Source organism: Chlorocebus sabaeus, chromosome 8, assembly GCF_047675955.1.
Source record: "Chlorocebus sabaeus isolate Y175 chromosome 8, mChlSab1.0.hap1, whole genome shotgun sequence".
Taxonomy (NCBI): domain Eukaryota; kingdom Metazoa; phylum Chordata; class Mammalia; order Primates; family Cercopithecidae; genus Chlorocebus; species Chlorocebus sabaeus.
Window position 1 is genome coordinate 25,877,973 of NC_132911.1, and position 141,887 is coordinate 26,019,859.

At 39.7% G+C, this 141,887-nt stretch overlaps 2 protein-coding genes and 2 pseudogenes across 6 annotated transcripts; 2 read left to right on the top strand and 2 right to left on the bottom strand.

Annotated features, from left to right (window-relative positions):
• Window positions 1-3,483: 3,483 nt before the first annotated feature.
• PPP2R2A (protein phosphatase 2 regulatory subunit Balpha) lies at window positions 3,484-84,446 on the top strand. Of its 3 annotated transcripts, none has more exons than XM_007961971.3 (10): window positions 3,484-3,801; window positions 5,650-5,724; window positions 52,506-52,603; window positions 68,377-68,542; window positions 73,943-74,055; window positions 74,742-74,919; window positions 76,204-76,368; window positions 77,257-77,426; window positions 79,854-79,945; window positions 83,440-84,446. In XM_007961971.3, the coding sequence occupies exons 1-10, from the start codon at window positions 3,795-3,797 to the stop codon at window positions 83,717-83,719; spliced, it is 1,344 nt and encodes a 447-aa protein (XP_007960162.1). In that variant the 5' UTR covers window positions 3,484-3,794; the 3' UTR covers window positions 83,720-84,446. The 3 variants fall into 3 exon arrangements, with proteins under 3 accessions (XP_007960162.1, XP_072874104.1, XP_072874105.1); XM_073018003.1 differs by having other exon boundaries at window positions 3,489-3,801; window positions 52,509-52,603; XM_073018004.1 differs by lacking the exons at window positions 3,484-3,801; window positions 5,650-5,724; window positions 52,506-52,603 and adding an exon at window positions 53,518-53,590.
• Window positions 84,447-91,865: 7,419 nt separating this feature from the next.
• Window positions 91,866-96,014, bottom strand: LOC103215514 (protein SDA1 homolog; annotated as a pseudogene).
• A 195-nt stretch (window positions 96,015-96,209) lies between these two features.
• BNIP3L (BCL2 interacting protein 3 like) lies at window positions 96,210-120,147 on the top strand. 3 transcript variants are annotated; one of them, XM_007961973.3, is made up of 7 exons: window positions 103,745-103,855; window positions 104,165-104,236; window positions 104,581-104,764; window positions 108,571-108,643; window positions 115,027-115,130; window positions 115,252-115,401; window positions 117,384-120,147. In XM_007961973.3, exons 2-7 carry the CDS (start codon window positions 104,230-104,232, stop codon window positions 117,430-117,432), a joined length of 567 nt encoding a protein of 188 aa, XP_007960164.1. In that variant the 5' UTR covers window positions 103,745-103,855; window positions 104,165-104,229; the 3' UTR covers window positions 117,433-120,147. The 3 variants fall into 3 exon arrangements, with proteins under 3 accessions (XP_007960163.1, XP_007960165.1, XP_007960164.1); XM_007961972.3 differs by lacking the exons at window positions 103,745-103,855; window positions 104,165-104,236 and adding an exon at window positions 96,210-96,310; XM_007961974.3 differs by lacking the exon at window positions 104,165-104,236 and having other exon boundaries at window positions 103,741-103,855.
• Window positions 120,148-139,712: 19,565 nt separating this feature from the next.
• Window positions 139,713-140,463, bottom strand: LOC103215515 (dnaJ homolog subfamily B member 6-like; annotated as a pseudogene).
• Between the last annotated feature and the right edge of the window lie 1,424 nt (window positions 140,464-141,887).

Below are 141,887 nucleotides of genomic sequence, written 5' to 3' on the forward strand. Positions count from 1 at the left end.
AGTCACGTGCTACCACATCCGACTAATTTTTTGTATTTTTTTTTTTTTTTGTAGAGATAGGGTCTCCTTTTGTTGCCCTGGCTAGTCTCAAAATCCTGGGCTCAAGTGGTCCTCCCACCTCAGATTCCCAAAGTGTTGAGGTTACAGGTGTGAGCTACTACTCCTGCTCACCACTCTAATATTTAGAGGGTAGTCTAGGAGGAGGAGCCAGCAAAAGAAACTACAAGGAATGGCTAGACAGGTGGGTGGGTTGGGGGGGTGACAATAAAGTGTCAAGGGGAAAAAAGAATCTCAAGAAGGAGGGATTGATGGACGGTTTCAAATGCTGCTGGGAAATAGAGAAAAATTAAAACAGAGAAGTGACTATTGTAGTAACGTAGAGATCATTAATGACCTTGACAGAGGCTATTTAAGTGCAGTGGTAAGGTCAGAGGACAGAGTGGAAAGTAGAGCTGCGTGTGGTGGCACATGACTATAGTCCCAGCTACTAGGGAGGCAGAGGCAGGAGGATCACTTGAGCCCAGGATTTTGAAGCTGCAGTGAGATATGATCATGCCACTGCACTCCAGACTGGGTGACAGAGCTAGACTGTCTTTAAAAAAAAGTGTTTTTTTTGGTTTTTTTTTTTTTTGAGAGGGAGTTTTGCTTTTTGTTGCCCAGGCTGGAGTGCAATGGCTTGATATCAGCTCACTACAATCTCTGCCTCCCTGGTTCAAGTGATTCTCCTGCCTTAGCCTCCCAAGTAGCTGGGATTACAGGCATGCACCACCACACCCGGCTAATTTTTTTATATTTTTAGTAGAGACGGGGTCTCTCCGTGTTGGTCAGGCTGGTCTTGAACTCCCAACTTCAGGTTATCCACCTGCCTTGGTCTCCCAAAGTGTTCGGATTACAGGCGTGAGCCACCGTGCCCAGAAAAAAATGTTTTTTTAAGTGGAAGACAGATAAGGAAGTGAGATGGACAAGAGCAACCCTTGACTCTGGGCTAGCGGGTGTTCTGGCCCCTCCTCCTAAGGGTCATTCTGATGAAAGGGAGGTGGCTTATGGTCCTCTGAAAGGGCTGGCTAGGACCCAAAAAGAGCCAGGTCACTTACACCAGGGTGCCAGGGTGCACTGGCCCTTGATTATCAGACTCATGTCAGCCCATTCCACAGGCATGCAGTACCCTCAAGGCTCCACATAATGTTCTTAAAACAGCACCTGGCACATAGTTGGTGCTATATAAATTTCTGTTATAATTATACCAGTTTCTAGGCAAGCTTTATTGGCTTCTAAGAACAAATCATTTATGTAAACCAAATCATTTTCAGGGTATGTAAAGTCTATATTCTCTTTTTCTGTCTTCCTTTCTCTCTCTCTCCTTTCTGGGTTCTGGTTAAGATGGAGAGCTCTCCCTGGAGAGTCTGGGATTGAACCACCAAAGAAGGGTAGAGCAAACAAAAAGGGAAATAAATGAAGGCATATCCAGAGAAATACATTTATGGAAAACACCAGCATTGAAGAAAATACAGCATGCAGTGCATTGAAGTTTTGTACCTGTTGTACAGGTAGCAAAAGATGACAGATAGAGGGTGGATTTTTAGTTTTGGTTAATTCATTGGTAAAGTGGGAAATATGCAGAAATGGAGGAATGATCATGCAGTACTGCAGTGGTTCCTTTGGAGGAATTTTGAACGTTGCATTACAGTTCAACTGTCCTGGAAATAAAAAATATGGTAGAAAGCAGAGATGGTGGGGAGGATGTGTAAATTTCTTTAACTTCCCCTTCTTGGTCTCCAAACGCCTTTATCATTCCATTCAGCCTTAGGCCAAATTCTGGATGCTTTTCCAGGTGTTTCTCATGTGTAAAACGTGCATATCTATCTCCTAGAAGCATCGTGGAGATGGAATGAGATATGTAAATTGTGCTGTATATAGCAACTGCATCATTAGAGCATCTTTCAACAGAAGTGCACATCCCCTCATAGCTGATGACTGGCATTTCCTGTTCATTTTTTTCCTTCTACCTCTTAACCTTACTGACGATGCCTTCAATACAAATCTAATAACAACGGCAGCTAACATTTATCATATGCTCAAATTAAGTCATTTCATCTCCCCAACAATCCTATCAGGTAGGACTGTCATCTTCATCTCCTGAGCTTTGGAATCACATTAGGCAGCCTGGCTTCAGAGTCCAGCACTTTTTGTGTTTTTGTTTTTTGTTTGGACAGGATCGCATTCTGTCTCCCAAGCTGGAGTGCAGTGGTGTGATCACACAGCCCACTGCAGCCTTGACCTACTGGGCTCAAGCAATCCTCCAGCTGCAGCCTCCTAGTAGCTGGGACTATAGGCACGCCATCATACCTGGCTAATTAAAAAAAACTTTTTTTTTTTGTAGAGATGGGTCTCCCTATGTTCTCTAGGCTGAACTCGGAACTCCTGGCCTCAAGCGATCCTCCCACCTCGGCTTCCCAAAGTGCTGGGACTGCAGACGTGAGCCACCGCTCTTAAACGCCCAGCTCTTAAGCACGCAGTACACCACGTTTAGCTGGAGAGACGCCAGGTCACTTCTTGGGCCATACCCTTCTCATCACAAACTCAGGTTTCTCTTACAAACCACCCTTAGTGCCTGCAGTGCCCAGGACTCCTGCCTTGGTTCCTGGGGCCCACGCGAAGGTGACTTAACTTACCTAGATGGAACCAGCCCAGTGGTGTCCCTCTGAACACCGTGAACTTTCACCCCGGCTGAGCAGTAAGTCTGCACCGCTCTCCCTTTCTTTGCCGCCTCAGGGCTGACCCAAAGTGACAGCCCTTTTTACTTATTCTTCCTTTTTACTTACTTTCCTAAGTAGCAGTGCGAGTATTTTTTTTTTTTTTTTTTGATGCGGAGTCTTGCTCTGTTGCCCAGGCTGGAGTGCAGTGGCGCGATCTCAGCTTACTGCGACCTCCGCCTCCTGGGTTCAAGCAATTCTCACACCTCAGCCTCCCTCGTGGCTGGGATTACAGGCGCACACCACCACACCTGGCCAATTTTTGTATTTTTTTTAGTAGAGATGGGGAGTCACCATGTTGGCCAGGCTGGTCTCGAACTCCTGACCTTGTGATCCGCCCACCTCAGCCTTCCAAAGTGCTGGGATTACCAGCGTGACCCACGGTCCCCGGCCCTGGTATTCCTAAAAGACGTAGGACCCCACGAATCCCTGCAGGCGAGGACGTAAACTGGACTGCTGAGCCCGCCCCAGAGCTCCCGCGCTAGTGCGAGAGGCTGGGACACTGCCAGGTGCACACAGCCGCGGCCTGGCGCAGGCGGAGCGGGCAGATGGGGCGCCATGGCCAGACGCCGGAGCGGCGCAGGCCCGGCCGGTCTGGACGCGGAGGGCGGGGCACGAGCGCAGCAGGAAGGGGGCGTGGCCAGGAGCCGGCCCGGCCGCTCCCCCGCCCCTCCCCCTCCGCTCTCCGCCCCAGCCCGGCGGCTCCGCCCCCTGCGTGACGTCACTGGCCAGGCCAGCCGGCGCCATTTTGAAAGTGGAGTCGCCTACCCCTGCCGCTGCCGCCGCCGCCGTCGCTGTCGTAGCCGCCGCTGCCGCTGCCGGAGAAAGAGCACGAGCGGGGAAGCCCCAGAGTGAAATCTAGCATCCTGCCGGCTGGTCTGCCCGCCCCTCCTTCCTTTTCCCCCGGCCCCCGTCCCCTCCCCCCGCAGGTGCCATCCGCCGCCATCCGCCCTCTCTACCCCCCCATCCCCAGGTGAGGGGGGTGAGTTCAGGAAGCGGAGACCCCGAGGAACCCAGCAGGGTCACCATTTGCAGCGCAACATGGCAGGTAAAGGAGAAATCCCCCTCGCCCCCTGACAAGGCACCGCTTCCTTCTTTCTCCCTCCATCACCCCCTAGCGACCGCCCGCGCCTCGCGCGGAGCCACAGGACGCCCCTCGGGTTTGAGGGAGTAGGGTCCAGAGGGGTGGGGTGGGGGCGGGAGGGCTCCCGGGAGGCAAGTGGTCACAGTGAGAGTCACTGGGCTTGGAGAACGGGGCTGGCGCCGTGGCGGGGGTGGGGGTGGGGTGTGCCGGCGAGCTTGGGGTGAGGCGTGGGTGGGGCGGGGTGGGGGCGCGTGCAGATTTGTCCCTCCCGCTCGGGAGCCTGGTGGATCCTCTCCCACCTCCCCACCTCGCCCCTCGCCTTTATTTTTTTTTTCCTGCAGGTCTTCATTTAATTTGTATTTTTTCCCCTGCTGCAAGTCTTCTTGGGTGTATATACACGTTTATTTTGCACCGAGAAGGAAGAGCGCTTTACAAGTTAAAATACAATGGGGGCATATGTGTATTTTTTCCCCCACTGTGGATGCCAGTATTTTTGAGACTGGAAGCCTAAATTTTTTGTTTCGAACCATTTCGTTTCCGTTTCTTCCCTCTTACCGCCGAAGAGTGCAAGGCCTTTCATGTACAGCAAGTTGCATGAAAATAATTTAAACTTTCCGTTTAGTATGTTAGCTTTTTTGCAGATGTCCTTTTCCCAAAAGGGTTTGGTAGAGTTAGTTAAAATAGTTGCGGAGTTCAGAGATATAAATAGCAAGGAGGAGAGAGATTTAGGTAGAAGCTTTGAAAGGGAGGGGAAAGGATGTAGAGAGAAAATCAGTTTAGGAATAAATTTAGCAAGGAATAGGGGTGATGGGGAAGAGAGAAGTAATGTAATTGCTTTGAGAATTCTTTTTGTACATGTTGGTGTTGCTAAATCTTTTCCTTCATGTAGTAGAATTAATTCCGGATTTAGATTCAGTTTCTTTCTCCCTAGAGCCCCAGGACATTTTCACCATTTCGACCTCAGTACTTGCACGTGAAATAGAAACATTCCGCGATGAGACCAGTTTTCCATGCTGTTATATTCATTATTTAGATAATTAAACCTTTTGAAAAAGTTAACGTGTCGGATTGACTTAAGGTTTGCTATAAACAAGTTGCTTGTTGGCCTTGTTGAATAATGAAATGAGATTAAAATTGTTTTGCACGAGATGACATGTTAGCGAAATGAATTCTTTGCCAGGTCCTTTGGAGTCGAGGGATGAGGTGAAGGGAGGCAGAACAAGCTTCCTTTGACAGTCTCTTTAGCAGCATTCATTTCGGTTTCTTTTCCTCTCTGTCTGGAGCCAGTGATTTGCTGGTAATGAATGCAAAGAAATGGGTGTAGTGTTTGCTGTGTGTGCACTTTGGTGATAGGGTTCATATGAATCATTACTTCTTACCCAGGCAGTAATGTTCCCGAAGTTTTCTCTTCGTTCTATGTTTCATGGTAGTTAACCTTATTAATTCATCTGCAGGCTTTTTGTACACTTAAAAAGAAAACTCTTTAACTCTTGGTATTTACTTTTTTTCTGGTAGGTCTTGCCTGAATGTAAGGCTTTTACTGTATTTGAGAGGAGGCTTGTGAACAGATGTATAATGACCGTAGGTCATGTGCCTTTAAATAATTTCATACCTGGAATGTTTGTTTTTTTCTTTTTAATACAGTACCAACTATTGGGGTCTAATCTTTTTCCAAACTGGTGCTCTTGGTGGTAGTTGTATGTGTGGGCAGAACTAGGCTGTTAGTATCATGCCAACCATGGATACCATCTCTGTTTACGAGAGTCAACATAAGCAGAACTCGGTTTTAATTGGTATGTTTTCTTTTTCCAGGAGCTGGAGGAGGGAATGATATTCAGTGGTGTTTTTCTCAGGTGAAAGGAGCAGTAGATGATGATGTAGCAGAAGGTAAGAAAGCGTTTAATAATGCAAATTTTGGATATATAATTTTTTCAGAAATGTTTCCTACTGAGGGATTTCCTTGAAGCCGAAACTGCTATAAATTCAAGATGGTTTGTGTTTATTGTCCAAGAAATGTAAGAACAGTTTTAAAAGTTACCTTTCTGAGAAACAGCCTTAAATTTCATTTGTTATTTATGCCTTGTTTTTATTATTTTTTCCTCTGAGTTTATATGAAAGGTGATGAGACATACAAAATCCTCACGTGAAAGCTGTGAGCTGCATTTAAGGGTTTCTTTGTTATGTAAATTCCACATACAAATAAATGGCGATGCATTTTTATGTTTGTACATTGTTTTAGATAAGTAAATTGCAATAGGTGCCATCAACATTTGGTTCAGAAACATTCTTAACAGCGTCTTTGGTTTTTATGGGAAGATTTTTAACTACTTTTGAATTTGTCCACTTTGGAAGTGTGATGCTGATTGGCATATTCTGTGAAGAAATGATAGCTCAGATTATTCATTTTGTTGTCTTTCTGGTATTTAGGTGGATAAGACAGTAACAATGCTATGCATATATCACTTGTCTTCTAGGAAGAGTATATTCTTGTGCAGGTAGAAACTGTGTTTGATCAGTTGAAGTACTTACGTCTAATTTTCTCCCCAAATTTGTTTACTAATGTGTTTCAGAAGTTTAAGTTTTGGAACTTCAAGGTTTTGCATTCATTTGAGATGGTCTTAGGCAGAAGAGGCATTTCCCACAAAGTTGTTGAATTGTTTCATTCCTCAGAAATGTTGACGTTTGAGTTTTAATGGTATTGTGTGTCTTGAATTACAGTAGGAATTTTCCAAACAAAACTCATAAATTTAAACATGTACTTTTGAATTTTAAAAATTTGGTGAAAATTCATAAACCTTTTTTCCCTGGATTGTGTTGTCCTCATATTTCTGACCTGTCTGTAGGGTACTCTTTTGGAGGTTTTTTTTCAGGTGGTGGGTGGTAGCCGAATGCTTTTATTTGCTTGTGTCAGTGTCATTCTTAATGAAGTGTCTGTTTTAGAGTGTGGTGAATCCTATGGGAAGCCAACTGGCACAGGTTATACTTGTCATATTTTACAGAGCTCGCTCACGTTCCTTTTCTTTTGAATCCTTATCTGTTTCTTAGATGAGAAACCAGAGACAAAAGAGACTGACTGATGGTCATGCAAATAGTGTAAATCAAGGTTTTCTGATGAAGTCAGTGGTGTTTGACTTGTTTAGAGAAGTAAGTCCTAACTTCAAGGGAGGAGTTGTGTATTACTCATGTTGTAACTACATTACCTGTAGAATAGTAGACACGCCAGTATTGGATCATTAGTTCTGTGCAGTTGTGTAATACTCACCAAGTTATGAAAGTGCTGTATACTTAGAAAATATTCTTTGGTTGAATTCCATTTATTCCCTTAGGAAAGTTCCCCTAAATGCTGAGCATTGAGGGTGCTTGGTGTCTAGAACATAAACTCTGCCCACAAGGAGCTCATAGTTTGCTTGTTAAACATTAGGCAGAAAGACCACATGGCTTTATTTAATGAGAAGAAATTGATATTTCAAACTGAAGATCATTTACCTAACTGAACCAAATAGCTTGTGATATACATTAAGTCCTCCCTTAATGTTCTGTGACTTTAAGCAAAGAAAGCAAGTTCTATAACAAAAGATGCTGAGCAGAAAAAAAAGTCAAAGTTTTCAAGAACGCATTGAGGTGAAGTTAGGAGATAAATCAGTTATAGTTCCCCTTTGCTGATACTTAGTAGGTGCATTTTTCTACTGATTCATTAAATAATTTTCTTTAGAGGTTAAATATTTTAACGTAAGCATATTCTTAGCATCCTAAAACGCTGAGACTTGGTATATATATTTTAGTAAAATAACATTTATCTTAGTAAAAATATGACTTGTTCTAATAGGTATCATTATACAGATGTATTAAGTATAAAAATCCAATTTTCAAGTGACACCACTTTAGTTTGGGTATTTCTGCATACTAGAGTTTGAATATTATAGTCTTGTTTGTTTTACTAAGGGAAGATTTGCTTTTCTGAAGTAAAATAAGATTATTAACACATTCCCTACCCCTCTACATTGAGACTGATCTCTTAAACAGGTTACATGTAGCTCAACTTTTACTTGCCTGTTTTCTGTTAATGATACATGTTGATTGTCTCCATATTGCCTGCCTTTCTCCCGTCTACATGCGGTCAGCTGCCAGGGCATACCATTTTTACTCCGTAATGCCTTAATGTTCTTTGCGTACCTGCTTTCACCTCTGTTCAGGTTTCCACTCTCCCTCATCCGAGTTGCAGTAAGTTCCTAAATTATTCCCTGCTTCTTCATCCTATGTTTTGCTTGAGAGTTAATCTTAAATGCAGTCCTAGTTTTGTCGTTTTCCTCATAAGTCCACGGTGGATCACTGTATCCACTGGATTAGGAATTAAGTTCAAACATCTCAGTCTAGAATGTGTGACCTTTGTCCAATATGGCCTCTCCTTCTCTCAGTTTATTTGCTGCTATGGCTGATGACCCAGCTAAACAGATACTGTTCTTCAAAGGCGTTCTGTGCTGTCTTACTTTAGGGTCTTTGTTTTTGCTGCTTCCACCTTGGAATGCCTGACAGTCCTCCCACAGTTCTCTTACCAGGATCCTGTTCATCCCTCAAATCATGCCTTTAACCTTTTTGCTAATTCTGTCTTTTGGAAATACCTGTTTTTAAAATCTTCCTTTTTGGCACTTTATTACATAGATACCATATAGTACCCCACATCTCTACTGTTACGTACTACAAAGTTTAGTGCAGGACTGATTTATCTTTGTACCTTATGCAGGTATGAAACTGCTCTGTCTAGAACAATGCCTGGCACACAGTAGTTGAATATTTGTTTGAATGAAGGAACATAAATATTACTGTTCTTAGGTTTTGAAAGGGGATGAGAAATGGTAAGGGGATGATTGAGATGTACTTCTAGCAGTCATGGATTTAGTTATTTGGTAGGCTTTTTAAAATAAAAATTTAAAACGCTGTCTGCAGAATCATTGGTAGGCTTTTTATAACCAGATTGATGATATACAACCGTATAATACAAAGAAATCAGGAGACCTTGGGTTTTTACCCTAGCTCCAGCACAAACTAGTGTGTGTCACTGGGGATAAGTACTCCCCTGGGTTTCTGTGTGTTTAGTAATGGAATAATAAGAATGGATTAGGTGATTTCTGCTCTTCCTTGTACTTTAATCTTGTTAATTTCCAAAAGCATCTAAAAACAGCCCAAATTCTTTTTTTTTTTTTTTTTTTTTGTGGTGAGACAGAGTCTCACTCTGTTAGGCTGGATAGCAGTGGCGCAATCTCGACTCACTGCATCCTCCGCCTCCCGGGTTCAAGTGATTCTCCTGCCTCAGCCTCTTGAGAAGCTGGGACTACAGGCACACGCCACCATGTCCGGCTCATTTTTGTGTTTTTATTAGAGATAATTTTGCCATGTTGGCCAGGCTTGTTTTGAACTCCTGACCTCAAGTGATCCACCTGCCTTGGCCTCCCAAAGTGCTGAGATTACAGGTGTGAACCACCAGCCACAGAATTATTACTACTGGTAATTAATACTACTGGTATTATTTGAGATGCTGGACTCTCTAGAGGCCTTAAAAAATAAATTATTGCTAGTAATGTATTTTATATTTTTAATTTTTCTTTTATTGAAAACTTTCTGTCATGAGACAGTAGGTAAGAGCACAGACTCAGGTGCTAGGCTACCTGGTTTGAATCTCGCTCAGTCATTTATCAGTTGTGTGGTCCTCTCTTTGTGCCTAGCTGCCCTCTGTAAAATGAGGATAACAATGAAACCTGTCTTTTTTACTGTGTTGTTTTGATGATTAAGTGAGTTTATACACATAAAACAGAACAGTACCCAGCACAAAAGAGCCTTATGAGGATTTAGATATTATTACGTGAACCTTCATATTATTGTTACTTTGAAGAAAGAGTCTTTGGAGTATGAGTAAATTGGGGATTTGTCTTTAAAGCCTACTAAAAGTTTCTCAAAGTGAAGGAAATAGCATGTATGTGTGTTTTATACATACTCTTTGATTCCACTAATAATAAATTACAAAATACATTCAAAACTAACCTATAGATTTAGAGACACATATGAAGCTGGTAAAACTATGAAGAAAAGCTATGAAGTAAAAGGAAAAAAAGTACTGTAAAAAGTACTATGAAAGTCAGTATAGTGGCTACCTTTAAGCTGTTGGAAGGGAGTTGTGATTGGGAAGGGTAGGGGAGGCCCTTGGATGCCATCTTGACTGGGATGGTGGTTGTACAGATGTTTGTAAAGACTAACCTGGGCATTTTTGTTTCAATTTTTGTTTTTCTTTATATGTTAAATTTTACAATAAGAGGATTTTAGAAATCTAATACAGTACTAAAGGGTTTAGGATGAAAAATGGCAGTCCCCTACCTCCCCACTCCCTAATCCCTAGTCCATCTCCTAAGAGCAGTTGTTCAGCTCGTCTGCTGGATTCCTTGGTGCGTCATTTCCTTTTTGGGTATAAAATGTTATTTCTGTATCTTGTCAATTTTAGCATTTCCAGCTGACTTGCTCATCTAGTAGGTGATAACTAAGCTGTTCACATTATCACCCCCATTTCTGTCCCTATTGTGCTTCAATGTTACATCACACACTATGATTAAATTGGACGTCAGTGCTGAAGTTGTTATGACCGTGCACACGTTCTCTACTGAACCAGTAGTGCTCTACAATGTTTATTTCATCCTGAAGGTAATACGGTACTTGTTTGTTAAGTTGACTACTATTTGTTTTTTTAAAAAACTGGAAAGTATGTGGAATAGTATAATGAACTCCTGTCACCCATCATTGTCAACAGCCAGTGCTGCCCCATTTATGCCTCCATCACTTGACCCTTTCCCATCCTTTTGTTATTTAATAATGTAATATTTGTTTTTAAAATCTGGATTTAACAAAATAGAAAGCAAGTTCATTTTTTAAAGTCAAGCAGTAAGAAATTTTTTCTAATGATTTTGATAATGTGTTTAAATTTTGCTTGTGGAAATAAATTATTAAACATTCAGATACATGTGGATAATCTGAAGTGTGTAATATTTGGTCAAAATAATGGAACAGGCCAGGTGCAGTGCATCACGCCTGGAATCCCAGCACTTTGGGAGGCCAGGCAAGAGGATCTCTTGAATCCGGGAGTTTGAGACCAGTCTGGACAACGTAGTGAGACCTTGTCTCTACAAAAAATAAAATATTAGCAGGGCATGGCGGCGTGCAACTGTAGTCCTAGCTACTCAGGAGACTGAGGCTTGAGCCTGAGAGGTCCGCTACAGTTAGGCTGTGATTTTGCCACTAGACTCCAGCCTGTACAATAGAGTAAGACTGTTTCAAAAAAAAAAAAAAAAAAGGAACAACTTAACCATTCAAGATATTTTAATTATTTTAATATACATTTTCATTGTTTAGTCATCTTAAAATATCAGATGTTATTAAGTATTTAATAATGAACCTCATCTCCATATTTGATAGTCTTAAACTTTCATAGGAAATTATTTTAGGATATTATCTTATAAAGTCTGATTTTATGAAACTTGGATCCAAGTGCATTGTATGTTTTCAACTGTTTGCTTTCTGTTTACTTTTGGTAGGATTTAGCCTTGTGGACTGGGTCTTGAAAAGTATTTTTTAAATGGTAGAGGCTAAAATATGCCCCAAATAAGGATATAAGTAAAAATTTGAGAAACAGTCCATATTTTGATATCATACACAATTTAATGGTTTTAGTCCATACCATATATTTAATGCTATAATATGAACAGAATTTAAAATCATGTCTCTTCTGCATCTTTTTTTTTTTTTGTTAAAGACCAGGTCTTGCTATGTTGCCCAGGCCGTCTTCTGTATTTCTTAGAGTAGTGTGCATGTTAGATTTAGGTAGTAAGGTAAGTTAGTAGAAAAAAATAGTAGAACCCTGTTCTGTGGATTTAAAAATAGTGGCGCATTAGCTGTATTCCGAAACCTAATGACCTATGGTGAAGATCTTAGTTAATATCCTTACCTTGTATGACATGTGACACTTCTTTTTCTTAACACTAGCATTGCTACTGACTGAAGTCTAGTAGATCTCACTCAGTACAGTCACTTAAAGTAGTAGTGTCAATTTATCCATTAAATACCATGAATGATAGTATCTGTTTAGCATCAAATAGTTTTCTTGCTTTATTTTAAAATACTAAGTTTTTTCACATTCATTTGACAAAAGATTATGAGAGATAAAGGCCATTGAAAACATACTGCTGAAATTTTGTCTTGTTATTAAAATAAACCAAAAATTAGTCTTGGATGTTTCTTAGTACTCTGTAATAGTGAATGACATATTAAAATCAAGTTATTGAAAATAGAATAAGCAGAATGATGAGAGGTTGAAGCGAAAATTCATTAAATCAATGAGAGGTTACAATATGTTACATATTTGCATATAAATATTTGCCTAGTTTATCTTAAAGTTGAGTTGTAGGAAGAAAGGTAAGTTTCTTAATACTGTTAAATAGGAAAACTGAAGGACTGGAAATAGGTAAAACATTTTAGCTAATATCCTCAACTATAATCTTGTTGCCCTTTAAGGTGGTGATGGAAATTGTAATTAAGTAATCAAGTATCCGTAAGGTGCTTCCTCAGCAGACGGAAAGAAAAGTAAAAGCTGGCCGGCCATGGTGGCTCACGCCTGTAATACCAGCATTTTGGGAGATGGAGGCAGGTGGATCACAAGGTCAGGAGTTTGAGACCAGCCTGGCCAATATAGTGAAACCTAAAAATACAAAAATTAGCCAGGTGTGGTGGCGTGTGCCTGTAGTCCCAGCTACTCAGGCTGAGGCAGAAGAATGGCTTGAATCTGGGAGGTGGAGGTTGCAGTGAGCCGAGATCGTGCCACTTGCACTCCAGCTTGGGCAACAGAGCAAGACTCCATCTCAGAAAAGAAAAAGCCTGGGTGCACATTAGATTTTGTATAAATAAACTGCTGTATAGTCATTGTAAGGAAAGCATGGCATGGCCATCTTGAGTAACCTAGATTTTTTGAGTGCTTAACTATGTACCAGGCATTGTTTTAGGTACTTTACATCTATTAATGTACTGTTCTTCACAAAAACCCTGTGAAATAAGTAGACTGGTGGGAAAGTTAATTAACAGTATAATCTTGAGCAGGTGATGAAGCTGGGATTCTTACCTCAGACCTTTCACTTTTCCTAATATAGTTTTATTTCAAAACTTGATCTCCTTTTAGTTCAGGTGAAGGTATTTGATGTTGTTAACTGCAGCTCTTGTTTATAACAAGGTTTATTTGTAATGCCTAGTAGATAATTTTTATTTTGAAGTAATCAAATATAATTTGGAGATTTATTGGATTTTCTGCTAATGGCATTCCTTTGAGACAGGGTCTTGCCGTGTCACCCTGACTGGAGTGCAATGGCATGATCACGGCTCACTGCAGCCTCAACCTCCCAGGATCAAGTGATCCTCCTGCCCCAGCCTCCTGAATAGCTGGGACTACAGGCACAGACCACCACGCCTGGCTAGGCTTTAAAAAATTTTTTGGTAGAGACAGGTCTCAACGTGTTGCCCAGGCTGGTGTGCTAATGGCATTTGTTGGCTGAGATGTGCTGTCTATAGATGGGTTATAAGGGCTTTGTTAACCCTCTGATGTGTGTGAAATTGTATAATTGTACATATGTGCATTTCTCTGGTCAGAGTCCATAGCTGCCATCAAAATTGATATCATGTAGTTCAGTGGTTCTCTAAGTGTGGTCTGGCAACCCCTGAACTCATTCAAACTGTCTGTGAAGTCAAAACTATTTTCACAGTAGTACTCAGATGATACTTGCCTTTTTCAGTACACTTTGCAGCAGTGGTACAGAAGCCATCTTAGCATGAGATCTCAAGACAGTGGCACAAAAGGGTACTTGTAGAGGTAATCGTCATCACCATGTGCTAGCAGTTTAAAAAACTGTCAGTTCTAAGAATGTCCTTGAAGCAGTAAAAACTTAATTTTATTAAATTCTACTTGAACACATGTCTATTCAACGTTCTGCATGATGGAATGGGAGGTATACCTAGAGCACTTCTGCAAGGGGGCAAAGTACAGTGGTTGTCTGGAGGAACAGCAGTGGTGCAGCTGTTTGAGTTTCAACTGCTGTTTTCATGGAACATCATTTTTATTTGAAATAACTGGTAAACTATGGTTATTCGGACTTGGATATTTGGTGGACGTTTTCTCAAAAGAACAGTGAAACTGTTGCTTCAGTAGACAGTGTTTGTTGCCCATGATGGAATTTGAGCTTTCAAGCAAAAATTAGAATTTTGGAAAACACATATCTGTAATTGTGAGCTTGACAGCCTCCCAGTACTTAAAAGATTTTTTCAAATAAAATCAGTAGTCATATTAATGAATGTGATTTTTTGATAAATATGTCAACATTTGGAAGATCTGTAGAACTCAGTGAATCAGTCTTTTACGAGTGACCAATGCATGTGATGTTAAACAGTCATATATCAGTAAAAGTGCATGCTAGAGCATTGAATTTTAATGTGACAGACTACCGATACATTTTCACATTCCACAAACCTTTAAGAATCTACCACTGAGGAGTTTTGGTGTCGTATCAAAGGTATATCCATAAGTACCTGAAAAACCTATTAAAATATTCCTCCCTTTCTAACTACATGTCTCAGTGAGGCTGGGTTTTCTTCACATATTTAATCGACAAAGCATATTGTGGTACAGTATATTGAATACAGAAACAGTTAAGAGAATCTTCATTCTGTTAGGCCAGATATTAAAGAGATTTGCAGCAGTGTAAAGCAGTGTCATTAATTTTGTTGGTGGGGAGGGGGGTATAGTCATTTTTCATAAAATTTTTGTTAATGTGTGAGGTTTATTACTATTTTACAATGAAGAAATATTTTAAAGTTTAAAAGCTCTTTGGTGTTCTAAGATTTTAAGAGTTAAGGGGATCTATCATTCAGAAAATTTGAAAGTTGTTGGTTTAGTCTGTTCATAGATTTCATTTTAGTAATAATGCTTTACAAGTCTCATGAACCACAAGATAAGTGATCAGAACAGTGTACTGCTTTTGTGCATGAATGTCTTAAAAAGTTGCGTATGAAAGTAGTTTCTGTGACTTGAAATTGTTTCAGTCCCCTCCCTCCCTGTTCTTTTAGATACCAAATTAGATCTGCCTTAAGCTCTTTCAGCTGGTGATCTTGGTGAAGGAAGAATACCTTCAGGACGTTAAAGTATCTATTTTTAAACTTACTCTCCCTTACAGAGATTAAATACCAGTAACAGATTTGCCAGAATAAAATAATTTTTTACGGTTTTCCCCACAGTGTCTGCTCAGGTTCAACTATCAGGAACACTGAAATTCTCACAGCCTAATTTAGTGCCATCCTGGGTTGCCTGCCTCGTCATTAGAAGTGAGTTGGTGACCTTGACACTGTGTTTATTTTGAGCCCAACATGTAGCAGTTTGGTGGTGTGTGGTCTGTTCTAGGAAAGAAGGCATAAAATGGGCTTGGTAACTGTTTCCCAACTTAACATTAAAGGGAAGGGAGAGAGGGAACAATGTTTTTCTGAAAATCCTGAAGTGAACAACGTAATTCCATTTTAAATAGTTAAATTTCCCATTCTAAAGATGTAATATCAACTATTGCTTAATATTTTCAGTATTTTTGTGGCTGTTTTCTATGCTTGAATGCCGGAGCTTGTAGACTTTAACAGTTTTCTGTCCAGTTTTAAACACAGAATGTAATTTTTAAAAACTCAGCAAATTTTTAAAAATTAATGTGAATGTTTTTAGTTAATGTTGGCAGTAGTTGATTACAGTATCATCTAGATCTTTGCTCTTGGCAAATGTGGAATCCTTGGCAAGTCGTTGAATACTTCTATATAGCACATTGCCGGGAGTTACACACTTGTAGCTTTTAGTTTTTATTGGTTAAATCCTCTCTGTATGTTCAAATACCAGATGGAGTTTTCTCTTCTGGAATCTTTGAATGATCTCTTTTTATCCAGTTCACAGGGTCTGTGGACCAGTGATCTGGTTTAAGAACTTCTGCTCTAATCTTATAGTTATGCCTATGTTTACACACTTACTGAAACTTATTTATTGGACTCTAAATTTGGAAGAATCAAGGATATTTGTATGGTAATAATGGTGTTTAGACTATTCAGGAGGGCATTTTTTCTTATCAATCGTCTTATTACTTTTTCATGAGATAATATGGGAGGGATTAATCTCTGAAATACTGGACTTGATAGATTTAGTGCATTCCCATCTTTTTTTTTCCCCACCCTTTATTAAAAACTGTCTCTCATTGGTAAAAACATTAGAGGGATATATTGGATTTTGAACCAGTTGCTTATTTTATACTTTAATCAGAAGGAAATTTAAGTTCTTCAGTAGCTTGTGTTAAGAGAGAAATCAGAGTAGGTAAAAAGGACTGGGGGCAAAATTTTAAAAATTTTCTAAAGATCCAGAAGAACATGGTTAGATCTGAAACAGTGTTGTTACTTTTCATAACCTGCCATTGCAGGCTCGTCGTAGGTCTGCTCTGCGTGAAAGTAGAAATAGTACCTTTTTTTGATGTTACCCTGTGTGTCTGTTTTTTCTGGCTTACTGCAAGGTAAGATTCTTAAGGGTAGATGACTTTCTAAGGTAACATAAGAGGAATCTTTCCTTTTGGCTAATAGTGGGAAGACTAATTCAAGAGAAACAGGCTATTGTAGGCAATAAATGGTTCTGAACAAATTTCTTATCAAGGCATGCAACATGCAAAAATGGTTGTTAAAGGAATTGGTAGTAGCAAAGGCATTGCTTGTTCTGTCTTTTTTCTCCTTGACATAAAGTGAGCATTATTTTTTTTTTCTAGCAACAGAACCAATTTTTAGTGAAAATTTTTAGCTACCTAATGTTTTTATGCATATTATAGAAAACACATAACGTAATAAAATTTACCATTTTAACTGTTTTCAAATACACCATTCAGTAGTGTTAACTCTATTCATACTGTGAAACACATCCTCAGAACTTTTTCGTCTTGCAAAACTGAAACTCTATACCCATTAAACAACTCCCTTCTTCCCCTCCCCTCAGCTCTTGGCAGCTATCATTCTACTTTCTGTTTCTGCAAATTTGACTACTTTAGATTCCTCCTCCAAGTGGAATTATACAGTCTTTTTGTGACTGGCTTATTTCATAATGTCTTCAGGGTTCATCCCTGTTGTAGTATGTGACAGGATTTCCTTCCTTTTTAAGGCTGAATAATTGACCATTGTGTGTATATATCCCTTTTGTTTATTCATTCATCCTTTGATGGACATGTTGGTTGCTTTCACGCTTTAGCTCTTGCTTAAAGCAAACTCCTAGTCTTTTTATATATATATCGGGTTCTGTGGGAAGGAACAAAGTAGGTACTTTCTGTAATTAATTTGAGTAGTCTAGGTAGAACATTGAAAGTGTCAGTTTAAAGGATTTAGACATTAGTGTCGTTTTATTTTTAAAACTCCTGTTTGATTGAGTCTGCATCTCTGATTTTTATGGGGAGGGGATAGAGCTAAGGTGAGACTTTGTTCAGCCGCAAGTCAACAGGTATCTGTTGAGTTCCCAGTGCTGTGGAGAATGTGAAGGAGATAGAAGATATTGTTCCTTCTAGGTACACTGGAGGTCCATTTTATTGAAATAAACATTTCCCATAGCACTTGGCTTTTGGTATTACTCCTATTTATGGTACTGTGAAAACCTCTAATCCCATGTAAAAATTTTACGGATAATACTAGAGTCTGAGTAGTAAATTACTCTCCCTTTTCTAAGTTGATTTTATGCTGCTTGATATTGAGATGGGGATGTAGTACAAATATTTACTTGTTTCTTGGAGTTAAATTTTTAAAAGTCCCGTATTGCAGGTCTAAGACCATAAATTTATCTTTTACTGCTTTCGAATAGACATGAGTTGGAGTTTTCTAATTAATATTTTTAGAGACTTCTTTAGGTGAATGTTTATGGTAGCCTCCAAGCTACCATACTGTGATTTTTACTGTTCTATTAGTACCTTAAAACACTGAATTACTTTGCAACCCAGCAGTTCTACTCCCAGGTGTGTATCTAAGAGAATTGAAAACATGTCCACCCAAAACCTGGTATATGAATGTTGCTAGGACCCTTCCTCACTCATAATAGCCAAAAAGTGGAAACAGCGCCGAGTCTCCATCAACTGATGAATGGATAAAGGTGGTGTATCCATACAGTGGTATGTTACTCAGACACTAAAAGGAATGAAGTGCTGATGATATGTTTCAACATGGATAGATTTTAAAAACATTCTAAGTAAAGGAGCCAGTTACAAAAGACCGTAGAGTTTATGATTCCGTTTACGTGAAATGTCCAGAATAGGCAAACCTGTAGAGACAGAAAGTAGATTAGTGTTTGCCAGGAGCAGTGTGAGGGAAAGGGAGTTGAGAATAAGGGCAGTGATTGCCATTGGGTGCAGAGTTTCTCTAAGGGGTGATGGAAATGTTCTGGAATTAAATAGTAGTGATGAATATATTAAAAAGCCACTGAATCGTGCACTGATTTTGGAAAAAATACTAGTAAAACAAAAATTAAATGGGAGAAAAGTAGTAGGATTTACTCTTTTCTTAAAAATGCATTTCTAGGCTGGGCACGGTGGCTCACGCCTGTAATCCCAGCACTTTGGGAGGCGGAAGTAGGTGGATCACCTGAGGTCAGGAGTTCGAAACCAGCCTGGCCAACATGGAGAAACGCTGTCTCTAGAAAAAATACAAAAATTAGCTGGGCATGGTGGCACGCGCCTGTAATCCCAGCCACTCAGGAGACTGAGACAGGAGAATTTCTTGAACCCAGGAGGTGGAGGTTGCAGTGAGCTGAGATCATGTTGCTGCCCTCCAGCCTGGGCAACAGAGCAAGACTCTGTCTCAGGAAAAAAAAAAAAAAAAAAAAAAAAGTTTCTAGCCTGGGCATGGTGATTCACATCTGTAATCCCAGCACTTTGGGAGGCCAAGGTGGGTGGATCGCTTGAGGTCAGGTGTTCGAGACTAGCCTGGCCAGCATGGTGAAACTCCATCTCTACTAAAAATACAAAAATTAGCTGGGCTTTGTGGCGCTTGCCTGTAATCCCAGCTACTCAGAAGGTTGAGGCACAAGAATTGCTTGAACCCAGGAGGCGAAGGTTGCAGTGAGCCAAGATCGCACCACTGTACTCCAGCCAGCCTGGGTGACAGAGCTAGACTCTGTCTCAAAAAAAAAAATTTTCTACAGCCAATAAACTGCGTTTACAAAAGAAAAACCTTCCTTTTGCAGCACTATACTTCTAAGTCACACACAGACTACATTTACATCTAACTTTCCCCACTGTATTAATCAAATCTAGTTTGTACATCTGTTTTACAAACCAAATATAGGTAAAGGTTTTTGTTTTAATAACTAGGTTCAAAAAATCTAATAAAGGATGGACATGATGATGCACGCCTATAGCCCCATCTACTCAGGAGGCCAAGGCAGAAGGATTGCTTGAACCCAGGAGTTTGAGGTTGCAGTAAGGCATGATCGTGCCACTACACGCCAGCCTGGGTGACAGAAAAAAGAAATTAATACATATATAGAATGGTAAATCAAGAGGAATACAGCAGATGTATGCTTCCCTCTTCTTTGTCCCAGTTTCTTTGTCCTCTCACCAGAAATGCCATCACAGGTTTCTTATATATCATCCAGAAGCGTTTTATTTTGTATTTGCATATGTTTTTAACAGCGCATCTTTATCATTTTGGACATGAAAGTAGGAAAATGTATTCTAGGAATCCATGAATTATTAGGCAAGGTCTATAGGCCCTGCCTTAAAGAGGATCTGATGAGTTGCTTGAGAAATTAGCATTTTCTTTTAACCAGTAGATTAAAACCATACAGATTTCTATGTGGAGAGTTACTGAGAAGGTTGTACACATTTGAAATTTACATCTAGATGTGCAGTTAGTGGACTCTAAACAAAGCTAAGTAAAATCTGTAATGTCTAAGATATCCAAGTCTTTAAAAATAACAGTTTGGGTTCATAGATAACAATTCATAGATAACTTTAAAAATAACAGTTTGGAGTCTTTGGGTTGTAGACCTCAAGTCTTTCTTCTTTCTTCACTTGAATCTGATTGTTCCTGGCAGTATGTAAAGTGACCGGTTCATTTTGGTGATTTATTTGATTAAGACTATACTACACATTATAGAATAGGCTAGATCCTAAAAACATAATGTGTGTTCTTAACTGTTCAGTTAACACGTAGGCCTTTTTGGTCACTTGTCCACCATGTCTAATTCTCAACCTAATTTCTTGGGAGTTTTGTTAATATTCCTTAAAATGCCAAAACATCATGATTTGTATACTGCTCAGATTGTATACTGCTCAGATTGATTAGAATAAAGCTTTGTTAAATTCTTGCTATGCAAAAGTTTTTTAATCTTTAAGAATTTTTATTTGTTGAAGGAAAAATAACTGATTATAAATGAGAAATTTAAGAAATAAGTGCTCAAGAAACTGAGCTGCCTATGTGTATAAGTGCTTTATATGTATTATCTCATTTAATCTTCTCACTGTAAGGTTAAATTATTACTTTCATTTTATGGATGAGGAAATCAAGGCTTAGATAATGTAACTTGCCCAAGGTCACGTAGTTGGAAAGTGGGGGAGTGAGGTGTTGAACGTTGTTGGTTCTTCTCACAGCCCATGTACTGTATGTAAATGAAAAAATCAAATCAAATACAGGCGTACCTCAGAGATATTGCTGCTTTGGTTCCAGATCACTGTAATAAAGCAAATACTGCAGTAAGATGAGTCACAAATTTTTGGTTTCCCAGAGCACATAAAAGTTATGCTTACACTATACTGTAGTCTGTTAAGTGTACAGTAGCATTATGTCTGAAACAGTGTACATGACAATTAAAAAGTACATTATTGCTAAAAAATGTTAATAGTTGTCTGAGCCTTCAGCAAGTTGTACATTTTTTGCCCCTGGAGGATCTTGTCTTAATGTTGATGGCTGTTGACTGATCAGGGTGTTGTTTGCCGAAGGTTGGAGTGTCTGTGGCACTTCTTAATGAGTGCCAAATGAAGTTTACTGCATCAGTTGACGAAATATTTCTCTGTAGCATGCAATGCTCTTTAATAGCATTTTACCTGCAGTACAAGGTCTTCCAAAATTGGAGACAATTCTTTAACCCTACTGCTGCTTTATCAACTAAGTTTATATAATAATCTAAATTTTGTTTGTTTCATTTCAACAGTGTTCACAGCGTCATCACCAGCAGTAGATTCCATCTCAAGAAACCATTTTGTTTAATTAAAAAGAAACTGGTCATCTATTGATGGTATCATGAAATTGGAACAATATATCTTTAGGCTCCATTTCTAATTCTAGTTCTCTTGCTATTTCCATTACATCTGCAGTTAACTTCCTACATGGAAGTCTTGAGCCCCTCAGAGTTATCCATGAGGACTGGAATCAGCTCCTTTCAACTCCTGTTTATGTTGATATTTTGACATCCTGACATGAATCATGGATGTTCTTAATGGCATCTAGAATGTTGAATTCTTTCCAGGAGGTTTTCAGTTTGGCTTTGCCCAGATTTAAGAGGAATCACTGTCTATGGCAGTTATAGCCTTACAAAAGGAATCACTGTCTATGGCAGTTATAGCCTTACAAAAATATATTTCTTTTTGTTTGTTTGTTTGTTTTGGAGACAGTGTCTCACTCTGTTGCCCAGGCTGGAGTACAGTGGTGTGATCATGGCTCACTGCAGTCTTGACCTCCTGGGCTTGGGTGATTTCCCGCCTCAGCCTTCCAGGTAGTTGGGGCTTTAGGTGTGCACCGCTGGCTCATTTTTTAATTTTTTGTAGAGTCGGGGTTTCAACATGTTGCCCAGGCTGGGCTTGAGCTCCTGAGTTCAAACGATCCACTCACCTTGGCCTCCCAAAGTGCTGGGATTACAGGAGTGAGCCACTACGTGCAGCCTGTATTTCTTTAATAATGCTCACAATTGTCTTGTAAGTCGGAATCACACCTTGATCCGTGGGCTGTGGAATGGATATTGTGTTAGCAAGCATGTAAACAACACCTCCTTGTCCCTCTCAGTGTCCTTGGGTGAGGAGCAATATTTGGAAATGAGTCTTTTTTCTGAGCAGTAGGTCTCAACAGTGGGCTTAAAATGTTTAGTGAACAGTGCCGTGAACAGATGTGCTCTCAACTAGGCTTTTTTCTAGAGTGCAGGCAGAATAGATTTGGGCCCTAGAATTCAGAATGGTCAATGAGCATTGGCCTCAACTTAAAGTCACCCAGTTGCATTAGCCCCTAACAGAAGAGTCAGCCTGTTCTTTGAAGCTTTGCAGCCAGGCATCAGCTTCTCCTTTCCAGCTATGAGAGTCCTAGGTGGTATCTTCTTCGAATACAGGACTGTTTAGTCTACTTTGAAAATCCATTGTTTAGGGTAGTCACCTTTATCAATTAAATTATCTTCCTTTCACTTGAACACTTAGAGGCCCATAGGGTAATTGGCCTAATTTCAATATTGTATCTCCAGGAGGCCGGAGGAGGGGGAGAGATAGGGATAGAGGAACTGCCAGTAGGTAGAGCAGTCAGAACATACAGCATTTTTAAGAATTACATTTGCTTTCTTATGGAGGTGCTTCATGGCATTCCAAAACAATTACAATAGTAATATCAAAGATCATTGATCACAGATGACCATAACAGGTATAGTAATGATGGAAAATTTGAAGTTTTGCAAGAATTACCAAAGTGTGACACAGAGACACAAAGTGAGCACGTACTGGAAAAATGATGCCTTTCGGCCGGGCGCAGTGACTCAGGCCTGTAATCCCACCTCTTTGGGAGGCTGAGGCGGGTGGATCACGAGATCAAGAGATCTAGACCATCCTGGCCATCATGATGAAACCCTACCTCTACTAAAAGTACAAAAATTAGCTGGGCGTGGTGACACGTGCCCGTAGTCCCAGCTACTCAGGAGGCTGAGGCAGGAGAATCATTTGAACCCGGGAGGGGGAGGTTGCAGTGAGCCGAGATCACGCCACTGTACTCCAAGCCTGTGTAACAGGGCAAGACTCCGTCTCAAAAAAAAAAAAAAAGAAGAAGTTCCTTTCTAGCAAGGTTGCCTCAAACTGTCTTTTTTTTTTTTTTTTTTTGAGAGACATAGTCCCACTGTGTTGCCCAGGCTGTAGTGCTGTGGCGCGATCTCGCCTCACTGCACTTGAACCTCTGCCTCCGAGGTTCAAGTGATTCTTCTGCCTCAGCCTCCTGAGTAGCTGGGATTACAGGTGCCGACCACCACGCCTGGCTAATTTTTTTGTATGTTTAGTAGAGATGGGGCTTCATCATGTTGGCCAGGTTGGTCTCGAACTCCTGATCTCAGGTTATCCGCCCACCTCAGCCTCCCAAATTGCTAGGATTACAGACATGAGCCCCTGTGCCTGACAACAAACTTTCAGTTTATAGGCCGGGTGCGGAGGCTCGCGCCTGTAATCCTAGCACTTGGGGAGGCCAAGGAGGGTGGATCACGAGGTCAGATCTAGACCATTCTGGCTAACATGGTGAAACCCTGTCTCTACTAAAAATACAAAAAAAATTAGCCGGGCGTTGTGGCAGGCACCTGTAGTCCCAGCTACTCGGGAGACTGAGGCAGGAGAATGGCGTGAAGCCGGGAGACGGAGCTTGCAGTGAGCCGAGATCGTGCCATTGCACTCCAGCCTGGGCGACTGAGCAAGACTCCATCTCAAAGAAAAAAAAAACACAGTGTCTCTGAAGCACAATAAAAGTATGCCTTTATAATCTCACCATTTTTATGTCACATCTGTTAATATTTGGGTATAGATCTTTCCAGCATATAGTTCTTTTTCCACTGCAAATATATATTTTCAAAATTGTTATCAGACATACAGTTTTGTATTTTTTTTTTTTGCATTTAACTTATGTGAGAAGAAGATAAATGGCTGTATATTTAATTGGATCTCTAGTGTATTTCATTTAGACATTTTGGTTGTTTATAATGTTTGCTATTATAGAGATCATGATGAACATCCCTGTGAGAATCTTACTGCTTTAGGATATATTTCTGGAAATGGGATTGCTGGGTCGAAAGGTGTGAATTTTTTTTTTTTTTTTTTAATGGCTTATGGTATTTATTGCCAAATCACCATAGAAAGTTGGTGTTGATTTTTCACTTCCTCCAATAGTGAATGGGAGTGGCCATTTCCTGACCTCTTGACAATACCTGGCACAATATTCACCATTCAGAAAAATCTTTTCCAGTTATTTGTTTGAGCAAATAACTGTGTTGGAGCCTTTTTGTGTTCTTTGTCTAGTTTTCTTTGGTGATGCTTTTATTTATTTATTTATTTGTAGTATCACAGCCCTTTTCCCCTTTTGAATCATACATCGTAGTGGAGGAATGTTGGAGGGAAGCTCAAAGAAGAAATAATTTGGGTCTGCATTACATGGGAAAGACTTCCTAAATGAAGTGGATTTTTTTCCTTTTTCTTTTTTAGACAAGCAAAGGAAACCAGAGAGTAAGGAAACAAACATTTGAGAATTGCTGTGTTTTAGTTTTCTTATCTGTAAATGGGAATAATAGTACTTGCCTTTTTGTTTAGAGAATTAAATGTACGTGAACGCTTAGTTTTGGCACATAGTAAGCCTCAGAAAATTTAATTGATATAGTTATTTTGCTGTCTGATGCCCGATTAACAGAATTAACAGTTTGACAGCAGAAGAATAAAAGCCTGTTCCAGTCCACAAATTGAGATCAACTAGTTTTTGAGGTTTTGGGCACATTTTAGGCACTTCCAATAAATATACGTTCCATTAATGACTGACAGTTCAGCTTGGTTGGGTTAGGCATTTGGCAAAAGCTAGGGAGAGATTGGTTTCCTAGCTTCATCAGAATTGGGATTAGTTTAGGGTCTGGCACTTTGACTATTAATTTGACTAATTTAAAATTATTGTGCTGAGCCGGGCACGGTGGTGCGAGCATGTAATCCCAGTTAATTGGGAGGCTGAGGTGGGAGGAGCGCTTGAAACCAAGAGTTCAAAGCTATTGTGCACAGTGATCATGCCTCTGAACAGCCACTGCACTCCAGTCTGGGCAATGTAGCATGACCCTGTCTCTGAAACAATGAACAAAAACTAATGTGTGGCAACAGAAGTTCAAGCTTGTTTCTTTTTCTTTTTGGTCTTACTTTCCCTTTTTTGTCAAGTTCCTCCAGTGTTTTATTCTTCCCTATAATTATATATTCTGCGTCTTCTCCCAAGAGTAATATAATTGGGTGGGGTGGGGTGCACCTAGAACATGCAGGAGGGTCCAAAGCACCCTTCCCTCTTGGTGTCCATTTCTCATAGCAGGAGGGATGGAGTTTGAGAACATCTGAAGGAATGGTGTCAGGCACACTGAGGCTCTAAAGTATCCTGTTATTGGCTGCCCTTGCTACCTAGGGCCACGTTGTAAATAGTATATTCTTTATGTTATAAATATTTTCTCTTTCTCCTCGTTCTTTTACTCAGTTGTTTGTATCATGATCTGAGTCTTTTATCAGAGTCTCAGGTAGGCTGACAAATACATTTAGAGCCCTTGGAAAATTCTACAGAAGTCTGAATAGAAATAGAAAGCAAATGTTATTGTACTGGTGAACACGCTTAATTCCCCTCAATTCCTTATTCAGAAGTATGCTGTTTTGTTAAAGAAGAGTTGTATTGGCCTGATATCAGCACTTATCTAGCTTTATGTGCATATGAATGTTCTGGGCGTCTGGTTAAAATACAGATGATGATGGTGCATTTGGGTCTTGTAGGGGAGCCTGTGATTTTTGCATTTCTGATAAGCTCCCAGTGATGCTGGTGTTGCTGCTGCTGGTCCCCAGACTACACTTTGAGCGGCAAGGCAGCTTATAGCCTCTTTTTAAGGGTAAGAGGACCTAGTATCTTGATTTTTTTACTCAGCGTTTTTGACAGAATAGATAGATCTATTGTGCTATTCTCACATCAGTTAACGTTTGTTCTGTAAATGAATTAAAACACCTCCTTGGGAGTTTTGCACTAGCTCTTAAAAGAGCAGTTTGCATCATACTGCTACATGTTAGCCCTCTCTAGTTGTTACTTTAAATTTGTATTTGAATTTCAAGTTTGGCTTAGGTTAAGACCTTAGCATACTTAGCAAAGGTGTGCTTTTTGCTGGTAATTTGCCTTTAAATTTTTATCTTTGTCATTTTTCTGTTTGGTTCCTTAGCTTTGAGGCACCTGTTCATCTCAGGTCAGGATTTCTCTCCCTTACCAGCTATCTAAGTTTAACGTTGTTTTAGATTGATTTTTATTTTATCCATGTAGCTCATGTATATAGTTTTTTAAAAGTCCATATTTCAAAATACTTATAAGGAAAATGAATTTTGTGTTTCTGTCACCTGTCCTCAGCTTGAATCCACTTTAGCTATTTCTTCTGGTATTTTTTCATATTTCTTTTTTGAGACGAAGTCTTGCTCTGTCCCCCAGGCTGGAATGCAGTGCCACCATCTCGGCTCACTGCACCTCTTGGGTTCAAGTGATTCTCCTGCCTCAGCCTCCCAAGTAGCTGGGACTACAGCTGTGCGCCACCATGCCTGGCTAATTTTTTGTATTTTTAGTAGAGATGTAATCTCATTATGTTGGCCAGGCTGATCTCAAAACTCCTGACCTCAGGCGGCTTGCCCACCTTGGCCTCCCACGGTGCTGGGATTACAGGGATGAGCCACCGTGCCCGGCCTATTTTCATTTTTCTAAACTAAGTGCTCATACAGCTCTTTTTAAAAGCAATCCACAGATGGAAATGGTAGCTAAGAACTAACGTCCCGTAGGCTCTTCCTACTGCTCCTCCCAGCGTTCTCAGTATTGTTACACTGTGTTGATTGTTCAAGCCAGTGTTCAGAGTTGTAGTAGACTGGATGATGGCCCCCAAAAGAAATCCGCGTCCTAATCTCTGGAACCTGTGACTGTTACCTTATGTGGCAAAAGGACTTGCAGATGTGAGTAAGTTAAGGATTTTGAGATAGGGCGATCATCCTAGGTTATCCTGGTAGGCTGTAAATCTGTAAGCACAAAGATGCTATAAAAGGGAGGCAAGAAAATCAAAGGGAGGAAACAAGAGATAGGAGTGATTACAAGGAAAGGGTCACAAGCCAAGAAGTGCAGGTGGCCTCCAGAAGCGAGGAAAGGCAAGAAAATGGATTCTTCCCTTAAAGCTTCTAGAAGGAACCATCCCAGCTGACAATTTCACCTTAGCCCAGTGAAACTGATTTTTGACTCCTGGCATCCAGAACTGTAAGAAAAAAAAATTAATGATGTTTTAAGCCACCAAATTTGCACTAGTTTGTTACAACAGCAATAGGAAATGAACACCAGGAGTGGACATTGTGCATATGGCTGCTGTGTAATAAATTCTGATTTTTTTCTATTATAACATTGTTTTCGTTAGGGTTAATAATTATTCATTTGACTTTTAATCTCCCATCACTGTTTTCTTTCTGCACCGTTCAAAAGCCTTCTAATGTAGTTTTCCACACGATCAGGAAGAATCAGATTATGTTCTTCATGGAGTTCTCCATCATGTTTCAGTCTGGAGTACTTCATTTCGTTGTCTGTGAATCTATCACTAAATCATCCTCAAATCCTCTTCGGAGACTAAATCCCCTCTTAATATATTGAAGCACATCAGATGCTCTATCAGTTTTACTTTTGCCTTAAGCTATATCCCTCCAGCCACTTGCTTCAGTCTGGGCAGTCTGTAAGTCTGGTGCACAGCTGTTCTGGGATTTTCCTTCATCATCATCATCATCGTGATCATCATCATTGTGGGAATTCCTTTTGCCTCTCCTATGTTGGAGCTCCTTGTTCTTGGATCCCACATCTTTTTCTTTCTTGTTTTATGCTGTTATTTTGGGATGGTACACAGTGTCCTGTGCTTTATGGGAAAGATTTCATAGGAGGTAAAATTTTTGAGATCTTATCTGCCTGGAAAAGGTGTCTTTATTCTACTTCACGCTTTCAGGTTTGGCTGGTTAACATTTTCCCTTAGAATTTGGGAGGTGTTTCTTTTGTCTGTTAGCTTCCGGTGTTGCATTTGAGAACACTAATGCCCTTCTGTTACTGATTTTTCCTTTCTGGATGATGTGCTTTGGTGTGGGTCTTTTTCCATTAATTGGACTTGTATTCATTGGACCCTTGCAGCTTGTAGATTCATTTCCTTCCGTTTTTTCCCTTCTCCTATTTGTTCTTTCTGGAACTTATCTGGATCTTGAACTTTTTGTGCTGGTCCTCTTCCCTGCCCACCCCTCCCCCACTATTTTCCATTTCCTTTTTGTTTTACTTTCTGGGGGAGTTCCTCAGTTTTGTTCTCAACTCTTTCATTTATTTTTACCATTGTATTTTTAAGAGCTGTTTTGCCCTTTGGAAATAGTGTGGAGGGTGGTAGTTTTAAGCAGCCCTGGTTTTATAAATGGAGTATCTTGTCTTTGAGAAGATTAATAGTTTTTTGGGTTTGTTTTCCTTTTCTAATCTGAGCATCTATTTCCTTTGAGTTTCTTTTTTCTTATTCATATTGGTAGACTTTGGTATCTGGTGATCCTTTGTTGTCTGTCTTAGTTCTTAAGAATGAGGTACTAAAAGTAAATTAGAAGCTTTGTGTCCACTGGCAGAGATATTCAGCTGGTGGGCTTCTCTGTAGGGTGATGAGCCAGGAACCCACAGGTCAATATCTCTAGATGAGAAGGAACTTCTAGTGTCTTATCTCAGGGGGAGGTGGGATGGGTCACGTCTTAAGCCTGGTTGCTGACATTCTGAGAGCCAGTAAGATCACCACACAACTCATGGATTAATATGCAGCCTTTCACTTAATCTTATTTTTAATTTGACCCCTCACCACCAGCCTCCTCTCAAATTGATACCTTTCCTAGGTCAGGTTCAGGTTCTCCAGGAGGTAGTCTTGTTCTCTATTTTAGAGTCTAGCTTCTCTGCATCTTGCATAGATATTTCACCTAATAGCTGTTTTGAGTTTCATGCCTCACTGCAGCCCTCCAAGGTGCCTGGTGCTTCTGTGTCCTGACTTGGCAATCCCTTTTGCATGCTCAGAGGTTTCACTTTTATTTTGCTGAGCTTTTTGTTTTTCAGCACATTGTTGTTACCTTCCTTCTGCTGTTCCCTTGCATTTTCTTTGTTCTTGTTTTAGACTGTTTTTATTAGTTTACTGTCATTTTAGTGCAGTTTAAAAGATAAATGCATGTTTTACATCTACATGTTTAACAAGTGTATCAATAAAATGTTTATAGTTTCTTTTCATTCATGTCTAGAACACTTGGTAATCACTTTCTATACAACAGAAAAGGGGAATTCACAGAATTTATATAAAAGTAGATTTGTTTTCTTAAATCTAAATTCTGATATTGTGTACTTTTCTTTCTTTCTTTCTTTCTTTTTTTTTTTTTTTTTTTTTTTTTTTTTTGGAGAGACTGAGTCTCGCTGTTGTTGTCCAGGCTGGAGTACAGTGGTGTGACCTCGGTTCACTGCAACCTCCGCCTCCTGGGTTAAAGCAGTTCTCCTGCCTCAGCCTCCCGAGTAGCTAGGATTGCAGACGGGTGCCACCATGCCCGGCTACTTTTTTTTTGTATATCTAGTAGAGACGGGGTTTCACCATAGTGGCCAAAGGTGGTCTCGAACTCGTGACCTCAGGTGATCGACCCGCCTCAGCCTCTGCGCTGGGATTACAGGCCTGAACCACTGTGCCCAGCTTGTGGACTGTTTTTAATGACCTTTCCTTTCTTCAATTAATAGCAAAAAATGATAAAAATTAAAATAGCTTTTGTCTAAGATACTAACCTGCATTTTTAGACCTAAATTTCAGGCAGGAAGCAGTCAGCCAAAAGCAGTGAAGTTTTAAAGAACTTAATATATCAGAGAAGACTTTAGCTTTCTTAGGTAAAAATCAGTTTATATTTTTTTACTCCTGAAATAATTTTAATTAATACATGTTTGTCTTAGAATGAAGACATTTGTCATAGACGTTTTGGGCTGCTGTTAACAGAATACCACAGACTGGGTGGCTTACAAACAAGCAGCAGACATTTGTTTCTCTCAGTTCTGGAGGCTGGGAAGTCCTAGATCAAGGTACCTGCAGATCTAGTGAGGACCTGCTTTCTGGTTCAGAGACAGCTGTGTCTTGACATGGCAGAAGGGACAAGGACTTTCTCTTAGGTCTCTTTTATAGGGACACACTTATCCCATTCATGAGGGCTCTACCCTTATTACCGGATCACTTGCCAAAGACCTCCCCTCCAAATACATCATATTAGGTATTAGCCTGTGAATTTTGTGGGGGACGAACATTTAGTCCATAGCAACATAAGGTAGAACATAAGATTATAGTCAGTTACTGGTTGCAGGGCAACTAAAATACCAATTTTCTATTGGGAAGATCATTTGTCTTGAAACTAAAACACAGGATTAAGAGAGTAATGGCTTTATTTGTTTTTCATCAGGAATACTCATACCCTGTTACCAGTAATATAACATTTGTATTGTAGATTTAGTACTGTGCTCCCTCTGCCTACCCCACAGGTCCTTCCTGTCATTCTCCCCTTGCTCGCTGGTAGGTCTAGCCACAGGAGCTTTCTTGAGGGCTTTGAACTTGCCCCTTTTATTCTGAAATAGACCTTCCTTTGTAATCTTGACTACCCTGTGTAAATTAACTCATTTCCATTCCAACCCCAAAAGAGATGTACATTTAATGTTACCTGTTTTTAAAATATCTTTACTATTATTTGAAATGATCTTATTTATTGTTTGCTTGCTTATTGTATGTAGGCTTCTTTCTCTCCAGTTTGTGAGTTTCACATATGAGGAAATCGTGATTTTTTGTTCTGCGATTTTCATTCTTAGCATCTGTAACATTTTTAGGCACATGACAGTATCTGGCATTTAGTGGGCATTTGTTGAATGGATAAATTCTGCAGTGTGTCATTTCATTTTAAAATATATGATAACTTAGTTTTTTATTTCACTAAATGTACACTTTGTTGTTTAAAATAGGGAAATGGATTAAGCTAACAATTAATAGCACTTCCCAGTTTTTTGAACCAGTAAAAGGAGACCCAGACAAATCCCCACAGTCACACAAGCTAGTATATGTATTATAGACCAAACTACTTTAAAGACCCACATACATAGTGGTTCAAAAAATTAGCTTGTTTCTCTCTCATGTGACCATCAGTGGTAGAGAGGGGTCTGAAGTGGATAAGCTGGTTTTGCCAGAGATTACCCAGGATTGCAGGTTTGTTCTGCTCAGGGTCTGGGTGTATTGATCTTGTGTGCATGGTCAGATCTGGCTCAAATCTGTGTTCTAGCCCATGGGGGAGAAAAGAGAGAGAAGGGCAAGTAGCTACTTTTTAAGGATGTGACAGAAATTTTATTCACAACCCGTTGTTTAGAACTTGGTATTAAAGAACCATGCAGCCTCTAATTTCCTGTTAAAACTCTGTATGTGTGTGGTTTTTTGGATTCTGAGGGTGAAGATGCCAGGATGTGCCATTACTAAAGGAGACAGGGGGAAATGGCCACTCTTAGGGACGATTAGTCTCTGCTACAGCTAATAATTCTTAGAACTTTTACTCAGGACTTTGTTCGATCCTCTTTCCTTCCTCCTTCCAATGTTACTGTAAAAGCCTTATAGGATCCTAATTCAAATAGTTTAATATTTTTTATGACATGAAACAATTGGATATTTGAACCGTTACTGGATATTTTATATTAAGGAAGTGCTTTTGATTTTTTCAAGGTACGGTAAGGGTGTTTGGTTATATTGAAAATGGTGGTCTTTTAGAAATCTTTCCTGAAATATTTATGGGTGAAATAATTTGATGTCTGGATGTATATGAAATAATGTGGCATGGGTTTATAGATGAAACAAGATTGGCTATGAATGTATAATTGTGGAAGCTGCATGATAGGTACACAGGAATTCATATAATGCTCTTCTACCTACTTTTGTATATGACTGAAATACTCTGTAGTGAAACTTTTAAAATATCAATTTATGCTGATACCTCCAATTTAAATTGATACCGCGGGGTTATTCCTTACTTCCCTCATTCTATATTTGTGCCTTTTGGCTCTCACAGTGAGAACCTTAGTTCCTAGCCCTGTAACTATTTTTTGTCGGAATATAAAGATAGACAGAACCTGGATATTTGATAACATTTAAGCCAGTGAATTAACTAACCCTGGGTTTATTTGCATACCTTGGGACTTTTTATGTGAGGTGACAGTTTTTTTATTGTGGTAAAATACACATAAGGTTTACCATTTTAAAGTGTATAGTTCTGTGTCATTAAGTGCATACAACTATGTTGTGCAGCCATCACCACCATCTGTCTCCAGGACACTCTTCATCTTCCCACACTAAAACTGTATACCCACTAAAACATTAACTCCTCATTCCTGTCTCCCCAGCACCTAGCAACCCCCATTCTACTTTGTGTCTCTATGAATTTTACTCCTAGATATTTTATGTCAGGAGAATCCTACAGTATTTGTCTTTTGTGACTGTTACGGCGTATGTCAGAATTTTTTTTCTTAAGGCTGCATAATCTTATGTGTGTACCACATTTTGTTCACTCATCTGTTGATGGACATTTGGATTGCTTTCACCTTTTGGCTGTTTGAATAGTGCTGCTATGAATACTGATCCTCAAGTATCTGTTCAGTCCCTGCTTTGAATTATTTTTGGTATATACCTAAGAAGTGCAGTTAGTGTAGCATATAGTATTTCTATGTTTAACTTTTTGGGAACAATCATACTGCTTTCCATAGTGGCGGCACCATTTTACATTTTCACCAGCAATACACAAGGGTTTTAATTTCTCATTAACACTTTCTACTTTTTTATAAGAATTTTATACTTCTAGGTCTTTAGCTCTTTGATCCACTTTGAGCTAATTTTTAGTATGATGTAAGGCAAGGGTCCATTTTTTTTTTTCTTTTGTGTGTGGATATCCAGTTTTCCTAACACCCATGTTTTGAAAAGACTGCTTTCCCCATTTGTTGGTCTTGGCAGCCTTGTCCAAAATCATTTGACCATATGTGCAGGGGTTTACTTCTGAGCTCTCTATTCCTTTGATAGAACCCATTAGGGTGGATTTTTTTTATTTATACAAAAAGTGCTTTAGGGATTTTGTTAGGAATTAAGTCTTTCAATCCATGAACATGGAATGTCTTTTCATTTATTTATGTCTGTATTTTAGCTGTGTTTTATAGTTTTCAGTGTAGAAGTCTTTTGTCTCCTTGGATTAATTTATTCCTTAGTATTTTATTCATTTGACTGCTACTGTAGATGGAATTGTTCTCTTAATTTCCTTTTTGGATTGTTCATTGTTAGTGTATAGAAACAACTGATTTTTGTGTGTTGATTTTATATCCTGTATCTTTGCCAAGCTAAGTGATTTTATTAAATAAGTGCAGTGCTAAAATGTTTGAAAATCACCTTTCTTTCAGCACCTCACCTGGAAATCTGGTGAGATCAGGTTTGACCCTTAGGCACTGTGTCTTACATGTGCTGTACAGGATAGCTGTTTGTGTTGGTTATATCCTGTACAGTCATATGTGGTAGACGTTTGTGTGTGTCAACTCTCTTGTTCTCTTGAATATTCGTCAGCAGAAGACAAAAAAACAGAATCCTGATTATTTGGCAGAGTCTACACTTTGTACTCCAGGGTATCAGATCAGAAAATATGTTGCTGCCTGATTCAGTTTTGGTTGATTCTTCCCCTCCAATATCATTATATGTTCTCAGGAGATAGAGTGAATAAGCTATTGGGAGACGGTAAAAGAGATATATGATGTAGGGTAAGGTTTTTTAATTGTTAAACCAGAAGTGGGTATATTTTGGTTTGTGAGTTAAAATACTGCTGGTATTCTAACTTACGATTAGTCTTTAAGTATTATGTATGTTCCACAGTGCCAGGTGCCCACTGCTGGGCATGCAGTTGTAGGTACTTCTTTATAACTCTGGTTAGTTTATCCTCTCTGTGCGATTAGTTCATACTGCTGAGCAGCTGCGTCTCCCTGCCTTTTGAGATTGTAGGTATATTGTTAGTGTTGCTGTGCTTGCTAAGTTTTGTAATGTTTTAAACGGTACCAAGTTTGGTGGCATTATTACCTTTTTTTTTTTTTTTTTTAAAGAAAGCAGCAGTTACTTAAATTAACATGGTAGAAAATATCCTGGGGATTGATGGTGTAGATTAAAATATCTTTGTTTTATCCAGCAATAGAATTGAATTATATGGCTAGAACACCAACAAGCACTTCCTGTCACGTTTATCAAAACAGTCTTTTAAAGAATGTGTAGAGAGCCTTACTTAAACAAATAGCTTGTATTGACTTTGGGAGGAGGATGGTTACCTAAGCCCATATGTTGAAACAGACAGATGACACACTGAAATGACCAACGAGCATAATAAGGAGAATTCAGTATCCTTGGAAACCCTGGAAGGGTGCCATAGCCAAACTAAAAAAATTTAGCAGGAAACAGTACAAACAAGAAACATTGTGAGGGAAGTCCTTAGTGTTCATTTCTGTGGTTGTGAAGCACGAGTAGGAGTAAGTGACAGGACCTACTTTGAATAGCCAGAGTTAGAATTGAAGGGGAAGCCACTGGACAGTTTTTTCATGTATTCTGTACTTCGAAACTGGGATTAAAAACTAAATGACTCTTACCAAGAGAAGTATGACCAGCAGAGAAGGAAGAGACTGGACCATGAAGCACAAAGTTGAAACTCTGCCCCCAAACTGCCTTCTTTGTCAGGCAGCCTCTTAAGGTGACCCCAGTGATCCCTGGCTTCTGGTGTTTAGGTCTCTGTGTAACCTCCTCTCTCTGAGTGTTTCTGGACCTCTCATGACTTGGTTCCACAAGTGGGGCAAGATGCTGGGATGCTGCTTCAGAGGTTAGGTTACAGAAAGGTTTTGGCATCCATGTTGGGCTGCCCTGTTTCACTTGCGGAGGGAAGCCAGCTACCATGTTTGTGTGGTTCCCTGTGGAGCTCACGTGTCAAGGATCTGTTGTCTCTGGCCAACAGCTAGTGACCTGACAGCTGTCAGCAGCCAGGTGCACGAGCTTGGAAGTAGATTCTCCTCCTTCAGTCAGGCTTTAGGATACCTGCAACTTTGTGAGAGACCTTGAACTCAAGGCCCCCTGGCTGAGTCACACCCAGATTCCCAACCTGTTGTGAGATAATAAGTGTTTGTTGTTTTAAGCTGCTAACTTTGGGACAATTTTTAAGGCAGCAGTAGAGAACTTATATAAGAAGTAACAATGTCAACATTTCCCCTCCTAGGTCTGAGATTTGAACTTGGTTCTAAATGTGTTTTCTGGTTGAACTCAACACAGTTCCAAATATTACATAAACAGTCCTTTTTCTTTAAAGATGCATACAGAAAATGATAGACACATACAGACTCAGTAGGTACTGTAAAAGAAGTTGACCAGTGTGAGCAATAACTTCCCATGAAATAGACTTAGTGCAGGAAACAAGAGAAACTGTTGAAGTTTAAAGAGGAACTAATTAGTTGCTCTGGGAAACTGATGAGCATTTGAAAGAATCAGAGAGCAGGAAGGAGTTCTTAAGTGAAATTTGTGACTCTTTGGAGTGAAGTAGCAGCAGGGTTTTAGAAATATTCCCTCAATACAATGGGGGAAAGAAGTTGAAAATTGTAACAAAAATATAAGGAACACAGCATTTGTTTTCATTCGTTTTCTCAGTTGCATTGTGCACATATCAGGTGCTCAGTAGCTGTGTGTGACTAGTGGCTACTGCACTAGACAGTGCAGAATGGAACATTTCTATCATAGGAAGTTTTGATGGACAGTGCTGTGGTAGAGTGTCTTCCAGAGAACTCTGAGGAAAAAACTATGATAAGCTAAGAATCCTAAATGGATGAAGTTATCCTTTACATAGGCAGTGCAACAAGATGACTTTTTATAGGTGTGCAGGAACTCAAAGTATATCACTCTGACTACTTGAGGGGGAAAAAAAAAGACTTAAATACACCCAGCTGAGTAGTTAACATCTCAGAAGCATGATAAGTCAACTTCAGCAGTGTGTAACTCTGTATCCTGTTTCCCAGAATAACCCAACAGTTACGTATAAAAGTAGGGGAACATCTTCATCTTTGGTATCTGTTGAGAGGATACCCTTCATAAGCCAAACTTCAGACTGTCAGAACGGTGGTTTCAACTTAGTTCAACTCCAGAGCTTCTCCTCTCCTTTTGACAACGATAAAGCCACAGGAAGCAGCAGTTTTTAAAGACATTAATCCATTGAAACCACTTTTGCTGAAATCACTAAAAAGTCTCCAAGTCACCAAAACCAAGTTTCATTCTCAGCCTTCACTTTACTTGATCTTTAAGTACCTTTGGATGCAATTCATCACTGCCTCCTTTTAAAAACACAGTCTTTGCCTAGCTTCCAGAAAACTTCTTCCTACTCACCAGTAGTTCCTGTGCAGTCTCCTTTTTTACCTGGTCTCAAGGCTTAATCCTTAGCCCAGACCTCAGGCTTTCTTTATCTATACTTATTCACTAGGAAATCACATTTAAGTGTCATGTGACTTTAAATGTCTTCTCTGAGCTGATGATACCCTAATTATATCTCCTTTTCCCTAATCTGCTGTCAGATCAATCTAGCTGACTATGTAGAAAACACAGTTTCTTGCACAACACACTTCTGATAACATATATTAATATGTAAGTTTTTCTCTGTACATCGAGCAAGCAATCAGTTTTGCAGCAGACACTGGCTGGATGTCCTCCAATTCAGTTCCAACACTGTCTACCTGGAAATAGCATCATATTCCCCAGGTTGAGGGGGTTCAGTCCCACAAGACTGCCCCCACTTTTTCCAGTGCCAGTTGGAAGCCCCAGGTGGTTTACCTGTGCTTCTGACCAAGTGGCCATACGTAGAGGTTACCAAGACCACCTTCTTGGGTTCGATTCATTTGCTAGAGTGGCTCACAGAACTCAGGGCAAACATTTACCACTTTATTATGAAGGACATTTTAAAGGATGCAAATGAACAGCTACATGAAGAGAGATGTAGGACAAAGTCTGGAAGGGTCCTGAATGCAGGAACTTCCATCCCCGTGGAGTTGGGGTGCGCCACCTACGCAGCTCCTGGATGTGTTCTAGTTTACCTTCCTGGAAGCCCTCCAAACTCCGTGGAGACTTCATTATGATTAAGTCATTGGCCATTTGTGATCTGCTCTGTCTTCAGCCCCACTGCCTTCCGCTTCTCTATGGCTACCACCTGAGTTCTGACTCTGCTTTTTCTTAGGCTACTGCAGTAACATAGGAACCATTTCTTCTTTTTTCCAGTTTTCATACAACAGATGTAGAACCTCTCCAGTGACTTCTTATCACATGTTAGGACAAGTCCACTGCCTTTCTACCGTGGCCTACAAGGCGAGTGCCACCATTTTTCTTACAGATTCTACATTAATCTTACTGACTTTCTTGTTTGCATCAAGTTTGCCAGCCTCTTTTCTCATTAGACCAGGCCCTCTGGGATGCTTTCCTTCAACAAGTTTGGATGGCTCATTCCTATATCTTCATTTTGGTTTCTGCCTGAGTCACCACCTCAGAGAGGCTTCTTTGACCACCCTACCTGAAATAGTATTCCCCACTCCATTACTTTTTATTCTCTTTTAGGGCTTTATAATGTAGAACCTCTCCAGTGACTTCTTATCACATGTTAGGACAAGTCCACTGCCTTTCTACCGTGGCCTACAAGGCCAGTGCCACCATTTTTCTTACAGATTCTACATTAATCTTACTGACTTTCTTGTTTGCATCAAGTTTGCCAGCCTCTTTTCTCATTAGACCAGGCCCTCTGGGATGCTTTCCTTCAACAAGTTTGGATGGCTCATTCCTATATCTTCATTTTGGTTTCTGCCTGAGTCACCACCTCAGAGAGGCTTCTTTGACCACCCTACCTGAAATAGTATTCCCCACTCCATTACTTTTTATTCTCTTTTAGGGCTTTATATTTTTAGACCACTGAGCACCACCAGATATATTTTATATTATTTATTTGTTTATAGTATATGTTCATCATAAGAATGTAACATCCATGGGAGCAGGGATTTTTGTCTTACTCTTCTTGTACCTAGAAATAGTGTCTAATACAGCTTCCACATGGTGTTGAGCCTGTGGGTGCACAGAAGTGAAGAATTGAGGTTTGGGAACCTCTGTCTAGATGTCTGATGTGTGGAAATGCCCTGGATGCCCAGAGAGAAGTTCGCTGCAGGGGCAGGGCCCTCATGGAAAACCTCTGCTAGGACAGTGCCGAAGGGAAATGTGGGGTCGGAGTCCCCACACAGAGTCCCTACTGGGGCACTGCCTCACCGAGCTGTGAGAAGAGGGCTACCGTCCTCCAGACTCCAGAATGGTAGATCCACCAACAGCTTGCACCATGCACCTGGAAAAGCTGCAGACAGTCAACGCCAGCCTGTGAACGCAGCCAGGAGGGAGGCTGTACCCTGCAAAGCCACAGGAACAGAGCTGCCCAAGACCATGGGAACCCACCTCTTGTATCAGCATGACCTGGATGTGAGATCTGGAGCCAAAGGAGATCATTTCGGAGCTTTAAAATTTGACTGCGCCGCTGGATTTCAGACTTGCATGGGCCCTATAACCCCTTTGTTTTGGCCATTTTATCCCACTTGGAATAGCTATATTTACTCAATACCTGTACCCCCACTGTATCTAGGAAGTAACTAGCTTGCTTTTGATTTTACAGGCGTGTCATAGGCAAGACGGACTTGCCTTGTCTCAGATGAAACTTTGTACTGTGGACTTTTGAGTGAATGCTGAAATGAGTTAAGACGTTGGGGGACTGTTGGGAAGGCATGATTGGTTTTAAAATGTGAGGACATGAGATTTGGAGGAGCCAGGGGCAGAATGATAAATGGTTTTGCTGTGTCCCCATTCAAATCTCAACTCGAATTGTATCTCCCAGAACTCCCACATGATGTTGGGGGGTACCCATGGGGAGGTAATTGAATCATGGAGGCTGGTCTTTGCTGTGCTATTCTCGTGATAGTGAATAAGTCTCATGAGATTTGATGGGTTTATCAGGTGTTTCCACTTTTGCTTCTTCCTCATTTTTCTCTTGCCACCGCCATATAAGAAGTAACTTTCACTTCCCACCACGATTCTGAGGCCTTCCCAGCCATGTGGAACTGTAAGTTCAGTTAAACCTCTTTTTCTTCCCAATCTTGGGTCTGTCTTTAACAGCGGCGTGAAAACGGGCTAATACAGTTGCATTCCCTGTTTAGATGCTGTTTAATAATATTTCATGTAAGATAAATATCTGCCTATTAATGATACTATGTGCATTCAGCTGCGTAAGTACCTGGACATTATTCTTGGCTATCGTCTGTAGCTGTCCACACTTTATCAATTATCCAGCCTTGTTTTATGTACTTTGGAAATGTATCTTAAAGTTTGTTCATGTATGACCCCTCTTTGGCCTTGGCACTTTTCTTTATTTATTACATGGGTATATTGATATAGCCAACTTAATAGGTTTGTTGTGATGATTAAATAACTTACATCTAGTATGTAAATTTTACTAATTTTTATTTTTATTATTATTTTTTGAGACAGGGCCTCACCTTGTCACCCAGGCTGGAGTGTGGTGGCATGATCTTGGCTCACTGCAGTCTCAGTCTTCTGGGCTCAAGCCATCGTCTCATCTCAGCCCCACAAGTAGCTGAGACTACAGGTGTGCACCACCACGCCTGGCTAATACTTTGTATTTTTTGTAGAGATGGGGTTTCGTCATGTTGCCCAGGCTGGTCTTGAACTTCTGACCTCAAGTGATCCTCCCGCCTTGGCCCCCCAAAATGCTGGGATTACAGGTGTGAGCCACCATGTTGGCTTGTTATGTAAATGTTACATGTTGCTGTCTAATAATAACCATATTTTACTATTACAGGCTCAGGTCACTATCGTTGCTAAATCGGGATTTCTGGAGTAACTCCAGATTGGTCTCCAGTTTTCCCTTTGCTTAGGTTCCTCCCAGTTCTCAGTCTCCTTCACTTCAGTTTGAGCCATCTAAGGTGTATGTCTGACTGGATTGCTTTTACTTAAAATTCCCAAGTGGACTCCTTTTTGACATTGGAATAAAATCTGTAAAATGTTTTGTAACATACCTTGAAGACTCCAGCCATTTTCTCTAAATATTCTGCCTCTTTGTTTTCAGTTTGTGGGTGCACTGGAACAGTTCTAGTAGGAAATAAACTGTATTGGATGTGACTCTACCAAGACAGATGGACAGTGAAGTGCTTTCTGATTCTTATAGCATGGCCATAATAATCATACTTTGTAACGATTTTAGGGAGATACTAATAGCCAGATACCCATTATAATTATAAAAATACCTTAATCAGGCATACATAGATGCAAGAGTTTCATGTTGTACTACATGTTTGTATAATCTCCTTGAGAAACTATTTACATTATACTTAATAAGACCACTGAATGAGGTGGTTTGCTTTTGTGAAGTTAATTAGCCAGTTGGGGAACATCTGTTGAAGGTGATAACTAATTTGAAGTCCAGAATGCTCAATTTAGAGCTCTTCTTTCTAACATATATAACAGTTATATACCAAGGCTTATTGTCTGTTTAAAAAACTACAATTCTAGACTAAATGTATTAGCAACTGTTTATCTTTCTGTTCTTGGTTGCAGTAGGATATGGTTCCCTTCATTTTATGCAAACAGGATATCAGATTATCCAGGAAAAAGTTACAAAGAAGGGAAACTGGTTCCAGTACACGTCTTTGGAAGTTACCTTGTCGACCCTGAGAATGTGTTACAGGTGTGCCAAGATCCCTCAGCCCTTGTTAGCTGGTGCCTGAGTGGGGTCTTAGGTGACTAGAGTGCCTGGGCAGACAAGAGCAGCTCCGTCTTCTCTTTAGAGTGTGTTACGTAAACATGAAATCGAGGGTGTGCCGTGACGTGAGGAAAGTAGAAGCTCACCTGCCTGCTGCACTCACATAATAAGCGAGAGGGAGCATTTGCTACTCCGTGTCTACTGCCTCCCTGCCCTTCAGCCTCAGGTTACAGAAATAAATAAGTTAATTAATCCCAAGTGGGGAGAGAGCGTTTGAAGAGTATTGAAGGGAGAGGAAGGAATGGTTGGAACCTGTTCAGTCAGGAACAGATGAGTAGGTCAAGCCTTATTCACTTTTAAGGAGGAAGGGATTCCTAAAGGACAAAGCGCACTTGCTCTTCAGGGCGTTACCGTGAAACGTTCTTAAATCCTGAATATCACACATTGCTGGGAGGAGTATCCTGCCCTTTGGGGAAAATAGCAAGAACTTCAAGCTCCCTCTAGAGGCCAGCGGTGATAAAAGAGCGTCATAGTGGTCTGTAGGGAAATGATTGTACCTAAAGCTAAGCTACCTTTCAGCAAGAAACTATCATTTTATAGATGTATTATCCAGTAAAATGTTTTCTTGTATTGGGAAGAAATTGGTACCTTTGAAAAGAAATTTGGGTTAATCATATTCTAATTAGCTATGGGGGACCAATTGTAAAGTTCATTTACTGTGTAGAAATACAGCTGAGAAGATCATGAAGATGGGTCATGTAACCTAACAAAATAGTATATTCTAACCATTGGAACAAACCAGATCAAGATGAGAACCTGATTTCTGTGCTGTTTTGGGCTGGAATGTTTTGACAGTAGACCCTTGAATTGAACAGAGGTAAAGGTGATCTGTAGTACCAGCTGTGTTCTCACCTACTCCTCCCCTTCATCTGAACAAAACCAGTGAGTACCAGAAGATTAATATTAGGAAATGCAAGATGCAGGCATATGTTAAAACTTCTGAGTAAGCTGACATATACAGTTTCTTAACTTTTTTAGAGCCTCGGTTTACCAAATGATTCATCTATTATTGCAGGATAGACATTTTAGTCATAACCATGTATGTCAAGGAGTTAGTTATGGGTTTAACCCTTTGTTGTATTTAGTCCTTTTGTTCTCAATATATTTATACTTCTTTATAGAACTCACTGAGAGAGTTCAATTCTAAAAACTTAGTATGAACTAGAGAATAACAGAGAAGTGATTTTGTGGTAATATTAATATGTAAGAGTTGCATTCCCAGCAGAAATATGTGAAAGTAATTGCCCAATACCTGCACTAAGTATTGCCTCTTTCTAAAAAATCTTAATCATTGCAATGGTGTGTAGTGGCATATCATTTTTCCACTTTGTAGAAATCCATCTATTATCAAAGTTTCCATGGTTACTTTTATGCATATGGCTATCACATATCTGTTACCTGGTTTCTCTTTCCGAGTTCTGGTAACTATTCCGTAATTCCTTGATTGTTTTATTTAATTTATACAAACGGGATCAAACGTGCTTTGTAACTTTTTAAAAACTCGGTGATACATCGTGGACTGTGTTCTTAGAGATCTGTTTTTTTTTTTGTACTAGGCATGTGCAAGCGCACATGGCCGGACAGCAGAGGAATATTTACCAAAATAATAGTGGTTCCCTCAGACGTGGGGCTAAGAGTGATGATTGTCCTTTTTCTACAAAGTAGTTTGTGAGATTAAAAAATGAAGTTAATTTTAATTAAAAACCTACGTTACGATAATCTCATTACTACAAGTGATCTTTAAAAATCATATTGTATATAAACACATCTGATGCATAATTTGCAATTTGCATGAGTCTGCTAAATGACTCTTCCAGTGGTGGGATTTCAGGGTTTCTTACACTTTATTTTTTGTGAGTTGGTTAGTTTATAGTGATCATCGTATCATTTTTTATGAACGTAATGCTATCTTAAATATTTACATATTTAGATTCCTATAAAAGTTTTTAAAGTACCTTTATTGCAGTATTAATTTTAAGGTTACTAAGTAGTTGATTTAATCATTGGCTGTTAATCTTTAGCTATTTTATTGTGGTTAGACAGTATGGTGTTTATAATTTGATTTCTTAGAGTTTCTCTGTGACTCAGTGTATGTATTTAATTGCATACCTTTTTAGAAGAAGTATATACTTTTAATTTGGTATAATTTTCCTGTGTGTGTATTTGTCGGTTGTATTTTTTAGGTGTTTATCCCTTCTCCCTCCCAGCTCCCATCCCTGTTCCTATCCTGTCTTCTACTACATTTTTATCAGCTCCTTATTCCTAGTAACCCTGAAATTGTAAAGTTAAAATCTGCGTTGGGCGCTGGGGATAAAAATTTATGACTGTTACATTTTCACCATACCTTTTATCTACCTACCTACATAATATAAAACCCCTTTTCCAGTTTAATTCTTTTTTAAATAATTGGACCAGACACTAGGGACATCATCTGTATCTATTAGACATGGGCCAAGTATGCTAGCTATTAGGCAGTTTGCAGGACAGTTTTGAACAAGAAAAATTGTTCCATGGTCTGCATAGCTTAGAATATACTGCCAAATATTCATGATGCTGGAAAAAAGCTTGGTTTTTTTCGGGGGATAGAGGCCACAACTTTTTGTACCAAGGGTTACTATGTAAATCAAGGGAAAGTTATACTTTGAAGTTTTGGGATTTTTTAAAAGAATTCTTCAAATTTTGCAAAATCACATCACTACTGCAGTGCTGCTAATGGATTTTGAGTTGTGGGTACTATATAACTGAGTAAGTCTACATTTATCACTGAACCCTTCGTGTTGAGTACTCTGCATACAGTGTCATCATGTCTTGAGTATTTACATTTAGTCATCATGTTTTCAAATAGTCCCACCCTGCCCCTTCCCAGGACTGCAGTGATAGTTCCGTTAGAACACTTGATGTTATCCCACAAGTTAGGTCCTGGTTACTTTTTCTCCCTCTCTTTGCTTTATTTTGTTTTGATTATAGGGTAGTTCTTCAACTTCTTGATACTTTCCACTACAGTATTTAATCTGTTAGTCCTAGCCAATGTATCTTTCACTTCAAATAATGTTTTTTATTTTTAGTCACATTTTTGTCTTTCGTTTTTTATTTCTCATCATGTTGATTTTTGAGACATAGTCTGGTTCTGTCGCCCAGGCTGGAGTGCAGTGGCACAATCTTGGCTTACTGCAACTTCCTCCTCCCGGGTTCAAGCGACCCTCCCACGTTCAGGCAATCCTCCCACCTCAGCCTCCTGAGTAGCTGGGACTACAGGAGCACACTACTGCGTCTGGCTAATTTTTTTTTTTTTTTTTTTTTTTTTTTTAGTAGAGACAGGGTTTCACCACGTTGGCCAGGCTGCTGGTCTCAAACTCTTGACTTCAAGTGATCCACTCACCTCAATGCTGGGACTGCTGGCGTGAGCCACCGTGCCTGGCCGATGATTTATTCTTGATCATACGGAGCATATTTACAAAAGCTGTTTTTGGTCCGTGTCTGCTAGGAGCTTAATTCTTTCATTTTTGTCACTTCTGTCTCTGTTTCCATTGGTTTTTCTTCTGATTATGGGTTGTATTTTCCTGCTTGTTTATATTCCTGGTAATTTCAGTTTGGAAACCAGACAGTGTGAATTTACATTGTAGAGTGTTGGATTTTGTTCTAGCACATAGTTAAGATACTTGGGATAGATTTGATCCTTTCCAAGGATCAAATGTTTGTTTTTAAATGTTGTTAGGACAAGTTTAGTCTTTAGTGCTGATTTAACCTGATTAGTAAGGTGTGACACTCCTGAGAACTCTACCTGCTGGTGGGGATTTCTCTTCTATGGCTGGTGGGGACCCTAATTTTTCAGAGCCCTCGTATGTCACTTCATAGATGGCCAGATCAGTATTCAGCCAAAGATTCTAAGTGAGCTGCCTGTAGATGCCTTTTTTGGGGTACTCTGCCTTTACCTTTTAGCTGCTTTAACTTTCTGGCCTCTGGATTCCTCATAACTCTCACCGTGCTGTCTTGGTCCTTCCAGTCAGTAAGCAAGAGCTATACAGGGGTCACTTTCTTTTCCTTTTCTAAGAGTTAACAGTTCTCCACCCCACACATCATCATTGTCCGTTGTCTGATAACCAGTTTCATATACTCTTTTCAGTTTTCTAGTCTTTCACAGCAGGACAATAAATTCAGGTTATCTTAACTCCTTCGTGGCCAGAAACAAGACCAGTTACCAGATTTTTAATTTTGATTTTTGTCTTTAACCTCTTGAAAGTAGTAGTAGTAAAAATTACACTTTTTTATTGGGTACTTTTTCTGAGTACCTTTGTTCGTATAGTCTTAGTGTTCTTTGTTAATTTTTGTCTTTTTACTGAAATATAACAAAAAGTAGAGGAGACTGATTACCTCGTAGAGCTTTATGGGAAGTCAGATGTTATTTGTGGAAAGATAAGATACATTATAGCCAACTTGATAAGAGCATTTTCTTCCAGGTATGAACATTTAATTTCTTATTAGAATACTACATTGGCAGCCCGTTTGTTTGCAGATACTTGCTCTTTACACAAATGCAGCACTTTGTGACTGTTTTTGGAATACAGAATTTTAAGAGATAGTGGTTATAGAATTTTCGCGAACCTCATGGTTATCTTAAGATTTATGCTATTTTGTTTTGCATGAAACAGATATTTCTGGATTTTCAGTGTTCTTTATTTGCTACAGCAATGTTTAGAGTGTTTTATGAGTTTTAACCTTTTAAATTGTTACTGTTTCACTGTAAAGCCTAATCATATTGAGGGAAATAACAGAATAGGGTTTGTCAGCATTTTAAGGAATGGAGCCTAGATCAGCTGTTTCAAATGGCACTTTCGGGAATCTGTAAATCTATAAATCAGATGGTTAAAAATACTTAAACAGGTCAGACGCAGTGGCTCATGCCTGTAGTCCCAATACTTTGGAAGGCTGAGGCGGGAGGATCACTTGAGGCCAGGAGTTCAAGAGCAAGCTGGCCAACATTGTGAAACCCTGTCTCTACTGAAAATACAAAAAAATTAGCTGGGTGTGGTGGTGCACATCTATAATCCCAACTACTCAAGAGACTGAGGCAGGGAGAATTGTTTCAACCCGGGAGGCAGAGATTGCAGTAAGCTGAGATCCTGCCACTGCATTCCAGCCTGGGTGACAGAACAAGACTGTCTCAAAAAAAAAAAAAAAAAAAAAAAAAAAAGGTACAAATGGATATCAAAGTATCTTTTGAAAAAAGAAAAAAATACTTAAGCAATTCCTCTCAGTTGTTTCCTCCCCTCCTTTATTTTTGTTTTTTTTAAAAACAGGCATTTACATATTGACTTGGTCTTTATGTCTTGTAATTCATGCTGTAATTGTTTATTTTGCCTTAGGATACTCTTTGGTTTTCTTAAACATTTACTCAATCCTTTATTGGTTAATGCTTCATCTGTAGGGGTTACAATGTTTTCTCTTAGCCACATTAGGGGGTGGAATTTAGAATGTGTATCACCCAGTGCCTTGAATGTAGCAGGTGCTGAATAAATATTTAAAAGTTTGGTTATAGGGACAAGCAGTAACTGTAATGTGGTCATTAATAAGTAGTATAAAGTTGATGTTGTTTGGCTCTAAATATTTTACTTGACACAGACATTTTGACAATGAAAAAGAGGCAATAAACTGAATACTTACACATTATCCCTTTTATTCATCATCCAGAGATTTATAGAATTCTGTGCTGCCACCTTATCCCTATGGTGCTAAATTTGAACCCTGAGTCTGACAGTTGATCACTGTGTGATTTTTCTTAGGCAGGTTAATCACTCTAATTTGTTCTTCTATACGTTCAAAAATGATACGCATATTACAGTGATGTTATAAGGATTAAGAGAATAAATGCACACTTAGTACAGTGTTTGGCACATTTTGGTTGTAACCTCTGTGTATGCTTTGGCATTAGTTTGATATGACTTTGTGTTATTTTAATGCCGGTATCCAGTTAATATAAAGCAGAGTTTGGCAAACATTTTCTGCAAAGGGCCAGATAGTAAATATTTTCAGTCTGTGCCGTCTATTCAACTTATGGGCATGGCTGAGTTCCAATAAAGCGTTGTTTACAAAAACAGGTGGTGGACCATAGTTTTCCAACCTGTGACTAGAGGTTACTTTTGTATTTCTTTGTCTTTTTTGTGTGTTTTTGTTGCTGTTTTCATTTGGCAGCTTTGGTACAATGTATTTCTTAACTAGAGTATTTCAAATACCTTCAGCTGTATTTAAAAAATGTATAGGTAATACAGTTGTAACCCTCTTTGCACTAACTTTGATTAATTTCTTTCAAATCACTTGAGACATAGTCCTCAAGCGGAATTATGAAATCAAAGAGAGGCTCCATAAAGTACCTCACAACACAAGAGCTGAGGTATTTAGAGAGTGCCAAGGCTACTAATAATTTAGTCATTTAATGGATAGTAATTATTAATTACATCCATTTATATATACTATTTGAATTTCCCCTTGCTAATTTTTATCCTGAGAGTTACATTTTTTAACCTTTGGCTGTATGTGTTCTGTTCTGTTTATTATAGTACATAAGAAACAGAAGAGAGGTGACAATAAGGAAACGGCCTTATGAAGTGAAAACCGACCAATGACACTGTTGTCATTCCCACTACCAATTGCTCTTCCACTCACAAAAGAAAGCAATTATTTCACCTTCTGAGAGTGAAACCTGCCTGGTTGCTGACAGTTTAGAAAGAGGAGGTGGAAAAAGTCAGAATTTCATGCTGTATAATTACCAATCCCTTGGTTTGCATTAGTAGTGTATAAATAAAATTTAAGAACATTACAGTACTTTTTTTTTTTTTTTTACAAAAAATATTCTTATGCCTTTTAAATACTGCCTTTATGTTGCGCAATTTGGAAATCAATGTGTGTCTAAAATTGCTGGGTTGACTTAATGCATAGTAGGGCAGTGGACTAATATTCTGAAAGGTCCTTCTTTTTATTAACTATCAGAATTTCTTTTGTAAGATTAATACAGGCATTTTTCATTGTAAAATAACATTGTAATTGGTCATAGGACAGATTCTTTTCCTTTTAAAGAAGTGGTTTGTTCTTTGGCATTTTCGTGGTGGTGGTTTGTGAGAATATAACCCAACTGAGGTACTATATACTAAGCCATGTACAAATTCAGTATGGTAGCTCTGACAGTGATGTCAGTTTTTGCTCTTAAAAAACATGATAGGGTGCATTGTTTAAAGGTGCAGAATTCTCCTAGTTCCAGCATTCTTGGGGTTGCAATAAAAGTCACTATCCAGCTGGGCGCGGTGGCTCACGCCTGTAATCCTAGTACTTTGGGAGGCCGAGGCAGGTGATCACGAGGTCAGGAGATGGAGACCAACCTGGCGAACACTGTGAAACCCCGTCTCTACTAAAAATACAAAAAAATTAGCCGGGCATGGTGGCGGGTGCCTGTAGTCCCAGCTACTCAGGAGGCTGAGGCAGGAGAATGGCATGAACTCGGGAGGTAGAGATTGCAGTGAGCCGAGATCAGGCCACTGCACTCCAGCCTAGGCAGCAGAGCGAGACTCCCATCTCAAAAAAAAAAAAAAGGCAGTATCCACTCTGTAATGTTTTAGACTTGTGCTGTCCAGTCTGGTAGCCACTAGCTACATATGGGTATCAGAACATGAGAAGAATATTTTCTAAGAGTAGATTATTTTCTAAAACCTGGATACCAGTATTTAGCCAGCCCTGTTTGGGTATAGCGTGAAATGGTACCCCTGTTTGCAGGATTGTGCTTCCTCACTTTTTGCATATCATGGCATTCCTAAAAAGCAGTGATGTTTGTGTGGCACACTGGGATACACAGTGGAGGGTGCTTATAACTAGGGCTTACAGATCTGGGTGCTCTGCAGCACCAGGCAAGACCGTACCTCATTCTTGGCACGCCAGTATGCAGTGGCACATATGGTACAAAGCTGCTTCAGAGTGCTCCCTGTAACTCATTCCTGGATGTTTTTCTTGGTCTATGAGTGGAATTTGAATGCATTCTCCCTTCTTATTTCATCATTTTTATATGTCATATTCCCAGTGAGACTGTGAGACATTGGCATTTCACAACTTAAAAACCTTTCAAAGCATCATCCATAAACTTAGAGATTTAGTGAGTAACTGTATATATGATCTTTCTTTTCTTCTCTCTTGTTTAAGGGAGAAAGGAGGAAGGAACACCATGATGTGGTGATATATTTAAATTCTGTTTTACAAACCAGGAAAATACTTTTCCTACCAGAATTATGGTCACATTAAATATATGCAGTATAAAAATCTCAGCAAGGAGACCATGAATCTGTCCATCTACCCCTCCCCGAAATAAAATTACACTGTTCAGATAAAAAGTGACTTGGTTGGCTGTTTCTAAAACTTTCTGTTTATTGGCTTTTGGCAAGATAAATAGTAACAAACACCAGTGTCTTAAGAAAATCTAAAAATTGGTAATCCATTCATCCAGTATTTATTTCCCTCAAGGATTTTATAGTGAGTTGACTTTTATTGTGTGAATCTTTGGTTCTTGTCCCTTTCCTGATGTCCAGCCACTTGCTGTTTGGGCCAGTTGTTTCTAGGATTCCTCACCCTTACACAAGGGCCCCTCTTAAAATTCTTTACCCTTGCTACAAAACTAGTTCACTGCTAAACACATACCACATCACTTTACGCTAAAAATGTCATCATAAAATAATTGTTCCTGCCATTAGAAGTGATACATTATTGGAGCAAATGTCTTGTTTCTGTTGCATCTTGCAATCAAGTCTTTTTCTTCTCCCCATATACCCTTCACCTTTCTCTTCCATTCGCATGTTCAGTGATTACATTATAACTGGTTGTGTGAGTCCCGTCTTCAGTTTGGAATATTGTACCTACTGCTTTATTACTTGATTCTTGTTCTGTCTTATAATAAAATAGATAAGGGCCGGGTGTTGTGTTTTGTGGTTCATTGTAATCCCAGCACTTTGGGAGGTCAAGGCAGGAGGATCTCTTGACGCCAAGAGTTCAAAACCAGCCTGGGCAACGTGGCAACACCCTGTCTATAAAAAATTAAAAAAATTAGACTGGCATGGTGGTCCACACCTGTAGTCCCAGCTACTTGGGGAGCTGATATGGGAAGATTGCTTGAACCCGGGAGGTCAAGGCTGCAGTGAGGTATGATTGAACCACTGCATTCCAGCCAGGGCAACAAAGCAAAACCCCATCTAAAAAAATTAATAAATTGGCATGGGATGTGCCTTCCCACCCCACCCCTCAGTCTGAAATCTCAGTAGTTTTACTGTAATGCTGTCCTTACTGACTTAATCATCTCTAGGTTTTCTGTATTCAGTTCACTTAAGGAATATTAAGGTTTCTTCCTTAGTAGAAATTGAGCCCAGCTAGGTATGGTGGCTCTTACAAACTTCCCACAGTTTGGAAGGCTGAGGTGGGAGGATCACTGGAAGCCATAAACTGAGACTACCCTGAGCAACATAGCAAGACCCTGTCTCTACAAAAAATTTTTTAAAATTAGCCAGGCATGGTGGTGCAGACCTGTAGTACCAGCTATTCAAGAGACTGAGGTGGGCGGATCACTTGAGCCCAGGAGTTCGACTTGATTGTGCCACTGCACTCCAGCCTGGTAAACAGGCCTTTTTTATTTTTTATTTTTAAATCCTGCACCAAACCTACCCATCTAACTTTACTGCTTCAGGCTAGTCATGCCATGGTCATTGACATCTCCCTTACTAAGTGATAGTTGTAACAGCTCATCAACCTGACCAGGAGTTGTGGTTAAGTGGATGCAACACCTTGGACCTGGGAAAGAAATAAAATAAGTAATGGGCAACTCGGCCCATTATTCCACTGAGTTGAACAGGAGAATGAGTCTGGTATTGGTTTCAGATGTGAGCATTTTCACCAAGCTGAGAGCATATTCTAGAGATCAAAGATAGGTATTTTTGGTACAGCATGGTTTTATATTCAAATTAACTAGTTCATTTGATGGTTAGCCTAAAAAACAGCAAATTATCAATGCTGTAGGGAAAATTGTCTGAGCTGTACTTACGGGAAAGAATTTGTGTCTTCAGAGTGTCTGTGTGAGGGATTTGAATTTAAAGATAATCTTGACTCTGTATGTTTGTATTCTTTGATTTTAAAGCCTAACACTCAAATAAAATTTGATTCAGTATTTTTTGTCTGCTACTGTTTGCTCCTACTTATCTCCCCAAGTTGTACTCTAATGTGCTTTAAGTGCAGGGACTTTGTATATTTTTAATCCTTTATTTGCTGTAGAAGTCAGTAGTACAGTACAGAACTCCTAATCAAACGACTTCTCAGTACTTGCTGGTGTTTGCTTTACTTACTAGCCTGGTATATTCAGTTTTACGCCTTGTGCGTTAGGTAAGCAGTGAACATATTAAGTTTATTCTTTCTTGGTAACCACTGTGATGTAGCCAGGGGTTTTTTAACCTGGTGGTGAGGTATTGTCCAAACAGTCTGAGATAATATGCACATTTTTATGAGCACTTAAATATGTGCAATTTCGTGGGAGAGCATTTGTAACTTTTGGTAGATTCTGAAAGAGTTAAAAAAGATTAAATGCCTTGGACCTAAACAATGGAGGAAGCAAAGAAACCTTTTCAAAATCTGAACTTTAAAAAATTGCTAAAGAAAATTATGAAATGCAGTGCTTGGATAGGTTATTGGTAAAATACATGTCAGTACATTTAAAATTTTTAAGTATATATATCGTCAGATTCTTAAATTCTTAACAGTAAGCTACTGTAGACCAAAGGATGGCTGTTCTCTTATAAAACTGACTTATTTTAAATGTATATGATAGGGGCTTTTCTAATTTAGCTTAAAGCTTTATAGTGAAGAACTTGTTAATAACACAGTGATGAATTGTACCGTGTTTTTGCTTTATCTTATGCCCATTTCTGTAATTTAGACTTTTTTTCCTTAGGAAAAGGGCTCTAGTGTGAAAAAGCAAGAAAAAAAACCTGACAGTTTTATTTGATTGTGACTGTAAAGTCAGCACCGAGTTGGTAGAATCCATGTGACATGCCTGATCCTAGTGGCCCTGTAGTGTGGTGGAGCTGGAGGAGCCGTGCACATTGCAGGCACATAGCACGAAGCATTTCTGCTATCAAAAAGCGGGATCCATTTGCAAACAATTGTTTGAAGCCACGATTTTGAATTTATGACTTAAAATTCCATCTGAAAGTATTTATACATTTAAAATTCCTTCCCCTTGTTAGTAATATGTGCCTTTATTATAGATGATTATTTGCATTTGCATAAACAAGCTTATCAAATGTATTTAAGAAAATTAGCAGGATGATGTTTAAGGGTGCTATCAGAATGTTTCACAAATTGTTGATTTCTTTGCATTCACAAATTTAGTGAAATATTAATAAGCTATTATTTGTTGTATTCTCTGCTAAAATAGTTTCATACTGGTTTATTCTGAGGAGAATTTTTTTAGTGGATCAAAATATGAAAGAACTTTAGATTCATGTTATTTCTGATGGGTGGTTGATGTACTTCAAAGATACACTTCATAGACTTGGAATGTTTGGAAAACATGCTAAGTTCTGAAACTAGTGAGTCAGGAAAAAAAACTAATATCTTTTTTGTTTTGTCTCAATTATACAGCAGATATAATTTCTACAGTAGAATTTAATCATTCTGGAGAATTACTAGCAACAGGAGATAAAGGTGGTAGAGTTGTCATCTTTCAACAAGAGCAGGAGGTAAGTGTTTAAAGTTTATTGTCTAAATTTCGGTTTGATCGTGGGACTAGAGCTTGGGTTGCACTGGAGAATCTCATCAGAGGATGTTGGAATTTTTAAAGAAGTGTGTGTTTATTGAATACAATGTCCAATATATAGACAGCTCTGGTTCTCTTAGCTTTGTATGTGTGCATGTGTGTACATGAGCGTATGTTGTTTTGGTTTAAAAACATAACACTAATTGTAAAAATACTTGATTAGAGAAGGGGGTGGAAAGTGATGGAATAATCCAAGATTTTAACGATTTTGAAGTCTTGGCCCTTCATTATAATTTTTCCTTTAAAACTCCGTAAAGCAAAGTTGCTTTGACTTCTTCTCAATGCTTGGTTTACTTTGTACAATTGAGGGGTGAGAGGCTAGTTTAAAGAAAAAGCAGCTCAATTTTTTTGATGTCAGTTCATACTAATACTGTTACAATGATTTAAATGTAAAGGTTTAAATGACAGTTGCATGTACATGCATGTAAAGTAACTTAAAAATGCAGTGCTATCTTTTTGAAGAAAGAAAATTGCAGAATCTGTAATTAAAGTGGGCTTTTGTTTTGTTTTTCTTACAACTTAGGCACACTTCTAAATTTAATTGACCAGATTTCTCACTAAAAATTTTGTGCTAAACAAAATTTGTCACACTTGGTTTTTTCTTATTCATTCTCTCCTTCCATTTGTAGATCAGAGTTTAACCATTAAAATCAGTTGTTTTGAAACATTCTGCCCCTATTTATAATATATTTTAAAAGTTTAAAAGTAATGTGGATAAATTGCAGGGTTTTACAAATACATGTCTAAATCATAACACAGAGTTAGGTTTTAAAGGATTGTAAAATTCCTTAAATAAGCAAAGAATCTAGTAATAATACTACTACTTTGCACTTCTATAGCGCCTTTGACCTGAGGATCTCAAAGTGCTTTACAAACACTAATGAATTAATCCTCACAACACCCCAGTGAGGTAGGTAATTTAATTTTAAAAGAAATGGTTAATAGTGTCTGATTAGAAGATGCACAAACACTAAATATGTCTTTTATTATTATTATTATTATTTTTTTGGTTGGCAGAAAATATGAAAATAAGACTCAAGCTTTGCTTGACAAAGAATGGTCTCGTGGGAAGGGGGGGCTAAATCAGTTTTCTGTTTTTAAGTAGCCAAAAACTTGACCATAAGAATCTTGACATACTTAGAGTTGACATGGAAGCTTACATTAGAATTTCATTATAATTTCCCTTTATTTACTAACGGGAAAGCCAAGATATAAATAGATTACTTTATTACTTAGTGGCAGAACTAACAAGCAGTACCCAGAACTTTTGACATGTCGTTTTTCAGTGTTCTTTGCTGTTTTTCATGCTGGATAACCAAAATGTGAATGTTTTTATCTGGAGTTTAGCACAGACCTTCCCATAGGTGTTCTCCGCCCTTGAATATATTTTTTCCTGAAAGTTAATGACTCTCCACACTTTACTTTTATTTTAAAGAAAAGTATTTGAGAAAAACTTGTAAAAATTGATTTTGCCCTAGGCATAACATTCTGAGGCTTTCAGAAAGTCTTCATTTTTAATGAGGGCATTGTATCATTGTCACAAATACAAGTTTGTCAACTAAAAGCTAATTTGGAAGTATTTTACCTGAGAATGAAGTCATTTTCATCTCCTGTGGTCGTTGTTCAAGTCAAAATCAAGTGTGGGAAAAAATGGCTGAAAATTTTTTTAATTGAGGGAAATGTTTGCTTTAATATGGGTTTGGTAATGTAGTCAGAGTATTAGTATTTAGTATTTTCCTAAAGGCTGTTAGTAATATATTAATTTGGAATTAAAGGTCTAACATATAGTTAACTGAAATTGCTCATTTTACTTGTATTAGAAAATAAGACAAAATTATTTTAAAGATAATCATTTCCCATGATTCTTTTCTGAAATCCCACTGAAGATTCTAAAGTGCTAGTATTTTAAATACATATTCTTGTAAGGAGAAATGAGCAGAATTAACTTTTTGAGAAGGGCCATTGGTAGGAAAAAACAGGACCTCCATTTCGTGTGTCATTCTTCTTAACCATATTTAAGAATTCAAAACGGAGAATTTTGTAAAAACTCAGTAACATGTCTTTTGAGAATTACTTAGTGGTGTAAATATCGGTATGTTTTTAAGTGATAGAGTAAGATTGATGGTGGTGATTGACTTTTCACTCCTGAAACCTGATCTTGACTATGAATTTGGTGTGTTTTGCCTATCTAATTTTCTACATTTTAAAGCCCTGTCTTACATTAGAGCTTCTAATACAGTGTTGTCTTCAGGATCTATGTCACTGGTCATAAATATGTATACTTTACACTTAGAGGCATCTTTATTTTCAATACCTAATGTAATTGGATGAGATTTTATGAATTCACATCTATGTATCTATAAGATAGTGTTACAGTTTGAAAAGTGAAAAATAGTCTTTTCCTAATTTGTAGATAAAATCTCAGAAAAAAATTATTTAACAAAGTTATATTACTTCATTTAGTAGCAAAAATCAGATTAGGATTTGGGTCTCTGATTTTCAATCCAACTATTATATGTTCATTCCAGAGTACACTGGCGCCTAATGTTTCTTACACTCTGATAATGGTGCTAGCCTTGTTTGCAGAACACACTGGCATTTGATCTGTTGTAGCTTTATTCTCTTACATAGTGGCAGGGTTTCTTCTTAAACTTGACTTTACTGGGGATCAAAATATCTCCACCCACTCGTTTTTATTGTCTTTACTTGGAAGAAGAAAAGATCATATAACAGCAGCAGAGAACTTGGTACGTCAGACTTTGACATCTGTAAACCCTCGTGTCTGCTTCATTTATTTTACCCTTCAGAAGTAGCTAGTCTTCTTACTGTGATCCAGGCGGGTATCTGTGTCCTCTTGCTGCCTGTCCATTTATTCCCCAATCATAACATGAAGAAACTGAGTAGTCATTCAGAGGCTCTTCATTTGGTTTGAGTATATTTCAGACTGATAATTGTTGAATATTTTTAGCTTCATTTAATAGCATTTTTTATAACTAATATATTTGTATAGGTATTCTGCTACACAGAATCTCTGTTGTAGAATCAGGGCACCTAAAGAACTTGAGGCACAAAAGTAAAGTGATTTTCCTGATGTAATCACAGCTATCATGTGGTCAGTAAGAGTCTAAAATTCTGATAACAAATCCAGTGTTCTTTATAGCATGACCTGCTATAAGTGACCCATATTATTTTTACAGCTTCTAATAGCTTTCGACAGCAAAGTGAATGATAGGGTATATTCTTTTTGTTAATGAAAATATTAATACAGGGTTTTGAGGGGAAGTCCGAACAGCTATTAAAGTGGATAATGATGTTCTCTAGGCTTTAGGGACTTTTGTTGTTTCCATGGGTGCTCAAATCAAGTGATTAGCAGTTGTCAAAGTAGCTGGTTTCCTACTGAGTTTGGGTTGTTCAGACCTTCAGTTTCTCTGAGACTTTGTGATGTACCTTGTAAGGTAGTGTGGGGGCATGGGTGCTCGGTTAAAGGGACAGCTAAGGCGTAAGGTGAGGAGGGAGGTTGTACCTCTTTCCACTTCTTACAATCTTTCTAGATTGGTATGGGGCCTTTGATTTTTGTTTTCTAGGGCTGCTGCTAAATTTCTTGGATTTCAAACCCTCCGGCTTTTTTTATTCTTAATGTGGTATTCCCAAAACTCCTTAACAGGATACAGAAGAAACCTTAAAAAGCATGCTTTTCACAAAAGAATGGAAAGTATTGTTAATATGATAGTATTCTCTTTCTAAATTATATAGGGTTCAAAATGTTTGCATGTATTTAAAATGCAGATTTCTGGGTTGGGGGCCACGGCTGATGCCTGTAATCCCAACACTTTGGGAGGCTGAGGCGGGTAGATCACTTGAGGGCAGGCTGGCCAACATGGTGAAACCCTGTGTCTAATAAAAATACAAAAATTATCTGAGCCTGGTGATACATGCCTGTAATCCCAGCTGCGTGACTGAAGTATGACGATCACTTGAACCCGGGAGGCAGAGGTTGCAGTGAGCCGAGATGGTGCCTTTGCACTCCAGCCTGGGAGACAGAGTGAGATTCTGTCTCAAAAAATAATAAAAATAAATAAAATGCAGATTTCTATCCTGCTCCTCAAGAATGTGTATGTATATGGTGCATTCATAGAATGTAAGAGCTAAAATTTATAGGGCTTTCTAGGGATTCTTAACTTTTTTTGTTGTTGTTGTCCCACGAATTCCTTTGATAGCCTGGCAAATCCTGTAGACTTCTCAGAATGTGTTTTGTTTTGTTTTGTTTCGTTTTTGAGATGGAGCCTTGCTCTGTCGCCCAGGCTGGAGTGCAGTGGTGCGATCTCAGCTCACTGCAACCTCCGCCGCCAGGGTTCAAGCAGTTCTCCTGCTTCAGCCCCCTAAGTAGCTGGGACTACAGGTGCACACCACCACACCTGGCTAATTTTTGTATTTTTAGTAGAGATGGGTTTTCACCATGTTGTCCAGGATGGTGTCGATCTCCTGACCTCATGATCCACCCACCTCAGCCTCCCAAAGTGCTGGGATTACAGGCATGAGCCACCGTGCCCTGCCAGAATGTTTTAATTACATAAAATATTTGAGATCATAAAGGTTGAAATAATTTACCAAAATATTCATAATTGAGTAATGTATGTTTTAAGCGGATAACAGCTGGATTATGATATTAAAATGTCATTTGTGTGTGACAGAAGTCACATGAATTGCTAATACTGTATGCAGTTTGTTACCTGTGCCCATAATCAAAAGAAATGCTGAAATTTAACTGGAAGTTAGTGAAAATAAATGTGTACATTCTCTGCCCTCCCCCATCCCCCACCCCCATCCAGGCTTACAACATCCCTGGGTTCTGTTGTTGGACCCTTGTGTCCATGAGCCCCCAAGTTATAACCCCTGGCAGTGCAGTTTCCTTTTGCCAGCTGGGGGCCCAGGTACCAGATTACCCATCCAAAGTCATACAGTTGGTAGGGAAGTGATCCCGTACTGCAGAAGCCACATATCCTGATTTCCACCTCATGGCTTTGCGCACTCTGACCTGGATATAGTAGCAGCAGTTTATGTGCTAGGCCCTCTGCCAAAATCCCTCAATCTTACTTAATTGTCACAGCAAAATAACAAAGATGTTTGTATGTTTACTATATCCTGATATATTACAAATTTATAAATAAAATGAGACTTAGAGAGGATACATAACATTTCCAAGATCACCCTGCTAGGTAAGTGGGTAAAAGCTAATTTTGTATAAATTGAGATGAGTATTCACAGTGCTGGCTATTGATTTTAAAATGAAAAAATCTTTAGTCCTGTTTGGTATAATGAGCCTAATTGTTAAAAATCACCCAGGAAAATCAGTCTCATTACTTTATACCTAATGAGGAAAGTACGTGATCTTTAGACTTTTTAACATGAGCTATTAATGAGTGATCTGTTTTCTGTCATAGGCATTAGAGGGGGAAATGGACTGAGAGTTGAAGAACAGCCTTGGTTCTAGTCCTTGGTTCTAGTCCTTGGTTCTAGTCCTGGGCAAATTCATGCATTTGCCCAGCCATCTCTTCTTGTTCAGCCTAATTTTAGTGTCCAGATTTCTGTCCAGACTGCCATCAGATTCTTGTCAGCTACCTGTTAATCTTTTGGGGCTCCTTAGGGTATTACATTTTCCAAAAGCAAAATGTCATGTATTTTAAATATTTAAAATACCTGCTCAGTGGGTACCTAATTTTACCCGTTGAGCAGAAATCCGAATTAACCGTGTTTCTTGTACAGGTTGAGTATCCCTTATCTGAAATGCTTGGAACCAGAAGTGTTTCAAATTTCAGATGTTTTTGGATTTTGGAATTTGCGCATGTACATAATGAGATATATTTGGGGTGGGAACCAAGTCCTGAACACAAAATTCATTTGTTTCATATACACCTTATACACATGACCTGCAGGTAATTATACAACATTTTAAATAATTTGTGCATGAAACAGTTTGGACTGTGACCCATCACATGAGGCCAGGTGTGAAATTTTCCACTTATGGTGTCATGTTGACAGTAAAAAGTTTCGAATTGTGGAGCATTTTGGGTTTCAGATTTTCAGATTAGGTATGCTCAACCTGTCCCCAAGAAATTCTCCACCAAGGCCGGGCGCGGTGTCTCAAGCCTGTAATCCCAGCACTTTGGGAGGCCGAGACGGGCGGATCACGAGGTCAGGAGATCGAGACCATCCTGGCTAACACGGTGAAACCCCGTCTCTACTAAAAATACAAAAAAATAAGCCGGGCGAGGTGGCGGGCGCCTGTAGTCCCAGCTGCTCGGGAGGCTGAGGCAGGAGAATGGCGTGAACCCGGGAGGCGGAGCTTGCAGTGAGCAGAGATCCGGCCACTGCACTCCAGCCTGAGCGACAGAGCTAGACTCCGTCTCAAAAAAAAAAAAAAGAAATTCTCCACCAAAAACAACTCCAAATCTATGAAATTAATAATGGCCAGTGATTTTGGAATTAATTATTAAATTAATTAATAAATTTGGAATTTATTTACCTTTCCTCCTTCTTCCCCTGCTCTCCCCGCCTCACCCATATAAAACATTTCATTGTATTCTTAGTAATAATTTTTCCCTCTTAATTATAAATTCATTATGCTCAATGTAGATAAATTAGTAAATATGAATAAGTGGCAAAGAATGCATGTATAACTCCGCCAAACAAAAATAAGAACTTTTGATATATACCAAAGGCGTATCTTTCTAAATATCTGATTATAAATTTAGGGTTGTATGATTTTTTTCTCACATACTGTATAGTGAATACCTTTTCATGTCATTAAATTTTCTGTATCATCATCTGTGTAATGACATGACATGACATAGTTGTTTATTTGATCTCATCTCTGTTGTTAGATTCCTAGATTGTTTATTTCTGCTTCTTTTTTCAGGGTCGGGAGGTGAGAGACTGCCCCTTTGCGGTTACTGTGTTTTTCCCTCTTTCTAAAGAAATAAAAGTAGCAACTTGGTGATTGAAAATACATTATTTCATTGGATTTGGGTTTTACTTTACCCTTTAATACTCCCAATAATTAAAGCATCTTGTTCTATGCCCTCTTTTTCTAGTGGTGTATTTATTGGATTTGGATGGGCCACATGTTGTGAGAGAGGGCGTCAGTTGTTGTTCTCAGGCATTATGTTTTTCAGCTTTTTTGATTGGCTGCCTTTAAATTTTATTTTACTTTTTGTTTTTCTGCCCACAGGTTATTTAAACATTCTTTTGTTCCCTTTTAAATTTATTATTTAGTTAGACTTTATTACCCTAAATCATGTGATGAAGTGATTTTCTTCTCTTCCACCTTCCCCACCCGTTCTCAGATTGCCAGCCAGGTTATTGTTGGTACTGGTGGTGGTGGTGGTGGTGGTGGTGGTGGTGGTGGTGGTAGTAGTAGTAGTAGTAGTAGTAGTAGTAGTAGTATTTTATTTTTAGAGAGTCTCGCTCTGTCACCCTGTCTGGAGTGCAGTGGCACGATCTCAGCTCACTGCAACCTCCGTCACCCGGGTTCAAGTCATCCTTATGCCTCAGCCTCCCGAGTAGCTGGGATTACAGATGTGCACCACCATGCCTGGTTAATTTTTGTGTTTTTAGTAGAGGCAGGGTTTTGCCATGTTGACCGGACTGGTCTCAAACTTCTGGCCTAAAATTATCTGCCCACCTTGACCTCCCAAAGTGCTGGAATTATAGGCTTGAGCCACTGCACCCAGCTGGTTATTACATTATTAAATTTTTTCACACGGATTTAAAATGCTCATTAGATCAGTCTCTGCAGAGTTGTGTCTAGACTTCACTGTGTTTTAGCTTTTCAAAGTGTTATTCAAGGATAGTGAACTCTACTAGTCTTTCTACTTTATTTGTCCCTTCTTACAGTTGAGTTGTGTAGATAAGTTTTGAAATGTATTGAAATTGGGTTCTTTCTCAAATATGTCTCTATACCTGTTCAAAGTAAATACTTGATCCGAGTAGAGGTTGTTGCAGGTTTCTTAGTATCTAGTTATCAAGGATTTGACTTGTGCCTTTGCAAAGGGGAATTTTCTAGTGAACTTCATCTGTAGTCAATTTATCGGGGGTAGGAAGGCCTTTCTTATTAGAATGTTAACCAGTGGAAAGGACATTGAAGACCATCTGGTGCAATCTTACTTGTTATTTCTCCCATTTGAGGCACAGAAAAGAGTCTGAAATCAGGCGCCTCAAATGCCAGGGTGTCATGCATTTACCTGCATCATGTTGTTTCTAAATGATAGAATTTGCACTGATTGGGCTTGATCCTTGTCTGAAAGAGAAATTAATATTTGAACTTTACTTGCTTTTGCATTAAGTTCCCAAAACTATCCTGCACTGAGAGAATAAATTGTATTTAACGCATGAAGAAAACAGGATCCAGGGGATTGTTATATTTTATGAACTTCAAAAGGAAAGAGACACAAGTAGTAAAAAGACTTTGTTGTTGTTGTTGTTACATCTAATACCATTTGGGGTTCATCTGAATCTTCTGTCAGAGAGAAATCAACTCCTTAAGGTTCCAAGTTACATTGAAATTCCATTTTGAGAGAAACAAGGTTGGAGAGCCTTGAGATCTGCCTCCATTCCTTGGTTGCTGATAGAACTGGGAAGAGCACCAGCATCTGAGCAAGGCAGTTTTTGTGTGGGGGGTGTGTGTGTGTCCACGCGCATGTGCATGGAGGGTTTTTTTTCCATTCCTTTCAGTAATGTGTAAAAGGTAGAATAAGCATTCCTCCTATGTAACTTTATCACTTAATCTGTAGCATAGTCTGAAACAGACATTCTAGCTAGTTTGATAATCTGAGTGAAAGCACATTAACAACTTTAGGTTTTAAAACGTTATATTAGTTGTATTTTATGCATTTCCTTTAAATTTTATTTGACTGTCTTATAGACAAATAATAATGCTGTTGATTTGATTCAACCAGGTATCCTTCATTCAGATCTCTCTCCCACTATATTGTTTTTTTGATAGGATATTGTGACTGATATGCTTCCAAATTGCACTTAGTATATAATACATAATAGGCACTCAGTGAATGAGTATTAGCTTACTGAATATAATTTATAATAAGGCCTTGCAAAATCTTGAAGTGCTCCATGACTATCATTAGTTTAGAGAAAGTTTTGAGATTTCTTTTCCATTTATTTCATCGAATGACTTGTGTTTTGCTTTATTCTAGAAAGTTCCCCATATTTTCTGAATGTGTTGAGAGTAGTTATCAGCTATCATTTAATTTTGTTTTGTACCATTTCTGCCACTATCCCTGAATGGCCATTTCACAAAACACTGACTCTTTTAAAATACTTTTATACTGCTGTAAAATATAAAACAAATGACTGCTTACACTACATAGAAGATGAACATTAATAAACAGTAAGTTTTAGTAGGGTTCTATTTGGAGGCTTAAAAATATTCATTTATTTTCTGTTATATGAGATCAAAGTAAAATACATTTAATATTTTCTTAAATTTTTAAATTTTTTTCATGGAGCAAAGTAAATATGTCCTACATTTTTGCAGAGTTTCATTTAAGGAAGGAGAAAGTTAGGACAGGTTGAACATTCCTAACCCCAAATCCAAAGTATTCCAAAATTGGAGACTTACTGAGTGCTGACGTGATACCACGAGTGGAAAATTCCCCTGGCCTCATGTGATGGGTCACAGTCAAAACTTTGTTTCATGCACAGAATTAATTAAAATGCTGTATAAAATTACCTTCAGGCTATAATGTATAAGGTGTATACAAAACAACTGAATTTCATATTTAGACTTGGGTCCCCTCCCTAAGATAATATCATGTATATGTAAATATTCTAAAATATGGAAGAAAATGTGAAATCTGAAACACTTCTGGTCCCAAGCCTGTAAAAGCACAGTGGAGTTACTTACATTTAGAAGTAGCTGTTGCAAAATGTTAAGTGAAATTTTTTCAGAAGTTGCCTTTAACTCTTGACTATTCTTAGTATGTTTATTGTAGAAAATATGAAAAATGTGTATCATTTTCCACAAAGAATAAAATCAAAATCATCCCATAACAGGAATGAAGAATGAACACCAGTCTGTGTGTGTGTGTGTGTGTGTGTGTGTGTGTGTGTGTGTGTGTGTGTGTGGTTTTCTCAGGGATTTTTGTTTTGTTTTACAGAATGAGACTCATGTTGTACATATCACTTTGTAATGTTTAGTTTTATGTACTGTCCATGTTTTCTCAGGTTGAAATATTGCCTCCCAGTCAGGGAGATGAAGAGACTGTTGGAACCACTGAGTAGAAAGGGTTACTTGAATAGTTGGGAAGAACATGTTCCATCTTATAACTTAGGTGACAAGGTTCAGTAAACTTGTGGCTTGTGGGAATAGCTTATACTTCTACCAGTAGTATGTGACTTTGTCTTTTTGTCACTAAAACAGTGGTCATTATCACATTTTTAATTTTTTGTTCATTTAAGAGGAAATATTGCTTAGTTTTATTTCTTAGTGGGTGGGGGGAATGTATGTATGTGTGTGTGTGTGTGTGTGGTTTTCTCAGGGATTTTTGTTTTGTTTTACAGAAGGAGACTCATGTTGTACATATCACTTTGTAATGTTTAGTTTTATGTATTGTCAGTGTTTTCTCAGGTTGAAATACTGCCTCCCAGTTAGGGAGATGAAGAGACTGTTGGAACCATTGATTGGGTTACTTCCACCTTTTGGCTCTTGAGAATAAAGCTGTAATGGGCGTGGCTGTACAGACACCTCTCTGAGGTCCCATTTTTCAGTTCTCTGGGATAAAATCTGGAAGTGGGATTGCTGGATTATATGGTAGTTCTATTTTTAGCTTTTTTGAGCAATCTCCACATTGTTTTCCATAGGGGCTGCAACATATGTGTGGTATATAGTTTTAAATCTTTATTTAAATATACACTGAATAGTACATAAAACACTAGCAGATTATTACATAGCAAACATTTATTTAGGTCAAGAAATAGAACTTCCCACGCTTCCACAAACCCTTCTCTTTTCCCTTCCTCTCCTTTATGAGCCTGTCTTCTTACAATTATTTTGGCCTGTAGTTTTAGAACTTTGAATAAATGGAATCCACAGTTTATCCATTATGAATAATGCTGCTGTGAACATTCTTACTCATGTTTTTTGCTGTACAGTCATGAGTAGAATTATTGTGCCGTAGGATAGGCATTCACTGTTAGCAGACATCACAGTAAAAAGTTCTGCTAATTTTATTCTTGTGAACAGTATATAAATTTTATGGCTGTTCTACATCTTTGCTGGTGCTTTGTGTTGTATTATCGGTCTTTTAAAATTTAACACTTTGTGGGTGTGAATTAAGTTTGTATTTACTGTTTCTTTTTTTGAGACGAAGTCTTTTTACTTTGTCACCCAGGCTGGAATGCAGTTGGTGCAGTCTTCGCTCACTGCAACCTCCTCCTGCCATCAAGCGATTCTCCTGACTCAGCCTCCCTAGTAGCTGGGATTACAGGCATGCACTACCATGCCCAGCTAAATTTTTGTATTTTTAGTAGAGACAGAGTTTCACTCTGTTAGCCAGGCTGGTCTCGAACTCCTCACCTCAGGTGATCTGCCCGCTTCGGCCTCCCAAAGTGCTGGGATCACAGGTGTGAGACACCACATCCGACCTTATGCTTACTTTCGTGATTCACATTGAGATGGAGTTGTTGTTGTGTTGTTTTGAGACAGGGTGTTTCCGTGTTGCCCAGGTTGGAGTGTGCAGTGGTACGCTTACAGCTCACGGCAGCCTCAAACTGCTGGACTCAAGTAGTCCTTCCCACTTCAGCCTCCCCAGTAGCTGAGAGTACAAGCATGCACTGCCATACTTTGACTAATTTTTTTTTTCTCTTTTTTTGGTAGAGATGGTCTCACTGTGTTGCTGATCTTGAACTCCTGGCCTCAAGCAATCCTCTGTCTTGGCCTCCCAAAGTGTTGGGTAACAGGCACTCCTGGCCAGAGCTGCTTTTTATATTGGCTATTTGGATATTGTCTTTTGGAAGTGACTGTCGAAATCTCTTACAATTTTCTACTGTGTTGTGTGTCATTTTTCTTACTGATTTGTAGACTTTCTTCACACTTTTTGCAGATGAACTCTTTTTCAGTTACATTTGTTGGAGGAGCCAGGGGCAGTGGCTCACTGTAATCCTAGCACTTTTGGAGGCTGAGTTGGGCGGATCACTTGAGCCCAGGAAGTCGAGACCAGGCTAGGCAATAGAGCGAGACCCCATTTTTTAAAAAAAAAAACACACGCATTTTTTTAGAAGTATTTTTCATTCTGTGACTTGCCTTCTCATTTTTTTGAATAGTATATTTTTATAAATAGAGATTATTAGTATAATACAGTTGATCAGTATTTTTCTTAGGGTTACTGGTTTTTCTGTCCTGTATAAGAAATACTTTTCAACCCCAAGGTCCGGGAAATTATTCCCATTACCTTTTAGAACTGGATGATTCGTACTGTAGCCACTAGATCCATGTGGCTATTTAAATTAATGGGGAGTCGAGTCTGTTCTCTCTCCCCCGCTGCAAGACCCTGTTGCAGTGGTCCCTGTCTCCATGGCCCTCTTTAAATAAAGTCAGCCTTACCACCTTATAAATAAATAAATACATTTAAATTGTTAAAAATAAATTGTAGAATTAACTTCCTTAGTTGCAGTAGCCACATTTTCGGTGCTCAGTGTGTGCCTAGTGCTCAGCTTGACTAGTGGCAAAACCATACTGGACAACACAGATACAGACGATTTCCATCATTGCAGAAAAGTTCTCTTGGGTTGTGTTATCCTAGGACTTGATTATTGTACCTTCACATTTATATCTCTCATTCATCTGTAATCACTTTACATGAGTGGTTTAGGGAAGGGGTCGAGCTTCATTTTATTTCCTATGAATAGTCCACCTGTTTACTAGTCAACACCATTTAGTGAAAAGACCATCCTTTCCCCATTGCCCAGCAAGGCAACCTTTGTCATCATTTAGGCCTGTTTCTGGGCCATCTGTTCTGTTTCATTGGCACATTGGTCTATCCTCGTGCCAGTACATAGTCTTTATGACTTTGCTTTAAAACTTGGTTATGATGCCCTTTAGTGAATTCTCTTTGCATCTGTGTTGAAAATGTGTGATACTGGTTTTGTGTCCTGTGTTTGTAATGTATGTAAAGTATGTGACATACCTCATTATAAGTCCTGCTTTGAAAATCTTTATTGAATGCCTGTTACATGTGCCAGGTACTGTTATAGGTGCTGGGGAATAAAGCACATCTAAACTTACCGTAGAAACTTTCATGCAAATAGATTGTATGGTTAGGAAGATGATTCTCATAGTGATCATAAAGGCAAACAAGAAAAGAGAGGGAGGTGAAAATGCTGTGCAGGTAAAGCCAGCATAAGTTGTTGAAGGATGTGTTACAATTCTGTATGACTGTAGGAGAGGTTTTTAAAACAAAAACGTTGTTTGATTTTGATGCATTCTCATTTGAGTGGCTCAGTGTTGAGTATATGGTTATGTTTCTTTTATTTCAGTCTTGCTCACTGTACTTTGTTCGTGCGGGGAACAGTGCTATCATGGTCATTATAATCTAAACATCCCCTCCCAAAGTGTTAGGGAAAATCTGTTGCAGCTCTCTGCAGTCTGCTGTCAGTTACCAATTGTACCCATGTTTTATAGCCTCTTCTGTTTTGTTACTGCTGCTGTCATTTCTGCCATTACTCTTTGTCCTGTGGACTTGTTTTTAAAAGTTCTGTTATGATAATTTTAGTAAAGTTTCAGAGGAGAGGGGAGGCTAGTGCATGTGCTTAGCCTGGCATCTTGAGCTTTATAGACAGAATTTTCTCCTTTTATGATACATATATTTATTTCCTGTTGCAAAGAGATGGAACTTCTTGCAGTCTATTGAAACTGCCATATATCTCTATGATTTTGTTTTTGGATTCTCTAAGAGATCATGTTTAGTAGACTCATGTTGTTGTCCATGAGTCTACAGGAAGATGTTCATGTTCTGTTTCAGAAAATATTTCTGTAGTTTTGTGCTTTTCTTAACTCATCAAATACAATGTGTGGCTCGCTCTTGGCCCTTCATACTGCTTACCTTAATTGTGTAGACCGTAACCAGTTTCTACTTTGACTGAAGTTTGACGTACACAGGTCACTTGAATGTGGGGATTCTGTCTATCCCTCTACGCCCTAGTGTACAAGGTGCTATATACTATAGTCTCTTTAAGTGTTAGATGAAAAACCAGTCTAAAACGCAGGGTTTATATGAAAAATCGAGTTGCCTGCTTAATGGTATTGTGGTTTCCTTGTAGAGTGTAATGATAAACTTTGTGAGACTGGGTGAGTCATTTTAGGTAGAAGATATGTGGAGCTTTCAAGTGACACTGGAGTATTTATATATGTTAATGCAATAGGCTGTCTAATTTGGGGTGTGGGTATGGTGATGAGACCAAGGCTCTGAGTCTGATTTTTACCCCTTGTGTGTCCCCAATATGTGGATCGTTTTGTGGGACACTGCATTCTTAACACTGGCAGACTTGCCCTCTAATAACTGATACTGCTGTCCAAAGGTTTAAATACAACCATCCGTGAATGAACAACCCAGATCGTCAGGCTGCTGGAAAAAACAACCCAAAACGTAAACTTTCAAGATGATTCGGTGAAGTTTCCTTTTGATATGGAGAATAGTAATAGGCTGTTTTTATTAAGAAGTCATAAACATTTCACTGGATAACTCACTTTTATTTAAAATAGTTGACAGTAATCTCATTCTTTTATTTAAACTTTTTCCATAGGTGGTTCTCTGAACTAGTTTTAAATTTTTTTATGAAAATGTTTTTAATCGTGTGATAAAAGATGGAATTCTGAATATGATTGTAATTCTCACTTTTGCTGAGATATTAATGCTAACCAAAGTAGTTCATAAGTAGTCCCTTTACGAGATAGCTTAAATTATGTTCTTTCAAAGTAATACTAAATGAAATTAATCATCAGTGTGTGCCAGGTTCATAAGATGAGAAAGCAAATTAAAGGCGAGTAAGTAGTAGTTGATGGGGTGCATGGGGCTATTGCTGGGTGGTGCTGAAGATGGACTTGATTGGTGACAAAGCTGTCTGGAACAGCAGTCTTGGGGTGGGAGGCAGGGGTCAAATGGGATCCCTTCATTTATAAGAGCTCTTTTTTTAAGCTTTCAGCAGTGAAATAACCAAAAGGCAGGCATCAGAAAGGAAAAGGAGACAGTACATCATATTAAGTAACAGATTGGGGAGTTGACCCTAAAGTGGGCAGAGAAAGAAGGTGTGCCTCATCTAGCTCTTTCTGGGCAAGCCTTTCTTTAGTCATTACTCTTTAGATGAACTCCCTTATTATGGGTGCTCAGTTTTTTTCATCAGTATGCCTCTATACCATCAAAGCAATCAGATTGATCCATATTTAACATCATTATTTCCCTAATGAATTGAGCTTATTTATTCAGTGTTATTTAGCCTTTTTTCCCCTTTAAGTTTTCTCATTTAATCCTTGAAGGCCTTTAGAAATATAAAAAATAGAACATAATTGTATAAAGACATAGTTAATGGGCTATCGAGAATTTGCAGGGTCCTTTGGAATTGATTACATATTTGATTATTTTGAAATATTTTTCAACAATGGTTCATATATTTTTGTTTTCATTTTAGAACAAAATCCAGTCTCATAGCAGAGGAGAATATAATGTTTACAGCACCTTCCAGAGCCATGAACCAGAGTTTGACTACTTGAAAAGTTTAGAAATAGAAGAAAAGATCAACAAAATTAGGTGGTTACCCCAGAAAAATGCTGCTCAGTTTTTATTGTCTACCAATGGTAAGTATATGTATTTTCTTTCCATGTGCCCACTGTGTGTACTTGTTGCACATAATCCTGTAGACTAGGAGAGGAATCATTTAACAGAGATAATTTTAAAAAGGACTTTTTTTCTATACAGAATGTAAACTCTACTTTTTTACTGTTCACTTGCAGCTTTTAGATTCTCTGAAAGATTCTCAGATAGCAATTTTTTGTTTTCTACACCCCCAATTTGTAGCGAAAAGAATGGGCTGCTATACCATTGGATTTAGGTCAGGTACTATTTCTGCTATTTCTCAGTCTCCTAATCTTGGGCAGGTTACTAACACTGAATTGAATTTTCCTCAGCAGCGAAGTAGAGATAGTAATTTTTTATTATAGTTTTATTATGAATATTAAGTAACTCTTCACATATGTCATGAGTGCAAGTGCTCAATAAATGTTAATTTATTCCTCCTTTTTAAGTGTTCCTGAACTCTACACAGAGTATTTCTAACTGCAGATACAAAATAATACTCAAAGGATGGTCTCCATTCAGAGCACTCTTCTTACTTGACTACCTATTAGCATATTGCCTTCTTCCCAGCAATCCACATGGCTGGAAGGAGATTCCTCTCCTACTGTTTTACTTGCCCAGGGAGAGGTTTTTGTTGTTTTTTGAGACAATGTCTGTCGCCTAGGCTGGAGTGCAGTGGTGTAATCACAGCTCACTGCAACCTCGATCTCCCCACCTCAGTCTCCTGAGTAGCTGGGACCCACAGGTGCATGCCACCACACCAGGCTAATTTTTTTAAAACATTTTTTGTAGAGATTGGGTCTCCTGATGTTACCCAGGCTGGTCTTGAACTCCTGGGCTCAAGCAGTCTGTCCCCCTCCTCAGTCTCCCAAAGTGCTGGGATTACAGGTGTGAGCCACCATGCCTGGCCCAAGAAAAGTTAAGTGAGGATTAAAAGTTAGTAATGACTCTACCAGAATTTGAAATCCTTTATGATAAGTTGGGTTCTTTTTCTTTGTTCTTATAAAAAACTTTTTCCCGTGAATTGTTTGGACTTCGTTGGCGTCTTGAGTCTAAAGGGAATCATTAGAGTGACTGAGGAGATACTTTAGTTTCTTGGTAGCTGTAGTCTATAAAAATTTGTGATTAAAACTTTTTTGAGGTTGGTGCTAGGGTGAGAGGAAACCTCCTCCTATTTTCTCATTCCCTCACTATTAATTTAAAAAGCAAATTTTAACACCTAGACCATAACCATTTGCAGAATATAAACTTAAATGACTTTGGGGATGAAATAGGGGAAGAAATTTAGCACTTCCTCCATCTAATTGATGCCCTTGGTCCACAGTATGAGTTCTTAAAAATGCTGTTCACAAATGTCTGATGCCATCAGTGTTGGCCGCCTCTTGGATGCCCAGTTTTCTGATCATGAAAGCTCTCCCCAGCCAGTCCATTGGGATTCGTACCCTCTGCCTTCTCTCTTTCCACAATAAACTGCATTCCCCTCTCTTGTCCTTATTAGAAGAACAATAAACAGAAGTAACTATTTAAAGCCTGTAACTCACAGCAGCATGGGTGGAGGGAACAGTTTACTCCTATCATGTGCTAGCTTCTAGTCTGGGGTCAGTTTTAATTTATATGGTAAACTAAGTTACTTCAAATAGCTTCAAATATTTTGTTCTGTGACATCAGATGATACATAACTAAACCATTTATATAATTTCTACTTTTAGAATAAATGTTCCTAGGGAAGTGTGTTGTTAACATTTTATATATTGGAATGTTTCATGGCAGTTTCTTACAGGGCTATGTCAGCTTTTTTATAAAGAGGACTTTTTAAATGTAGGCTGAGGTCAAGAGAATAGTATAGTGAAGCCCTGCATGCTCATCATCCACTTCCGATGCTCCTCAGTTCACGGTCAGTTTGTGTCTCAAATCCTTCTCCTTCCTCTTCTCCTCAGTGTTATTTGGAAGCAAATCCCATTTCAACTTGTGTGGATTAAATCTTATTTAAAGACATTAGAGAATGCATTGTAGATTTTTGTCTTTTGTTTCTTAACACTAAGTAAAATACAACTAACTGGGGGCTGCATTTTTTAATGCTAAAAATAGTGCTTAATAATAGGGTCCAATGTGGAAGGATAGAGCAGATTATGACAATCATAGGAACTGTTGTGTCTGGGTATGATGGGAAAAGGATAGGAGGAGTAGGACTTTAACTATATTTGAAAAACTAGAAGGAAATTTAGAGAAAAATGTCAACATCTGTTAATTCTGAGTGATATCTTTTATATTTTGTGTATTTTTCTCTGTGAGTTTTTTCTGTAAGCATAGTACCACCACCACCCTCCGCTCTGCGTCCCGCACCTCCCCCCCCCCCCCCCCACCAGTGTAATGGGGTCTATATAAAAACTACGACTGTGGGAGAAAGGTGGAAAATAGTACCAAACTTTCCAGGTTTGATTAACCAAAATTAATCTTATAAAAATCTTTGCATTGGCTTTCCATGATCATTATATGAACTGGGTTTCCCAGATCATTTTTACTTAAAGGACCTCATAGTCACCTTATAACTTGAGTTAATTTAATGTTCCTTCAAGCGTTTTCTCTTTCTCTTTAATCTTCTTTTGCCTCTCTGAATTCTCATTAATTCCCCTACATGGCAGAAAACATGAAACTGACCTGTTGACCATGAGTCTTACATATATGAATAATATAAAGTACACTCATAAATAGGATGTGTCTTAACTGCTTGATAAGAAGTTTTTAGGGCCTTACATAAAGCTGCATTCCCACAAAGGAAACGGCAGCATGGTTTTCCCTGCTCATACCCTCTGCTTGTGGTGAGAGGAACTCTCTTCTGCAGCTTCTCCAGTGCCTTTAGTTATTATTGTTGATAATTCAGGGGAACGCCACCGGTGGTCGTTTTGGAAGGAACAGATCTTGAGAATCTAATAACCCCTCCACTGAAAACTGTGTTTTTACATAATCTTACATACAGTTTTATGGAGTTTGATTATTCTCACATACTTTGTCTTACGAGCCAGTAAAACATCACTGCTATAGAACATAAGGATTCAGATTTTTTTTTTTTTTTTTTTTTTTTTGAGACAGAGTCTTGCTCTGTCGCCCAGGCTGGAGTGCAGTGGCGCTATCTCGGCTCACTGCAAGCTCCGCCTCCCGGGTTCACGCCATTCTCCTGCCTCAGTCTCCCGAGTAGCTGGGACTACAGGCGCCCACCACCACGTCCGGCTAATTTTTTGTATTTTTAGTAGAGACGGGGTTTCACCGTGGTAACCAGGATGGTCTTGATCTCCTGACCTCGTAATCCGCCCGTCTTGGCCTCCCAAAGTACTGGAAATACAGGCATGAGCCACCGCGCCCAGCCTTAGGATTCTGATTTAAAATTTATGTCATATTTATTAACATACTAATTTATTTCCTGCCTGCCTTGTCCCCCCTGTACTGAAAAATGCATCCTAATTCATTATGTGTCCTGTGTTTGTGTTAATGGAAAAAATATTTTTTAAAGAGCTTTCTTCCTGTAAACAATATTAGGTACCACAAACCAATTTCATCTCATCTGAAAGTTTCATAAGTACATTGTGGTTTCTTTATTTGGATCTTTAATAAGGAGGATGGATTTAAACAGGCCACAAGACAACTGGACGAGGGGGTGGGGGTGTTGTCATCCTCATCACAAATACTTTGCAAGTATTTAGAACAAATACTTCTCAAAATACAGATTTAGGCTAGGCTCGTATCTTATCTATAAATTGTATACATATATAAGCTAACACATAGAACATGTATGACTGAAGTACAAGAAAATTATAAGCAAGAACACATAGGGCTTAGAAGAAATAGTAGATTACAGATTATTAAAGTTAGCAGCTTTTCTCTGTTTACACTTCAGCATTGGGAAGGGCATCCTTAGGGGCAACTATCATTCTTCTCTACGTTACAGAGACTACCAGGCTAGAGTCACTGGCATCTCTCTGAGTTGTTTTTAACTGTTTTTATAAAATGGCTTTATATACTGTTCTAAACAATTTTGTTATACCATTTTGCTTATGAAAGATCATTAGGAATATGATACTTTTCTATAAGAATGTTATTTTACGATTATAACAGTTTTAAATCAACGTGCATGAGCTTATAGTGATACAAATAAACAATTGAATGGATAATGAAGAGAAGGGATGCTTCCTGCAGGAGAATTCTAAATAAGACGTGGATACATACTCTTCCCTACAGGGAGTATAACTTACTTCTCCCTTTAAGTACAGGATGGATTTAGTGACTTACTTCTAAAGAATAGAATATGGCAAGGGTGAAAGAGTCATTGTATAGTGGAGAAGCCTGGCAAACATTGTCTTAACCAAATGACCAAAGTTAACACCACCAGCTGTAAGTCATGTTGATACCGCTGTATCCCCTTGAACAGTGCTGTGAGAAGTCACTTCACCTCTGTGTTCTTTTCCTGAAAACCCATGGTCTCAATCTGATCATGAGGAAACAGCAGGCAAATCCAGTTGAGGGATATGCTTTCTAGAAAGTACCTCACCGCCAACACTCAAAACTGTCAAGATCAGGAAAAACAAGGAGAGCCTGAGAAACGTAAAGGCAGAGAGACTGAAGAAACTTGATGACTAAATGCAGTGTTGTTTCAATTCTGGAACAGAAAAGGAATGTTAGTGGAAAACCTGGTTAAATCTCCAAATGAAGTCTGTAGTTGAGTTAATAGTAATATACAAAGTTGATGTCTTAGTTTTGACACACGTACCACTGTTGCGTAAGATGTTGACAGAAGAAACTGGGTAAAGGATATATGGAACACTACAATTCTTGTAACTTTTCTATAAATCTAAGCTTAATTGTAAAACAAAAGTTTGTTTTTAAACAGATGCCATTTTATATATCCTTGATACCTAGGAATTTGGTTTCTTCTTGAAGGACTTGGGGATGTATACTTTTAATCAGTTTTCTTCAGGCCCTGTTTCCTACTTCTGAACCCTGATACGAAATTCAATACTGAGCGTATATGGAGTATATGTGTACATGTATGTGCAGACATACATGTGTTTGCATACACCACACATGCATATCAAGTTTTTCCCTCTAGCTTTAATTACTTTTAAGGGATAGGGATAGAGACCTGTGACTTGATTTGACTATCACATGGAATTTATATGAGTGCCACTAATGTATAAATTTGTGATCTTTGTACTTTATTTCTATGTGTGTGTGGTATTCAGCTGATAATAGGAAATTTTTTAGTAAGTCAGCTTAGGGTTTTTGTTTTTTTTTTCCCCATGGAATCCTTTTAGATGAAATGTGAAATAGCATATGTTAAATGCCTCAAAATGTTTTTCTTCTTCAGTACTACCCTTTTATTTTAAGGACTTGCTTTATTTTCTTCCCAGATAAAACAATAAAATTATGGAAAATCAGTGAAAGGGACAAAAGACCAGAAGGGTATAACCTGAAAGAGGAAGATGGAAGGTATAGAGATCCTACTACAGTTACTACACTACGAGTAAGTACATAAGAATAAAATGTCACAGATAGTGTTTGTATTCATATTATATAGCCCAAATCCTGAGCAGAGCTTGAATAGGAATAATTATAGTCTGTCTCCCCTTTCCCAGTAGTTCTGTAATCAGGTAGAATATTGAGTAACTCATTTAAACATAGAAACTGACTTACATAGAGGTCTCACTTTGGCCAGGGACAGAAGCAGGACCCACAAGACAGTGTTTCATGCCATCAGACTTCATCTCTGGTTTGTCATGTTAGCTACTACAAGGTCAAGTTTCAAGATAAATTTTCTTTGGAAATCAAAAAAGTAGATGTAGATCAAATCTTCTAGTTGTAGCTAAAAAATACCCAAAGTTAGATGTTATGGGTTAATTTTTTTTTAGCCTGTTTAATTTGAACCATAAACATTTATTAACTTGGCATGTCTTTCAAGCAAAATATTGGAACTAAGAACTGCAAATTCTAATAGTATTGCTACCAGTAAAAGAAGATATATTATCCACATTGTTCATTTTTCTTCAGCATTTGAAAGGATCAATATCAGTTGCTTTTTAAAACTAAATCTATGTAATATTGTTCTATTTTATGTTCTCAAAAACTAAAATAATGAAGTTTTGTGAATCTTAATTGCTATTTGAAACTGAACCTTTTGTAACTTCTTTTTTTCATGTGTCTTATTGACAGGTGCCAGTCTTTAGGCCTATGGATCTAATGGTTGAGGCCAGTCCACGAAGAATATTTGCCAATGCTCATACATATCACATCAACTCAATTTCTATTAATAGTGATTATGAAACATATTTATCTGCAGATGATTTGCGGATTAATCTTTGGCATCTGGAAATTACAGACAGGAGTTTTAGTATCCATTTGGTTTTCTTTGGTGTTTGGTGAAGAAGGCATGTTGTGCCCATATTGGATTTATTTCATCTCTCCTTAATGAATGTGATTCCTTCTTTTTATAGTCTGTATACATATATGTATGGCAACTTATTTTTTCTTTGTATATGAGTAGTGAAATACTGGAAAAAGTTATTTGCTAAACATAAAGGGCATAATGTATTATTTTAAAACTGGATTCATGGAAGTTTAAGGAATTTGTCTTGTATCTATGGAAATAGGAATTTTTTTTATAATACAGTTTTTTGTTTTAAAAATCAAATTTGTGAGGTCTGTGCATGGTAGCTCATGCCTGTAATCCCAGCGGTTTGGGAGGCTGAGGTGGGAAGATCACTTGAGGCCAGGAGTTCAAGGTTACAGTGAGCTTGATCATGCTTCTACACTCCAGCTTGGATGACAGAGCAACACCCTGTCTCTAAAAAAATTTTTTTTTCTTCTAATCAAATTTATGGAGTGTTGTGTTTCAGTTTTTTATTGTAAAAATAGTCTCGGCCAACCGCGGTGACTCAGCCTGTAATCCCAACACTTTGGGAGGTCAAGGCAGGTGGATCACCTAAGGTCAGTAGTTCAAAACCAGCCTGGCCAACATGGTGAAACCGCATCTCTACTAAAAATACAAAACATTAGCTGGGCGTGGTGGCGCATGCCTAGAATCTCAGTTGAGTTAGGAGAATTGCTTCAACTCTGTCTCAAAAAAAAAAAGATATATATATATATATATATATATATAGTCTCATTAAGATTAGAAAAAGAAATTCACTCAAGTCATGATGCATGATTGGGTCAATAAAAATACTCTATTGAGGCCGGGCACAGTGACTTTGGGAGGCCGAGGCGAGGCTGGTGGATCATGAGGTCAGCAGTTCGAGACCAGCCTGGTCAATATAGTGAAACCCCGTCTCTACCAAAAATAGAAAAAAAAATTAAAAATTAGCTGGGTGTGGTGGTGTGCGCCTGTAATCCCAGTTTCTTGGGAGGCTGATGCAGGAGAGTCGCTTGAACCTGGGAGTCGGAGGCTGCAGTGATCCGAGATTGTGCCACTGTACTCCACCCTGGGTGACAGAGTGAGACTCCGTCTAAAAAAAAGGTTTTAATCCCTTTGGAATTTATACTCATAAAAACAGTGGAGTACAATTCAGAATTAATACTTTTGCTTAGGGCTGTGAATGGGTTTTAGGTTTGAGAAATGTAGAATTATATTTGCCCTTTTTTCTAAGTGGAAATTCCTTAATAAAATGTTATCTAGACATTGTGGATATCAAGCCTGCCAATATGGAAGAGCTGACAGAGGTGATTACAGCAGCAGAATTTCATCCAAACAGCTGTAACACATTTGTATACAGCAGCAGTAAAGGAACTATTCGGCTATGTGACATGAGGGCATCTGCCCTCTGTGATAGACATTCTAAATGTAAGTTTATTGTATCTTTCCTTAAAATGATTACATATTCTGTTTGTCTGAAATAAGCCTCAGATATGATAAGTACAATTACAGAGGTTTACAAGTCTTAAACCTGTGTGTCCAGAGCCACTTGTACCCTTGGTAATCTGCCTGCCTCCTCAGGAGGCCTTCCAGGTTATTCCCTGGAAGCACGTATAGTCAAGCTCTCTTGGGGGGGCATGCCGGTTGATAATATAGACAAGGAATGTATTTCTCGTGGAATGCTGCTGTTCTTTGGTAACTTTTGGTTGGGCTCTCTAACCTTGTGTTCAAGTAGAGCTGCTCCTTTCTTTCCCATCCTCCCTTCCTATTTTGAGCTTCCTAGGAAGATTTCTTCTGAGAAGAGGTTTCCTTGGCTTAAAAAAACAAAAACAACTTTGGTTTAAAAACTTCAGGATACAGTATTCTTGTCTTGTTGAATATTAACTCATGAAAATTGATACATGCCTGTTAGCAAAATAATTTTACCTGGCTACTAGAAAATAAAATCCTGGTATGAATTTGGGCTGGGCGAGGATGGTGTGTTTCTCATGGTGAATATAGGCAGTGAGTGAGGCATATTGCAGGAATATACCAATAAACCTGGTGCACTGAAGTCAGAAGTCCCAGGTGAGTCTGGTTCTAAATTAGTCATGACTGGAAGTATACTGAATACTTATACATCTTCAACTTCAATATTCAATTATCCTAAGAAGCTTTCAGGAGAAAACTAGCCAGAGAGATGTTTTTCAGTTCTTTATTAGCCTGGTATTTTACCTCACTTGTAGGGAGTTTGTGAATGGTTGTTTAGGAAATGCTTTGTCCAAGCCAGAATATTGTACACCTTGCCCTTTTTGTGTTGTTTTGTTTTGTTTTTAGTGTTTGAAGAACCTGAAGATCCCAGTAACAGGTCATTTTTTTCCGAAATCATCTCCTCTATTTCGGATGTAAAATTCAGCCATAGTGGTCGATATATGATGACTAGAGACTATTTGTCAGTCAAAATTTGGGACTTAAATATGGAAAACAGGCCTGTGGAAACATACCAGGTATTTGCAGTTTTTTCTTTCAATGAGCATATACCCTGTTTACTTTGAAGTGTTTATAGAGAAGGATTTTGTTACTAGGTTTTAATCCCTGTATGGTGTTGGTTCACCATTAGGCCTTTTCCCTCAGAGATCTATGAGTATGTTGCTTTTCCTTATGTTAAATGTATGTATACTTACATAGGTTGTGTCTTCTCTTGAGTTTGCAGTTAAAGTGTGATTTACCCATTTGGTTCAGTATTGACATTTTTTTTTTCCTGCCGCTATGTACATTTAAAGTGAGGAAGGAAGAGCACCCCTCATTAAGGTCTGGGCAGGAAGAGGATTGGGGAAAATGACCAGTCCTAGTAGAGGTGCATCTGCTCAGGTTGTGGGAGTAGTTCAACTAGAGATTAAAACTTGGTGTGCCAAGTCAAATGGACTGGTGTTCTGCCTTTTGGCAGATAACTGTTGTCTTCAGCTAAAGGAGAAGGGCTTGAAAGCCTTAGCAGATGGCTTTAGGAGTTGCCTATCCGTTGTTGGATATCAGTTCTTGATTCTCTTATCAGCCAGCCACTACTATTTATCTGTGTCCACTACATCAAACAAAAGAGAATGAAGTACACAGTCTGGAACAGGGTGAGGGCCAGCACAAACCTGTACTAGGCCCTAGACTGCAGTGTTAAAATCGCTTAACTCTATTTTATACATATACTTTCTTTATGTTATATATTCTCAATAGACTTGGAAGTATGTTACTCAAACTTTTAAATCCTCTGACAAACATAAACCAAGATTGTTTTTGATACGTGAAATTTCAAAATAAATACTGCACTGAAACAAAAGCCGAAAAGACAAAATACTGCTTTGCTTTTCAAAATACAGTTCACTGTTGAGCAACACGGATTTGAACTGCATGGGTTCACTCGAACAGATTTTTTTGTTTTTTTCAACCAGTGCTCATTTGAAAATACAGTATTTGAGGGATGCAGACCCCTCAAATATATGGAGAGCCAAAACTTGATGTGTGGATTCCGCAGGGTTAACTGCAGATTTGGGCATCCCTGAGGTTCCTGGAACCAATCCCTCGTGTATACTGAAAAAAGACTTATGTTTGTGTAACTGCCAAGGTTGATACATCTCCTAGTTACCCTCACTACCATTTCATTCCCATTGAGAAGAATTGATTTGAACCTTAGCTTCATACTGATGTATAGAGAAACCCTGTAACATGCATTCTAAAATGTTGCTAAATTATGATCTACCTAATTTTACCTGATTTGCTACTTTTCTACCTATAATCAATTTGAGTGATTAAAAGTAGTCACATTATAGGCAAACGTATCTTATATAGATAAAACTATTTTTATTGAATTTGTACCAGCGTCTTCCCAAGTTTTGTGTGATTGAAGGGTATTTTTTTCTTACTGATTGTTTTGTGTTACATGCTCAGTTTTGGTCCTGACCCCACATGAGTTGCTATTCCTCTGTATTACAGATTTTCACTTTATGTCACAGAGACATGGCCTGAATCATTCCTCTATATTTAAAGTTAAAATGGACACTGAAATAAGTTTAGATTGTTTCATATAGAATAGAGAATTTTAAGCATTTAGAAAGTACCTACTCATTTCTGTCGTTTCTCGTTAAGTAGCTCCTTAAAAAGAGATGGTGAAATATAGACACTTCTTTTTTCCTTTGAGTTACAACAAATACTTTGGAACTTTTCTTTGTAATTAATATTAATGTTTAAATATGTCATATTTCTCAGGCTACTTTTTAAATATGAGATTTATTTCTAGTTTATCCTTTTTTGACATTAGTAAATACAGAATTGTATAATTCAGAAAACGGAGGCACAGCTTTGTTCGCTTTTGACATTGTATAAGTAATATATGATACTATCAAATTTTTAATAATATATGCCCAGGATAACCATATAATTTATCATCAAACCAAGGCATGGTTACACTATGCGTACATGTGCATTTATAATTGGAAATAGAGGCTTCAGTCAAATTTATGCCCAGAAAATGGTATTTAAGAAAGAAATAGGCACAGTTCCAGTGTTGTTATCATTAGTTAATGGACTGAAAGCCAAGAATAGTGATATTGAGATATTGCTGTAATGTTCTTTTCTTAGTCTCTTAACTGTGCCATTTTCAAGTGTTTTTGGCCTGAATGTTTTATTTAGGCTTATAAAGGTTATGTGTGCCATGCCCAGAATGGAGTTTTCCTTTGTCATACCAGTAGGAAAATGTGCCTCCCTGAAGGGCTTGTGTGTTTTGTAAAAGGACAAAATGCCTTTATTGTTACTGAGAAGATTGAGATTAATAGGTTTAAAAGGTTTGTTTGTGTGTCTGTATATGCCCATTTTTTCTTTTTAAAAATACGGACTTGTTAAATCATTTTCCTAATTTCAGTGTAGTATATTTGTATTTTTTTCCCCAGGTGCATGAATACCTCAGAAGTAAACTCTGTTCACTGTATGAAAATGACTGCATATTTGACAAATTTGAATGTTGTTGGAATGGATCTGACAGGTAATTGATTTTAAGTCAAACCTCTCAAATATGAATTTTATAAAGAAAAGAAACTTAATTATTTCATTCCAGGTCCTAACTTCATTTGTCTCTAAGGATTCCTTGAAATAAATTTACTAATCTTAGATATAGCATGGCAGTACTGGCAGATAAAAATTAAGCATTGTATTTCACTAGTAAATATAAAAGTACACAAATTCTAGGTAATCTAAATTATTTAAACGTCTAGAATTTTTTTTCTTACATGAACCAGATCACATTTCTGACATGCTAACCATGAAAACAGTGAAGCTTCAGCTTGGTGGTTATTCTACCATTAAACTGTTTTAGAAACATTCAGGTGGCAGATAATTTATTTGAATTGTTGGAGACACCAGGTTTTCCAGATGCTACATTAACACCTCATAGAAGTGGTCTTTCATATGTATGTTATGTATGATGTTAACCATAATATATATGGTTAAAATATTAGGAGTAGTTTTCCTTTGCTTTTTGTAATTTCCAGTTTTGCTGTAGTGTAATTCCTTTTTAGTATTCATTTTTAGTAAAATATTACCGTTATTTAAAGATAAAGTAAGTCTTTGAGTCTTTTAGTTGTCTATTTGCCACTATGTTCCAGTAGAACAGAAAGTAGTAAAACATAATTTTTGGAATTAAACTGACATTTAAAGTAATTAGAGATACTTTAACAACAGTTTTATCACAGAGCTTAATATTCCGATTTCATGGTGTTACGTGTGTTACAAAGGATAATAGAACTTACAGAATGTCTTCTTTCATCTGGCTTTTAAAATTACCTGATTTTTGACATGATGAGAGGACTAGTAAACTATTACTACTAGTAAACTAGTAGAGCTCTGTTGGTAGCAAACATTGCCTTTGAGTGCCACTACTAAGCCTGAGGCATCAAGAAAGAAGGAAAGGGAAGAAGAAAGAAGGAAAAGGAGGAAGAAAAAAAAACCTTAACAAATTTGAAGAGTAAAGAGATACTGAACTAGGGTGTGGCGCACAGCTACAACTAGTTCTTCCTTGTATTGTTTAAGCAGATTATTAGCAGTTGTATGTTCTATTATCAGAAAGAAACTATTTGTTTTCCTTAATATTAAAAAATTTTTTTTAATTATTTCAAACTTAGAGGAAATTTGTTAGAATAACACAAAGAACTCTTGGCCAGCCTTGACCCAAGTTCCCCTGTTGCTGTTTGCTGTATCACGTGGTCTGTCCTCTGTTTGTTTATAGCTATATTTGTCCACATAGGTACATGCGCACGTGCTCACACACACAACTTGTGTGCTACATGGGAATTTACCCCGTTTACTCTAGATGTGATGCCCATAACCCTAAATTCTTGAATGAGTATTTCCTGACAAAAACACTTTCCAACATAGTGCAGCATCCAAAGCAGCATTCACAGCGATGCAGTACTGCCCTCTAATCCGCAGACCCACTAAAACTCACCAGTTACTGTAACTGTGTCCTTTATGGCACAGAACAAAGTCAGTCTGGTTCAGTATCCAACATTTAGTTGTCATCTCTTGTTAGGCTCCTTTATTCTGAAACAGTTCCTCAGTCTCTCCTTGTCTTTTGTGATCTTGGCATTTTGAAGAACACAGGCCAATTATTTTACAGAATGTTTCCTCGTTATTAGATTCAGGCTATACATTTTTGGCAGGAATACCACAGAAATGCTGACCTAATGATACCTTTTTAAAGTTTCAAATAGCCACAGACTAAATGTCCTAATCCATTAAAACACACAGATGATATGGGGATGTCAATCTAAATTACATGAGCCATTTTTAAAGAAATACAGTTTTATCATCTTCAGGGGCATGCATTACCTTGAGTTTGATTAAAGTTGTTGTCAGGTGTTCTTTGGGAATTGACGTTACTAAATAGATAATCATTTGTACTCAGTAGGTGACCTTTGTATGTAAGTATTACTTTGAACAATTCCCCAGTATCCTGTAATCCTTATTTACAATAATAATTTGAACCATGTGATAAGCAGTGGTAGCAGACCCTTTCCAAATTAAGAGCTTCAAACTTAGGAAGTTTTGTTTGTGAGGATACTTAATAAATGTCGAGCAGTAATGGGTGGCAAATAGAACTGACAGGGAAGTGTCTTGGGCAGCTTAAAAATTTTGCCACCCCTTTAAACTGATACTTCTACAAATATTTGCTTAAAATGTTTTTAGTGGTAAAAGTAAAATGATGTTCTGTTAATAAAATATTACAGTCTGGGCAAGGTAGCAAGACCCTATCTCTACAAAATATTTAAAAATTATCTGGACATGGCAGCGTATGCCTGTAGTCACAGCTACTCAGGAGACTGAAGTGCAAGGACTGCTTGAGCCCAGGAGGTCTAGGTTGCGGTTGCGGTGAGCTGTGATTGTGCCACCACATTCCAAACTGGGTGACAGAGTGAAACCCTGTCTCAAAAAATACACACACACACACACACACACACACACACGTTATGTACCACTTCTCAGGAGCAGATTATAAGCCTTTATTAAATGTGATTATCTGAACCAGACAACACCCTGAGAAGATAATTGTTTATTTATTTACTTATTTATTTATGAGACAGTGTCTCACTCTCACCCAGGCTGGAGTGCAGTGGTGCAATCTTGGCTCACTGCATCTCCACCTCCCAGGTTCAAACGATTCTCCGGCCTCAGCCTCCTGAGTAGCTGGGACTACAGGCACGTGCCACCACGCCCGGCTAATTTTTGTATTTTTTTGTCGTCGTCGTTTTGTTTTGAGATGGAGTCTTACTCTGTCACCCAGGCTGGAGTGTAGTGGTGCAATCTCAGCTTACTGCAAGCTCTGCCTCCTGGGTTCACGCCATTCTCCTGCCTCAGCCTCCCGAGTAGTTGGGACTACAGGCGCCCGCCACCACGCCCAGCTACTTTTTTTGTATTTTTAGTAGAGGCAGGGTTTCACTGTGTTAGCCAGGATGGTCTCAATCTCCTGATCTCGTGATCCACCGGCCTCGGCCTCCCAGAGTGCTGGGATTACAGGCTTGAGCCACCGCGCCTGACTCAAAAAATGTACATCATAAGATAAAGCATTGGTTTCTTGTGAACAGCTACAGCTACTTCATGCGGGGTTCTTTCATTTTAGAACCTGTGAGTTCCACAGATAGTTGCTCCTTTGAGAAGCTGCCTGGCCTGGTTGATCACATAACCTGTAGTTGCAAAACTATTCAACAAAGATAATTCTGCACTACTAAGAAGTTTTACTTGAGGATGCTGTCAACTTTGGTGATAGTTTTGGTAGCCATGAAAAGGAATAATAAGCAGAAAACTCAGTTAATTAGTACCATATTTCTGGTTTATTCCTGTGATTGAGTTGATGTCAACAGCCCTGTCCCTTAGTTTAAATCTGCTTGAAGTAGCTGTTTCCTATGGTTTAATCACTGAATCATTTTACTTAAAAACAATTTCTTGTTCTGCTTGTTTGACTGAGTGTACTGTCTGTTTTCACAGCGTTGTCATGACTGGATCTTACAATAATTTCTTCAGAATGTTTGACAGAAACACAAAGCGAGACATAACCCTAGAAGCATCGCGGGAAAACAATAAGCCTCGCACGGTTCTGAAGCCTCGCAAAGTCTGTGCAAGTGGCAAGCGAAAGAAAGATGAAATAAGTGTTGACAGCCTAGACTTCAATAAGAAAATCCTTCACACAGCCTGGCACCCCAAGGAAAATATCATTGCCGTAGCTACTACAAACAATCTGTATATATTTCAAGACAAAGTGAATTAGGGTTGGCATTCCTAGCAGAAGAACCCACTTCCTGCTTAGTTGAGATAGTTGAATCTAGCATTCGTTCCTATAAAAGAGAGAGGTCCATTGTGGCGCCCCTTTCCAGTGTTTGACAGTGTGCCATTCGACAACACATTGTTATAGCTACATGGAGAAAGCTCTGTGGATTCATCACTGTGGTGTTCTCCATGTCTGCTAGCCATTTAGGTAAGGGTAGGGCACTTTTAATTTAAATGACTTCTTGCACCATCTTGCCTAATGGACTAGATTGGACTGTATCAACATTGATTTACTCCACTTTTTATGCCTTCCATTGTGATGACGTCAAACACAGTGAAAGCCTTCAGTCATGCTATGGGATTTAATTGTGTATCCTCATTACTGTATCATTTGTGGGGTACACCCCTTCCCCCTTTTTTTAAATTAAACACAGCTCATTCTTACTGTGGCTTGTAGCATTCCTCCTCTTCTGGCCTCCTGGACTCCTCCCCTTCATCTCTCTTACCCTTGCCCCCTCCACCCGGTCTTGGTGGTGGTGTATTAAAAAAAAAAAGAATGAAAGCACACAAAATGAGTCAGTTTGGGGTCAGTGGTATAAAGGGGGTATATGTTGCGAACAAATGTTTTAATAACAGTTGGCTGTAATCACTCCTCGCCATGTCTGGCACTGAAAATAAGGAAAAAAAAAAAAACCTACTACTGAATAAAAGTGACAAAGAATGGAGAATCTGGTTTTCTTTTTCTTTTTAACCTACCTCTTGTAGCCAATATTTTGTGTCATACCTTTGGGCACAGTGAAACAAAATGGGTTTTCATTGTTTTATTGGTATTTTTGTTAATTATTTTTAACAAGTGTTCTTTTACATGCAGGAGGAGAGGTATTGGTTCTCTATGAACATATTTTGAATATATATTGGTTTTATTAAGGATTTCACAATCTATAAATGTTACTAGTTGCTTTTTTTTCTATTTACCGTCATCATGAGGGTGTTGGATACGTTGTATCTCTATTTAACTCATTATCTGTTAATGAAATTGTTGTAAATGGGAACCAAATTTGTAGAACTTAATTTCTACTTTTTACAGTGCTTAATTTCATTTTTGCCTTACTAGTCAAAGACTTATACAACATTTTTAACAAGTTAGAACTTTTTTTGTCATTCAGTCATATAAAATAGCAGAAAACTAACATCAAGTGACGACAATGCACTAAATACTTTTTTTGTATTTTACTGCTATCAAATCAGAATGAAATATACTTTACCATAGATATTTTTCTTCTATTTTTGGTTTTCCAAAGCTATATTAAAGACAAATTTTTAAAGGTACAGCATTCAAAAAGTGCTTAATGAACTCCAGCAGCTGCCTCAAAAATCTGTATATGAGTACATTTTCCCTAAGCAGTGATACATTATCCAAAGATGAAGAGTGCTCCTATTTTTAATAGGTAGAATGTACCTTTGTCAGTCTTGCAGAAGCTTTAATGGAGAAGAAATGGACTTTATTTTTGAAAGGTGAAATGAACAGGCATTTATATTATTAGAAAATGGTAGTTTTATTTTGGTTGAACGTAATGTAACAACCTTGAATTTCAGAGGACTCTGAGTGCTTCTATGTCCACTACCTATTGTTCTATTCTTCAATAATGAAAAAGAATTCAACGAGCCGACCGTGATTCCCTCTATTACAAATATTATGTCTTGTAAGTTAGCATTTTTAGCACACAGGAGAAATTTTATGTAATAAAATTACTGTATCTCTTGGATTTAACAAATTTGTATTTGAACACATTCTATGTCTGATAATTCTTAATGGCACTTTTACTAATTTATTTGGGGATCTTGGGTACATTCTTAATTTGTGTTATTTATTCTTCACACTTGACTTGGAAGTGGGATATTCCCCTGCCACAAGTGTCCAACAGTAATATACTTCCTGTGTTGTGACTGGACAGTTTTCCAGATCTTTTTTGGGAGATTTTCCTACAGTTTGGTTGTATGTCTTAAGATAACACCACTAAACAGCTCTCAAATTCTTTTTTGATTGATCAGTAGCTATGATGATTCTCCTCCATGACACTAAGGACTAGTTTATATATTTAAGAGAAATAATTGCTAAAATTAAAATGCCTCTATCAAGGAATGCTATTATAAATTATTGTTAACATTCTCAAGTATTAATTTTTTAATCTCATTGGTGTAGCAAACTCTAAGCCCAGCCACTCATTTTACATGGCCATGGTTAATCTTTTTATTAATAAAAATTATACTTAGAATAAACTTAGTCTTGTCAAGTTGCTTGTATTTCCTATTCTCTTGCCACTAATACATGCACATACTCCATCTCTTAACCTTTTAGAAGAGATTGTGGTAGGAAAAGGACTTTCATTCTATTAACCTCTTTTGATCTTTACTTAGTGGCTGGGCAATAAGAAGAATTATTTTATAAACCTGTCTAAATACATGTTTATGCAACCATTAACTGCTGGATGGTAAGCTTCTGTGCAGCCCTCTGTCTCTTGGGATTTAAGAAAAAAAAATGCGCCCAGTCTGGCGCGGTGGCTCATGCCTGTAATCCCAACACTTTGGGAGGCCAAGGTGGGTGAATCACCTGAGGTCAGAAGTTCGAGACCAGCCTGGCCAACATGGTGAAACCCTGTCTCTACTAAATAAATACAAAAAATCAGCCGGATGGTAGCACGTGTCTAATCCCAGCTACACCGGAAGGTGAGGCAGGAGAATTGGCTTGAACCCGGGAGGCGGAGGTTACAGTGAGCCGGGATTGCGCGACTGCACTCCAGCCTGGGCAACACAACAAGACACCGTCTCAAAAATACATCCATGCACTCTTTTCCTTTCAAAATGAAGAGAATTTTAAAGCCTTAAATGTGAGTTATTCTGGTTAGAGAAATGTCTACAGAAAGCCAGAGATAGGAAAGCAGCTTCTTTGATTCAGTGTGTGAATATTTTTTGAGTAAGGTGTTAAGAAATTGCACATAGGAAAGCTATGCAGTACTGATAAAGAATTTTTAGTGATATTTAAACCCTTCTAAGGGAATATTGCTTGAGCATCTTTACCACACATATATTCAAACGTAGATAGTATTGTGCACTTCCAGAAGAACAAACCCATCTCCCCCTGCCCAAAAGATGGAAAAGATAGGCATATGCAGTGTAGTCAAGAATCAAGTCAGTTTACTTGTGCATTTGAGAGCACCTGTATTTTGGTATCTTACCTGTTCAGATGGTGATAGTTTAAGCTCTGCGTGTATGTCTTACTGTGGTTAAAAAGGGGGTTTGACGCACCTCCTCTTCCCCCCAAAAAAGCCTTGAAAAATGACCCTGCTTCATTTTGTAATTATGTGTGAGGTCAAAACATTACAACTCTTTTAGTATTAATCAAATGCTTAGCGATTCTGCAGTCTTGAGGTGTTTTCAGATGCCAAAGATACTGTTTGTAACTGAGATTGTCTCAACATTTTATTCCATAGTGGTATTAGACTGGAACTTCTTACCTCTGTATTAGAATGAAGAAACACCCACTTTACAGGCTTAACGTTAATAAGTCTCTTGCTAGCTCAGTGTATCAAAGAGAAGGCACTACAAAGCTTAGTTTCCTCTAAAAGGAATTTGGCAAACAAACTGGCATAAGGGGAAAAGCTAATATTTGTGTTTTTTCAAATGTTCTACTCATGCTCCTTTGTAATCTGAATAGCAACAAGTTCTTCGAGGACTTTCCCACTAGAGGGCAATGGTGGGGAGCATTGGCTCATGCCTGTAATCCCAGCACTTTGGGAGGCTGAGGTGGGAGGATCACTTGAGACCAGCCTGGGCAACAAACCAAGACCCCATCTCTACAAATAAAAGATGTATTTTAAGAAATATATTTTAAGAAACCACTAGGGGGTGATCGTTGAAGTTTTGAGCGGCAATGATGGGGTATTTTTAAGAATGTAAAAACAGGAGTCTTTCTGTACTGGAAGAGCTTCATTGTTAAAAATAAAATCAGGGACCAAATACAGGATATTGTGTGCCCCAAACCACTGTTCACTATGACCCTCGAGTAAATATTTGAGAAATCAGTGATGGAGGGGAACACAAATGCCAACTGTGAAGTCATTACTTACATTGTACTACAATAAAGTCATAGAATATACAATAAAGTAGTACAACATAAGTAATGACATCACAGTTGGCATTTGGGTACGCCCAGCTAAGTTTTGTATTTTGCAAGTGTTCTGTTGAGTAGTTTGCATCAATGTTCATGAAGGATACTGATCTACAATTTTTTTATATTTTAATGTCACTGTCTAGTGTAACGCTGATCTCATAAAATGAATTTTCCTCTCCTGTATTATTGAAGAATATGGACAAAATTGGTATAATTTCTTCCTTCAGTGTTTGGTAGAATTCACTAGTGACAAATTATTAAATACCATTCTATCAAAGGTCACATCACTGAGTCACTCTGTAAGGAGAACAACATGTGTCTCTTTCCAGAATTGAAACGTATTTCTGCTCTATTCACTAAATCGATTGCCTAGCAGTTAACAGAATGAAGCATCGTAATTTGAGTTTGTCAAACACCATTTTGCTTTCTTACAGTATCTTTGAAAATGTTAATTTGTTAGCCCAAATCTATATCAAACTTTTGTTGCCCAACACAACTTAGCAATGCCTAAAAAGGTTCACTGATCAGGTAATACAGTTGTGAAGTAACACAGAGCAAAGTGGTTAGGATGTGCTGGACTGCCACACTAGGAATCCTGTGAGTTTAAGAAAATACAATGATGATAATTGCTTTTTGAGCCAGGGTCTCACTCTGTCACCCAGGCTGTAATGCAGTTGCCTGATCATGGCTCACTGCAGCCTCAATCTCTTGGGCCCAGTCCTCTCATCTCAGCCTCCCAAGTAGCTGGGACTACAGGTACCTGCTACCATGCCCAGCTAACTTTTTAAAAAAGTTTTTGTAGAGATGTTGCCCAAGCTAAGCTTGAATTCCTGGGCTCAAGCCATCCTCGCGTGTCCACCTCCCAAAATGTTGGGATTAGAGGCATAAGCCACCCCTGTGCCCAGCCTAGAAAATAGAAACCTCTCTCCTTCTCTCCCCTTCTTCCCTCCTCTCATCTTTACTTCTTTCTGTCCACTGGCAGCCAAGTGCTGACCTATTTGTAGACAAGTTTATCTGGTCATTGGATGACAATGCCTCTCAACAATCACTCCTCAACTCAACTACACTAACCCTAACCCTAACCCCTTCCTTCTGTAACCATTTGAGTTTGTGCCTCCTCTTTTGCTTTAAAATTACGACCAAACCAGGCAAAACTACTTGTAATTGGATGTGGTATTATGGAATCAATGCTCAAAAATTTAATATAATTAATAGTAAAACATTGCAGAGCATAGCATCGTTCCTGTTTTTTCTTTTTCTTTTCTTTTATTTTTGAGACAGTCTTACTCCATCACCCAGGCTGAAGGGCAGTAGGCAGTGTTGCGATCACAGTTCACTGCCACCTTAAACCCTGAGCTCAGGTGGTCCTCCCACCTCAGCCTCCCGGGTAGCTGGGACTACAGACGTGCACCAACATGCCCTTTTGTATTTTTTGTAGAGATGGTGTTTCACCGTGTTGCCCAGGCTGGTCTCCAATGCCACTGCACTCCAGCCTGGGCGACAGAACAAGACTCTGTCTCTAAATAAATAAATAAATAATTGGTAGGGCAAGTATATTACTTTATTTCTTATCAGAATTAATCATCTTAATAAATCAAGAAATAGTATTTGTATCCAGTAGCTATTGCCACAATCAAGTAAGGGAAGTACAACTATATCTAAAATGAGAAAAGTAAATATTAAGTGGGGATATCAGCTGGGCATGGTGGCTCATGTCTGTAAGCCCAACACTGGGGGAGGCCAAGGTAGGTGGATCATGTGAGGTCGGGAGTTAAGACCAGCCTGGCCAACATGGCGAGACCCCGTCTTTATTACTAAAAATACAAAAAAGCTGGGCATGGTGGTACATACCTGTAATCCCAGCTACTCAGGAGGCTGAGGCACAAGAATCGCTTGAACCCAGGAGGTGGAGGTTGCAGTGAGCTGGGATCCTGCCACTGCACTCCAGCCTGGGTGACAGAATGAGAACCTATCAAAAAAAAAGGATATGATCAACTAAAAAATAGGTAGTAGAGGTAAAGGTGGAAGAAGAGGAATTATACTAATTTCATTACTGTTCCTTGCGGGGCATTAAAAGAAACTAAGGAAAAGAAGGATTAGGAGGATTATATAAATATATAAAGGTAACTAACTGAACAAAAATTAAAATTTCATCAGGCGAATACAACTAAGCAACAATAATAATAGTAAAAACCCAAACCATGATCTTAGTATTCAGATTGAACTGAGGACAAAATTATGACTACTTTATAGTGATAAACAGGGATAGTTATGAATATCTGTGCATCAACTATAAGGAATGAAGATACAAGAAGAAACAAACAGGAGTAGGAGATATTAATTTACCTCTTGAAATCCATGACATGTAAAGGGAGGAAAATAATCAACTATATGAAAACTTAAATGACATTAAGGTGGTTCCAATAGATACATCAAACCTGATTTTGTGAACACAAACTACACTTTCTTTTCAAATATGGAATAGTCACCAAAAGGAATCATAAGTTCGGCCCCAGAGAACACCTTAAAAAAAAAAATCCCAAACTAGAAATGGTACAAAAACCAAATCTGACCAGGGAAAAATTCTTAAATACCCAAATTAATAAAGAATGAAATAAGTATCAAAGATACAAGAAGCTAGGAAAGGATGACGGTGACTGCAGTGAGTACAGGGTTTCATTGGGGGGGTGGGGGACAGTGTGACAAAAGCGTTCCAAAATTAGACTGTGATGGTTATGTAACTCTGAATATATAAAAAACATTGAACTGAACTTTAAATGGATGAATTGTATAGTATGTGAATTATATTTCAATGGGGCTATTAAAAAACAAGAATTAGGAATAATACAACTAGGAAGCAGGAATTCAATTTAAGAGTCAATAAAATAAATGATTAGGTAATATAATCAACAAAGAAACAGAGGACAAATAACATAAAATAAGAAATAAAGGTAACGGCCGGGCACGGTGGCTCAAGCCTGTAATCCCAGCACTTTGGGAGGCCGAGATGGGTGGATCACGAGGTCAGGACATCGAGAACATCCTGGCTAACACGTTGAAACCCCGTCTCTACTAAAAAAAAAAAATACAAAAAACTAGCCAGGCGAAGTGGCAGGCGCCTGTAGTCCCAGCTACTCGGGAGGCTGAGGCAGGAGAATGGCGTAAGCCCGGGAGGCGGAGCTTGCAGTGAGCTGAGATCCGGCCACTGCACTCCAGCCTGGGCAACAGAGCCAGACTCCGTCTCAAAAAAAAAAAAAAAAAAAGAAAAGAAATAAAGGTAACATCCTATGGAAACAGAGATAATCTTCCTAAAAGCACCAGGCCCCAATGTTTCCATAGGGAATTACAACATCTCCTTAAAGAAAGTAATTTCAATGTCATCTACGTAAGACAAGAGAAAAGGAAACCTAACTATTTTCAGTAAAATGAGTATAGTAAGCTGGGCGAGGTGGCTCATGCCTATAATCCCAGCAGTTTGGGAGGCTGAAGCAGGGGGATCCCATAAGACCAGGAGTCCGGGACTTGCCTGAGCAACACAGGAAGACTCTGTCTCTACAAAAAATACAAAAAAATAGCTGGATGTGATGGCAGGCACCTGTAGTTCCACCACCTGGGAGAGCTGAGGTGGGACAATCACTTGAGCCCCGGAGGCTAAGGCTGCAGTGAGCCGTGATTGTACCACTGCACTCCAGCCTGGGTGATAGCGTGAGACCTTGTCTCTAAAATAAAATAAAATAAAATAAAATAAAATAAAATAAAATAAATAAATAAAATAAAATAAAATAAAATAAAAATAAAATAAAATAAAATAAAATAAAATAGCATATGATTAAAAAACTTTTTTTTGAAAGTTTAAAACCTTTTAAAAGGTGCACCTAAAAGGAAAATAGAACAAAGTGGGATCTCGTAGTCCTGACTGGGAAAACAATTCTATAAATATGTCAATAATCCCCTCAATATTTTTTTATTTGGCATTAGAAACCTTTTATTGAGACAAGATAAACAGTGGGCTGAAAATAATACAGGGTGAAGGAAGGTTGAGGAAACCAGTATGAAGTCATCTCAAATGATGAACTAAATACATTCCAAAAAGTGAGATCTTAACCAAAAAGCTTTTAAATGGCATTCCAAAAAGAAAACAAAGGGGGGAGGGTCATTTAAATCTCTTGAATTGACTAAAAGAGCTAAATTATGTACCCAAAATCTGTACAGCAGGGGCCTGTTTTCAGCAGGTAAGCCTACATACAAGTAAGAACCTCTTACTCTTGTTACAATCGTCCTGTTTTGTTTTGTTTTACAGGAATATACAACCCCCATCCCCACAGTGTTAGTCCATAAGGCCTCAGTGACTGCATAGAAATATGGACCTACCTCTACTAGAGAACTATTTACACTGCACTGTAAATACACATGCATGTGTTCACCCCCACAACTAAGCTGTCAAGCCTTGAGTGAAGGGGTAGTCACAACTCATTCATTTTGTATCTACAGGGACAACAGGCATTCAATACTTTTGCATGAATAATAGTGACACAAATTAGTATTCTTCTTGGAATGGAAAACTTTCTGGGAAGTTCATTCTTTTTTTCTTTTTCAAAAGTGCATCTCGCAGCACCAACTATTTTTCTCGGAAGAAACGCTTATTGTTTGACCAGACATTCTGGCTATACAGCATCATCATAAAGTTCTTCTGTTTTTTCTTCTCTTTATTTCTTGAACTGGAAAATGGATTCATTTTGGTTTTCTTCCTCACAAATCCTTTTCAGTCTGTCTTTCCAGACATTGCAGTTGCTATTCTTGTCTCTTTGTCAGACTTTGGCTTTGGCTTTTTATGAAGGCGTTCAACGTCCCGAAGAGAAAGTAATTCACCCCTGGGCTCTTTATCACTGTCGATTTCAATATATTTCCTCTTCTGGGATTTCTCAGGGGCCAGCGTCAAGTTCTTTTCTCATTTGGGCAATGCGGATTTTCTGGAAGTCTTCCTGACTTAAAACTCGACTGGTGCTGATGGCTGCTGCTTTGGCTTTCTGCTCTTCCATGGGCATGCTGTTCAGCTTCTTGGAAATTTCTTGCTGTTCTCATCGGAAGAGTGTTGAACATCAACCCATTCCCCATCGGCATCCTCCTCCTCACTGAGACTGGTACTTCCCCATCCATCTTCATCATTTCCAGCATTCTCCTCTTTCTCAACTTCCAGAACTTCTGCTCCTGGAATGTAATCTTTAGCATCTAATTCTCCATATTACTGTACTCTTGCTTCTACAGAGGCTTCTGTAGGCTTACCCCAGAATTTCTTCTGCAGCATCTGAAGATTCAGTGTTCGGAAGAGCTGAATCAAAGTTCTACTAGACATCATTACATTCTTATTCTTGTGTGGTTTATACTGAGCCAGGCCAGGTCTTGGAGAAGCTCTTCAGTCATGGCCAGAGGACACTGAGCTGTTATCTCTTTTATAGCATTGATTGCTACTGTCATGGCTTCTCCAGAGTTCTTGTCAGTAACAAAATTGTTGGCCACAGTCATAAGCAATGATTGAATAATCGCTGGGTGTACTAGGTGATGAGATGCTTGTGCAGCAAACAGAAGGATCTTTGTTACTTCTCTTTGGTGGGCTGCAGAAACCTTTGCAAAAAGTGACAGAAATCGAAGAGGAAGAGCTCATGAATTCCCACCAATCTGGAGATGAGGTTTATGAGCATCATCTTCACTATCAACCTCTCCTTACAGCATTCAAGCTGCTTTAGTAATTTTTCTGCAAAATCTTGGGGATCATGAATCAAGTGAATAGCTAAAAAGTTAAACACCTCTGGTTTTTTCTTCTTCTTTTGTTTCTTGAGCACTTTTATTGCCTTTCCAATGTTTTCTTGTTTTGGGAACTTTTCTTCCCTATAGCATATTGTGCTAGCAGGTCTCTTGCTGTTGGTCCGTCATCCTCAGATTCGGAGTCACTGTCCTGTATTTCATCTTCATCTTTCCCAAGAAAGAATGTCATAGCAGCAACTAATATCTTGGTGACCTTAGAGAAACAGGCAGTTGTGATAACACTGACAGTTTTGGTATCATTCCAGATGTTCCTTCTGTAGTGTTCAGTCATAACATCTAAAGACATCTTGGCTGTGGTTGCACTGCTATCTCTTAACATGGTGTACATGAAATTTTGCAACACTACATCCACTTTATTCTTGTGTTTTGTGTTTGTATTCTTGATATCAGTCATGATATGTGTTTATAAAGTCTTTTGCAGAAGCTTATCATGGCAACATAGAAGTTCAAAGAAGAGTTCTGGTAGGCTTGATGGATTGATGAGATTCTTATTTCTCAGCAAGATCAAAGCTTTGCAAAACGTCATTCGAAGATGTGGATCCAATACGGTATGATTACAGGACAGAAGATCTTTCACCACTTGAGGAAAATTACTTAGATACCCTGTGTAGCAGAGACTAATCTGTAACAAAGCACAGGCTCTTCTGAAGTTTCTTTCTCTCCTATTATTCAGATGCACATATCTAGGATGTTCTGTGCCATAAACATTACCAGTTCTGCTAGTTCTTTGCTGGGTTTATTTGGTTGCAATTTGAAAATCTCCACACTGGATGTGTAGTGATTATACTGCTGTAGAAACTCCTCGATGTAGGGCGGTGGGTCTCGCTTGATCAGATTCTGTAACTGCGGCAGGTTGCTGGGCAGCTTGTTGTTGTTTCTGCTGGACATTTTGGCTGCAGACTAGCTTCACGGCAAGCAGTTTTTAAAAAACTCAGATGGCCAGCAGCCGCCAATGCCTACCAGCTGAGGCTTGAACTCCTGCTTCCAGGTATGACTGGAAACAGCACTCAATCTATTAATAGAGTTCATTTCTGACCAAAATCTTAAAATAATTTGCAAAGGGATTCGACAAATCAATCCTTAGAAAAAACCTTTTAGCATGGAATTTTTCAAATATATTTAAAAATCAGAAGAATAATGCATTACATAGCTTCAATAATTACCAATACATGGTCAATCTTGGACAAGTCCATTTTTAAGTTCATGTGAAGAGTAACTAGTCATTAACATCTGAAAAAGACAAATGAAGAGAAACTTTAATAGTTATCTAACAGAGGTATTGTAGATAGCCCTGAAACAGACTCACAATTTTGTGGGCATTCAGAGAGTGACAAAGGTACAATTTCAAATCAGGGTAGGAAGGACGACTTAAAATTAATATTATTGGGTCAATGCGCTACAAAATTGAAAATAATTGAATTTAAATCATTTACAGCATATGGAAAATAAATTTTCGATGGATTAGAGCTCTAAATGTAAATTTAAGCCTATAAGAAAATTAGAAAAAGTTATAGGGAAATTATAGATTAATAATCTTGGTGCGAAAGTCTCCCCAAGTCATGTAAGAATGATAAATCTGATTACATGAAAACCTTACGCTTCTACACAGTGAAAAAAAATTAAAAGACAAGTCAGAGACTGAGAGAAACATATGTGACTCATAAATCAGACCAAGGAGACAGGGCGAAGACAGGGAGACGTGAAGTAGGAGGTGTGCTCAGGAAAATAGTTAAATGTCATCCACGTACAGGATAAACGGCTTCCCACGTCCTGTCCCAGAAATCGATTAGTCGATGGGATTTGGGTGATTGCTTTCTTCTGTTTTTCCTGAATTTTTCTTTTTCTTTTTTATTTCTTTCCCTTTCTTCTTTCTCTCTTTCTTTTTTACAATGATGGTGTGTTTGTAATCGACATTTTAAAAATTCTGTAACAATTAAATTTGGGGGCGGCCTTCCCTTGTTTCCCGTATGGAGTGTTGATGTTTCAGCAGCTTTATTTGGAGTTTACACGTGGAAGCACCTGGGTTTGGGCCTTCTTTTGTGTCCCCAAGACACCTATTGCAGGAGTGAGTCCTAAGCAGTAGAAAACAGATGCATGTGCAGGGCTGGATCAAGCAGTGTGGAGCCTGTGTGAGAGAAGGCACGGGCGCTAACACAGGAGCGCACTTCCTCATTCCGCTTCTTCTCATCCTCTCTCCCAGTGCCACTGGCATCACTCATCCCATCCGGTCATCCCAAGTCACACGCAAGAGTTCGTTCCCAGCGTGCGCGTCAGCTTGACTCGCGCGTCTCCACGTCCGGAACCCGCAGGGGAACGCCCCCGCCCCGTCCGGTCGCTTGTTGTGTTGTCATCACGTGGCCTGGGCGGACCCTGACGTCAGGGGCAGGGGAGGGACAGCGCAGGCGCAGAAAAGGGGGCGGGGGACTCGGCTTGTTGTGTTGCTGCCTGAGAGCCTGAGACGGTCCTGCTGCTGCCGGAGCCCTGCCAGCTGTCCGACGATGTCGTCCCACCTAGTCGAGCCGCCGCCGCCCCTGCACAACAACAACAACAACTGCGAGGAAAGTGGCCAGTCTCTGCCGCAGCCGGCCGGCCTCAACAGTGAGTGAGGGGCCGAGGGCTTGGTGAAGAGGATGGGGGAGGAGGAGCCGCCCCGGCCGCCGCCACCGGCGCGGCGCGGGAGGCGGGAGGAGAAGGCAGCTCATTGGCCCAGGACGGCGATGTCCGGGTGACTGACAGCTCCCGTCACCTGTCAGGAGGATGGGCGCCTGCCTTGCTCCGGGCCTCTCTGTTGCCTTCTGAGGTCGTGGGCCGGGGGCCGTTTGGGTTTGCGGTCCGGGAGCGGCGCGGGTAGCGCGGATCCCCCTGGTTCTGGGGGTGGTCCCCAGCAGCGGAGCCGGGCGCGGCGGGGGCGGGCCTGGGGGGCGGGGAGGCCGGGTGGGCGGAGCGGGCCGCGGAGGGGACGTGGGCCGGAATGGGGACGTGCGGCGGGGACGCCGGGGGATGGACGCGCGGGAGCGGGGCGGGGCGGGCGGATGCCGCGGGACGTGTCGGGGATCAGGTGTGCGGGGCCCGCGGGCGGGCAGCGTCTGGCGGGCTCGGGAGCCCCCAGCGAGCATTCCTTTGTTGCCACATGTTTGTCAGGAAAATTCATTTGCTGGTCTAGGGGTGGCTTCAGTCACGTGTGGGGTGAGAGGCTGTGCCTTGCTTCTCCTTTTTCCTTTTTTATTTTTTTTTATTAGCTTTCTCGAAGTTGCCCAAGTGATTTTTTTTTTTTTAAGCGATGAGGTTGTGCACCCAGTAAACCTGAGAGCAGCCTCCTGAACCACCCAGGACTGCACACGTCAGGGAGTCTGGGGCCATGCATTTAAAGAAACGGAATTAAAAACGCACTCGGGCAGTTGAAAGTTAACGGGCAAGGCTGATGGACAACCCAGACCAGGGTCTTTTCATAACATTCCACTGCCCAGACATCTTGTCCTCAGATTGTTCCTGGTCGTGAGAACCGGGAGCCTTCTTGGAAGGGTTCTTGCCTAACCTTTCTTTAATTCAACTCTTGGGAAAGAGGTAATGGGGGCAACGAGCATATGGCCAGATGAAGGCTTTTCAAAACCGCTTGGATGCTTAAAGGTCATACAATATTTTCGTAAGAGGGAGATGCTTCCAGCGTGGCCTGAAGATTATTCTAGGGAAGAGAGTTTCAGCCCTCACCAGGTAGCGACGGAGTTTGGAGATTTTAAGACGGATGCTGCTGCTCCAGGTTTTTTGATGGGTTAATACCCAAAACCTTTAAGTGCCCTATATTCCAGAATGTAAGATGGTTATGTTATTTCCCACAGTAAATTGGGATGAATGTATGAGTCATTAAACGTTACTCGTATCATATATTCCTATGCAATTTTAAGTTATTTGCCCATGTTTAGCATACTGTCTTAGATTTGAGAATGGGAAGAAACTTCAGAGCTAGCTAACTGCCTCTCGTTGTTTACCTGTAGAGAAACAGGTCTAGAGTTAAGAGCCTGGTCCAAGTTCACAACTGGCTGGGAGCAAAGCGGAGGTTGTCATGTTCAGCCTGTCTACTGCTGTTTTCAGGGCTTTTTTTTTTTTTTTTTTTTGAGATGGAGTCTCGCTCTGTCTACAACCTCCACCTCCCAGGTTCAAGCGATTCTACTGCCTCGGCCTCCTGAGTAGCTGGGACTACAGGTGCTTGCCACCCGCCCAGCTGATTTTTGTATTTTTAGTGGAGACGAAGTTTCACCATGTAGTTGGGATTACAGGCGCCCGACACCAACCCAGGCTAATTTTTGTATTTTCAGTAGTGAGGGGGTTGGTCGCTCACCATGTTGGCCAGGCTGGTCTCAAACTGCTGACCTCACGTGATTAGCCCGCCTGGGCCTCCCAAAGTGCTGGGATTACAGGTTTGAGCCATCGCACCCGGCCTCTTTTCAGGACTTCTTTTCAGTGGTCCAGAACCTCCTGCTGGTCTGTGTGTCTTATTTTGTCAGTGTGTTATTCTACCTAATTCACAAAGGTGGCCCACCTTTCTGTTTCTTTTTAGTATTCTGTTTCTTAATTGTGCAGTTTTCTTATGAGTGAAGATACTTGGTAGGTGTACATGATTTCACTGAAATCTAAGGAATTTTCATCTTCCTTTGACCCTTTAACAACAACAACAATAAGGGCTGAGCCAGGCAGGGCGTGGTGGCTCATACCTGTCATCCCAGCACTTTGGGAGGCCAAAGCGGGTGGATCACTTGAGGTCAGGAATTCGAGACCAGCCTGGCCAACATGGTGAGAGACCAACCCCCTCTCTACTGAAAATACAAAAATTAGCTGGCTTGTCGGGCGCCTGTAATCCCAGCTACTCAGGAGGCTGAGGCAGGAGAATCGCTTGAATCCGGGAGGCAGAGGTTGCAGTGAGCTGAGATCGGGCCACTGCACTCCAGCCTGGGTGACAGAACAAGACTCTGTCTCAAAAAAAAAAAAAAAAAAAAAAGGGCTGAGCCATATGTCATTGTTTATCTTGGAGTCTGACAGACCTATGAGGAGTTTGATGTCTTTGGCCAGTCAGTTCCTGCTTGGTTGACATCAGCTCTTACAGAGGTGGAAGTACTCAGCCTGCATGGGATATCAAAATGTTGCTTTGGGAAATCTAGATAGAAAGTATTTTACGTGGGATAGGGTGAGCTTTCTGAAAAGCTTTTAGATAATGCCATATTTAATTACTCCCCTCTTTCCTGTTAACTCTGTTCGTTTTTTTAGCTCATTACACAACACTGCACTGAACAAAACAAGAAGCCTCATTGATTCCTTGAAGTGATTTTTGGGCATTGGGCAAAACAACTTATTCAGGCGCCTAGTACTATCCAAATTGCTGATAAGTTGAAGGACTTTGTTGGGTAAAGTTGCACAACTGAAAAACAGGAGATGAAATGTACAGATTTTCTTGGGTTTGGGACTTTCTATCTTTGGTTCAGGGATCAAAGCAGAGTTTCAATAGCAAATTATTGAAAATTTGAATAATGAAGTATTTCTGTGATTTTTTTTTTTAACTTTACCACTGTGGAGAGACTGTTCACTTTCATTAAAAATTACAAGGCAAATACCCAAACTCCTTCCAAGTCAAAAGGATGTTGTCCAGTTTGTTTTATTGTTAAGAAAACTATCAACTTCCTTAAGAATATTTGAATAAGAGTCAATTGGTCAAATAAGGAAAATCAAAGTAGTAGTATAAGTTGTAGTGTAATTCTTGTTATTGAGAAATATAGCCTTTTTTTCTTTTCAAATTTTTTCTTTCTTTTTTTTTTTGTTTGTGTTTTTGAGACAGGGTCTTGCTCTGTCACCCAAACTAGAGTGCAGTGGTGCAGTCATAGCTCATGGCAGCTTCGACCTCCTGGGCTTAAGTGATCCTCCTGCCTCAGTCTCCTAAGTAGCTAGGAGTGCAGGTGCACGCCCCCAACCCAGCTAATTATTTTATTTCTTGTAGAGTTGGAGTTTCACCTCGTTGCCCAGGCTGGTCACTGGCTAACTTATTTTTTGTAGAGATGGAGTTTCACTTTGTTGCCCAAGCTGGTCACAAACTTTTTTTTTTTTTTTTTTTTTTTTTAAATAGAAACGTCTTCAAGCACGATGTCCTTGCTTTCCTGTTTATGAAGAGTGCTGTTAAGGCCTTCATGTATTGTCACTGCCTCATAATGTTTTGAATACCTATGTAATTTGTGTGTGTGTACATACTTACTTTTTTTAAGAAGAATGCCAGTGACTCTTGTTGGCCTGGTCTGGATTCCTTTCAATAATGAATGAAAAACTTTGAGGAAAGAATGTAAACGTAATGAAATTTGAAAAGAGTTACATGTGGGCCTTTAAAAGTTAGGGGGAAAAATGAGGAGAAATACTCTTCATTCTCTCTTCCCCTTGTCCCAAAGCTCCTCTCCTCCTCTTCTTGAGAGAGGATTGAACTAGTGATTGTAAAACTGTAAAGATTATGCAACATACAGCAATGAGTATAATCACAATTATTGGACCACCCTTCACGATCTATTATATTAGAGAATGGAGAAGCATTCACAGAAGTTTCTCTGAATGTCTTAGTCATTCCCAAAAACCCAAACCAGAAAATACCTCATGTCATTGCATATTATGTACAGATTGGCATAAGGAACAGCTCTTAGTTTGTAAAGTCTTTTAAATAATAGAGAAAGCTTTCCAGCTTTTAGTTTTCAAGCTTGATTATTAGGAAGAGAATTCACTCTGTGGTTGTTTTCTACTTTGTGTTGCTTGGACAGCACAAACCTCTTATCTAGCCTTGTTTCCTTTGCAAGTAAAAAGGGACTTTGTGAGGATTGGTAGAGTTAGAACATTAAGAAATTCTGAGGCTGTAAATCAGGAACGAATCAGGTGATGGGAAACGGATGTGTTTTTCATCTATTGAGGAAGACATATTTTTTTTTTGTATGTTACTCAAAAGATTAATATGTAGCCTCTTAATTAATGCCTATGTACATAACTTTCTCTGCACCCACTATGTATTTCCATAGATGATATTTTTGAAAGAGAATTACTGAGTTAAAGGAAGTCTACCCTTTTAAGGCTGTTAATACATATTGTCAAATTATTCTCCAGAATGTTCACTGAAGCCCTGATTGTAATAACAAAGTATTAGAAACAACCACCTGAGTAGTGGTTAACCATTGCCATTTAGATAATGGTTAAAGTATGGTATATCTTTATAAAAGATGAGATGCAATGCAGTTGTTCGAAAGAATGAATGTCAGTATATATTGAGAGGGAAGACATCTGAAAAACGACTTACAGAATATGTCAGTATGTGTGTATGGTACATTCTATTTCTTTATAAAAACAAAAGCAAAAACAGACCTATATTTCATTGGACAAAACTCTGCAAGTCTCCATGTGAAACTGTGAAAAGTGGCTCCTTTGGGAGAAGGAATGGGAGGTTGGGAGAGATGTTAATTTTTAATTTCATGTACTGATGTTTACGTTTTCTAGCAACACATTTTTCCAGTAAGGAATGCTTTTTCTATGATACAGAATATAGTTATAGTAGCTAAAACTTTCTTTTTTTTTTTTTTTTTTTTTTTGAGACGGAGTCTCACTCTGTCGCCCGGGCTGGAGTGCAGTGGCCGGATCTCAGCTCACTGCAAGCTCCGCCTCCTGGGTTTAAGCCATTCTCCTGCCTCAGCCTCCGGAGTAGCTGGGACTACAGGCGCCCGCCACATCGCCCGGCTAGTTTTTTGTATTTTTTAGTAGAGACGGGGTTTCCCCGTGTTAGCCAGGATGGTCTCGATCTCCTGACCTCGTGATCCACCCGTCTCGGCCTCCCAAAGTGCTGGGATTACAGGCTTGAGCCACCGCGCCCGGCCTGTAGCTAAAACTTTCTTAGGGACTTTTCTCATTGTTCTGGGTGCTTTATTCATTTAATCCTCCTAACAAAGTCTTTGAGGTAGATACAATTATTATCTCTGTTTTATAGATGAGAAAACTGAGGCACAAAGAGGTTAAGTACCCTGTGTGAGGGTAACAGCTGTAACTGAGAGTGGGAGCCTGGCTTCAGTCTCAGCCCCGACCAAACTATACCAGTGTATGCCAAGTACAAATTGTCTGCCTTAAGTAGAAGTGCTTTCAGTTATGCTACAGGGTGTGGAGGCCACAGCACAGATCACTTTTACTAAGCTCTTCTAGGTATGTCTCTTTCAAATTCCTAAAGTATATATTAGATTATAATTGCTTATATGTTTTTAATGAAGAAGATAGGATCTAGACATTGATTTGAAAGTCCTTCAAAAAAGTAAAAACCAGGCTGGGAGCAGTGGCTCATACCTGTAAGCCCAGCACTTTGGGAGGCTGAGGTGGGAGGATTGCTGAAACCCAGGAGTTTGAGACCAACCTGGGCAATGTAGGGAGACCCCGTCTCTACAAAATAAATAAATAAATAAATAAATAAATAAATAAATAAATAAATAAATAAATAAGTCGGCCATGGTGGCATGTGCCCTGTAGTCCCAACTACTTGGGAGACTGAGGTGGGAGGATTGCTTGGGCCCAGGAATCAAGGCTGCAGTGAGCTGTGATTTTGCCACTGTACTCCAACCTGGGTGACAATGCAAGACAAAAGTAAGGAACGGAAAACCTGATACTGTTTGTTACACCCTTTTTTCTCTTTGATCAGCTACTTCAAGTGAACATTAATTGTATTTTAGGGAAGACTGGCTTCCACAGAGACCCATATGGAACTCCTGGTTCCTCAGCTCTGCTTCTGTCAGAGCAGCTCTGGGTTTTGGTTTGTTACTATTGTACGCATTAGGCTTCTGTACAAGAAGAACTGGTTCCATTGGTTTAAAAATAAGTTTGAAAATCCTAGAAACAGTGAGAGTCAGAAAAAAACTGTTTTTATATACATATTATCTCCCCCACCCCCTTTCTCTCCAGTTGAAATACTTTGTAGAGCTCTAAATTTAGGGATGCTTTTGGCATATTTCTTATACACTCCAGAGGCACTCTAGATAATTTATCTTCAATGTTAGATCTCTCTTAGCTTTGCTAGTTGTATTTGTTAATCCATTTTGAGTTATCTTTAGTCTGCATCCATTTTATGTGTGTGTAGAATGAGGCCATGGAGATGTACAGCTCTGTCGTTTGGCAGCAGAGTCCTAAGGAATTGGTGGTGATTATGGGATGGTGGTAGCCACTGGGGCTGCCTCAAACAGAAAGGAAAGGGTTCTAAGGACTTATAAATGTAAATTCTAGTGTATAACTGAGCATCTTCCATTTACCAGCACTTGATACTACTAAATCCTCACAGCACTCCGGTGTTGTTATTATCTCTGTTTACAGATGAGGAAGCTGAAGCTCAGGTCACAAAGGTAGACAGGAAGTGATGGGATCAGATTCCTGGCTGCATCTGCCTTGGAGCTTTCCTTCTTGTGAGGGCGATGTTGAATTCACTCTGGAACTGGTGTAACCATCGCCACATTTAGAGTGCATTTTAGAGTTTGAGCCAGTTTTGATGATTTTACTTCAACTTACTGACGGAACTCCTTGTTCATCCCTGGAACTCTCGAACACTTCTGCTGGGAGTTTAGAGGGATGACCACACCAAGCCACTTGGTTACATTTTCTAAAACAAAATTTATTTTAAGAAATGGAAATTATGAACAAAATATACGACTATCTCTTTTTACTGTGAAGTTAGTTTATTGGCTACTGTTAACAATTTATTTATTTATTTACTTACTATTCTTTTGTAGAGACAAGGTCTTACCTTGTTGCTCAGGCTAGTGTCAAACTCCTGGACTCAAGCAATCCTGGTGCCTCAGCCTTCCGAAGTGCTGGGATTACATGTGTGAGCCACTGTACCTGGCCTCAACTCTTATTAAAATTAAAGCACCTTAATATGTTTAGCAAACTCATTGGACCAATAAATATTTTTAAGACCTATGCTGAATTACCAGTGGTACATCCCCTTTTTCTGTGGCTCCACCCCTTCAACTTTGTGTCCAAGAAAACTTTTCGTGTTTGCCTGTAGCTGATGTGCAGTTGTTTCTGCCCCCAAATCAACAGGGTTTAATGAAAACCCTAGAAAGTAGAAACTTGTGAGAGAGAAGAGAAAAAAGACAAGTTCACAAGGTATGCTTAGTGTATAAAAAAGGAGAAAGACTAGATAGCGTGAGATATAAAGGAAATGAAGAAACTAATCAGTGAGATAGAGCTAAAGCTTTTTTCTGAATTTTTAGCGTTATCACCTGATTTAGTTAACCAGCCGCATTAATTTTATGCTCCTGATTTGTGTACAAATTGAAATTTTTGCTATTGGATTTAGGTTCCCTCTCTAGGAGTTTCTCAGTTGTTTGCACTAAGTAGGATATAGTTGCTAACTTACTTAGATGACCTTTTATGAAATTTGTAAGTGATATATTTATTTCATTTCTGGAGCAGATACAGCTGAGTAGCTTAGGTAGACTGTGAAGAAAGTGTGTGTGTATATATACACCAACTAAAATATGGAAGGTAAGTTGACTAAAAGTAGCAATTTGTTTTTTGAAAAGCAACCTCAGAGTTTTCAGTAAAGTGTTATCATAAATTAAACTTTACCCAGAGAGAATATTGACTGGAAAACACATTTTCTGAGATGTTTTAGAGTTCGAGCTGCTTCTCAGTTGATGGCATGAGCTGTTTCAGGAACAGAACTATATAGATATTTAGACTTTTATTCTTTCTTATTTTCTTCAGAATACTTTTGCCTTTGGTTTGAGGAGAGTCAGAATTCTTATCTGGATTCACCATGTTCACATCTGTGTGCACATGACAGATTTCAGTTCTGCTGTGGTTAACTTATCTGACTTGTCCAACAGGTTCCTGGGTGGAGCTCCCCATGAGCAGCAGCAATGGCAATGATAATGGCAATGGGAAAAATGGGGGGCTGGAACACGTACCGTCCTCATCCTCCATCCACAATGGAGACATGGAGAAGATTCTATTGGATGCACAACATGAATCAGGACAGAGTAGTTCAAGAGGCAGTTCTCACTGTGACAGGTAAGTGAGACACATGTTTTGGTGGAATTCAGGAAACGAATGGGTTATAGGGCTCATTCTCTCTAGGAAAAATGTGTTTGCCTAAATCTTCACTTAGCAAAATATGCCTTCTGATACATTGCAGTGTAATATATATTGCACAGATATATATTGTGTTTATATGAGACAGCTAATTGACAGGTGCTTCAGTGCCCAATGTTTTTCCCCAGATTGTCATTTTTCTTACCCAGATTATATTGTTTTAGCAGTTTATCAGTTTAAAAATTCAGTGGTGTAAATGCTAATTTATAGAATTAATATAATTTTCCCCCATTTTCTTTTGTATCCCTGTTTTACAGATAACAGACTGCCTTGAATTAGTTACCTGTGTATATATCTGTCTTCCCTTCTAGATCTTGACGTTTCAAAGGGCAATAGCCATGTTTCATTTTTATTAGCTTCACAGTAATGGTGCTGGCGCATAGTAGACACTCAGTAAATGTTTGACTCATAGGACCTGCAGGTCGTTGCACGTTATAGCAGTATTTGCACAGTTGGAAGCACCAACCGAGGTCTGTGAAGATAGTTTTGAAGGCTCTTCTGCTTTCCCAGAGGATGTTTTGTTTCAGACCTCATTTTTCTGTGTTTGACCTGAAGAAACTAATTCCATGGATTAAGGACTGCTTATGGTGAAAGAGTAAGAATACAACGAGATATGTGTGTGGAATGAAACCAGGTCATTATTTTTTAGTAAAAACTTTTCTGTTTTTTTCCAAAAGGGCTAGATATTAAATGACATTTAAAAAATTCTTGTTTCAGTGACAGCTACACTGTTAGCATTATGGGTCACTGGATGACCTTCTGGGTAGTTGTTAACTGATGTTAACCATTTAGAAAATGCAAACGCACAGGAAGCAGATTAAGGAAATGTAAACAGTGACTATCTTTAGGAATGCAGTATGGATATTTTTCTTCTTAACATTTTTGTATTTTCTAAAAATTGTGTATATTGCACATATTATTACTTATCAGAAGAAGTGAAAAAAAGGAGAAATGAGTTAAATCATGTCCAGCTTCCTGAGTGGCTTATGATCCACTCATGTTGCCAAGGCAGCGGGGGGACTGGCTTGTTGGCTCTGTGGCACACTGTGCACCCCCGCCACCCCCGTGTCATCCCTTACTTGTCCCTGTGTTTCTCAGAGCCTGGGATGGCTCTTGTCATAAGCGGAACCAGAGCAGATGGCTCTCTTCTGAACAGCTTGCCCTTGATTCTAGTAGCTACAGCATTAGTCTGCCTTTCCGAATGAAGATTTGTATTTATGTTATGGAACTCGCTGATGGGTTTCTCAAGTTTTCTGCTTGTTATGGCCTGTCAACAAGGCTTTCACTCTGAGTTCAAGTGTGTGGGCCTTGATCATTGATACCACGGTGTCCATGAGCCTGTTGTTCACATGGTGCTGTCAATGAGCAGAGAAAAGTCACCTGCTTACCTGTCTGTTCATCTTATTTCATTTATGGTACAGTTTTACATGTGACTGAATATGCCTTCACCCTCCCATGATCATGTTTCAGTTTAGGTTGTGAGAAGGAGGCATGGCAAGTGCTTTTGAACACTTTCCTACCCCTCATCTTATGTATCTCCAGGCCCTAGATTAGTGGTCATCTTTCAGAGAATGCCTAGAACTTGAGTGTGCAACAGTACTCTTCTGGGATATCTGACTAACATGCTTTACCATTAAGGAATGTCTTCAAAACTCACGTCATTTGAATTGCCATGCGTCTCTGTATTTGAAAAGTCACCGGAAAGTGTTTTTTGTAGGGGGAAAAGTTTTGGGGTTGTTGGGTATCAGTCCTAGAGCTGATTTATGTATATTTTCAACTTAAAAATTATTGCATAGAAATATTTATGTTGCTGCAGGGATTGTTAGCTGGGAACCCCAGTGTGTTCTGCTTTGCCTTCCATCCTGTCACAGGGGTTTTCGCCTTGACGGCACACTAGATTCACCCAGGAGCTTTTAAAAATGCCAGCACATGGACTGCATCTCAAGAACTTCTCATTTTGGTTGACAGGGGCAGGGTAGAGACATCACAATATTTTAAAAGCTCCCTAGCCGATTCTAATATATGCCATGGGTGAAGCTCTAATGCGTTCCAAATTGTTAGGAGGAAATAAACAGTTTAGAGAAGAGGTTGGTGCCAGTGTGAAGAAGCATATAGAAGCAGAGCGATGCTTCCATAGGATTCTTGACTTTGTCACCCTGACTGCCTTGACCTGGTCAAGGCTGTGTAAGGCTGACCCTTAACCAGATGTGTAGCTGTGAACCCAACAGTGTTATGGGCACAAAGATAGTAAACTGAGGCCACCAGGAGTGCCAATTCTGGTTGACTCCTGTGCTAGTTCAAGAAAAAAATGTCCTAAATATATATGACGTTTGTTTGATACAGAACCAGCTTTTCTCTTTTCCTGTCCCCATTTAAGAATCTCCTATGTCAGTTATACCAGTCTAAAAGACTCCTAGGCCTCATCTGTCTGATAAATTTCTGACGATCTTATTTGAGTCAGTCTCACCAACATTTCTGTACATTAATTAACATTGTATACATACTCTTGATAACTTTTATAGTTAATATCTATTCCTTTCAGCAAGTTAAGCCTCAAATATTTTTTATTTCTAGTTTAGATTTTGGGGGAGGGTTTGTGTATGTAGTGAAGGATCCCCAGTGACTTTCAGTTTTTACACAAGGAATCATTGATAAAGCTGAGAAATTAACTTAGCACATTCTGTTCATCTCTTGCATCAAGTGCAGTTTGTGACCATGTTGTTTTTGTCTAAAAACTTATTTGTAAATTTTTACAGTTCTAAGAATGTATTTTGTGCAATTATAAAGGTTTTATATTAATATATAAGCTTATATAATTCACTCTGAAATATCTCAAAGCAAGTATTTCTGAAATAAGTAAAATAGTGGTTCTCAAAGTTTTTGGTCATTATATACCTTTACATTCCTAAAAATCTTTAGGGACCCCAAAGGACTTGTTTGTGGGTTCATATATTTTGATATTTACTATATTAGAAATTAAAGCTGAGAAAATACATATGCAAAAATGATACCTTTTAACATAAGTAACTTTTTTTAGTGAAAGTACCTATTTTCTATAAACCCTCCAAGTTAATAAGAATAGTGGCATTGTTTTACACGTTTACAAATCTCTAACACCCAGCTTAATACAAAACAGCTGCTTCTCATCCACGCTTGCATTCTAACTGTTGTACTATCACACATCACGTAGCCTTCGGAAAACACTATACACATGGGAGAATGAGAATGAAAAAGGCAAATAAATCCTACTAGTATTAAGAAAGGAACTTTAACTTCAAAGACCGTCTGAAAGCATCTTTGATAACTACCTTATGCACTTTGAGAACTACTGGTGAATTATTTAATGATGAGGGAACTTTGAGAAAAAGAACTCTGAGATAAAGTTCCTGAATTTGAAGATTTTTTTACCTTTAATGGACAAAAGAGTAAATATAAGAAAATGTGACAGTTTGTGTCTGTAGGTAGTATTTCCTTTGCAAATTTATCATTTTGAAGGAATTTATTACTACTGAAAAAGTACAGAACATTTTGGGAGTAAGAATGCTCAATTTCATTTAGCCATTTAATATCACATACATTTTTCTTGTATGGGGTTATGATATATTTTCTAATTTGCTTTTTCAAAGCCATACTGCTGTAACTTTTAATTTTCTAATTTCCAGTAGAGACTAAGTCATTTGACAAAGTGAGAATTAAAACTGATAGCTAAATTCCTTCTTTTCTAGCCCTTCGCCACAAGAAGATGGGCAGATCATGTTTGATGTGGAAATGCACACCAGCAGGGACCATAGCTCTCAGGTGTGTCGGGGGGATTCTGATTTACAGTAAACAAGAAAGATGGAAATTCTGGAAGTATATTTTGCTAAAATAAAGAACATGAAGACTTTTAGGAATAGTTTGAAGCTATTACTGAATTTCTGATTTTGGAATTTATTTAGGACGGTATAGTTCATGTCGCACTCCTTTACAATTAAGGATTTGGGGCCCTGTCTCTCTAAAAGAATTGGAAAATTATTGCCCATAATGAATCATGCCAATACTCCAGGCTAGTTTCTTGAGTTTATAAGTAGAAAAAACTGAGATAGATGCTTTAAGACCACAGAATAAATGAAGATGAAGAACTAGACATGAAGACTTTTTTTTTTTTTTTTTTTTTTGCATCTGAAATCAAAGCAGTGACTTTTGAGATAAATTTCAAGAGGTAGACATAAAATTTATCTAAATTATGCAGGGTTCCTTGAAGATAAATACTGTTTACTAGGAGTTGACCATGTTAGAAACAGGGATATAGTATTAAAATATTACAAATGTTTGTGTTATAAAACTTAAAATATGGGAAGTATATAGTTGTTGCTAATGATTTAGAATACTTGTAGCCAGCCTTTAACTTTATTGATATGTAAGATCACCTGAAAGTGTCGTTAGAGTACAAATTCTTGAGGATGGGAACCATTTTCTTTTTCTCCTGTATTTAGGGTGCTTGAAAAATATTGAATGAACTTTTAAATGAGTTGCAACTAAAACCTTGTTTTGTAGGGTTTTCAATATGCTGTGTCCTGAGCACTAGAAATATTTTGCGTATCTTAGACCCACCCAGTATTCTTTCTGTTTCTGAAGGCCACAGAGTTCCTCCATACTTTACTATGCTCTATTTTTGCTTTTCTCTGAAATGTCGAAAATCTATGGATTCAGCACGAATTTGTTTTATGATGCTGAGCTTTATACTGTAGAGAAGCTCACAATAGCAGGCTGTCATGTAGTAAGATGATCTGACTGGAGCATATGAGTTGCTGGCTTATGTATGTCAGTTTGGCCACATGCAGTAAGTGATAGCTGATGTAGAAGAAAGCATACAAAGTCTCCATAGCAGAAAGCGTACCAAGGAATCCAAGAGAGAAATCAAATTCTTTGCTGTGGTCTTTCCTGAGGAGGATTTCTTCAATCCATATCACCTTTTATACAGAAAGCTTAAAGTTTAGATTAGCATTTCCCAAACTGTGTTTTCAAGAATGTTTGTTCAAAGGGAATTTCCATAAGATAGTCCTGAAGTCAAATAAATGGAAAGTAATGCAGCCCCAGGCTCCCCCACACTCTCACCCTAGTAGTCGCATGAGTAGTTCTGACCAGTTCCTGCAGTAAAGAAATGATTATAGTTTAAGCTGGACATGGTGGCACTCACCCGAGTCTCAGCTACTTGGGAGGTGGAGGCGGGAGGATCCCTTGAGCCCCAGGAGTTTTGAGTCCAGCCTGGGCAACATAGCAAGACTCTCTTAAAAAAAAAAAAAAAGAAATGAGTTTAATTAAACCAAATGTTTCCCAAGCTTATTTGACCTTAGACTTTCTTCCTCTTCTCTGCATACATTTTTCCCTTAAGAACTTAATAACTCCGTGGAGCACTTTGGTAAGTGCTTTCCTGGCTCACAGAATTGCAGATATGCAATTAGGCTTAACTGAATATTGAATTTACACGGAATTCTAGAGCCGAATGCATCTGTCCTGGAATTCCAAAGGAATTCTTGAAATTCAGGAAAGAAAATGTCAGGTTTTTGGCCTTTGGTAGGTTTGCCAGTGTTGATCCCTTCGCAGGACCAAATCCCTAAGAGAGCATAGGCTGTCATCAAGAGGAGGTACTTTATGTTGACAATCAGATCGGTCAGTTTCAACCAAGGGAAGAGTTTAGAAAGACAGTAACTCCTATGAGAGATATTTTAACAGTTGAGTAAGACTTAATAAGGGAGCTGTCAGTAGGTATAGTTTAAACTTTCAAAAACCTTTTACATTGCCTTTTTTTTAATGGAAGAAACAATAATTTAAAAATTAATTCATTTAGGATTTGGGAACATTGATTTTCTTCCTGAATAAGAAGAAAGTTGAGGGTTAAGAAACTTAAAAAAACAGGTTAAGGACTGTTATTGTACTTCATCTTATAGAATATTTTTGTATGTGTTTATAAGGACTATATATCATTTTCAAGCTTTTCTAAGATGAGGACGGAAAGTCACTAGCGTTAACTAGATTATGTTCTAGTTGCTCAATTTTTTTCTTTTTTTTTTTTTTTTTTTTGAGACAGTGTCTCAGGGTCTTGCTTTGTCACCCAGGCTGGAGTGCGGTGGTGCAGTTATAGCTCACCACAGACTCCGATTCCTGGCTCAAGCAATGTCTCTGCCTCAGTCTCCCTAGTAGCTGGGACTACAGGAACACACTGCCATACCTGGCTGATTTTTTATTTTGTTTGTATAGCCATAGTCTCGCTATATTGCCCAGGCCAGTTTCAAACTCCTGGCCTCAAATGATCCTCCCACGTCGGCCTCCCAAAGTACTGGAATTACAGACATGAGTTACTACTCCCACCTCTTTTAATGTTCTCAATCCAGTGAAAGCAGTGATATTATCCCCATGGACAAATGGAAAAAGTGAGGCTTTGTACTAATTACTTATCTAAGATCACAAAGCAAGTCAGTGTTAGAGCCAGGATTCAAAGCAGGTCTCAGTCTGTGGCCCTTGTTCTTTCTACTGAACTAAGTAAATGAATTCGATTAACAGGAGAGCTCACAAAGCCATGAGAATGAACTGAAAAATGTCTGCTGAGTTATGGTGTGGGGAATTTCCGCCTAAGGCAGTGTGCACTTAGGAAAAAGACCATGAAACTGCTTTTGGGATGATCATCCTCAAGTGTCTCAGTTTTGTATCAGAAAACAGAACATACTGTTTTTTCACTTGATCTTAGCCAAAAGTCCGAGAAGCAATATAGATTATTTATTGAAGACATTTTTGCGTTGTGTTTCTGGGACCAAAAAATGCCAGCACAGTGTTGAGTGTTACTGAAAAATGATCCAAACGGAAAGTGTCCTCCTTTTTCTCTTTTGTGAAACTGTGATTTTTATCTGTACGTGAATCATGGTATACAGTTTAATATCCATATTTAGAGGACAGAGTGACCTTGAGGTGGACCAGAGAAGGAAAACATAAGTGATTAGAAAATAAAGAACTCCATGTGAGAGAACAGGCTAGAATGATCAGAATCTTCTTTGTTTTTGTTTCTTGTTTTTGAGACGGACCTCACTCTGTCACCCAGGCTGGAGTGCAGTGGCTTTGGCTCACTGCAGCCTCTGTTTCCAGGCAGTTCTACTGCCTTAGCCGCCCAAGAAGCTGGGATTACAGGTGTGCACCACAACGCCCGGCTAATTTTTGTATTCTTAGTAGAGACGGGGTTTTGCCCTGTTGTCCAGGCTCGTCTCAAACTCCTGGCCTCAAGTGATCCATCCACCTCAGCCTCCCTAAGTGTTGGGATTACAGGCATGAGCCACAGTGCCCGGCCAGAATCTTCTTTGAATAGATGTAGGTATAGAGAGAGGATTATTGATTTTAAGAGCACAAATCTTATATAATTAGATTAAGTACATTTTTACCATATTCTGGAATTCTAAGAATTGGAAGGCAGTTTAAAACCTGAAAGGGGCAAATTTAAGACTAACAAAAGGAAGCACAGAGCGGTAGTAAATGGGGAAAGCTTACCACTCTCAAAGTGTTAGAGTAATTTGAGAAACTTATCTGGAGTTCTTTTTTGTTTTGTTTTCTTTTTAAAACACTTGTCCAGAGATAACTTTGCTTCACTCAACTGAGAAAATTCCATCCTCTTGAAAACAAAAATTAGAGCGTAAAATCTTAACTGCGTTTTCGTTCTGTGAGGAATTATGAAATATTAACTTGTTAAATCTTTGAGCAGGTTTAAAGAGAGACCTGTGAGGCCAAAGCAGGAAACTAAACAGAAACGACCTGCAGTATGTTGAGTGTAGTCAGATATTGTGTACACAGCAACTGATCTGCAAGTAAATTGTAACCGTTTATTGTTTTTGATTTGGGATGATTTCAGTGTTACTCCAAAGAGCCAACTCATGATTCTGAGTAATCTCAATAGCCAGTGGAAAGAGCTTAATCCTAAATGCTACATTGTGTCATTCAGCGGAATTTGCCAAGTTCAGCAGAACTAGATAAGAATGGTACTAACAAGAGCAGTAGACAACGCACAGGGGTTTGACTTTGCCCCGTCTGAAGCTCCTGTCCTGGGGTAGCTATTTCACAGAGGACTAGACCTGTCAAAAAAGAGTCATGTGAATATGTCAGACTCTGCATTTCTTAGCTACCTACTGAAAAGAATGACAGCTTTGGTCAAAGAGTGAATCCTAGTCAAACAAAATAAAATGTCAAAATGCTTCTTAGTTTTGAGGCCCTTGGGTTTGGGGACATTCCTTAAAACTGAATATGGCCAGGCGCAGTGGCTCACGCCTGTAATCCCAGCACTTTGGGAGGCCAAGGTGCGTGTATCACTTGAGGTCAGGAGTTCAAGACCAGCCTGGCCAACATGGTGAACCCCTATCTCTACAAACCATATAAAAATTTGCCAGGTGTGGTGCCAGGTGCCTGTAATCCCAGCTACTCTGGAAGCTGAGGCAGGAGAATTGCTAGAACCCAGGAGGCGGAGGTTGCAGTGGGCCAAGCTCGCGCCACTGCACTCCAGCCTGGGCGACAGAGCGAGACTCCTTCTCAGAAAGAAAACTGAATAAATAATACTGAATCAATAAAACTGAATAAATAAATATTTTTAGGACTTTTTCCCTCCTTTTGGTTCTATTAAAAGGGGAGCTATTGGAAATGTTAATTGTTCTTGGCCTGAAACTTTAGATTATCGTTAGCAATTTTTTAAAATCACATTTTTTATTTTATGTGATATGACAGATGTTAAATTCTGACTCAACTTATTATGAATTATTCCAAAAAACTTTTGACTAACATAGTTTCGAAATCTTGGAAAATGTTTGCATAGCAATTTGTTCTAAAAATATAATCTCCTTCCGGAGAGTCAACCCTGGTGCTTAACAGTAGGACCTCTCTATACAGTGTTCTTGGGTTTGAATACTGGCCCTGCTATGTACTGGTTGTGGAACTTTAGGCAAATTATTTAATCTATGTCTCAGTCTCCTCATCTGTAAAATGGGATTTTAATAATTCCTATTTTTATAGGGTTGTTTTTTGCAAGGTGAAAGTTAATGCATGTGGCTAGGTGCAGCGTGTCTCACACCTGTAATCCTAGCACTTGGGGAGGCTGGGGCGGGGAAGATCCCTCGGGCCTGGGAGTTCAAGACCAGGCTGGGCAACGTAGTGAAACACTGTCTCTTTAAAAAATACAAAAATTAGCTGGGCGTGGTGGCACACACCCATAGTCCCAGCTACTTGGGAGGCTAAGGTAGAATTAATTGAGCCCAGGAGTTCAAGGTTGCAGTAAGCTATGATTGCACTCTGGCCTGGTGACACAGGAGACCCTGTCTCCAGGAAAAAAAAAAAAGTTAATGTATGTAACATGCTTGGAATAATATTTGCCCCTTTAAGTGCTCAATAAATACTATTATTTATTTCCTCTTCATATCTCTCACTTATTTTTGTTTTACTTCTCATCATTTTATTTTTAGCATATCCTTTGATTTCCTTTTATTTTTTTAATTATGAATTTTTTTTTGAGACAGAATCTCACCCTGTTGCCCAGGCTGGAGTGGAGTGGCTGGATCTTGGCTCACTGCAACCTCCACCTCCAAAACTCAAGTGATTCTTCTGCCTCAGCCTCCCAAGTAGCTGGGATTACAGGCACCCGTCACCATGCCCAGCTAATTTTTTTTTTGTTTTGTATTTTTTTAGTAAAGACGGGGTTTTACCATATTGGCCAGGCTGATCTCCAGCTTCTGACCTCAAGTGATTCACCCGCCTCAGCCTCCCAAAATGCTGGGATTACAGGCACGAGCCACCACACCCGGCGTAATTACAAAAATTTTAAGTGCATACAAAAGAGAATAATATAATGGACCTCCTTACAGGTATCGCCCAGATTTAACTCTTATCAAGGTTTTTCATACTTCAGTTAGCATTACATCCCAAAATACAGTCTTTTTCCAGTTCCTGTGCTGTGCTTAGATATCTCAACAGTAAAGCTTACTCGGGATGTTCTGAAGATATTACATACTCTGATCTTAGATTATTTTTCAGCATTTTTTAGAAAAACAGCTTGTTTCTTATCTAAAATTGCTGAGACGCAACCTTATGAGTTTGGTATATTTCCTGTCCAGACTTGTCGTTGTATTAGGAGGAATTGGTCTTCCTTTTTTTCTTAAAGTTTGAATTATTCTTTACAGTCAGAAGAAGAAGTTGTAGAAGGAGAGAAGGAAGTTGAGGCTTTGAAGAAAAGTGCGGACTGGGTGTCAGACTGGTCCAGTAGACCCGAAAACATTCCACCCAAGTGAGTTCTCACATGTTTCTTGTCAGTGGACACAGTTGATCTGCACCCACTTATAGGCAATGGTTGGTAATCCCCGCGATATTTTCAGCAAATGACATCTGCCTCTGAATTTCTTTCTCAGGGAGTTCCACTTCAGACACCCTAAACGTTCTGTGTCTTTAAGCATGAGGAAAAGTGGAGCCATGAAGAAAGGGGGTATTTTCTCCGCAGAATTTCTGAAGGTCTTCATTCCATCTCTCTTCCTTTCTCATGTTTTGGCTTTGGGACTAGGGTAAGTACTGGTCAACTCTTGAAGTTTTTTCCATTCATTTTATCGTATTTTATTTTCAGATTGAAGAAATGTATGTGAAAGCAGTTTTTACTGCTTTACTTTTAATGTTTCAGTGCAAATAAGGCTAACTTAAGAATGATTAAAGTGGGTACACAATTGTTCTACAAATAAGCATTTTTAATAATAGTAGAGGTTTTTTTTTCTTTCTTGAAAATAAGATGTTTGGCCTGGCGTGGTGGCTAATGCCTGTAATCCCAGCACTTTGGGAGGCCAAGGTGGGTAGATGACCTGAGGCCAGGAGTTCGAGGCCAGCCTGGCCAACATGTTGAAACCTGATCTCTACTAAAAATACAAAAATTAGCTGGCCGTGGTCGTGCACATCTGTAGTCCCAGCTACTTGGGAGGCTGAGGCAGGAGAATCGCTTGAACATGGGAGGCAGAAGTTGCAGTGAGCAGAGATCATGCCACTGCATTCCAGCCTGGGGGATAGAACAAGACTCCATCTCGAAAAAAAGAGAAAAGATATTCATATTAATCCCCTAAATGATCATTTTTAACTGGACTCTTCTGTGATTGATTTTTCTTTTTGGGTTTTGTTGTTTAATATTTAATCTTGAGTAATTTATGAACTAAACTAATCTTTAACATATATATTTTGTGGTCAATGCAAAGACTTTTTTCCATATGGGAAAATACATGATTACATTGAATAGTTTTTTTAAAATGAAACTGGTAGGTTGATTGGTGCTCATTTTTTCCTTTTTTAACTTTGTAGTGTTTTCATTTATTTTGCTAAAATCGACCTCATATTTACGTATGATTCATTAGTTTTTCAGCCACATCTTTTAAATAAATTGCTTTTTTTCCTTGATTTAAACAATTAAGGAATTACACTTCTGGAAGATTTTAGGAGTTAAACAGTAGCTGTTAATTTTTTTCAAGACATATGTTGTGCTGTAAGCATGCCCAATGGGTCGTTTTCATATAAGATATGCGGAAGGTGGGTCATCATTTTCTTCCCTTTAAGGAGCTCAGCATATTGGAGAGAGATTCTCAGTCACGAGCTCAGAAACTTGCATACAGCTTTCCACACGCCCCTCTTGTCTCTCTTGGGTGCTTGATCTGCTTTTGTGAGGGCGAGGACAGTAATCACAAACAACAACCTAGAAGGGGTTTGTGCAGAAGGGCAGCGTGTGACCGTTGCGTGGGGGTTGATGTGCGGCAGGTATAGGAGTTTAATACGTTGCTACCTATACAGCAGTTCATTGCCCTTAAGCGGTTGGTTTCTGTACCTTGCTGTCTCTCTTTCAGTCATCTTCAGATTGTTTGTCTTGGCTGTAAGTATAACTATTGCTATAGATAAATGTAAAAAGAGGGTTTAAAAAGTTGGTTGCTTTAGTTGCACTGGAGGTGAAGCTTGTTACATATTTTCCTTAACTTCCCTTCTGCTTTTGCTGTTGAAGAGGCCAAATACTTGGTTGGCCTGAAAAAGTATTATAAGGCCCCTAATCCTTAACAGTTATTAGTAAGAGCTGTCTTTAAAGCCCTGACAGCTTTTAAGGGGTTTTTTTTTTGTTGTTTTTTTTTTTTGTCCTACATAGAGCACCAAAATAATTTCACATATTACTATATTTTTGTGTCAGTGGAACCTTCTGTCCACCAAAGAGGAACATATCGAAGGAGTTGGGCTGCTTTATTTACTCTGTAAGGGATCTGTCCTCTCTGGCTTTACTTTGTCTAATCACTACCCCTTTGCTGTGGAGCCCCAATTTAAAGAGTAAACAGAATCATATAAAACCAGTTTGGCTGGGCTGGTGACTGGTTTTAAGAAAGGCAGCGATGATTTCATGGTGTTTGGGGAGCGGTGCCCACAAACCTTTAGAGCCTTTTACAAAGACTGGAGAGTTTAGAGTTCAGACTATGGACAAGCTGGTATAGAATTGTTGAAACAGGTGAAACATGATACCTCTGCTTCCTTTCAGCATCTATATTGGAAAGCGACTGAGCACACCCTCTGCCAGCACCTACTGAGGGAAAGGAAAAGCCCCTGGAAATGCGTGTGACCTGTGAAGTGGTGTATTGTCACAGTAGCTTATTTGAACTTGAGACCATTGTAAGCATGACCCAACCTACCACCCTGTTTTTACATATCCAATTCCAGTAACTCTCAAATCCAGTATTTTATTCAAACTCTGTTGAGGCATTTTACTAACCTTATACCCTTTTTGGCCTGTAAGACATTTTAGAATTTCCTAACAGAGTTTACTGTTGTTTAGAAATTTGCAAGGGCTTCTTTTCCGCAAATGCCACCAGCAGATTATAATTTTGTCAACAATGCTATTATCTCTAATTAGTACCACCAGACTAGACCTGTATCATTCATGGTATAAATTTTACTCTTGCAACATAACTACCATCTCTCTCTTAAAACGAGATCAGGTTAGCAAATGATGTAAAAGAAGCTTATTGTCTAGTTGTTTTTTTCCCCCAAGACAAAGGCAAGCTTCCCTAAGTTTGAGTTGATAGTTATTAAAAAGAAAAAAAAAAAAAAAAAGCAAGACACAAGAAAAAAATATCCTGGGCAATAAAAAAATTATTTTAAACCAGCTTTGGAGCCACTTTTTTGTCTAAGCCTCCTAATAGCGCCTTTTAATTTATAGGAGGCAAGCTGTATAATGATAGGTATGAAATAGGATAAGAACTGAAATACATCAGCAGATTTTCGTACTAGTCTGTTGTAATGCTGTCTTTTCTATGGTATAGAATCTTTCTTTCTGATAAGGAACGTCTCAGGCCTAGAAATATATGAATTTGCTTTTCGAGATTTTTGTGTATGTGTTTGATATTTTTTACGTTAATTAGCTGCATGTGAATTTTTCATGACTTTAAATTTTTTATTTTTTATTCCTTTTTTTTTTCTCTAAGAAGAGGCTTTGGAATGAATTCCAATTTGTGATGTTAATACAGGCTTCTTGTTTTAGGAAGCATCACCTATACTCTGAAGCCTTTAAACTCTGAAGAGAATTGTTTCAGAGTTATTCCAAGCAGTTGTGCGACTTGGAAAAACAGACTTGGGTTGTGGGAACAGTTGACAGCGTTCTGAAAAGATGCCATTTGCTTCCTTCTGATCTCTCACTGATTAATGTTTACTGTACAGTCTTCCCAAGGTGATTCCTGCGACTGCAGGCACTGGTCATTTTCTCATGTAGCCGTCTTTTCAGTTATGGTAAAACTCTTGAAGTTCAGAACACTCAACAGATTCCTTCAATGATATACTTGTTCGTTCATTTCTAAAATGTGAAGCTTTAGGACCAAATTGTTAGAAAGCATCAGGATGACCAGTAATCTCTAGTAGATTTTTTTGGTTTTTAGAACATGTAGTTTGACTCTGAAGGATACCACAAGTTTTATATATAAATAATTACTGTTTATGATATAGACATTGATATTGACTATTTAGAGAACCATTGTTAATTTTAAAACTAGCAGTCTATAAAGTGCATCAGGTCAACTTGAGTAAAAACACTATGACAGCCAGGTTTGCCAGTTTGCAGAAACTATCTAACTCTCTCTGTCACATCAACATTTGTAAAATTGATGTGTTATAGTGGAAAATAACATACAGATTAAACAAGAAAATTTTTATCTTTTTTCAAGAATATAGCTGGCTATCTTTAAGAAAGATGATATATCCTAAATAGTTTTGCAAGTAATTTTCTTTTTTCTTTCTAGCATTTGATGTCTAAATAATTTTGGACATCTTTTTATTAGACTGTGTTTCTGTCTTACTCTTAAACCTGGTAACACTTGATTTGCCTTCTATAACCTATTTATTTCAAGTGTTCATATTTGAATTTCTTTGGGAAGAAAGTAAATCTGATGGCTCACTGATTTTTGAAAAGCCTGAATAAAATTGGAAAGGCCAGAAAGTTAGGAGAACTGACTAGCTAAACTGCTACAGTATGCAATTTCTATTACAATTGGTATTACGGGGGGAAAGTAAAATTATACTTTACCTGAAAGTGACTTCTTACAGCTAGTGCACTGTGCTCTTTCCACGTTCAGCAGCAGTTCTGTCAGTAGTGCCATTGAACCTCGGTATATTTATGATTTCTTTCAATGTTAAAAATAGACATAGTGTTGCCCTTTTTCTTAAAGCCTCAATGAAATTATGGAAAATTGCTTAAAACATGAATACATCATCACAGTAGAATGTATTATGAGAGCATGTAGTATGTATCTATAGCCCTAACACACGGGATGAACGTTTTACTGCTACCCCCAGATTTGTGTTGAACGAAAACATTGTGGATTGGAAAGGAGAATTCAGCAATTAACAGTTGAAGTTGTGAGATTAATGTTTTAAAAGCTTTACACCTGTTTACAATTTGGAGACAAAAAGGCAGGCTTCATTTTTCATATGTTTAATGAAAACTGGCTTAAGATGTTTGTAAATAGAATCAAGAGCAAAACTGCACAAACTTGCACATTGGAAAGTGCAACAACTTCCCGTGGTTGCAGTAAAAATACTTACTTTTCTAAAAAAATGAGAATTGAAGACTTAGCCAGGCAGATAAGTTTTTTCATGAACCCGTTGTGGAAATTATTGGAATTAACTGAGCCAAAGTGATTATGCATTCTTCATCTATTTTAGTTAGCACTTTGTACCGTTATATACAGTTTACAATACATGCATAACTTGTAGCTCTAAACATTTTGTGCCATTAAAGCTCTCACAAAACTTTCCCTGTCAGTATATCATTTTTCTGTTGTATGTGTTGTCTGGGAGTTTCGGGCGATGAGGCCTCCTCGCCTGCACACAGCCTTCCAGTCATCTGGCTCCCCAGCAGTGGAGTTGCTGACGGTGCTCAGGGTGTGAACGGTGTTCTGTGGGGACGGTCACCGCAGTGTGAGCATTTGTGAGTGCCTCGGGACTGTGGCATTCAGAGCGTTTGCCTCCAGGAGGGTGCTCACGGGGGGAGTGCTCAGGAAGTACAGGAGGGATTCGGAGTGTGCCCTGATGGGAATGGTGGTGGGGACACCTGTGAAAGTGGATCCAGAAGGAACTGGAAGTTCCATGTGCCTGGAAAACAGGATGGATGCAGAGAAAACTGAAAAATGTAGGTTAGTATTGAACCCAATTGAAATGTGTGTGCCCTCCCAGGGGTCACACTTCATCAGGGATACCTTTGGGGGTTTACTTCTTTTAAACAGGGAGGTGATTTAAGATGTGTATTTTAGACAGTCAAGCCATCTGGTGAGAGTACCAGAGGAGATCAATCAGTTCTCTAGGTGAGGAGCTAGGGCCTGCCCTGGGCTGTCACCCTGGGGTTGGCAGTGGTGGGCCAGGATACATATGAGAAACAAAGCAGAAGCAAACTGGTCAGGGTGACTTAGAGAGGAAGGCATGTGTATTCCTTTGTGTGTTTTGTGGCCTGAAAACACGGGTTGATCCCATTAGTTAAAGGAGGACAGGAGAAGAAATGGGGTGGTAGGAGCAAAGAGGGAGGATTTCAGTTTTGAGTGCATTGAACATGAAATGTCTGAGGGAGTTCTGATTGGACACTTATTAGATAGAACTATAACCCAGGAGAAGGGTCTGGAGTAGAAGTAAAACACAGACCCGTGCATTATGTATTTATATGATGTTTAAAGATTGGACAATGGACAAGGAAGAAAGTTATTCAAATAACGGGAAAGCCCAACATTTGAAGGCAGAGCAGAAGAGAAGTTCGAAGTGAATGATATTGTTGGTATCACAGAACCCCCAAAGTAGGAGGTGACCATGTTTCGTGGTGAAGTAAGATGAATCGAGCAGCTTTGGAATATGGCAGTTGGATCTGTGCTAATCTTTGCAAGAGCATTTTCTGTAGGAGTGAAAGAGGGATCCTGGGTAAGATTGTGTCGGGTCAGTGAATGAATAGCAAGAAGTGTTGGCTTTTCTGGATAACTTCATGATTAAGAAAACAAGGGGGGAGTTTCTGAGGAGGAGACAGAATTGTAGGATTGTTGGCTTAGGTTGGGAATAGAGAGGGGTCAATGTGTAGGCTAAGGAGAGAGAGCAGAGGGAAATATTAGAATTGCAGAGGGAGCAGATCGATGATGGAATAGTGGGACCTACTCCCTCCCAGAGTGAGAGGAAGGAAATGTAATTAAGCACTCAGTGGGGAGTGAGCCTTGGAAAGGTGGAGTTTACAACAACCCAGACATTGATGACAGGAAATGAAGATGTGAGAAGGGGTGAGGAGAGATCAGTTAGAAATGGAAAGTGAGGAAACCCGCGTCTGGTGGCTCCAGTTTCTCCATGTTTGAAGAGAAGGCAGAGGTCAATGATGAAGGAAGACAGAGTTGTTTCCCATCAGTATCTCCTTCTCTGGAAGGAGACGGGAACTAATGCTGAAATCCTCAAAGCCTTACAATGGCTTCTGCCTTCATTCCCCAGTGCAGCCAGAAGCACGAGGCAGGTGGACTGGGCTCTGCTGCTTCACAGCCTGGGCGACATGATGTTTTGAGCTTCAGCTGTCTCATGAGTCAAGCCAACGGGCTGCCCAAGGTGCTCTCTGTGGACCTTTTAATTCTACAGTTGCTGTTAGTAAATTATGGCTCAGGGTAAAAAGCAGGATTAGGAATGGGTGAATGATCGCTTGAGCCCAGGAATTTGAGACCAACCTGGGCAATAGAGCAAGACCCCATCTCTACTAAAAATTAAAAATATTAACCAGGCATGGTAGCACACACCTGTAGTTCCAGCTATTCGGAAACTGATGGAGGGAGGATTGCTTGAGCCCAGGAGGTCAAGTCTGCAGTGAGCTAGGATTGCACCACTGCGTTCCAACCTGGGTGACAGAGTGACACCATGTCTAAAAAAAACAGGAGCCAGGTGCAGTGGCTCATGCTTGTAATCCCAGCACTTTGGGAGGCCGAGGCAGGAGGATTGCTTGAGCTCAGGAGTTCAAGACCAGCCTGGGCAACATGACAAAACCCCATCTTTACCAAAAAAATACAAAAAATTGGTTGGGCATGGTGGCACACAACTGTGGTCCTAGCTACTAAGGAGGCTGAGGTGGGAGGATTGCTTGAACCCAGGAGGTTGAGGCTGCAATGAGCTGTGATTGTGCCATTGCACTCCAGCCTGGGCAACAGCGGTCTCAAGAAAAAAAAAAAAAAAAGAATGGGTGAATGAGGAATAGACACTATGGACATTTTATAAATATTACTTTGGTAGTGGATCAAAAATGTAAATGGACCAAGATAATGGAACAGAATGCAGAGAAAAAAATGTAAATTCTGGGTTTGGGTGAGATGAGATTCCACATCACGAAAGCTTGATCCTCAGGAAGCCAGTGGGCCCCATTATTGATGTTTTTGCTTTTACATATTTTAGCCCTTGAATTATTTCTTGTACCACTGCTTCATGAGAGGTGTGAAGTTCATTGTGTTACTACATTTATAAACTAATTGTAAAATGTAACAAAATCTTCAGAGGGGGAGGAAAGAGTTTGTAAAGATTTCCACGTCCTTTACTTCATCTATTACTATTTCTGACCTAGTGGTAAAAATACAAACTTTAAGGTCATGAAATTACCCCATTTATAAATTCAAGTCAAGAGAAAATCAGTCTTGCCAAAGAGCTCATTTCTTCAGTTGGGACAACAGAGTCATCAGAAGTGAATGGACTATAGCAAGTCCTGTAAATAACTGAAATAACAGTCAAAGGGTTTTGAATAAGCAGTAATTGATTGTTAAGCTGCTGGTCAGTTCTTAGACTTTGAAATGCCAGTTTGAAGTTTGTCCCAACGAAATGGGCTTGGAAACTTGGTGTGAGAGAAGAGGGGCTACAAATCCTACCAGAAATTATTTGGTTGCCGCTCAGGAAAAGATACACCACCTCTGGGGCTTACATCATTCTTCAAAATGCTCTGCAAAAACAAAAGCTCAATCTCAGTGAACTTGACCTCTACCCCACTTACACAATGTCCTGTCCGCTACTCCCACTCCTAGTAGAAGTAGGGAAAAATCATGGGCATACGTGGTAAGGAAAGAAACACAGTTTTTAATAAAAGCTCCAAAAGTGATTGATGCACAGCCAAGAAGCAGTTCACTGGTCCTCAGGTGTGGGAGAAATGATGCCCATGACTGTAGTCAACTCTGATCTCTCCTGAACTCCAGACCCATGTGTCCAGCTACCTGTTAGACATGGCTATTCAAACGTCCATGGGCATTTCAAACTCTGTGTGTCCAGAACTCCCTACCTCTTGCTTCCTCTTTTCTTCCAGGTGCCCATCTTTTTATGGTGTCTGTGAATGGCGCAAGGGTGCCTTCAATTGCTCAAACCAGAAACTTGTCAATTACTCTTTTCCTTTCCTTCTACATCAGGTCAGTCACCATGACCTGTTAATTCCACCTTCAAAACACCACTGAGTGTCACCGACATTTCCTACCTTGCACTACCTAATCCAGGCCCCAGAGCCCTTGATTGCCTCCTTCCCAGGGCTTCCTAGCTGAGTTCTGTGACTCTGTACTTTTCTCTCAGCAGCCACAGTCATTGTCCTAAATTACAAATCTGATCATGGTGTCACTTGAAATCCTTACATGGTTCCCCGTTGTCTTGGGGACCAAGTTCAAGTTCCCATAGTGACTGCCAGACCTGCTGATCTCCAGCTTCACTGGACCGTGGCTGATCTCGACTCCCACCCCACTGAAGTCAGCCTAACTTCATGCTCCTGTAACCCTGTTTCCCCTAAGTGCTGTTTTCCCTGCCAGGGATAGCGTTCCCCCCCGCTTCATTTTTCAGGGCTCAGCTTGGCAGTCACTTCCTCTGAGAAAACTTCCTTGACATCTGCCACACGTCCCTCCCCTACCTGGGCTAGGTGCCTGTCCTCTGATCTCCCGGAACACCCGGCACTTCCCCCGTTGTGGCAGCAGTCACCCTGAATGAGAATTGTCTTTGGCTCTTTTGTAGTTCCTCTAGGTAAGTGCTGTGTCTTGCCCACTGTACCCCAGAATTGGCCCCAGACTTGTGACATAATGCATGCTAAAAATACCTATTGGAAATTAATGGCTGCACACAGTGGCTCACGACCGTAATCCCAGCACTTGGGGAGGCCGGGGCGGGAGGATTGCTTGAGGCCAGGAGTTTGAGACCAGCCTGGGCAACATGGTGAGAACCCATCTCCACAAAAGGTTAAAAAGCGAGTCTCGGTGGCGCATGCCTGTAGTCCCAGGTACAGGAGGCTGAGGCAGGAGGATCACAGCCTGCCTGGGAAGTCAAAGGTACAGTGAGCTATGGATTTCAGAGCATTTTGGATTTCAGATTTTCAGATTTGGGATGCTCAAATGGTAAGTATAATGCAAATATTAAAATATTCAAAAAATTTTTGAAATCCAAAACACTTCGGGTGCCAAGGGATATACCCAGCCTGTACTACAGGGCTGGCTGGCATGACATCAAACATGGAATGGTGATTAATTTGAGCCATATAGCATCGTCTACAGGCTGGGATTGCCTGCAATGACCTGAAATGAGATGGCTGGACATCGGAGGGGTTAGACTAAAATTCAGCCTTCAGAGAAAGGTGTGGAGAGCCTGAGGCTTTTTATCAGTGTTATCTCCGCTGCCTGTTGAGAAAAACTGCATCTATTGAAAACTTTGTGCTGAGCATCAAAAGTGGCTATGAGTTACTAGCAGTCCTAAGGGATAGTTCCTGATGAAGGAACCTGGGCCCAGTGATGTTAAACAATTCACCTCTATCACAGCATTAATAAATTCGAGTCAGGATGCCAATTCAAAGCAAAAGCACTTTTCAGGAAACAGCCTTTCTTTTTAAATCAAGCATTTCTTTTTAAATCTGAGGTTTCTTAGTATTTCCAAAAGAGTACCTTAGAATCAGTTTATATCATGAAAATCACAGCTTCTAACCAAATCATTAACTACTGCGATAATTAGTAGTCTTAAAAACGCTGGGCCAGGTGCAGTGGCTCACGCCTGTAGTCCCAGCACTTTGGGAGGCCAAGGTGGGTGGATCACTTGAGGTCAAGAGTTCAAAACCAGCCTGGCCAATGTTGCGAAACCCCTTATCTACTAAAAATACAAAAATTAGCCGGGTGTGGTGGTGGCACGCACCTGTAATCTCAGCTACTCGGGAATCTGAGGTAGGGAGAATTGCCTGAACCCGGGAGGCAGACGTTGCAGTGCGCTGAGGTCACACACTGGACTCCAGCCTGGGCAACAGAGTAAGACTCCATCTCAAAAAAAAAAAAAAAAAATAGCAGTTCTAATGGCAGATTTGAGAAATAAAAGAACTGAATCAAACACTAGACAGTGTTGTCAGTGTGGCCTATTTTGTTCTCTGTGTATTTGGCAATTCTAATAATCCTTGTGTGAAGATAGATTTTGAGCTTTAAAGTATCCATTTGGGCATCCCTAGGTTCAGCATTATGAATAAATCTGTAAAAGAAAAATCCATATGCATTTCAACCATTTCCAAAAGTTAATTTTCATATCATCTGTGCTTTTCTATAAGTGCTATAAATGTTCCTGCCAAAGAATCCATATTTTGGGGGCTGTAAGCCAGGGTGAGAATATATTGCGTGGAAAAAACTGTCAGTATCACTGGTTTCTTAAACATTGCTGTGTTCGACATGTGAGTTAATAAACAAATCACTGTTTCGAGTGAGAAGGAGAAGAGGGAGGAAGGAAATACGGAAATGTTCAGGGAGCCCTTACCATGAGGCAGACCTTGAATTTTGAGCTCTTACATTCTTTAATCTCACCACGCCCATTTGCAGTAGGAGCTGTTTCAGTTTTACAGATGAGAAAATTAGTGTTCAGTAAAGGAACCAGGTCTCTGTTCTGTATTCTTACAGGGCAGGTTTTGTTTTGTTTTGTTTTTGTTTTGAGACGGAGTCTTGCTCTGTGGCCCAGGCTGGAGTGCAGTGGCACGGTCTCGGCTCACCATCAGCTCCGCCTCCCGGGTTCATGCCATTCTCCTGCCTCAGCCTCCTGAGTAGCTGGGATTACAGGCGCCCACCACCACACCCAGCTAATTTTTTGTATTTTTAGTAAAGACAGGGTTTCACCATGTTAGCCAAGATGGTCTCGATCTCCTGACCTTATGATCCGCCCACCTCGGCCTCCCAAAGTGCTGGGATTACAGGCGTGAGCCACCTCGCCTGGCCAGAGCAACTTTTGAATTCCTTTGGGTTTGTGTCTGTAGCGAGGTAGCCCTCCCCTCAAAGTGAACCAGCCTTCACATAACGCACTGTCCCTGGTTGCCAGGCCACCTTTTTGTTCTTTGGTGGATGTGGTTTTCTTTTTTATTAGGAAAACAAATCATATATTAATGCAGTGAACACAATCTTAAAGGCATTTCCAACATCAACTAATAGTGTTTTCTTTGGTTTCACATTTGTGATTTTTGTCATTTAAATGGAAGATGGGTGTGAGTTTCAAAAATTCGTGTAAGAATAATGGATCTTCTTCAGTCCACAAAAGCACCTAAGACCCCGTTGTTCAGTGCATTCTTTTAATCAGCAGATATTCATTGTGTACCCACTACATGCCAGGACGCCACTGTGGTTTATAGCCTGCTATTCTGTTATAGCGTGACCCTGATGCACATAAAGGTCTATTAAAAACTGTATTACAAGCCGATGGAATCATCGAGGGCTGGAGAGCCACTCTACTGAAGGATACAGACCCCCAGACACCAGGCGCTACATTTTCCACTTTCTACTCCCAGGACCTCACTGTGCGTCACTGCTGCTGCCAGCACCAAAGCGCTTCTCCCCAGGAGCTCACCCTTGAAGCACCCCCCACTCCTTCCGCCCGAAGGAAGGGAGTTTCCCAACCCTTTCCTCCTGTGTCACTGGTTCTTGAGCCCACATCTCTCTGGATGTGCCTGATTGGGGGCTTGCTGGTGTCCTGCCTGCAAGAGAGGCTGAAAAATGAGTGGAGCTGGGGGTGCTGCTTTGCCCTCCTGCCCTCCACCCCCACCAGGACTCATAAAGTGGTCGATTCTTCCAGCCTAGAAAGAAGTTCATATGCTCGGTTGCCAAAAGGAAAGATAAATGTCATCTGTGACTGAACCAAACATGGACATGGAACTTTCTGTCTAGCAGGGAAAGTAAACAGATAAATAATTGCATACATTATTAGGGTTAGTGTTGAGAGACAGAATAATGAGAACCTATGAAATGGTGACTTAGCTGAAGTAGGCTTTAAACCAAGCCCTGAAATCTGAGAAGCTGTGAGCTGCCAGGAGAAAGGGTGGAGAAGAACTTCCCGAGAATAGGGAACAGCAAATGCTCTGAAAGTCAAAAAGAACAGGAGCATCGCTGAAAGACAGTCAGTGATGACACCGAGAGCTGAGAGAACTTGGAGAGACAACGTATGGATTAGGAAGGGCCTTGGAGGCCACACTGACAATTATAGACTTTATTCGAAGGGTTTTGGGAAGTCATTGGAGAGTTTTAAATGGGGGAACAACAGGCTTAGGTTTTTAGGTTTGCATTATTAAAAGACCACTCTTTCTTTCTTTTTTTTTTTTTTTTTCTTTGAGATATGGTCTTGCTCGGTCATCCAGGCTGGAGTGCAGTGGCGTGATCTCGGCTCACTGCAGCCTCCACCTCTGGGGTTCAAGCGGTTCTCCTGCCTCAGCCTCCTGAGTAGCTGGGATTACAGGCACCCGCCACCACGTGGGCTAATTTTTGGTAGAGACGGGGTTTCGCCATGTTGCCAGGCTGATCTCAAACTCCTGACCTCAGGTGATCTGCCTGCCTCGCTTGTCCTCCGAACGTGCTGGGATTACAGGCGTGAGCCACCACACCTGGCCACTCTTTTAAACTTAGAGAATGAACTTGAGACAGACAAGCATAGGTATGAGATGGCAAGTTAGGAGGAAGAAATTACAGTGGCTTAAAACTAAATTTGTGGTGGAGATGGGGGAAAAAAAGATGGATTTGAGAAATATCCAGGAAGTACAATCAGTAAGATGGGATGAATGACGGGATATGTCACCCCAAAGTGTCAAAGGACACACCTGGCTTGCTTTGGAATTACAGTTGCATTTCTTAAGGGACAGCATCTAGTGGTCCAGAAGGAGTGTGGGAGTGGCGTGTCAGGCAGTCATGCAGAAGCATTGACTGCGCCGTTGGATACAAGAGTGGGAACTCAGAAGAGAGACCTGGCTGAGACAGAGACTTTGGACTTAATCAGCAACCGACCAGTGGTAGGTGAAGCCACAGAATGGATAATATGACCTGGGGCTGGAGGAGGGGGTGGAGAGAAAAAGGAAGGTCTAGGAAGAGCCCAGAGAACTCCAACATTGAAAGATTTGCAGAGGAGAAGCTAAAAGGAGGTTGAAAAGGCCAGACAGCAAGAGGAAAACCAGGCCCTGAGAAGAGCGTATTTCAAGAGCTGTAAAGCCACGTGTTTCAAGATCAATGGAAAGGAGGGACTGTCTGGCACTTATTGGTTTCATCAACATGGAAATCATTCATTTTAACAGCCACCCTTTTGGAAGCTTGCTGGAGATGGGAGTTAGACTAGGGTGCTCTGAGAGTGTGAAGAGGTAAAACAATGGGAAAACAGCAGCCATTTCTGCAAAATGTGGCCCTGAAGGGGAAGGAAGAGAGATGATGTTAAGCAGAGGGAATAGGGGCTTGAGGAAGGATTTTTTTAAGGGGGACAGATTTCAGCATATTTAAATACTAGAGGGAAGGCTCTGTATTGGGGTTCTCAAGAAACAGAGCCAATAGGATGTGTGTAAATAGAGAAATTTATTGCAAAGGCTTGGCTCACTGGTTGTGGAGGCCGGAGACCCAGGGAAGACGCGATGGTGCAGTTCCAACCCGAAGGGCAACTGCTGCGGATTCCGTCTTGCTCCAGGGACCTTGGGCTTTTATTCCAGTGAGGCCTTCAACAAAATGGATGAGGCCCACTCCACCCATACTATGGACGGCAAGGGGCTTTACCCAAATTCCACCAATTTAAGTGTTAATCACAATCGCATCCAAAAACACCCTCGCGAAAGGGACCAAATATTGCCACTATGGCCCAGCGAAGTTGACCCATAAATTCATCATCACCGAGAGATGTGGAGGATACAGAAGAGGGAGGGAGGGGGCAGGGTTTGGTTTTGTTTTTGACACAGAGAAGCACCAATCCTCCAGAAGCTCCCTCCGTACCCAGATGGCTCCATAAGGAACAACGAACATGTCCTGTTTCAATGCCATTCAGACCAACAAAGATGGCTTGTCACATGATTTTTAAAGCCATATTCGCGACCACATTTAACACTTGCAATTATGACCAGGCCTGGTATGTGAGTTTGAGAACACATCGCCAAGGGGGCTAAACTGTTTTTTATAGTCAAGGGAGAGGAATTTGAGGTTGAGTGTCAGATCAGGTTCCTGGGGAACTAGGAAGGAGACAGGGAGAGGAAGCAGGCAACAGACACTCTCTTTCAGAAAAGGCTCTGGAATGTAAATCTCTCCTCCTCTTTCTTCAAAACAAAAAATCCTGTTGCAGAGACAGGGTGGATTATGTGGGGGGGCCCTCAAAGAAACTTGAATTTCACAACCAGGTCAGAATTGTAACTTGGAGATAGCACATGGGAAAACTATTATTTTTCTCCACTTTTTATTTATTTATTGTGTGTGTAAAGGGGGGTGGGGGGTAGAGACAGGATCTTGCCATGTTTGCCAGGCTGATCTCAAACTTCTGAGCATAGGCAATCCTCCTGCCTTGGCCTCCCAAAGTGCCAGGATTACAGGCGTGAGCCACAGTGCCAGGCCCTCATTTTTTAAAATTTAATTTACATAAGGAAAAACGTACTGTTTTTAGTGGACCGTTCTGCAGATTTTGACAGGTAGGTACAATTGCATAATCCCTACCACAATCAAGATACAGAACAGTTCCATGCCCCGAAAATTCTCACATCTTCATTTTATTTTTATTTCTTAATTGACAAATAATAATGATACATATTCATGGGGTACATGGTGATATTTTGAAACATTTAATGTATGGTGATCCTATCAGGGTAATTAGCATATCCACCATCTCAAACATCTGTCATTTCTTTGTGTTGGGAACATTTGATATCCTCCTTCTAGCTACTTGAAACTACATATTATTGTTAAATATAGTCATCCACAGCTATAGAATAGTAGAACTTATTCTTTCATCTAGCTGTAATTCTGCATCCTATCTCCCCTTCTTCTACCCTTCCCATCCTCTAATTATCCTCTGTTCTACTTTCCTCACATCCTCATTTTTAAAAACAAAATACTGATTGAAGAACTGAAAACAATCTCGATGGTTGTTTTGGATGCTCACAGCAGTCATCTGACAAACTTGTTTAAAAAGGGGGTGGGGCAGACAAAGAAACTTAACATATATTTACTAATTATACCTGCAGTGTGACATCATAATTGCACATATTGCATAAATGCTGGATGTATGCAGTTGTAAATATGCCTTCAAAATTCATTTTACTGGCTGGGCATGGTGACTCATGTCTGTAATCCCAACACTTTAGGAGGCCAAGGCAGGAGGACTGCTTAAGGCCAGGAGTTAAAGACCAGCCTAAGCAACATAGAAAGACTCTGTCTCTACAAGAAAAAAAGAAGCCAGGTATGGTGAGGCACACCTGTAGCCCCAGCTACTCTGGAGGCTAAGATGGAAGGATCACTTGAGCCCAGGAGTTGGAAGCTGCAGTGAGCTGTGATCGCACCACTGCACTCCAGCCTGAGTGAAAGAGCAAGACCCGGTCTCTTTAAAACACACACACACACACACACGCTTTACAGGCAATATTTATTGGTTGAAACAGTGGTGTAAGAAGCTCTCTCCAGCCCATTCTAAGCAAAAGCAAAAAAATTTAAAAATATATTTTTTTAATTTGAGGAAAGTCATCGTCACACTTGGAACAGGATAAACATCTTCATAGAACAGAAGCAACAGGAACATAGAACCATTGGGTGAGGCAAATGCAATGGCAAGCACAGCCTTCTGTGCTCCTATCAGAAAGCCAGTGGTGCAGCTGGAAAATCAGGGCTCTCGGTGCCCACATGAGGTGGGCGCAGAGTCAGAGAGTGTTGATTCAACCCTGCCACCTGCCTGGAGCCTCCAGACCTGGGCGAACACGTGCACCACAAACAGAGTGTCTGGCTTTTTCCATGTGACATTGTGTTTGTGAGGTTCACCCACACTGCAACACGCCGTCAGTTCCAACGTGCTATCAGTTCTTCATTCCTTTTTATGGCAGTAGAACGCTCCAGCCTATGGATATACACTCCCCAGACTTTTTACAATGAAATATTTTAGACATATAAAAAGATCCACAAAATAATACGATGAACAGCATGCGAGGAGTCCACAGCTTGGGGAGTAAAGCCTATTTGTCAATTACTCTCTGCCTGTGGGAAACACAGGCTTGCTGTCACGTTAATAGAATTTCAGGAGGCAGCAGAAGTAGATGGGTGGGTTTGAGCTGCCCTCTTCACTCAGAAGTCCTTGTTTGACCTTGTCGTACTGTAGGGATGTAGAACTTTGACAAAAATAACACTAAGTAAAAATAAAATAAGCTCAAATTTAGAAAAAATCAGGACGGTTCCAATTGAAGTGAGCATGAGTTATTACTTGGTACGTATCAGAATGGCAACATTTGTTTATTTATTTAGAGATGGTTTTGCTGTGTCACTCTGTGTCACTCAGGCTGGAGTGCAGTGACACGATCTTTGCTCACTGCAACCTCTGCCTCCTGGGGCTCAAGCAAGCCTTCCTTCTCAGCCTCCTGAGTATTTGGGACTACAAGCACATGCCACCATGCCCAGCTACTTTTGGTACACATACAGTTTTTGGTAGAGATGAAGTTTCACCATGTTTCCCAGGCTGGTCTCAAACTCCTGGGCTCAAGTGATCCATCTACTTTGGCCTCGCAAAGCGCTGGGATTTACAAGCATGAATCACTGCGTCCGGCCAAAAATATTTTTAAAACCCTGTCACTACAGGTGGGGGTGACAAGAAAGGCGGACTCCTATAAGTGCTGGTGGAAATGGGGAGCAGAAGGGTCTTTTGGAGACAGTTGGCAGCATTTATGAACAGTCGACATATACTCTGGTCTTCGAATCTGACTCTTAGGAATCTATCCCATGGCAAAAAAACATACCACACTACCAAGTTTGTAATCATGAGTGAAAGAGTTTTTGTCAGTGCTGCCTGTAAAGGCCTCAAATGGAAATGAGCGAAGCCTATCAGTAGGGCACAGCCGGATGAGGTCTGGTTCCTCCACATCAATGAATAGTGAACAGCCATTTAAGAGAATATGTGAGTCACATTAGATATCTTGCAGTGAATTTCATTGTAAAAAAGCATGATGCAAGGAAGTCTGTAAAATATTTTTCCATTTATATTAAATAGGGTCTACCCTCATTTATACTTTAATATATGTATGTGCACATAGTTGTGTATAGCATTGTATGACTGTGGAGAGAAGTGACTAATGGGAAGTGTGGGGATGGGGCCCTCATATGGTGGTGGTGGTGGTGGTGGGGAGGGTAGTTGAGGTGCCCAAAATAGCACGTACAATATGGTCCTGTTTACATCAACTTACGTACATGGGTGTGTCTATTTAAAAAGAAAAGGATTTTGTCAGGGTCGGGTGTGCTGGCTCAAGCCTATAGTCCCAGCACTATGGGAGGTGGAGGCAGGTGGATCACTTGAGCCAAGAGTTCGAGACCAGCCTGGGCAACATGACCAAACCCCATCTCTACAAAAAAATACAGATATTAGCTGGGCGTGGCAGTGTGCACCTGTAGTCCCAGCTACTCGGGACTGAGGCAGGAGGATCACTTGAACCCCGGAGGCTGAGGCTACAGTGAGCAGTGATTGTGCCACTGCACTCCAGCCTGGGCGACAGAATGAGATCCTGTCTCAAAAAAAAAAAAAAAAATGTCATTAATGAGCTGTGACCTATGTTGAATACCTTTCCTGCATCTGTTGAGATAAGGTGATATTTTTTTCTTGTATATGTTAATGTCATGAATTACATTAAGAGATTTAATGCAAAATCATTCTTGCTTTCCTGGGATAGACAAAACCTGTCCAGGGCTTATACAATTCGCACAGCTGGACTCAGTGGTACTGAGGGGGGTGCTGGTCTCTGACGTCTCACGACTCACCTGCCTTGCCTGCCCCAAGGCTGGGGGACCCAAGTCTCCCCGGGTCCGGCCACTCCTCCCTACCCACCGAAGGACCAGCATCTGCCACCTCATGGACAATCCGCTCTAATTGCAACGTTGGGTTTTCACCATTAAAACGCAGAGTGTCTCAGCAGCTTCTGAGACAATTCACTTGCTTATCAAATGAGGCTCTTATCCTGAAATACACTCCACGCACGCACACATATACACACGTGCGCGCGCAGACACAGAGCATCAAAGAGAACCAGATCTTTAGAAAAAGCAGAGTTCTGAACACTCATCTCCTCTCCCTCTTGAGACCCTGCCAAAATTACGGTAACGGAACTTAAAAAGAGAATACACTGATCCTTATAAAGACAATGGGAGAGGAGCAGCAGCAGATTTTAGCACATCATGCAAGAAGAATGCCAAGAGGTGTTAGGATCTCACCGTCTCCTCACATTGCAGTGAGGACTGGAGCCCAGCAGCTGCTCGGCTCGCTTTCTCCTGATGGGCTCTGCTTAAAACAAGGCTGCTTTGGGCCAGGCATGGTGGTTCACGCCTGTAATCCTAGCACTTTGGGAGGCCGAGGCACGCGGATTGCCTGAGTTGAGGAGTTTGAGACTAGCCTGGGCAACATGGAGAAACCCCGTCTCTACTAAAATAAAAAAAAATTAGCGGGGCGTGGTGGAGGGCGCCTGTAATCCCAGCTACGCAGGAGGCTGAGGCAGGAGAATTACTGGAACCCGGAGGTGGAGGTTGCAGTGAGCCGAGATCGTGCCACTGCACTCCACCCTGGGCGACAGAGCGAGACTCCATCTCCAAACAAACAAACAAACAAAAACAAAACAAAAAAAAACAAGGCTGCTTTGTTGTTAACTCTTGCTGTGATCCTCAAGCCCCCCCTCCCCCCCGAAGAAGTCTCCTCTATCTTCCTGTGTCTGGCAGGAGGTTCGTTTGACTCTGGCTCAGCATGATGGCCAAAGGCGGGCAGGGGCAAAGGGAGGGGTGAGGGCAGGGTGAGGCCCTTCACAGAGAGAGAGACAGACAGACAGACAGACAGGACAAATGATCATTTCAAAGCTTAATGTCTCAGGCAAACTGACAAAGCTACTGCATAAAGTCAGTTTTTAAAATTAGGATCTAACTCATCAGGATTTAAATTTATTTTACTCTAATATGTGGTTTTATTGAAATTAATTATATTTGCAAACAAATTCATAAATCTTTTCTCATGAAAGTCAAATTCTGAGTGTCTCAAATTAATGCATTGATTAGTCTGTCTGTGACTGTAGAAGTGTTTTGTTTTGTTTGTGTTTTTAAAATGGTGGTAAAACAAGCAGAACATGCAATTTGCCATCTTAACCGTTTGTCGTGTGCAGATCAGTAGTGTTAACTATAAGCACACTGTTGTAAAATAGGTCTGTAGCATTTTTTCATCTTGCAAAACTGCACTCGTTAAATGACAAATTCCTGTTCCCCTTCCCCAGCCTCTATTCTACGACCACTCTTGTACTTTGTTTGACTATTTTAACATCTCATGTAAGTGGAGTCATGCAGTGTTTTTGTCTTTTTGTGACTGGCTTCTTTTACTTTGCATCATGTCTTCAAAGTTCATCCCTGTTCTAGCATAGGACAATATTTCTGTCTCTTTTTGAAGACTGAATAACATTCCATTGTATGGATAGACCATATTTTATTCATTGGAACACCAGTGGGCATTTAGGTAGCTTCCACCTCCTGGCTCTTGTGAATAATGCTGCTATGAACATGGTGTACAAATATCTCTGAGATCCTGCTTTAAATTTTTTCGGATATATACTCAGAAGTAGGATGACTACAGAATCATTACAATAATTCTGTTTAATTTTTTAGGAACCTCCAAACTGTTTTCCATAGCAGCTGCGCTATTTTATGTTCCCAGCAGTAGGACACAAAGGTTCCATTTCTCCACGTCTTTACCAACAATTGTCATTTTGTTTTTGTTTATAGGGCCCATCCTAATGGGTGTGAGATGATCAAGATTTAAATTTGTAATTTTGACCTTGAGATGATTTATACCTAGTAAGATAAACATCATAGTTAAAAGCCACGTGTGTGTGTGCCTAAGAAGGAGGAAGAGGGAGAGAGGAGAAATGAGGGAGACTGTGCAGGTATAAAGTGCATATTTTTGCTAATTAGTCCTGAGAATATAACTGGAATTATTTGGGAATGAAGAATTCAGTGCGGCATAGTGGCAGACACCCAGGGAGTGGAGACAGACATTTTTTACTTTGCCATTGACTTGGGTTACTCTGGGGAATCATGTAAATTATCTGAGTGTCAGTCTCTTCCTAGTGAGGATGAAAAGAAAGGTACACATAAAAGAAGGGGGCCTGGCGTGTATCAAACACTTGATTTTAAAATGCCAGCTAGAATAAATAAAGCAAGACAACAAGCGGGCGGGGCTAGATAATTGCCAAGTTCAGCAGGTAGCTGAGTTCTTCGCTTTGCAGATATTGCTGAATGGTTTTCTTTATTCTAAAATACAGATAAAGTTCACTTTACACAGTAGATGAGTTGAGATACTGTGCTTGTGGGGAATGCTTTGTAATAAAGCAAATAAAATGTTTTCTGGGAACTCTACATCAAGGAACCCCATGGTGAAGTTAAATGCAATTTTTTAATATAAATAATGTATCTGATTGCTAACTGCACGTTTTGATAGTTAGCTACTTTCTTTCTCTCTCTCTGTCTTTCTCTTCCACCCTTTCTCCATCTTTTTCTTTCCCATCCCCTTTCAAAAAGGACTTTCATATTGCCATATCAAAGATAAGATTAAAAGATACAGCAACCTCATTACTCGGTCTATACCCAAAGGAAAATCAATCATTCTACCAAAAAGACACATGCACTTGTATGTTCATCACTGAGATATTCACAATAGCAAAGACATGGAATCAACCCAGGTACCCATCGATGGTAGACTGGATAAAGGAAATGTGGCACATATACACCATGGAATACTATGCAGCTGTAAAAAGAATGAGATCATGTCCTTTGCAGCAACATGGATGGCACTGAAGGTCATAATCCTAAGCAAATCAGTGTAGGAACAGAAAACTACATGCTGCATGGTCACGCTTGTAAGTGAGAGCTAAACATTGAGCACACATGGACATAAATATGGGAACAATAGATACCGTGGACTACTAAAGGATGATGGTAGTTGGGTTAAAAAACTACCTATCAGGTACTATGCTCACTCCCTGGGTGATGAGATTCATACTTCAAACCTCAGCATTGTGTAATATTCCCATGTAACAAATCTGCACATGTACTCCTGTATCTAAAATAAAGGTTGAATTAAAAAAAAAAAAAAGATTAAAAGATAAATTGGAAGGAAAGGCAAAAAAGTAGAGAAGAAAAATGTAAAGTTTGAGCAAATATTAATTCCCCAAACACAAATGTTATGACGAGAGCTTTTGTTAAAGGAAGGGTTAAAAAAAACTTTGACCTGAGCATCCTGGTGTCCAGTGCAAAGAGGCAAACATGATTCAATCCATCAAAGCCCAAAAAACAGAAGGAAAAAAACACACACACACACACACATACAGAGCCCAAAAAACTAAAAGCAAGCTGACTGCATAGTTTTGATCAGTGATGCCTGAAAAATTTTTTTTCCTTAAAAGTGTTAAAAAAAAAAAAAAAGGGCACATCCTCAATAATATCCTTAAAATAAATATAACACTGAATAAAAAAAAATCAGTGAAGGCAGCAAACCATAGCCTAGCTAGTGCAGAAAATAGAATAGTTTGCCTAAGTTATTGTGGATCCCATCTTGTCCTTGTGAGTTCAAGATCTTGTGTGATTCTCGGAATTGACTCATAAAAAAATAAAGACAAAGGGGGCCTTATTGAACATTAGGAGCCCTATGCTTACCCTCAGAAATCCTACGGAAAATATTTGATTATTTAAATTTGATTACCACCTATAATCCCAGCACTTTGGGAGGCAGAGGCAGGAGGATGGCCTGAGGCCAGGAGTTCAAGACCAGCCTGGACAACATAGCTAGACTCCATCTCTATTTTAAAAAAATAAGTAAATAAAAAATAAAAATAAATTTGATTACTAAAAACATTAAACTTATGTATGAGAAATACCATAAACAAAGTCAAAAGATAAATGATAAATTGCGAAAAGATTTGCCAACACCTATGGTAAAGAGAAAAATTGTGTCTTCTGAGAAGGCACCCTCCCCCGAGTCTAATTTGCAGGTAAGTGTTGACAGTGTGGGGAAGACCCTCTACGGAAGATATAATGCTATAATTTTTGGATCTTATAAAATGTCTGTGAAAATCTTTCTCCCAGAATCAGCCTTATCTAGAGACAGGGCTCAACTTCCAAGCTGTTGGGACACCCTGGAGCCTGTAACATGTCCATGTTCGGGCAGGCCTGTGGCCTCTACCTTGGTTCCTGATGCTTTAGTACCAAACTGATGCAACAGTAGTCGGTCATGGCTATGAGGCTGGGGCTGGGTGGACCGGTCCTGGGCACCCCACTTGGGCAATGTCTTCCTAACATAGGTTTTGGCTTCCCGTTTTGACTTATAGATAATACCCTTATTTGCTTATTGCCTGCTGGGACTTCCCGAGGATCTCTCACAGGACTTCAGTCTCACCCTGTCTAAGATAAGACATGCCAGTCTTTTCCCCTGAAGCCCCTCCTCCTGTTTCCTTCTCCCCTGGTAAGAGTCGCCACCACTCACCTGCTCAAGCTCCAAGCTGGGCGGGACCCACACTCCCTTCTCTTTTGCTTCCCTGCAGGTCTGTGGTGTCACCGGTCTGTTGATTCTGACTCCATTGTTTTTCCAGTGTCCCTCGACTTTCTTTTCTTTCTGCTGCTCCTCCCTTGGTTTGGTCACTATACTCTTTCTGAAACGCAAATCTGATCAGACCACATTGTGAATAGTGCTGTGATAAACATACAAGGGCAGGGTTTTAATTTTTTTGGTTGGTTGGTTGGTTGGTTGGTTGTTTTCTGAGACATAGTCTCACTCTGTCACCTAGGCTGGAGTACAGTGGCATGATCTTGGCTCACTGCAACCTCTGCTTCCTGGGTTCAAGTGATTCTCCTGCCTCAGCCTCCCAAGTAGCTGGGACTACAGGCACTCGCCACCACGCCCGGCTAACTTGTGTATTTTTAGTAGAGACGGGGTTTCACCATATTAGCCAGGCTGGTCTTGAACTCCTGACCTCAAATAATCTGCCCGCCTCGGCCTCCCAAAGTGCTGGGATTACAGGCATGAGCCACCGCACTCGGCCACTTTTAATTTATATTAAACCAGAATGTATTACCATTAATGCATTAATATCTTTCACTACTAAATACTGAAAATAAATTGAAATTATTTCTGTAGCAGATTTGTCCTGGCAATGTTAACTTCACAGCAGACTGACACCACGTGGCTCACATTTCAGACACAATGGAAAAGCAGATCCATGCTGGTGTTAGTGTGCAATCTCGTCCTACACTAAAGAGTCAGGGTCACCTTGGAGTACGTTTAATAAAAAAGCAAAGAGCCTACAGAGATTTACAAGAATTTTAAAGACAAAAAAAATGGTCCTCTTACGTTGTCCCAACAATAAACTCAAAAGTCTATGACAAATAGAGGTTCTGATGAGTTGTTTATAAATTCTTTAGATTTGGTATAATTATACTGAAAGTGGAGTTCATTTGAAGTCTTCAAAAAAAAGTTCCTGTTAATCCTCAAATGATGCTTGTTACAGTTTAACATTTCTATTAAGTGCCTGCATTGAATTACTCATTACCCAAGCACAGCAGCTGCTCCTTACCACTTATTGTTAAGGGCTTTAACTGGCCGTCTTCAACTTCTAGCCTTGCTTGACCATTCTCAACAATTCTCTTTGTAGTCTCTTGAAGTCAAATTTAAGTGTAAATATATTACATAAACGAGGTAATGCTATGAAACATTGTTAATAGCTAGACATAAATTTGTTTCCAAAATGAAACCTAGGGATTCTGGAGCTGGGAGAAAGAGCCAGAGGCTTGGTAAGCATGGGTCCTGCCGTGGGACCTGTGTGAGAATCCCTGTTCCTTGGGAGGGGATTAGGGGAGCTGTGAGGGATAAAGGGGAGGTGAAAAAGAAAGGAGAGTGTATTCGTTCATTTTCACACTGCTATAAAGAAATGCTTGAGACTGTGTAATTTCTAAAGGAAAGAGGTTTCATTGACTCACAGTCCCGCATGGCTGGGAAGGCCTTAGGAAACGTAGTGGTTTTTCTGTCATTAACCATTTTCGTAGAAGTTGATATCGATTTGAAGTTGCTCATCCCACTACCACCAAATGATGTAGAAGAGAATGAAGTGAGGTCTCCCTGGCCTAGTGACCCAAATGAAGTAAATCCTGTATCAAAAGAAGAAAATCCATTTCCAAAAGATGGAAATCCACTGAATGTGGAGAAAAACGACCTCATCCCTCAGCTTCTGCTTCTTCAGGGACCCCTTCGATTCCCAAAAAAGTCCTCAAAAGGGTCTTCAAAGAAGTCAAATGAAAATCGGTCTCTTTCACCAAAAAATTCCCTGAAGACACCATCTGGGTTACGGAATGTGAAGCCAAATCAAATCAAAATGACTTCCACCTCGCCCTCCACCAATTCATCCTTCTTTGCCATATTTGTCATAGATGTCCCATTTCTTAGCATCTGACAGCACCTCATAACACCTGTGCTACTTGTTTGGATTTTCTCTCTGCTTCTTCTTTATTCTAAGGATTTTGATCTGGGTGCCACTTCAGAGCCAGTTTCTCATGTGCCTTTTTAATATCCTCGGGTGAGGCATATCTCTACACACCTAGAACTTCCTACTAATCCACCATGTTTTAAGAGATTGTTGGAACAGCTCCGAGGACAGAGACGGCTGGTGGCGGGATGCAGGGGAGGCCACATGGTGGCCTGGATCTCCTCTCGGCTCCAGGCACTGTTGTGCTGGCAGCGGCAGCTCCTGGTGCTTTCCTTTCCCTCATTTTTGAAATTTTAATTTTGAAAAAAATGAGATGGGGTCTTGCTATATTGCCCAGGCTGATCTCAGACTCCTGGCCTCAAGCGATCTTCCCAGCTCGACATCTCAATCATGCTGGGATTATAGGCATGGGCCACCAAGCCCAGCCAGAAATGCCACTGATTTTTGTATATTGGTTTTGCATCCTGCAACTGTATTCAATTCATTTATCAAATCTAAGATTTTTGGTGGAATCTTTAGATTTTTCTAGACGTAAGATCATGTCATCTGCAAACCGGGACAATTTGACTTTCTCTTTTTCAATTTGGATGCCTTTGATCTCTTTCTCTTGCCTGATTGCCCTGGCTAGGATTTCCAGTACTATGTTGAATAGGGCTCTCTTACCTCTTTGAAGGCACTGTACTTTGTGGCTTCCAGGCTTTTAATCAGACTGTTCTTTCTGCCTCATTTGTTCCTCTCTCTCTTTTCACTTGACTAAGAATTACCTTCAGGTCACTTCTTTAAGGGAGACCGCCCATCCCATGGAACTCTGTACTTTGTGCTTCCTGCCAAGTTGTTTTGCAGAAGGCGTGTACCACCTCTGCACTCCTACAAGCAACCATTGTCCACTTTTAAATCTCAGCCATTTTGTTAGGCAAGTGATAGTGTCTCATGGTTACCTTAATATGTATTTTCTTTGAATCTAGTGAGATTGGACATATTTTTATGTGTTTTCTGTCCACTTGAGTTTTTCTTTTGCGGCTTTCCAACTTCCCTCTTCCATTTATGTTTCTGTTGGTGTGATCATAGCATTAGCATTCACCTAACAGCATGGCTGCCACATGCCCACCATTAACATATGTGAGGTGGTTATTAGGGGCTGGATCGCGCCTCTCCAAATTCACCATTGTTGAAGCTCTGGGATTAGATCTGGAGACAGGACTTTTAAAGAGGTGATTAATTTAGAAGGAAGTGGTTAGCCTGGTCCTTAATCCAATCTGACTGATGTCCTCATGAGAAGAGATTAGGACGCTCAGAAAGAGACACCACAGATGCACACGAACTGAGGCCACGCGAGGACACGGCCAGAAAGCTACTTCTCTGCAAGCCAAGGGAAGAGGCCGCAGAAGAAACCAAATCCACTGATACCATGATCTTGGACTTCTTCTATTTTATTTATTTATTTATTTTGAGACAGAGTCTCACTCTGTGGCCCAGGCTGGAGTGAAGTGGCGCAATCTCAGCTCACTGCAGCCTCTACCTCCAGGGTTCAAGCAATTTTTCTGCCTCAGCCTGGCAAGT

Coding starts and splice junctions, on each gene's coding strand:
- BNIP3L (XM_007961972.3), top strand. CDS start 96,211: ATGTCGTCCCACCTAGTCGAGCCGCCGCCGCCCCTGCACAACAACAAC. Junction 104,765..108,570: donor GGCAGTTCTCACTGTGACAG/GTAAGTGAGACA, acceptor CTTCTTTTCTAG/CCCTTCGCCACAAGAAGATG. Junction 108,644..115,026: donor GCAGGGACCATAGCTCTCAG/GTGTGTCGGGGG, acceptor TATTCTTTACAG/TCAGAAGAAGAAGTTGTAGA.
- PPP2R2A (XM_007961971.3), top strand. Junction 68,543..73,942: donor GTTTTTATTGTCTACCAATG/GTAAGTATATGT, acceptor TTTTCTTCCCAG/ATAAAACAATAAAATTATGG. Junction 74,920..76,203: donor AATTACAGACAGGAGTTTTA/GTATCCATTTGG, acceptor AATGTTATCTAG/ACATTGTGGATATCAAGCCT.